Genomic DNA, 113,272 nt, shown 5'->3' with positions numbered 1-113,272 from the left:
TGTGTGTGTGTGTGTGTGTGTGTGTGTGTGTGTGTGTGTGTGTGTGTGAGAAAGAGAGAGAGAGAGAGAGAGAGAGAGAAATTCTGACAGATCGACAGACGGAGACAGATAGTCATACATACAGAGACAGACAGAGATATATATGTTGAATGTTAAATCTGTACATCCAATTCCAAGTATGACTTCCACGGAAAGCATTTTGTAGAATTTAAAAGGATAGTTATTAGCATCACTACCACGGAACAATGTTTGCAACCCTCATTTTTTTTCTTCCTACTTGTCTGAAAGAGTAAATTTTACTAATTATCTGAATTAGTCACGCATACTGCAGCAGCACCTTCAGGCAAGCCATCACAAGCATGCTGAGGTAAATGTTGCCTACTGTCTTGTGAAATTCCCTAACCGTGTCAAAACAATACTGTCTTTGATTTGTAGATCACAGGCTTTGATTACAGCAATTTAGAATAACCACTGATTCATAAAGTATTTGGATATTTTATGTTTCCAGCACACCACCACAAAAGAATGTGGTATCAAACATGTTGCGTGTTGTCAAAACAATAATGAATATAAACAATTTTTAATTTGATTTCAGTATATATATGTATATTTTATTATTTGTTTAGTTTGAACTATGCTACTATGCAGAACATAAAGACATGGACCATAATCATTTTTTTTTTCATTGTTATTCTTCTTCAGGTGTGGTTGAAAAATGAAAACTTGTTTGCAGTGAGATCAGACCCTCTGTGTACTTGAATGCACTTAAGACAAAAAAAAATCATTGTTCATTGCTGGGCAAACAAGCATTAAGTATAAAGACTAATGACAAGCTAACACATATCACTGTTAGTCTTCTTTCAAATCAGACTCACTTTCTTTAGTCAGTTCCCACTAATGCTGATGTGAGGTGGTGTGATGTTAGTCAGATTGTCAACTTTGCCTGGATTCATGTGTCTGTGTACCGCCAAAGTCATTAGATACTGAACTCATTGCTTGACTCACAGAATCCCTGGTTGATTAATTTACATTTTCCAATGAAGATGCCAGCTGAAACATTTTATAGTTAAATATTACTGGTTTGCATAAATATTCATGTTGGAAAGCAATCACTTCCTTTCCTGGTCACAAGGACTTTCATTAAGTTCCGGTTATTACACTTACTGTAGCTTCTTTGTAATGGTACAGTTTGGTTTCCCATGAACAAAATATAGCATTTTGATCCTTCTCTTCTGGTCTCTTGTTGATTTGATTGTCATTTGAATTGCTATCACGTAAAGCTAGACTAGAACGGGTAGTGTTCCGGAAGTGCCAAGTGTACGCATACACTCTGTGTGGGGTAGCTAGGTCACAACCAAATTGGAGAGGAACTAGTACTCTATTTTCTGGACGTCTAAATGTCTGAACCAGAATGCTAAGAGATAAGATGTATGCCCTCGTAAACTCAAGCAAAATAACCAAAACAACTGGCAAACTAGTTAGCCCTGGTAGGTCTAACTGTGGAGTTTGTTTGTTGGCTTTTTGGTTGGTTGGTTTATTGGAGAAATATGTTGCTGATTATTTATTGCTTTATTTTTCATTTTTATTGCCAATTTTGTGTGTGTGTGTGTTTTTAAACAGTTTTAATTCTTGAGTTTTGATCTCTTTGTTTGGGAAATAGAGCGTACTGTTTTTGGACACTAAATTTGACTTCTTAGTTTCGGAATTGGAGCATACTGTTTTTTGGACATTGAATTTGACTTCCTTCTTTAAGACCTCTGCGCTGTTTTCGACATTAGATTTGACTTCTCAGTATGGAAATCACAGTGCACTTTATGCTTTACTTGTATGTTTATCTTGCACCGGTCTACACACATTGAAAATCATCATAGTGATAGCATTTTTTTTTGTATCCTGAGACTTTTACACTAACATTTTAACCAAATTTAAAGTTGAAGTGTCATAGCCACGCTAAAACGGGCTTCTCCAGCTTCTCTTTGTCCACTGGCACTCATTTGCACCTTGTCACACTGTTTAACCAAACACAGATGAGGAACAGTTCCTGGTGACAGATGTTTTGCAAAGCTCATTTGACAGGTCCTCAGAAACGCACCCTCTCTTGCAATAAGCACACACGTGTGTAAGTGCATGTATTTAAACAAATTTATATGAATGCAAGCTTACAAAAGCACTCCATAGACGAGGAACTGGTCGCCTAAATATTTAGTCTATGTATTGTCAATGCATGAAGTGCGTTGCTGTCATAGTCATGTTGCTTTTTTAGCCACTGATGATGAAAAGATCTGGACACACCTGTTTGCTTAGGCAACACATATGATGAAGTTTATTTTCTTCTCCTTGTGTGCAAGTTATGGGAGAATGGCTAATCATGACTTAAATGCAGACTAGATCACTTTTCCAGAACCAGAATAGTCAACAGATTCATTACAGCTCAAATGGGCCTCTCAGTTCAGATCAGCTTTTTCTTTTCAGCTGCTTTTTTCGGTTTGCATTTATGGGTCCAAGTTCCAAAATCTAAATTTGCATGAAATGTGCAGATTACTGGAGAGATCGCATTAAGAAATATAAAGGGATTAAATTTCTGTGATGTAAATGTCAGTCAAGGCTCTTTAAGCAGCACAATAATAAGGAAAGAAATGTTCAAAGAGTGATGCAGGGCTAGATCTTTTTTTTCTCTAAATATGGCCATGTCAGTAACCAGAGGGAGTCTTGTAACAAAAACTGTTTTGGGTTTTTTTTGTTTTGTTTGGGGGGTTTTTTGCCTATGAGAGAAACACCTGTGTTTCGTTTTGGAAACCAGCTTTATCCAGCATTAACCATCCATGTGCCATATCTTCATTTAACTGTCTTAAATGCAGTCAAGTACCATACAGTCCTGGCCTCCACTTTGTGCGGTTTACCTACCTCAAGATGGTTTTAAACCCTAGTGTGTTTTTGTTTGTTTTTTTATATTCTTCATTTTTCTGCTGAATCCAAACAATAATACTATTGATGTTACTTTGAATTATACTTCACTACAAAGGCCAAGAGTTGATGCTATTTTCAAATACTTTGCTAACAGAGCTAAAGATTGGCTGTCAATTTCATCACTTGTGAGAATGTATCATTTAAATTCCAGTAGGTCTAATTGGTACCTGGTAGGACGGCATAGATAGCTGCCACACGGGGGGTTAATTATAGCGAGTTTTGTATTCTTATTCAGTGAATTTAATTAAAGTTTCTACATAGTTAGCAACACAAAGGCACACAAATGAATGTAAATTTAAGTTGATAGTTTTCACACTTCTTATCTTAAGATCATTACAAATAAGTTAACATTTACCGCCTAACAGATCAAATTAAGCGTCTACTTCACCTTGCATGTGGTTGCTAGAGCGCATCCCAGAGTTTATAACTTTCAGTTTTCTGTGTCGTTAAGGCCTTAGTCCCAAAGCAGTTTCCTTAGACCTGTCAGTAAACAAAGCCATCCTAATTAGACACGAAAATCGCAAGAAAATCGATATAATCATTAGTAAAAAATATAGACTGATTTTCATTCAAACATTACTTTAAAAAGATCAGGAGTTTGTTGAACCAGCCATCTCGTAGTCAGTATGCACTATATTGTGGACATATCAGATAGGCTATGCTCACGGATCTGGAAAGAAAGGCGATTATTTCGTCGGTTGTCTTACTTTAAAATTCAGTCAAGTAAACCATTTCTATTTCATCATGGGTTGCATGTCCACAATGCGGTTTTAATACAAAAAATGTACTGAACGCATTGTTTTAACGTGGTTAGAAATGCAATATATACTGAAGAAAGAAGGAACCTGCTCATTAAAATTCCTGATTTAAATTCTGTATTCGTAAATTAAGTATCGCCGAGTCATACAAATAGGTTTTTCAGCCGTCACCTCTGCACAATAGCTCTGGTTGAGGGCGGGGATATTTTTGTCTGTTTCTTAGTCATTGGGTCATTGGGCACTTGATTGACACATGAGCACCAAAAGGTGCAGAAACTTTCCTATTGGTCGCTGCGCCCCTTACAATCTCCTTTTCTCCCTCCGCGCTGCGAATTTTAAGCAATCCTGTGTTGGCAAGCAGCTGTGTGAGTCAGCAATACGAAAACACCAAACAGTCTCTGGATCTCGTCAGAGGAGTTCCAGCAACTTTAAACTCCTTCCTGGCCATTCTGTAAATTTCAGCATTATTCATTTCACTCATTTTTTTCCTGCTCAAAAGAGGACTGCTCACTTTCCAGTAATCTCTTCTCTCTGGGAGACGGCATTTACTCTGGATCCTGAATAATTATCTCCCATTAAGACAATGAAGTCACTTATATCTCAGAGCGTTTGGAGAACCGTTGCCTTGGCACTGACTACGGCACTGGTTTCTCTGGGTCAGGGCTCTGAATATGAGTACCTCAGCTGGAAATCGGATCTGTATAATACCGGTCGCATTTACGACAAGCCGCCGCAATGCGTGGACATTCCAGACGACCTGCGACTCTGCCATGATGTCGGATACACTCAGATGTTGTTGCCTAACCTACTGGAGCACGAGAGCATGGCAGAGGTAAAGCAACAGGCGGGAAGCTGGGTACCGCTCGTTCATAAGAACTGTCATCCTGGCACCCAGGTGTTCTTGTGTTCGCTCTTCGCGCCGGTTTGCCTGGAGCGGCCCATCTATCCCTGCCGTTGGCTCTGCGAGAACGTCCGTGATGGATGCACACCGATCATGGAAGCGTTTGGCTTCCCCTGGCCAGAGATGCTTACCTGTGATAAATTTCCACAGGATGATGTGTGTATCAGCGCTCCTAATGTAACAGAAGCATCCAAACCGGCCGGTAAATATTTTTATTTTGCATGTTAATGCCACCAAATATTTAACAAACCAATATTACTACAAAGTGTGTATTCTCTAATTGAAAGTTCGAAAGTTTTGCTGTGCGCAATCCGCAAATTAGACTTCACAAGGCTGAAATTTGCACATGTGTAATGCCGTCCTCACCTGATGTAATTTTTTTGTGTATGAACTGAATGAGTTCCATTGAAAAATCAGAGCGTAAATGTTACGTTACTTAGAGAAGAAAAGATTTGGACAAACCAAGCCATTTTCCTGTAGACGTTGCATGTATATCTATTCTAAATCAATTGTTAGGATATAACACAACGCTACAGTTAAAACCCAACGTGCTAAATGCATTGAAACTCCAGTCTGAAAAATAAGAAGCGTGAAGTGCAATATTACCCACAAGTGTAGGTTAAACGTAATTCTGCATACATTAAGGGTCATTTAGTACAAACACACGCCCACACCTTTTGCTTACTTGGGAATGATGGCACGTCTGATTTTAAAAGGCATTGCGATGTTATTTCAGTGGCCAGCGACTGTTTGGGGGTTTTCATGCATGCATGGTTATCCCACCTTTTGTTCCCCAAAAGATACGCTATCAGTCTGAATGCTCATTTAACCTCATCTTTAGCGAGCCAGTGATTTTAATGGAGCTGAACTGTAAAAGAGCAATTTTACCTTATCTCTTAGGAGAGGAACAATACCTTAGCTTTAATCACACGGAGATAGGCTTAAAGAGCCTGCAGTGGTTGTTTACTGTTTAACCAAAATGCTGGCTTAAATGTTGTCCACACAAACGAGTAGTGGAAAAAAAACGTTATAAGAAGTGGTTTATTGTTTGAACAGGTAAGATTTTGAGCTGGGAATCAGATTCTGGTTTGAATTTTGGGACAAAAAAGCAGAGTGCTGGATATGTCACTGTCACAATAGCAGTTCAATAGCAGCTTGATTGAATTACTCTTTAACGCTTGTTTAGCAGCTGGTAGCAATTGATTCTAGGGTGTTAGTTGATTTCAAGGCCAGAACAACACTGGGAAGTTATCCAACCACATGCTATTAAATATCTCTTCGTTTTATTTGATTTCGCAAGTGCTGTACTTCGTTATTTTGACAAATAGTTTTCATATCACTCATTTCTGCTTGTGAAAATGATATTTTAAGAGGAAAAAATTAGAAGAAAGAGAATCTGTGAGACTCAGATGAAAGGCTTATCAACCTTGTATGTGCATTTTGGATTCAAAGGCTAGCAGGGCACATTACCAACAGTCTTCGAATCCTGCCCAACCATTAGACTTTTGATATTAACATCGTCTTTCTTTAGATAATGTGTCTGGAACTACCCCCCCCCCCTTTTTTTAGTTAAAAACAAGAAAGAAACAGAAGGGGAAAAAAGCTCTAAACAGCTGTTTCAATTCAAGGGTTCCGCCGATGCAGAAATTTAAAATTCTAATTATAAAAATCCCTATGTCCTTTGTTTGCGTACAGAGACAAAAAAAGTCTACTCTTGCGCCCCCCCCCCCCCCCCCCCCGTTTTGAATTCCATGCTAAGATAAAACACTTGAAATCATAAAAACGACTCATGTTTAATGGCTTTGGAGAGGATTCATATAGGAAACCTCTTTTTTTCCTCATTGATAATCCCTTGTTCCCATCATAGGGTGCATTTTATCACAGTGGTGGCATTTCTGGCAAAGGCAGCACTTGGAAAGATTGGAAGCACCATCTAGTTGTCAGGATATCCCAAAGTAGGGAAAGTACAACAGGATGATTTAGAGAGCTCATAAATTACTGTATGTGAGTGTGTGTGTGTGTGTGTGTGTGTGTGTGTGTGTGTGTGTGTGTGAGTGTGTGTGTGGGAGTGAGTGAGTGATGAGTGGATGGAGGGGAAACATTCTATCTCTGTACCTTAAATTTGATATTGGGGAAGGCATTTATAAAGAAAGAAGCTTTTAGAGATTTTTATGACATACACAATGACAGGCTGACTGCTGAATAAGTACTGCCTCAGTTTAAGTAAGGGCATAAAAAAAAACAGAAGTGAGACACACACACACACACACTGCCTGCCTGTATACTGAGCTGGTCATGTTAGCTTTAAAACTAGAAAACTCCATTTTCTCCAGGACCACACAAGGAACCTGTAAGTCCCACGTAACCTCACCTGTTATCACATGGTGTCAGCACGAGGGCTAAATAAACCCACTGTCATGCCCTCCTCCCAACCCTGGGCACAGGCCATGCTCTGTTCCTTCTCCCCCCGCATCTCTCTCTCTCTCTCTCTCACACACACACACACACACACTTTCTGTCTGTCTCTCTTTCAGAGGCAGGGGCTACTCACCCCGTCTCTGTAAGTGAGAGATTGACCATTTGTTCACTCACTTTTCTCTCCTGAGCTCAGGGAAATGATGCCAGAAGTGTTTCTCAGCATGCTCTATCAGGGCCAAATAAGCAAATAGCTTTAAATGAAGTTGTTTAGCTTTTTTTTTTCCCCAAACAAAAGTTTCTGCTTTTTAACCTTTTTACAGATTAATGTAAATGGTAATATTGATATCCTGGAGGACTATCATATGAAGACTGTTGTGGACTGTTTTTCCCAGTATGTGAAATCTTAATTATCACAGTGTTAGTTTACAAGCAATTCTCTCACCTACAAAAAGCTAATAAGGGGGTGACAGTTTATGTAAACTAGAAAAGATGTGACATGAAAAATGTTGTTCTTTTGAATCCCTCTTTAGCACCTGTTTTCCCATAGTCTTTTCACCTGGGTGTAATTTCCACAAGATTCTGTCAAAAGCCTCTCACAGATAAACCAACTGGTAACAAAGACAACAAATTTAAAATAGCAAATTACTTTTATAATTTACACTTGTGACATTTTGTTTAAAAAAAAATTCTCCATATTATAAATATTTAATAATTTCCAGTGCTCAGTTTTACCCTATGGTAGTGTCAATCATAAGGAAAAGGTGTAATTCTTTATTTTAAATGGCTAGCGGTTAAAAGATTTTTTTTTTTACAGACTCAGTTTAATGCTCCTGTTTCCATGACTACAGGGGGCCTCCTTGGCAACAACAGTCAATCTAATTATGCCAGTCCTACTCCTGGGGTCTTGCCCTTAACTGTTTTTAAAGGCTTCTCCCTTCCACTGTGCTCTGAATAATCTGCAACAGTTGGCAATTTGCATGTGTAAATGGCATGTTTCTTTTTTGTTTGCTCCAAATTACCATTATTCAGAAAAAGACTGAGAAAGGGATTAACATCCCTGTGACAGGTTTAAAGGGGTGATTCGCAACCTAAATCACAGGATTAACTTGGTTTGGGGTCATTTGCTCCAGAGGGGAAGAGTTGACCAGGTTTGTCAGAAACTACAGTTTGTGACTAACATTTGCATCTGTTGAAACAAAGAAATATAAAGCGAACAAATTAAAATAAAGCTTAAGAAAACAACGTGACCTTCTCAGAGTTTTGTATTCCTCTTCCAAAATCTTTTTGTACCTGTGTGCTTCTGTGGGCAGCCAAAGAGGAGCTCTGAGAAAACAAAAGGAAAATGTATGAGCTGGAAAAGACTGGTCACCATTACTTTGTAGTCTGATATCTGCAGTGGATATCTTCTAATGGTTTGATAGTAATCTCTTGCTCCAGCTTACTTACTCTCTCTCTCTCTCTCTCTCTCTCTCTCCCTCCCTCTCTCTCTCTCTCCCCCCCCCCCCCCCTCTCTCCCTCTCTTTAAGGTTACTCTCCAGTCTGCCCTCCCTGTGATAATGAAATGAAAATGGATGCCATTCTGGAGCACATGTGTGCCAGTGAGTTCGGTAAGTAAACATACACACACACACACATACAAACTACAAACACACATACATACACGCACACACATACACAGACACATGCACACACACACACACATCTGTGCCAAGATAGTGTTCTGTTTCTTGTGCTGGAAAGTGATCCACTTCATGCTTCCAAGAAAGAAAAAGCTCCACATTTCCAAACTGACATACTCTGGCCTTAGTACTTGGCTAAAGCTACATGGTCCACGACCAAAACCACAGGTACCTATTTTATTCTGCACATATTAAACTCAGCACCTTATGCTGAAGAGTGCTGCTAATCCCAAAGTCTCTGCTTCTTCGGTACAACTGTATGAGTACACTTTTAACTTTTAATGTCTGCATGTTTTTTATGTCTACATGAAACCAGCAGATATATTGTTCAAGTCAAGGGATACTTCTCATAAAATGTGCATGTTTTTACTGCTCAGAGTTATTGTGTTTTTTAAATATCTTTTTGGTGATTAGTGGTAGAGCTATGTATACCATCCCCTTGCTCTTGCTTTGAATGTTCACTCCTTCTGTGGAGAAGTAAATAAAAGCAGCGCCTTTCAGTTATTAACATCAGAGATTAATGAAACACTAATGAAACGTTACATTAATGAAAACATAATGTGGCTGACACGCGAAGGCCTGAACATAGATTTTGGATGACTAATTCTCATCTGTGTAAAAATTAATACGTTCGGTGCAACAGTCAGTTTCTCACTTCTCACCCTTTCTTTATATCTTATTAACTTCTCACCATTTCTTTGTGTCTTAAAGTAGGTTACAGTTAATAAGTTGGCTAGAAAATAAAGAGCGTTGGAATGAAATATTAGCCTGAATAGGAAGCAAACAGGATTGATTCATGTCCATGGCTGTGGTAACAGCACTCAGATACTGTTTCCTGTAAAATGGAGACCTGCCAGAAATTATTCTGAAGCCCCGTAGAAGCTGTTTGGCAGCGTTTTGAACCTTACTGTGGCATTTTTTTAAGCGACTTTCCATCATTAAAATGTCACTTTCTGTCTCTTTTTTGGTGAAATGCAGATTAAATTTTCAGTTTGCGGGCATCATTTCAAAGTAGATTAATAAACACATGCACTTTCCTTGCCACGTGTGTTAATGCACATGCGTGTCGTAACTAATCAGTAATAACAGACATTATGTACAAAGTTATAAATGTGTGGAGTGAAATGAGCCTGCAGGGGTAGAAACCATTTAGTTACATGTTACATTTGTCATTCTGAAGATATCAGTGGTGCACAATACATAGCCAAACCAAGATTTATGGCAAAATGATTGAATCATTCCATTTCTGGCAGTTTTTTGAGTGCTTATTGCTATTTTACACATTTGCGTATTTTTCTTGGCTACTGTATGTCGGTCCTGTTAAAATCTTATGTTTAAATTGAGAAAGACAACTATTTTCCATCTAAGAAATAACAGCTGTTGAATATTTTACCCCTTGTAAATCTGTGTCATGGTTTGGATTACACCTTTTTGGGGGCCAGCACTGTGTAACTAATGAATTGAGGTAATTCAGAGTGGCACTAAAACCTTTATTTGGCAGTTAGCTGGGAGCTGTAAATTGGGATGTTTGTTCTCCTGTCTGGTCCCTGTGGCCGTGACAACGACCCCACTTCTGACCCCTACATTAGGTAAACTGACCTCCTGGTGGTCCTCTTCATAGGCTTAACTGAACCTGCAGCTAACTAACCTACTGTGACTACAGCAAAGTGATGACTGAGTGAATTCTAGAATATTCAACATTGTGAAACTGCATAGATTCAGACCATGAACTCAGATTTAAGTCTCCAGTATGTCTCACTGAGTAGGTGCCAGTAAACAAAATAACAGTGCCAAATGTTTAATTTCGTTTGTATAAATTGCACATGCTTACTATTCCTTTATTGTTCTTCGGTTCTCTTTGTCTTAGTCTTCAATTAAGTAACAGACTACCATGCATTCTTGGACTTCATGATTAAAGGCCACTCTTAATTAAATCTGCACTCAGCTGTTTAAAATGACTGTACATCCAGAAGAAACACAAGAAAGGAAGGGAGTTTCTTTCTTTCTTTCCATTTCTCCCTCCCGCTGTTCTTGCTAACACAGTTTCCAATAGCATGAAATAGTTTTGACCCACAGACTCTTCTGGTCGAAACTGGTTTTGACCATGCTTGGTGAATGTATTAAGTTATATTTGTCCATCAGAAAAAAAAAAAAAAAAGATAAAAAAGATGGAAAGAAATTCAGTTGAAATTGTCTCATGCCATTGTGGCGCACCAAACAAAGCAATGGGGCCATTAATGTCTGTGTTGCATTGGTAATTAAGACGAATGGTGTTGTGATATCCTGTCATGAGATCTTTAATGCCAGATAATCTGAGTTTGTGCAGGCGAATGGGGCAGAGTTACCGACGATGACGGTTAAATGAGGCTATAAGTGCTGCCATTAGAGTGCAGACCACAGCAGGAGATCCACAACAAAAGGAGAATTTAGCCTCCTGCCTCCCTTCACAAAGAAGGAAAACAAATGCTTGGAGCTCTTTGGATTGAGACCCTTTAGTCCCTCCTGGGGTTGGGTGGGGTGGGGGGGGGGTGATGAGGGGGTGGGAGGGACTTCACATGCGCCAGTTTACATAAAGATGTCCAGGCAAGGCACTAGGCTGAATGAATTGTTATTCCTGAATTAGACTTAATGGTTTTTAGCAAGAGGCTTTAAGCTAATGCTAATCTTTGAGCCCTACATAAACATATGTTTTAATATCCTTTCAGATTACCAACATTGTTTCCTCTAACGATTTGTCCAACAGTCTATGGGATGTAAAATAAATAAATGAATAAATAAATAAATAAATAATAGCAAATACATAGTGGCCAACAACTCATTTTGTCAAACCCCAAACTCAAAGTCTTTCCTTAATTCTAATCACCGATTAATAGAGGAGACAAAGCAAACATGAGAATGTTCCAGAAAATGTACCATTTTTTACATTTTAAATGGTATGTTTGTCCGTGACACTTACAGAAGGTGACTATCACATTACATCAACTCAGTTGTCAGCTTTAGTTGTCATTTTCTGATTTAATATCTAAGCTGAATGAATCCATGGTTTATTGGTTTTGGTTCCTAAGTTGTTGCTTGATCGTCATTTAGTTCTGTGAGAGCTTTAGACATTTTATCAAAGAGATGGGATTCTTCTTCACCATTGGTTATTGTGTAGTTAAGCTTTATTGAAGTACTAATGAGTTCATCAGCTGATGACTGTTTACAAGTGTACTCACTGTTCTTTGTCTGAGAGGCCAAAGTCAGGAGAGCTATGAGACATTTCAAATTCCACCGGAGATAGTGAAAACATTTTGTGGTCTTTGAAGTCTTTGATGAGGATACGAGAACCGAATGTGCTCTGACATCTTATCCGGGGCAGACTTTTATGGTAAAGGCAATTTCACTCCCTGCTTGGTTTTTATTGAGTTCCTTTACAACTAAATTTTGCAGCCTTACACTGGAGTGTCTGTTTAGACTTTTGTTGGCTGATTCTCGGTGGTCGATGACGCATGCTCAGAGTCCGAGCCGTAAAGCACGCTGTCCTGCCCAGCACTGTCTCTCTAGAAATATCCACTTCTACTGGTTTTGAGAGATGCAGTGTTTCTGAATGCTCTCAGCTCACCCGACCTGCTGTGTTTATGACTCAGTCTGATGGCCTGTCTCCTTTTCTAGAGTCACTTAGGAAACAAGGGCAAAGGTCAGGAACAAAAGTTAAAGCCTGGCTGTCTACAACCTTAAGGACAAGAGAAGGAAGCCAGTTACTGTGAGATTCACCCTGTATACAGGTTTTTACTTCAGCTATATGTAAACACTACCACTTCAGCTACTCAAAGATTTCATGATGAGCAGCCCTAGAATTGTCAAATTTGGGCTTGAAAGAAATTTGTAGTAGTGAGGTGGAGGGGTGTTTATAGCTACCCCAGGTTATTAGTATAGAAGTTGAAATTTAATGATCAATTCTCACTCTGTTGTTTATTATGGTTGATGATGTCTTTTTTTTATTGTCTTTGAGAGCAAACGGAGGTCATGATGACGTGAGTTCATGTTGTTTACTTTAAGTAAAAGTAGACCCTGAAAACACGTGTTAGCAGACACTGGACAGAATTTTACGTGGCCAAATATTTACCATAGCTGTCGAAGATAAAGTAGTTATTTGGGTTGAGAGGCCCAAATGAGATATGCCCAGGTTTTTTTTTTTTTTTTTTTTTCATACCAAGATTTCATTGAAGCTGTATAAGTCTCAAAACTCTCCTGACTGTTTAACAAGCTATGCTACACTCAAACTCAAAGTGTAAATGTTTGTAGAACATTTTTCCCAGATATATACAAGTGATATGGTTAGCATTGTGTAAATATTTGTGGGTATGTAGGAAAATGTAGTGCAATTGGAATGAAATATGTACTCACATAGGTGGTCATGTTGCTTATTCTAGGGACCGTGACTGATCTAGAAGCAAACACCTCTTTCATACAGACATTAAATGAGGAAGAATGCTCCATGGTGAATTTTGGGAAACTACATTGCATGAATCCTTTTATCATTATTTCATAAGTTCACAATGGGTTACGCCTTTGTATTAACATCTCAAAGCCCACACAGTATTTGGATGCCCTGTGTAAGGTACTTGGTTGCAGGAAAGAAGAGAGAGATAAACAAATTATGGTAGTATTGTGCTGTAGTCTTTTGCCTTCAGTCACAGGGCAACATAATGGGTATTAATGCTGATCTGTATGGAGGCAAAGTTATTATTGGCTACACTCTGACTGAATGGCAGCAGTTGGTGCAGGAGAAGTTCAGTGCCGTGTCAAGACTGGATTTGAGGCTGATAAAGTGTTTTTTTTTTCCAGGGGCAGGCTAGAATCTTTATTTTCTGACTGAAATATTGAAGTGCCTGACCTTTTTTATTATTATTATTCCTCTTAACACTAAGCCTTCTCATGGAATCTGCTCATGGAACTGTAATGCTGGATTAAGTCCTAATCCCAACCATGTGGATCGCTAATGCCCGCAAAAAAACTGCTCCGATTTTTTTTTTTTTCCTTTTTCTTTTTGGCTAATGTTAATTAGATGTGGGAAGGTGAGAAAGTGATTTGGTTGGAAGGGTTTCTAGAAGTTTCACTCTTGACTGGATGTTATTGTCATACTCTTAATCCAAAATTATGTTTCAGAGCATTATGTTCTTTGCAAACGAAGCTAGATTCTGATGGTAATTAAGTATCTGGTTTTCACTGCTTTGCTTTTCTTTTGTTCATGTTACCAAGAATATAAGTCGAGGCTTGGCAGGATGTGGGAAGGAATGTGTTTCATTGAGGTTCTCTGACTGACAGGTAACAACTGCCGGGTGGGATTATTAGTAGATCATTTTCGTTCAGAATCCCTTTGTTTCCAGTGATCTTTTGTAGCCAAGACACTAATTGGGGGAAAAAATCTTTAAAAGGTGGCAAAATGCCTGAGGTTCATGGTTCTGGACCATAGACCACTGGAGTTGATCAAAAATAACAATGTTTTTACCGAAGAATTTCTGAAAGGACGTAAAGAGTTGGATCATCTTTGGAAGTTCAGTGTAGGACCACCGTGGTGCTGACTCATACAGACTGTAAGTCAGGTAAGGAAATGAGAAGATTAAGAGGTTAAAGAGAGTTTAGTCAAAGATCAGACAGATTTGTGATAAATCTGAAGGAGGAGGATAAGATCAGAAAGAAAGAAAGAAGTGAAGGTGGCCAGTATAGTGGTCTGATAGGAGGTTTAATCGTGTAACGACATGTAGTGAAACTTCAGTAACCCCGCTGAACTTGCTTGTGGTACATTTGTACTTCTCAGTGACAAGCGAAATCAGGAAAGATAAAAAGTTCTATGTATAGGGTTTATATTCATTTCTGTTCATTAAATGTCCAGGTGGAGAGAGCCTGTCTCCGAGCAACTAAAGAGCAATGACATTACTCTGACATGTACTCATGCTCAAGATATTTCCAGAAACAAAACCTCAGATCGAGTTCGGTCTCAATGGACACAGACAGACAAAGTACAATTTTGAAACTTTTTTGCCCCTGGGAAAGATGATAACAGACGGCTTTTCATGGATGAAGCTTCATCTCCTTGTTGGCTCCTTAACTTGACTGAACCCCATACGGAGAGGCTTGACATATTATGGGCATTATTTGCTTTGAGACCTTCTGAGCACTAGCTTGATATTTACTTACACTTCTTGTGTTATCCTCTCACCCTCTTCATCTCTCCATCTCCTAGCTTTGCTTTTGTGCGCCTCTATTTTTTTTTTTTTTTTAGTTCTGCTTGTAAGACCATGCCCCCTCCCTTCTCTCTTGGTCTCTCGCTCCCTCCCTCTCCTTCTCTCAGGCTAATCTCTTCTTTGTCTGCTGCTCTCTTTTGGGACTTTGCTTCTGATACCCCCATGCAATCCAACTCCCTCCATTCTGTATGGACTTTGAGAGTGCAGGATTCCGTGACCATGTGTGTGTGCGTCTGTGTCTGTGTTTTTGTGGATTGTTGTGATGGTCCATGCAGTGAGTGCCTTCAGCACTGTGGTAACCACAGCTGGCCCACTGCGGCCAAAAGACTGTCGATTTTCTTTGACAGTTGCTTCACTAGAACACTTTTGTTTTAGGTTGTCTGTCCATTTAAATATAGTCTTCCAACTGCTGGGGAGATACAATGCCTTTGAGAAACCAGAGATGTGCACTCAACCAACTACTCCTCATTAAGATGATTTTTGATCAGTCCCTTCTATAATCACCATAGTGTGTAGTGTTATTTACACTAGGTGACTGTGGGAACGAGGTGAAGTCAGTGAGATTTCTCCAAAAAGTGTGATTTCTTCCTCTTAAACCAAATGGCGGACAACCTTTCTTTCTTTTTTTCTTTTTTTCTTTCTTTCGTTCTCTCTCTCTCTCTCTCTCTCTCTCTCTCTCTCTCTCTCTCTCTCTTTCTCTCCCTCACACACTCACACACACACACAAATTTTTGTGCTTCCTCAGCAAACTCTTCTTTGTTCTGCTTTGTTACCAGCCATCAAGACTAAGATTAAGGAGGTGAAACGGGAGAACATGGACCGCAAGGTGATCCTGCAAAAGAGGAAGAAGGCCTTGAAGCTGGGAACGCTGAAGAAGAAAGACTTAAAGAAGCTGGTTCTCTATCTGAAGAATGGAGCAGACTGTCCTTGCTCACAACTTGACAATCTGAGTAACACGTACCTTATCATGGGCCGCAAAGTGGACAAGCAATATCTTCTCACCGGCATTCACAAATGGGATAAATCAAGCAAAGAATTCAAAAAGGCTATGAAGAAGCTTAAGAGTCACAAGTGTCCCGTCTTTGAGAATGTTTTTAAATAATTCTCCTTTACTATTTGCCTTTTTTTTTTGTCACATCCTACGAACTTGCACAACTAAGCAACCCAAGATATTGCTTTTATTTTTTGTCTTTGTTTATATATGGTATATATATATATATTTCTATGTGTATTTACAGACTGACACTTGTAGTATTTGTTTTGGGTCTCTGCAGTTTTAAAAAAAAAAAAAAAAAAGCGAGGACTTATACTGAAAAGTGATCAAATGTTGCAGTTGATCCTCTATCCACCAAAAAAATAAGACGTTATTGAGTAACTATGTGTATATATCCACACATCTGTTCTTAATATTCTGTAAAATGATCTTAGTTCTTTGTTTTTCTTGAGCTGTTTTTTTTTTGTGTGTGTGTATAATTCTTCTGATGTTATTCCGAGACCTTTGAATATCTTACTCGATAGCTTAGATTGATGCATTTGATTTTGGCTTCTAAAGCCACACATCAGTTGTGAAATTGAAGAATTGGCAGTTTGGTAATTTATTGTCAGATATGTAGTTATATGTCCTTACTTCATTTGCTTTGTACATGTGAAGTTTTACGAGCATTCTGACATTCATTAAGTAAGCCTCTGTCTGGTCATCATATATTTTCAGAGAAATTATTCATGCAAATCGTTCATGCATAGTTCAAATACATGATATGGTGGGGACATACCATGTGTTGTAATTTCACTGCCAAATACATGATATGTTCACACCAGGAATATTTTGTACTGTATATTTTGAATAATTGGTGTCAGCCTTGCTTTGATGGTCAAGTATATATTTTTTTCTCGTTTAAATGCTCTGGTCATATAGTCCACCCTTAAAAATCCATAACACCGTCTATGATTTTTAATCTAAAAAAAAAAAAAACGTGATCAGTATAACCTCGGTATGCCATTGATTAATTATTCAGCTTCAGTTGAAGATAAAATTCCGCTGATGGCCCTTTTTGGATTAATAAAACAGTGCCACTAACACTGCAATATGTTGATCTTTTGGTAACAATATTAAGACCCTTTGCAGAATTTAGGACTACACTGTAACTATGAATTGTGTATAACTGCTGTAACGTTTTTCTGATGGCAGATGTAAGATAGCGATACTTTGTGACATGTCTGTGAAGCAGAGGGCCAACACTGATTTGTTGTAAAAAATAATGATAATAATAATATTAAGATCAGATGATTCTCTGCATGAGTTATCAAACACATTTTTAAATACTAAATACTGACAAAAGAACGTTGTGCCGAACTTCTCTTTCGCTTGAAAACTGATTTCGAAAACTTGTATCCACATCATTCATACTAAATAAAACATTTTTTTGCACATGGAATATCAAGTTCAATTCTACCAAGTTCATATTAAGCTTAATAACAAAAATGATGTAAATCAATTGTGATGAAAGTATATTACCATTCTGTTAGCTTTCACTGGAAGAGGTTCATTCCAAATTTATGTTGCCATTCAGCAAATGTTTATGCATCTTTTAAACACTGTCCTAAATCTGTCAGCATGTATATTAATAATGTCACTAGAGTGGTTTGTCATTTTCAAAATTAGTGCTTTTTCTCTAAATGTTGAGGTTTGGGGAGTTGGTTTTTTCTGATTACTCACAAGTAAATAAACATGCCATCACAAGATTTCACCAGAATTGTGTTGCAATGTCTTTAAAAAAACGGGCTGAAAAATAACCAAACAAAAACAAAAACAATCTGTCTTGGGTTACGTCTTGACGCGTTGTACGTAATCTCGCTAATCTCTCTTCCAAAATGTTGCAACCATCTTGTATCAACATCAAAATCATATTCATTAAGTAAACTGTCACTTCTGTACAAATTTTTCGAATGATTTATGAGTGTTGTCTGACAATATAAAAACAAAATCTAGTCAGGAAGGTATAGCGTGAATGGGCATCATATGCTGTCAGTTTTAATAATACCAGTAATGAGTGGAGCTGCTCTACCCTGTACTGCAGACTTGGCCAACAGTTGTTTCAGTGTCCAATTATAATTCTGCGGTGTTTAGGAAAGAACTGGCTCCATTTGTACTTTTTTTTTTCTAAGTTGTTTTCTTATGGCTTTTCATATCAAGTACAAGCCTGGACTTATGATAAATCATTTCCGTAGTGTGTTTTGTTTTACTGGATGGTGACGCTGTAGTTGGCTTTGACATGCTTTTTAAAAGCACCAGCCCTCACAGAAATCTTTATGTTGTTGTACAAAGAATCTCGTCAGTCATGTTTACTTTTGAGGATAATGTTATGCAGGACATTCAAATACACGCCAAATTTTTCCTCTTTCTTGTGGATACTGAGAGTGGACGTTGTATAAAATACAATACAATAATTCTTGCATGAGAGATTACTATGCTGTCAATAATGAGTCATGGTTTCCAGCCACACTAAAATGCAGAAGAAACCAACAAACAAGTTCGAATCAAAACCAGCCCTTCAACTGGTCAACTACATAACCTCACAATGATTTTGTAATCCAACTCAACATTGTTGTTAAACTCTATCCAAACACAGAACTTGCTAACATGGAAAAGCATTACATAAGCAGTAACAATATTGTATATTACAATACAGCAGGCAGCAAACGTGTGTGTGTGTATATATATATATATACACACTCACACACACAGACACAGACACAGAGACACACACATATACATATATATATATATATATATACACACACACACACACACACACACGTGTGTGTGTATATGTATATATATAAACACAGTTTTAAAAAGCACTGAATCTGGAACATACATGATGATTTGGCCATGCGGCTCTGGCAACAAGCCGTGTCCACTGAAATAAATTTCAGATGTGGTGTGGATGTTCCAGCGGCTGACTTTGAAAGCCTCGGAAAAAAAAAATCCTAGCTGTATAAGGGATTTGCCTTATTAGGATAAGGTTCATGATGTAAATATTCTCCAAATGTTTACTAATAAATTCTGTTCTCAAGCCTGTTTTCATTAAATTGACTTATCTGAGCATTTAAAAAGACATTGGTGCCTGATGAGTTTACAGACATTGTTGGCGATGATGACGCTGAAGGTGACTTCACACTATACTAATTGCATTATAATTATTACATTTTTTTAAAATTCCTCATTAAGTATAACCTTGGCCTTAATTAATTCCAGCTTCAGTCATTGTTGTATGTTGACTGAATTGAAAATGATCATGAAATTAATGAGGAATTAAATGATCATTTAAATTTTAGTTGCACAACACAGAAATGGTGCTTAGCTCAAATCGTAGTCATCTGAAATCATTTATATTGTTTTGCTTTAGTTTAAGCATGAAAACATGCAGTTTGTACAAAGATATATTGGGCGGGATGCAAAATATTGTATTTTATTCCTACAAAGCACATCATCCTGAGGGATATGTAGAAATTTCCCTTTATCTCTCATTGTAATAATATGTATAAAATTTGACAATGAGTCCACAAGACAAACTAAAAGCTTGAAGCATTTTTTCCGCTTGGCTTCCCTCTGTAGAGCACAGATGTACTCTACAATTATTCCATCACTTCATGCAACAGCACAAAGTTTGTGCTCAATTAATCTTGAATACTATATATATATGTGTGTGTGTGTGTGTGTGTATATAACTTCAAAGTCCTGCTCCTCTGATATTGTGTACCTTGTAAACTGTGAGAGATTAACTTTAAACTACCAACATCAAAGCTAAGACGAGTATCTCCCAATCAGATCTCACCTTGTGTTCCACCCCAGCACTGGTCTTACTTAAAGACCTGCTTTCCCTCTCATTCTTTTTTGACTGGTTCAAGAAGTGCTGGTGGGGTATCATACATGGTCTTTTTTGTTTTGTACTGTTGTCTGGAAACGTCTTCTTATAGGTGTTAAATGACATGTTCTATGTCTCTGACACTTTGGCACCACAAGACTGGGGAGACCAAAATCCATATTTTTTAATAATATGGTTTTGAAATTCACAATTCAGGTCCTGTTCTTATGTATAACTTCCAGTGAACTGAACAAATGGACAAAGCCCCTCAGTGACCAGTGGCTGGGGAAAAAAGAACATGGGTGATTTTGGTATTTGAGACTTACTGTGTATGAATAGGGGTTAATGTCATTGTTGTTGTTTTTCAGCTGAGTTGGGTAATAACCTTAAAGGCAGTGGTAGATTTCCTTTTGAGAACTGCAAGATTTTAAGTGAAACACGTATGTAAAATATTATTTACAACCTGAAAGTCTCCCCCTAGAGCCTTAGAAAACCAGACTGGAGTCAAGAGTGAAGGAGCGTTACATTCTGGAAAGTGGACCTGTACAGTAAAGGGGTGTTTAGTGACATGGGAAACTCAGAATGGTTGTCTAATAACACAGACATAAATTGGTACAAATGGCTGAAGCTGACTAAAATGCTTTTATGTTGTTTTAGGTGGTTAAACCTTGGGATGTAATGGGAAACCCAAGTCAACAGAATTAAGTGTCACTATTTGGCCATGTGAAGTTAATAGGTTGTCAAGTCCTATTCCATAAACAGACATACACACACACACTCTCACACACACACATAAAATTTATTTTGGTGTTGTAAGCATAGCAATGTTCTCCTACTGCCCCTGCCAGTATCTACAGCTATGTGATTGGTTACTGCATGATTATGGTCACAGTTTAGTTTTATGGAGTGTGTGCAAAATACCTAGTGCTGCTACGGCCAATTGCTGTTCAGTCCGCCAGTGCTGGCACACCTGGTCCTGAGACCCAATATTGATTTATAACACACATAAGAAAGGCTGCCAGGGAGGGGGGTGGAGGGAGGGGGGGGCAATGCGTGAGATTATACAGAAGCCCTTTTGTTTATTGTCCTCCACTAAATCCACCTTTAGAGTACAACTTACTGTACATTTACAGAATAAAAAGATGCATAAACTTAGTGTTTTAATTGTTTAAAACAGGGGATTGGGCGCTCGTTAATGTAAACTGATTTTTTTTTTCTGATACATGCAACGTGAACTTGTGTTTGGATTGGACTATCTCCACTAAAAGCATCAGGTTTTATAAACCACAGCCTCTAAAAATATGCTCTTATCGTTGAAAGAAAACAATACATGGCCATCACTGTTGCAAATACAAAAATGAAATGGATCAGTGGCTATTTTATATTCGGTTTCACAGAGACAGAGAAAGAAAGAAAGAAAGAAAGAAAGAAAGAAAGAAAGGACAAAGAGTAGGGAAAATATTGAATGGAAGAGTGCAGGTTGCGTGTGTGTGTGTGTGTGTGTGTGTGTGTTTGTGGAGGGGGGGATGCTCACATTAAGAGTGGAGATATATTTCACTTGGCTGAATCAACCACACTTATTTTTCCAAACCTGTCTAGCACACACAGATCAGCATAATGTACAGTTACTCAGATGGTAATAAACTGGCTGCGTTCGCGATTTATTGTCAACATTCAGAAGAGTGATGCATCACTATGACCACAAGCTTCTTGGATTTAGTCACCAAGTGTTCTGACCATGCAGAAATGAAACATGTTTAAAATGGACTGCTTTTAATATCAACAGAGAAATAAGAAATAAGGAAATAAAGAATAAGGATGATTAAATGAGACTCATGAAAGATTAAAAAAAAAAAGATCACACACACAGGCGCGCGCGCACACACACACACACACACACACTACCTGCATGTGTGTTCTTTACCTGTGTGCCTTTTCTCTTAGACAAAGTCTCTTTGTGTAGCTTGAAGAGAAAGAGTAATATTATCTTTCCAAGCGCCTGAGGCCTCTATTTTCAGACCTGAAACGAACAGACAGAGTAACAGAGACAGATGGAGAAGGTTGGCCTTGGAAAAGGAGAAGCACACTTCAAAAAAAAAAGTTAAGAAAAGAAGAACCTTTAGACCATTTTGAGAAAACAGACTCTCAAGACGGCTAACTTTTCAATCAGATGAGATAGCATCACAAAACAGGGCAATATTATTGGAGTCATATACTTAGCATTTAAGAGATTTTGCATAATATCGCCCTCTGCAGGCTATTGGATGCTACATAGTCTGATCATGAGACAAATGCACTTGATGTAAGGTATTCAATGCGCGTGAACATTAAGTTTTACAAGGTGACAGAAATTCAACACCAGAAAATAATGAACTCGTCATTCCATATTTCGTTAGCCTTAGAGCCGTTTTCATGTAGAACCTCGATGCTTTCCTGTATCAGACATACTGCCAAAAAACATAACTAAGTCTCCATTTTTACGTGAGAGATCGAGATCATGAAAAATAAGTCATAAACCAGACAGAAATTTGGTTGGAAATTAACACCAACACATGATACTCTCAAAGGGCAAAAAGTGGCTTCTCCTTTCTAAAGAGCGAGACCCTGAGAACAACTGTTCGCTCGCTGGCTTCTCTCCGCTCCTCGGGGCAAGCTTGGCTCTCTACCCCATCTCTGCTGCCAGCATACGCTGCTCCAGCTCCTTCTTGTAGGTGAGAGAGCATGAAACATTCCCTGGATGCCTCACTTTGTTTTCCGTTTCATATTTTTTTAATCTCATGCTTAAACGGAATCAGTCCAGAGCTGTGGTTTTGGATAGATGGATGTGGTTTGGAAGGACACAGTATGAAAAGAAGTGAGGAATGGTTATGTTGGTACTCCAGTTCACTAATCCTTGCTAGGTTCTTTCTTCCCCCATAGGTTTGCTCTGCTGTGAGAAAACCATTACATTCCTTCAGGTTAAATAGCTTTAACCTCAAATCGGTCTATCATGCTGTGTTATTTCCACCACCTCTTCCTGTATGCTTTCAAGTTGTCACGGTTAAGTCAATGATACATGCAATGATCCACGTTTGTCTTTGACGACAACTCTGAGCGTTACACTTAATTCTTAATTTGTACGGGCTTGGATGGGATAAGAGGTCTTGTACGTTCTGGACATGCGAAATTACTCGGATGATAGACAGTGTAGCCTACCTTATCCAAACGCCTGCTTCTGCGGTACATTAAAGTACCACGCGAGGGCGCCAACTCACTTTATATCGAGAAAAAGGGCACATTTTTCATCCAATTAAAATGCAAAGAAAGTTGTTTCCGAAAATTGGGGCGCTCCTCATTTGTTGAGGATTAAAGAATTCCCTGTTACCCCCATAAAATCTAGAGAAAACGTTTAACGTTAGTCATGTGAATGATCAGCATATTCGTTTTAATGTTACTGCCATAGCCTCTAGTTATTTAACAGTTGTGCTCGCACCTTGAGACAAATAATTTATTCTGTCTGACATAAATAATATCGAAAATTTCTGTAGGACGTCTAGTTTAAGTTGTTTTCATGTTGTTAGAACCTTAAAACCACACAGGCCCATTTGTCATTTATCTTAAAGCATTAAAACATAATTTTCAATTATACTGGTTAAAGATGCGCATTAAGAATGTCCCTGGATTCGGAAAAATAAGCCGTGGTTCTTTAGAGCTCGATTTCTTGTTCAGTATAATGAGCAGACTCGCCCCTTCATTATTTAATTTGCACCCGCACTCATCCTCTAACCATGCCACAAGTCTCAAGTGTCCATCTGATGGATGGTTTATTTTCGCTGGATAGTATCGATCTGTTGACGCTTGAGGACAGGAAGAGCCTCTCTCAAACGTGTTTGCCTACATTTTCTATATCATGGGAAACCGTGTTGTTTTTATGTTTTGAAATATTAATAAACCATGTCTGCTCATCGGCCAGTAAGATGCTCGCATTTTACAATAGGTTACAGAAAAAGGTCTGTCTTGAGGCTTTTGGCTACTGGAGATTTTTCACTCACAGTTAGACCAGCTTACAGTAGAGCTGAATGCCAGAAGATTAAGTATGGAAATGCTTCTCTCTCTCTCTCTCTCTCTCTCTCTCTCTCATTTAATCTTAAAAATCACTTCTCAAATAAACAGGAACTCATACTTCCCTACTGAGCATTAGACAGACACCCATAGTTAATCACAGTCCTCATTCAGAAGGAAGTAAATTGGCACATTTTGTCAAAAATGAGCAGCTAAATTTGTAGTAAACTGCAGGATTTAAAATCCATCTTGATGCAAGGACCTCAACCTAAATAATCCCTCCCCTCAGTGCTTTCTGCACCATCATCACCATTCTTATCATCAGAGTAGTCATGCGGGCCCTCCTGGAAATCTGACCTCAATTTCACAGGGGCCTACCCCAGCAGGGGCGCCAGATTGGCATGATGCCACGCAGACTGGCGCTAAAAATTCCCTTTTATCGCATCATTGGCACAGGTAAGAACATTCCACAACACCAACAAATCATTCTTCAAATAAGCTCTGAGAAACATTGCACACCACTACTGTTTATCACAGTTATCTTTTTTTTTTTTTTTTTTTTTCAAATTAAAGTTGCACACCAGTGCACCAAGGCTCTCACATGCTGGGGCTACTGACTGGGAACCAAAGGGTTGCTGGTTGTTGGTGGTGAAGTGGGTGCTAGGGAATATATCAGTCATAGGACTGCAGGTTTGTGGTCCTACTGCAGTCTTCTGTTGTAGTGGCTTTGAGCAAGGCCCTTTATAACACTAAATTTATTACTGAGTGTCTAAATTAATATTTAAATCTGTGATAAAGACCCTAAGAAACATTCAACCAAAGTTTCATTTTAGCGCATTGCTAATAAATCATTCCCACGATTTTTTTTTTTTCATTCAACCATAAAAACCCTTGTGCGAACACTCAAAAAATGAAATAGATTATTGATCAGAACAGGATAACTTCCAAAATTTAAGATACTTCATAATAAACCAAACTGTGAAGTTGCACACAGCCCAGCTGCACGTAGAATTGCTGCACCGTGCAGGATCATCATTCAGTGAAGATGCTAGCCTTCGAACACATGTTGGTGGTCAGATTAAACCTGATGAATGAGCTGGGTAGCATGATACAGCACTCTGTGGGCACAGGTCTATGCTATGCTAAAGGGAACTGCCTCAGCACATGTTACCTCATTAATCAAACAGCTCCAAACAAGCAGTGCATTTGAGTAACTCTAGCATTCCACTTCTAGAATTCCCCTTCTGTCCCTCACACCCCCCCCCCCCCCCACACACACACACACACACTTCTATCCCCCCCCCCCCATGGCTCCCTGATCCACACACACACACACACACACACACACACACACACGCACAAATACCAAGCAGGCATCGTGATATGCATACAAACTGTGGTCATGGTCTATGTAAGCTGTCCATATTAACAGTGCTTCAGTAGGAAGGTATACCCATAATGTTCACTACTGAAATGTTCACATTGGCCTTAATGTGCTTCTGGCTCATCTTGTTGCCCATTTATTAGCATGCATAATATGGGAGCACAACTACATGCACAGGTGCAGAATTGAACACTTCACTGAGATGTGTGGTTAGTATGTCTATACAGCGCCATTAGAAACACTTTATATGAAGTGGATCCTTGGCCATTTTGGGACTAATGCTTTGGAAGAAGTTGCGATGATTGCACGGAAAGGATCCACGCAAAAAAAGTTTCAGAAAAGAATGTCCATTGAGACATTCAGAGCCTGTATGAAAATGATAACAGACGGAGGCATGTGTTCAGTTAGCTGGTTTATTTTTATTGTGACAAACTGTACAATGTGTTTGAATGCGCATTTATTTTAGAGCGTATTAAATGAAATCAAATCGTTGTTTTCCCAAATGGACTGTGAACTGTTTATGCCTTGTCTCCTGCCTCTCGGTGTCTCTCTCTCTCTCTTTTTTTTTTTTTTTTTTTTGTGGTGCTCTGTCTTCCCCTCCTTTGTGTCTGCTGTGGAGGGTTTGTGCCAGCACATGCCTGAGGAATCTCATGCTGCCGAGAGTGACCTTGAGTTGCCCGTGAGCCGCGGCTTTATGAGAGATGGGGGGCTGGTATGTGCATGTCTATATTTGTGTGTGTGTGTGTGTGTGTGTGTGTGTGCCCGCCCAAGCAGGAAGACGATGAGCAGCTGTGAAGCAGGACAGCGGGATTCGGTCGAAAAGGCACACTTATTTATTTATTTATTTATTTATTTATTTGTCTATCTTGTGTTATCTTTAAAACCTCATCTCTTTTAAAGCATGAACTGTCGTGCCGTGGTCAACATCTGTCATGACGCTCTTCTTAGTACATGCATATATGTAAAGACACTTGTTTTGAGTGTCATAAATTAAAAAAAAAAAAAAGTCTAAAAGCCAAACCCAGTCTGTGATGATGAGCAATGTGTAATGTTATGACCTGATGATCATTGTTTTGAAAGCACTTTAGCTATAACAATGACATGTGAATAATGTATTTTAAAAGCTCAAAATAAAGCAAAGACATTGCCTAAATATTGTGAGCACTAACTGATGAGGGTTTTTTTTTTTGCCCATTGGGTTAAGCCAGTATCTTTTCGTCCACTGATTCTCCTCGTGTCAGGAGGGTGTGGGTCGGTACCACTCACTTGCTAGCTGTAAAGCTTTACCCGCTCTGTCAAAAACACTGCTCTGGTTGACTGCCTCTTGCAACCCCTCTGTCTGAACGCTATGATGCCGACACAGATTTGGAAGCTGAAATTTTAACACCCCGTCGTACTCCTTGCCATGGGCTACCTCACTAGAATTGATGGCCAGTGACATTTCAGTCCCTGAGCACGGCAGCTTGTGCAGAAATAACGCGATCCCTGAGACCAGCCTGTCACTAGTGAGGTGCCCGAGCGCAAAATTTCACGATCAGAGGCTGTTCACTCTGACAACAAAGTGACAGATTTTCAGTGATATTTGACACTATATGATCATTATATATATATCGCTCCATATGCCGGAGAGCGTTGTTTTTTCAAATATCAAAACATGTCGTATTTAAAGTTGCCGTTCATCATGTTTTTACTATTTTACTATTTACAGCTGCAGGGACAGCATAACAGCAAAGTTCTCCTGCTTATACCAGCTCAGATTCTTTAGGCAAAATGCTTTTGTTAAGAGAACTAAAACTGGGTAGCCAACATACACTCAAACACTCTTTAGCTGAGTTCAAATCTATCCATATGTGAAGAGAGGAATGCTAGATTACTTGTAGTGTGCTTGCATTTGAATGTCCTTGTATTGATTTAAATGATAAAAATATTCATGCAACCCTGCAAAAAACCATCTGATGACAGCTGCCAGATGTTTTCACCTCTGCACCTGCTTCTACCTGCACGATTACGACGCTGCTCCGTCGAACTACTATTCTTTGCTGGCCAATGAGATGAAAGCGGGGCGTGGAACGTTCAGAGATTCAAGTATTGTACCGCAGGCTGCTGTGGTAACGTCTTCAGTTCCACACAAGTGTCTTTCTGAATTGGTCAATGGATTACACGGTTTCCCTTCAAGTCCAACATCAGCTCACGGTGTATCCCACACACGTTTACCAAGGTTACAGTTTGGAGTTACAGGTACGTTTACGTACTTGATTTTTACAGTACACATTAGTTTGTTTACAGTGTTCTTATTTGAGATGTCAAGTACCGTTTTCACGTTAACTTCTGACCCAAAGCCTACTTGTGACACATAAAATGAGGCATCGTGTTATACCGTTGAAAATAAGAATTCGCGTGGGTTTGTTTACACACCGCTTGTGTCGACATCCCTGCAGCTGATATTCTGGCGTGAGAGCAGTGACATTACGCCACCAGTGTGGCTCGCGTGGTGTGATGTATGATACAAACACTGTATTCATTGCAAGTAGTGATATCAGAAACTGTAAAAATACAGTACAGCATAAAATCGCTATGGTTGTTTATGAAAAAAGGTGGGAAAGCGTCTGACTGATCAGAATTTAATATCTGTGCATGTCGTGATGCCCATTAAATTGATGTCTTTGTTTTCTGTACTGAGCGGCTCGTGGGGAAACAGCGTGCTTAATTTCGCCGTGATTTCACAACTGTTTTCAACCGGGCAGTTTGACAGGTAGAACCTAATTGTTGCTCTTCGAGTTTGATTGCAACTCGTCCCTGGTCTCATATTTACAGTAAGAACTGTGTTGAGTTGTGAATGCGTTATGTTCGTTAGCTCGTGGATTTGACTTTCCCATTAAGTTATTAGATACTACATTTAAATAATAATGTTAAATGGTATTTGAAAGCATACCGATTCTATTGTATGATATCTGAAAGCATGCGTATTCTTCAGTTCATGAATTAAATGAGTCTTTGACACTATTCTGGAGGGAATTGTTACGATGCAGTGACATGATAAGTCACTGAATAGACAGAATACAGATAGAATACATTGTGCATGCAACAGGGAAAACTAATACTACTGTAACCGTCCCCACTTTATGTTACTGGTACTTAATATAATAGCGGAGTTAGACATGAACTGTAACTGATTTTAAATATTCTGTAGGCTGTGGGTTCTAGTTGATATATTTCACGTATGTATTCATTACATGTGATATGAAAGTATGGTGTAATAATTCTATTCTGTTCCACCTTCATGTTAATTAAGAGCACGAGAATTTTAACTGATCCTTATCCAGTCTTGATAATTTAGGGAACCAACTTTCCGAACGAACTGGTTAGACTTTGGAACAAGCTCTTTGAGTCTATTCGCTGTAAATGGTCCAAAACCAACTATCACAAATATTTCATTATGAAAAATGCAAAATTTTTAAGTTCCATGTTGCACAACTGTTTGTGTGTGTGGGCGCGCGCACGAGCACGTGTTTACTTATTTAGTAATGTAGATGAAAATATGATATAGTTTGAAAATCACAAGGTATTTATGCACATGAATTTGTGTAGTCTTTGAAGTTTCTTTTTTCAGGTGGTGCTTAGATTATCTCAGTGCTTGGCAGCGATAGCATTAATATTCTCTTTACTGAGCTGCCTTCCCCTGGAGTGCAACACGAAACTGAAGCAAATGTCTGACAGAGATAGGAGAAAGCTTTTCTCTCATATTACCCTATGAGCTGGCGTTGTGTCACTCTATACCAGAATGATGCGTGAGTTGTAACTTGGCATTAGACAGAGCACAAACAGTTCTTGTCCAACGTGCGCCACATAATCAGGCTGTGCAGATGAGAATTCAGTTGAATTTCATTTGTCCAGTGTGTGAATTCACACTCTCGTGAGGCAGCTTTTGGGAACACCAGGTTTGAGAAACCTAGCGAGCAAACCTAAGCCAACAGTGATGCGGAAAAACACTTTTTGTTAGAGCTTTGTAGAAAATATCCATTTTTTAACTGTGGATTTTGAGTATATTTCTCGCCTGATATTAGTACTGAGTGATGGTGAAATAGTAAAATGAAAAGGCCGCACGTCTTAGATCCTCCCAAAGTTTTATTTGGTAGGTTTTTTTTTTTTTAATACTACAGTGGCTTCTGAGGAGCATAACTACCAGACAGCTTTGGGAAGCCAAAGAGTAAAACATGAATTATTGATGTTTTGTTGACAGTGTTTTGCCAGCTCTGCATGGAAGGAGCTGGTCTTTAAGTCGTCTTTGTAAAATCTTCAGGAATTAACACACTACTTCCTCTTCACTCATCCAAACCGATTTCTCTGCAAATCAGCCCAAAGCAAAAAAAAAAAAAAAAAAAAAAGAACAAGATTTCCAGATTAGAGACAAGCGTCTCTTTTCTCTTTCATCTTTTATAGATGCAGCACATTCAAAATACTTCTCTCTGCTGCAGACCCAGAAAAAGAAAACAAACAACTTTGGAGTTTGTTAGTCCCTTGCACCCCCCCCCCCCCCCCCCCCCCCCCCTCTTTTCCCTCCCTTTTCCCCTCCCTCGCCATACAGTATTCATGCTTTACAACATCTGTGTCTGATTTCTAAAAGTCAGTTTGTTCTATTAGCTTTACACTGGAAGTTTTCATTCGTTGTTGCTGTCGGGATGTTGAATTTGCTCATGAAGATGAGCTCCAAGGAGAATAAGTTGATGGAGGATACAGTGATGTCATAGAGGAGTCCAGAGGAATCCAAAGAAGTTCACATAACCAGTAGTATGTCTGGTTTCACTGAAATGACCTAAAATACAACCCATGCTGCAGTGGTTGTTACACTGAATTGAAGAAGCCAAGTTATTGTTTTTGTTAGGTCTACATTCTATTATTTCTCCTTCTTCTTCTTCTTCTTCTTCCTCTTCTTCTTCATTTGAAAATTTTGGTGTCATTTGGGTACAGTTTTCAACAAAGAAACTCCGACTTTTGCTCATACCTTCAGGCTGTGCTGAAGAGTGATGAATATTTGTAAGACGATTACTCAGCATATTATGTGTGATTTGCAAGAATGTGGCAACACTATCTCTTTTCACGTTAAGGGCTATTTATTGCCTCCATTTTTCATTTCTGTTTCATTTTTGAATATGTGAGATGGAAAAGAGATTGCTCAGAGGGTGAATCATGTTGTCAAAGCCACATTGTCTTTTATTACACATGAAGAGCTGTACAAGGTGCCAAAACAGTTCTGACAGACAAATGTCATTCTGGGCAAGGAGCACTGTTCATGGTTCGTAATGTGCCTAATAACTTAGGACTACGTTACATCTGATAAAGATTTATAACAATAATACACTCTGAATCAACAGCATGTTTTCAGATTTTTACACCACCCCACTGACTAATTGCTCAGTTTCCAAATGTTACTAAATGGATCATTTATCAAACCTGTTTGACAGCAGTTGAACTGAAAAGGATGTTAACTTTGCTATGCAGTGAAGATGTAACAGAGGGGCAGTATTGTTCTCCACAAAGGACTGGCTCCATCCACTGTAATGCGCTCTCTGGAAGTCACATACGAACATACAACAAATACTGTACACCCAATGTGTGTGTGCTTAATCTAGTCCACAGTCACACCATACATATAACATACTGCACACTGCACACACACACGCGCACACACACACATATGTATGTATGTACGTTGCATGTAGGGTGTCATTGTGGACCAGATAAAGCACATCTATCTATCTATCTATCTATCTATCTATCTATCTATCTATCTATCTATCTATCTATCTATCTATCTATCTATTCTAGTACTCCTAGCTCTGTACTGACAGACTAATATTGCTTTACAAACCTGTCCTTTTCAAGACAACTTACAGTTTGTTCACAAACCTTCTGATCTAGTTGAATTCATTTATTTGGTATATTTAGAATCTTTAAACACATCAGTGTTTCTTATCATCACTTAATATTGCCTTAAATTATTAGTGGAGACTTGCTTGCTTAAGAGAAACATGGTTCTTGGTCTGTTTGCTTGTTTGTTTGTTTGTTTGTTTGTTTGTTTACACTGTCTTTTGTCAACTCCATTTGAACAGAAATGTCATTTTAGCCAGGGGCAACCTTTGGCACAAGAGAATGTCTAAAGCTTACACATGCACATTTTGACAAGATTCAAACTCTTCTGAGAAATCACATTTTTGTCTGCCCCCAGCTGTAATGGGTACATGTTTTTTTTTTTTTGGTTTTTTCTCCAGACGTCTCTGAAAAGTTTGTGTGCTGTGAGGGCTTGTTTTGATTATTTCTGATCAAACTGAGCAATGGTGCAAGGAAACCATAAAACACAAAAAAGGGTCTCATTAAATTCTGACTTGAGTATGCAGAGAAGCTCGCCCAGACTTCAGAGCCAAAGTCAGTGTCTGTTTAAATTTAAAAAAAAGAAAAGAAAAAAGAAAGCGAAAGGTTCAAACAAACAATATTGTATTAAAACTTTTGACCCTTTGCTTTGCTCTTATACAGTAACTCCATTTGTAGTTACAGTGAAAACATCTGCCTGCATATTAGAATTCATGTGGAAATTCTTTGGGATTTCAGTATGTTTGAATGGCAGTTTCGAGAAGATTAAGGGAGGGTCTCAGATGGTTTAATTCCAAGCCTGCACCGACTGGCTCCCTGCTGTTGATCCTGTGGGAGCCAAATCAGAGATTTTAGTGAAATTTACAGAGAAGCAGCTCACTGTCTAAGCACAACAGATGTGGTCTTTTCTTCAAAAAAGATCAATATATTTGCTATTTACACTACACACAGTGGGAATATTAACGTGTGTGTGTGTGTGTGTGTGTGTGTGAGTGAGTGTCAGTGTGTGTCAATGCGTGTGCTTAATCTGGTCCACAATGACTCAAGTATCTGTTTGCGGGTATCTAATCTGGTCTCTTTTGGGGATTCTCTCAAATATTTTGACAAATTGACTTCTCATCAATTCTTCAGCACTAGCTGGCCCGCTCTATGCGTCAGAACAAACATAGGGATTAGGGTTGTTTTTGAGCAATCTCATCTAAACCAAACATCTGCTTCCATTGTATGTTGGACCTTTTTGGGGTTGCCTGCCCATGAAAGCTACAAAACATAAGACATACAACAATAAATATAGTCTGAGACTCTTATCCGAAATTGCTTATTAGCTACAGAAATTAATACGTCTTCAAGGTTTACTGTTGCGCCCCCAAGTGATATGTAGGCAGAACAAAGTAAATTATCTTTGTTTACATTCACAGTTGTGTAAGTGGTTTGTTCTGCTTGGGGATACTTCTACCTCGTACTGTTGTTGTTGTTGTTGTTTTTGTTGATTATGATGTTGATTGCATGCGAATGAAAAAGAGATCCAATTAGAGAGATGAAAATTGAACTGGTGAGTCTGACCTTCGGCAGTCTTGGGGGGGGGGGGGGGGGGGGGCAGCAGGGAGTGTTGTGTAGCTTTTTTGGACATATAGAAGATTCATGTCCTTGGTACAGATAATCCAGGTTGAGTCTGTGCAAAGAATTCAGATAAGATCTGTTCCTACAGCATGCACATTTTAGCTCATATATTATATTATTTCTCAGTTTTGTTTTCTGTACCACAGAGATCCTTGCTGTTTAAGCAACTGGATTAAGAGGTGTTTTAGTGAGCGGTGAAGGTTGTAGTTTGCATTCATTTTAAGTCATCGTGTGTGTGTGTGTGTGTGTATTAGATGTGAATATGGAGCATATGTAAATAAGATAGGTATGAAATAAAATAAGTATATAATAAAAGAAGTATGCACTTTTCCTTGAAGAGAAGTAGAGCCTCATCTGTCTTACTTACATCTGTCTCACTATTTTGTCTTAACTTTTGCGCTCTGGCGCATGCCCGGGATTGTTTTTGTTAAAAACCCTCTGTCAGCCGCCAAGCACTTTTAAATAAAACAGTCACTCCTTACACACAACGACATATGTTGCCAACGTTCCTCCAACACATGATACTACCTTTCCTTCTATGACAGCGGGGAAAAAAACAAACAAACCCATAACCGCTTCTTATGTGATATCTGCCAAACCTCAATGTCTAAAGGAGAGGCATGTAAAATTTATGACCCTAGATGGAGAAAGGCATTGTTGGTGTGTAAAGGGTAAAAGAATACACCCATTTTAATTAGAAAAGAAGGGACAGGGCTGTTGACAAGGGTGACCGATCTGTACTGAACTGGAGAAGACACAGCAGATAAGAAATTGCCTGAAGCTACATAGGGTTTTTTTTTTTTTTTTTTAATGGAAGTTGTTCTTACTCATGGAGTTTGGAGAAATGACTCTATTTTTCTAGAAGGAGTGTGCATATGCACTATATTAGCCCTGTGAGAACTGAAAGAGTTCTCCCAAACATTAGTTCTTGTCAGAGAATGAAGCAAGAGGTGGGAAGAATAGAAATACAGTGTTGGAGAGAGATTGTCTTAGGGCCTAAGGAACAGAACATAAGCCTTTTTTTTTGGCGGCACAAATGTTGCCTGCTTCCTGTTAGAACTTTTTTTTTTTTCCTGTGGTATTTGTGATGCTGGAGAAATAATTTGTCCTGAAGCATTTGAAGAAATTCCTGAATTGCATTTGCATAAATGTCTTCGACTCACTTGAGGTTCTCAACGCATTGTCTTTGATTGACTTGTTTTAGAGGTGTAATTCAGACTCCATCGAGGAGAAAACTAAGCCCATTGTCATAAGCGTTTAGTCTTGACATTTCTTTTTCTTTTCTTTTTTTTTCACTTTCCTTAATTTCCATTTCTTAGAGCGACCTTGGAAATATAATGAGACCCCTCTGTGAAGTTCTCAGAACGAATATTCAGTTTTCCTCTATTTTGCTAGCATGTTAATGCTTCTGTGAGAGTTTTATTTCTTATCAAAGTGCCATGGCTTCTTCTTGATTTGACAGTTCTTTGAACGTGACATTCTGTTTCTGCGTCTTCACATCTTTCAGTTTTATGACAGCTTCAAGAACAGCAGGTCATAAGTCTGAAAACTTTTGAGCTGTTTTTTATGTCTTTTTTTTTATTATAGCTTTTCTGTACTTCCAGCAAACTCCGCTTGCCTGAAGACTTCAGGGCCTGATTGTTTCCATTTGCTCTGACAATAACAATGAAATGAATAATTAAACAGTAGTCCTTGGATTGCTTAATACTTCAAAGAGAATTATATTTTGCGCAATTTTACATAAACAAAGCAAGCGACAAACATGTCTCTTAGGCTGGGTGCCTCAAAATGTACAAAGCCGTCCTGATAGAACAATAATAAAGGAGTCAATCAAGAGCCAATCAAAACATTCAAAGGGACTGGAGCTGTCTATTCCTTTAAAGTCTTGTCACATGGTATTTGGGATCAGCACATAAATGCCACTGGTTTGTGTCTCTACAGCGAAAAAACGTAAACACTGATTAACTCTATAATTGCACCAAATGGACTACAGTTCAATATACAAATGAAACAAATGAGAAAAAAAAATCCAGTTTCGGGAGTACATATTTTATACCAAAAAAATGCCAAAATGTTCTTAACCGTTCTCATGTATTTACTTTATGTAATGTCTCAGCATTAAAGCATTTCGAAGGTTGCATCTAAATGACAATCAGATGGTTATTGTTCTTAAGTTCCTCTCCTTATGCTGCATGGACAAGACTCACAAATAAACACTTATTTGGTTTCATTTATCTGCTCTGTATTACTGAAGTGCTCTGTTTGTTCTTTGTGATGTCTTTTGTAGCATGAGGTCATTTGTAAAGGAACGTGTCAATCAGAAATGAGATTGTGGGGCTGCAGGTACAAGCAAAATGACTCATTGTCTCATTTGTGTTCCAATTGCAGGTCACTGATCCCTGCTTAAGCATCGCCATATGACTGATTAAATTAACCTGCTTCATAATTCTATTACCTGTTCTTGATACTCGATTTCTGTGGCTGATTAAGACTCTCTCCCTCTCTCTGTTTTTCTTCCTTGCCTTCTCTCTCGTTCTGTTTGACATTCTGTCCACGACACATCACCACCAAAGAGAAACTGAAAACAGCGTGTGTGTGTGTGTGTGTGTGTGTGTGTGTGTGTGTTTGGCATTTTTTTTTTTGGTGAGAGCAGCATGAAGCAGCTCTTCTCCAGACAGCTCAGCACATCAATCCCATGCTCCTCCTCTTCTCTGTCGTCTTCGTTAATCGACAGAGCTCTGTCTGTTCTTCACATAAAAACAGAGACCCATGAATATTCAAAAAGTCAACCTTCATCCTCTCCCCGTTTTCTTTCTCTGTTCATTTTCCTGTCTCTCTCTCTATCTTGCTTCCTCTGTCCTACAGACAGACACGTACACGTACTGAAATACATCCTAAAAGGTGAGGTGGCATTCACTAACTTACAGTGTCCTCTTCACCGTATTGAATTATTTATCCAAATAGCCAGAATTCAGTTTCATCAGAGTTTCGTTCGAGATTGATTTTGTTTTGGTTTTGGCTGTGAAACTGTATCTCCTCTCTTGTGCTTTTCAAGTTGGATGGCAATGTGTGCATGCATTAGCCACACACGCACTCTAAACACTTCAGCTTAACTGAAGGAGAGCCCAACTGTTTACTAGTCATTATTATGTTTTTGTCTTTGCCAATGCGGTGAACGTGCTCAGATTTTGAGCAGACACTGGTTTTGATGCTGTACAGCCTTAGGGTTGCACTTTTACTGGTTTTGATGCTGTACAGTCTTAGGGTTGCACTTTTACTGGTTTTGATGCTGTACAGTCTTAGGGTTGCACTTTTACATATCCTCACTCATGAACTATGTTCCCACAAACAGTTTGTGACCACTTGCATGATTACTCATTAAAAGGCTGTTACATTCATCCCACCTCTAATTGAGGTCAGAAGATGTTTAATAAGGGCTTTTAATAGTGCGGCGTTCCTACTGTAACTGATAATTACCCACTGCACTATAACACTGTAATGGGATAAAGATGCATGGGCTCTTTTGAGCTCTGTAATTTTGTGTGGGCTGGTTATTGGGTGGGTTGCATAGGGATTCATAACTGCTTTACATTTGATTAATTATTTGATTAATTGTAATATAATTTATTATTTGTGATAATTAATTGATTATTTGTACATAAATTATTTGATTATACTGGTCTCATCTTGTAACCGAGGACTTGTTAATGCAAAATGTTATTGGGTCTGGTTTGCTTTATATTTTCCTGTTCATGTTATGGATATTAGAGTAGTAGTGTAAAATGCTTCCAAATGAACAGTTGGTTTTGAGTATTTACTATGTATTAGTTCATACATTGAACATGAATATGCCCAGCAGCACAAGGCGCTAGCAATTAATTAAGTAATTAATATATTTAGTTACTTATTTATTTGTCGATGCTAGCGGAGCTGATGGTAGAGTCACACTGCAATGGCAGGTCTCTCTGGTGCTAAAAAGAGGTAACCTTGACGACGGCCCCACCGTGACTCCGACACATGTCCATGTGGGCTTGGGTCCAGTTTCACACTTCAACACCTTCCTCGAACCAATTACAACAGACCCTTTATGGCTGGAACATCTGTCAAGACGCCGCCCACCATTCTGCCCTATGCACAGATATTTTTTTTTTCTGGCTCTATACCCAGTACACAAGGTCAGGAAGACACTGACTGGTCAGGTTTTGAAAGGATTTTCGGAGGTCCCGCCAGCCCAGACAGACGTTTGAGGTCATTGTGCAACACCTGTTTACGCCTACAATACCCGGGTGAATGATCGTTATGGGAGACAAGAGTCAGATCGGGTTGCCTCCTTGTTCAAATAAATTTGCATGATAGGAAACGACTGTTTGTTCTACCTGTTTTTGTTTAATAGCGCTTTGCCAAATGTTTTACCGCCACAATAAAGATTTAACAACGGTTTATGTAAATGTGACCAAGCGTTGATTGCCCTCCTCCCTGTTCACATGATTAAGCTAATCAGTCACTGCACTGATGAACATCTCAGTGCATTTGATTGTCAGGTAAGGGCCCTGGGTTACAACTAGACACGTGCGAAAATCCTCTAAACACCACAGAGACACCACAGAGTTTCCAATTCCTGCATAAGACTTTTGGTAGAAAACTTTGCACAAAAGGGAGGAAACTTTATAACATCACAATTCAATCCAATTAGGGGTTTTTTTCCTCTCAATTTTTTCTTTACATGCAAGATTAGGTAAGTGACAAAGCATTGTAGCCATCACAGTGCTGCCTCCAAACAGGATTCAAAATATTCTGATGATTTGTTTTTGAGAAATGCCTCCCCAAAGTCACCTTGTTTTGGGGCGTATCAAACAGATTTTTTTTTTAAAAATGGTGACAACGCTGCTGGATCGCTCAAAGGGACTCTAGGTGACTTCACATTGAATTAGTTGAATCCAGTTGGAGTGTGAATCCAGTTGTAGAGCTGTTGAGGGGATCGTTAAGATCATTATTTAAGTTTGGAAGGCTGATGAATGAAAGGTTTTTGCTAAGTGTTCAGATGTTTGATGTGTCATAGTTTAGAGTTGGGATTTAAATCAGATGTAGCAGATGTGTCTGTCACTTTATTTGAGCTATTTGTAATTATAAGAGAGATGAAAACAAGTTTGTACTGATGGCCGAAATTAAACTGCATCAAGGATGTTTGATGAGTATGAAAAGAAGTTGCTTTAAAAATTGCATTTTTTGGGTGGAACGTTTTATAATGTATCACCAAGAACTTTAAAAAGAACAGATTTAAAAAAAAAACATTCCTGCTCACCTTTTTAAGGGTTTTTTTGGTAAGCAATGGTTACTTAAATTATTAACTTGAATAAAAAAAGAAATTCGGCCTCTCTCAGCCAGATTAACCTGGTTGCTGTCAAAATTACATGAACATTAATAGGAGCAGTATGGCAGACCATCTGACATGTATATTGCAGACACCAGTCAGAGCTGTCAGTGACGGCACACAGGAATTACAGCTTGACTTCAATATAATGTCTACCCCTTGCTGAGGCTTTGGGTTATATAAAGACTTTGATGTGTCTCTGCTACTAACAAAGGCAAGAGGGAATGATGACATGAGACATTGTGAAGAATGAAGATTAGCTTTTTAAAACAGCAAAGGCTGATGAAAGAGGGTGCGATGGAATATTCCAGTGGCTAAAGTAGGTATGTTAACTACCAGTAATTGCCATCTGAATTCAGTGCGTCTGATTGGGTGTATGCAAATAAGGCTTTTCATGACATCACAAATAGCAGCTGAGAAATCTCTACAAGAAGAGGTTGAAAATCAGGGGTTGGTTACCTGGCAGGTTACAATCTCAGGATCTAAAAAGCAAACTTAAAATGAGATATGATGTAATTGGGCTATCTATATTTCATGTTAATGATGATTAAAAAAGCTAAATCGCTCAGATTTTCACTCCAGGGTGACTTTAGAGAGTTATAATGTGTACCAGCCCGTCTTCACGTAGAGCTTGGCACCATTACCCAGATCACAGCTTGATTCTCATCGCAATTTTTTTTTTTTTGAATATTTTACGCAGCAGTATTTTCACAAATCTAGGACACTGCATGATATATTACACCTCTACAACACCTCTATTTGTTTCTTGGAAAAACATGAAGCATAAAGAACTGAAATGATTCAACAACGTTCTCAGTTTTAATGTTACATTTAATTTATTCATCTCTGCCTCTTGGCAAGAAAGTCAAATGACAGAAGAATCTTAATTTGCTCTCATTCTTTTATCAATATTGGAGCACAATGGGATTGATTAATTGAGTGATTGGTTGAATAGATTGACTGATCGATAATCTTTTTTTTTTTTTGTGGATCGTTATTGTCAAAAATTCTCACAGAAAAGAGACCTGAAATGTCATTGATTGTCATGGATTCTCTGTTATGAAATATTTATCAGCTTGTCTTTGTTAAGTTATCACTCCATCCTGCAACCACATATTCATTTTGATGCTGACTTTTTATGGATGTTTTCAATTTGCAGAGGTCAATAGAAGTAAAGAGGAAAAAGGCACAGTCCTCCATACTATATTAAAAATTACTGACACTGTGCTTTGGAGTGCAATGAATCCTGGGAGAATTAACGAGACCAAAACAACATGCTTTTATCAACGTGTAATGAATGAAATGACTACATAAAATGGTAGGGTGGGTTGTTACATTGTTTTTATAAAGGCAGTGTACCTTTATGATTTTGCATTATGTCGTGTTTGCATGGGAAAATACAGAAGAGATTGTATTGTTCCTATACCTCTGTGACCACTGGTGTAACAGCAATGTAATATGTCTTGTAACAATTCATTGCCACAATATCACGGACCATGATAAACAATTACCCTAATCTCATGCAAAAACATAAACGATGTCTTAAATAATTTAATAATGAGTAATTACAGTTAAATTGTATTTACACCGTTATTTGGGAATAGAGAGAGACTGAAGAAACCCCTTCTTCTGTATTTATTGTATTTACAGATGAAGTCAACAGAGGTGGACCAGGGCCTTTTCACAGATAGCTACTGCAAAGTTTGCAGTGCTCAACTCATTTCTGAGTCACAGAGGGTTGCCCATTATGAGGTAAGTTCCATTTACTGTCTGAGTGTCTCTTACATCCTCACAAAGCACACTGTCTATTTACATTTTTTACCCGATCCTAAATGAACTGAACCTATACCTCAACATTAGGAAGACCAGTTCATGGCCTCCTTAAGGATCATGAGGTTCATATTCGAAGCAGTGAGAATATGACTCTTGTGATCATGACCAATTTCCAGAATTGCATGAAAGATTCTATGTCAGTTCAAAATCTTGTGATGTAACAATTGGCCATATGTGATGTCAGAGAACCTTTGGATGTAAGAGTTCCAAGTGTTCTTACTGGGCTTTATATGGATACTATACACATCCCCTATTCTCTATTGTCTGTGTTGGCGCAAAAGTTCATATAAGACACAGTTTTGTCTCTTTATTCTCACATAATGTCTCACTTGGGAAAATAGTGTGATGATGATTGGTGACTCTCTAGCCTTGCTCTTGATTCATCAATATTTTGTGTAAGCTCAAAGATATGTGTGTGTGTGTGAGAGAGAGAGAGAGAGAGAGAGAGAGAGACTGTGTGTTCCGTGTGGTCAGTTTATGGGGTTAGAAAGAGTAATGACTCTATAAAGACTTTATCCAAGTTCAGAAACAGGAGAAGAGTAATGTGAACTGACCAGGCCTAGGGACAGAATGCATTTGCTCAGACAGGGATTGAAGATAACATGAAGGTTATGCAGCCTTGGGTGTGTTAAATATTCATTTTGTTTTCATTTTAGCGCGTGTGGCTAGTTAGCAGCAAGTCTGTTGTCATCTGCCAAAAGGGGGTTTAGCTTAGCACCGGTTGCCCCGCTAATGCTAACACGGAGTGACACTTTACATGGAGACCTAGCCGGAGGTGGAGTTTAAACTCTGCTCCCATCTCAGATTCACACAGGTGATTTCAGATACTGGGTGAAATGCTAGCGTTAGCTAAGAAGAGACCTTGATTGTACTTTCCTCTAATGCTCTATTTATGTCCTATGGTCCCCTTGTCAGCTTAATCAAGAATCTCCTGTTCCTTAGTTTATGATGTAATCACTCTGACAACTTAATTTAGAACCTCATTATCTTTGAAGATCTCTCAGTCTCCCATGAAGTCATAATTTTTTTACTACACCAGTAAATTTTGTTCCATGGCATATTATTAAATTATGAAAATTAAGAAATTATGAAATTATAAAATATTTCATTTGAAATACAAAATTAAACATTGTTGTTCAGTTGATTTTAGTAAACTACTTGAGGAGCCACGTTATCTGTTGATCTAAATTTCGACACCCCTCAGCCTCCTCAGGATTCAGCGGAACGTTCTGGAATCTGTACTGTTGTGGCTGATCTAAGTTAAAAATGAGCGGGAAGGATTTAGCTTTCAGGTCACGGTTTCCTGGATTATGCTGAGGGTGCAATTTTTCCCCCTGAAATGAGCTTTTAATCCCCATGTCTGAAGCATCAAAGACACAGTCTTCAAGAAGGGGATTGGAAAGGCATGTTTTTCATTTCAAAAGCATGTAAGTAAATTGGCATTATTTATGTATTAGACATCTTGTGGACATGAACATTGGTTTTGGCAGTGCACTATTTTAAATTGGGCTGAGTCATCCAGTTGCAAATTTTATCTGTCTCTACTAACAACATCAGTTACCCTGTGCACTCATCACCCAGTCATCACACTATACACAGAGGTGCCAACTTCAATCTTATCTCCCTCTAACTGCTGCTTTCTGTACTATCAATAAGCTGTATAAATTACCAAGCACCTCAAAATCAATGTGCTACATGAGTCATATGATGCATGAATTCAATACTGACTGTAGAAACCAACTCTCTCTTGTCCCACGGCCTGAGAATTACAGCCAGACCGTTTCCCTTTCAACCTCACATGTTTGTTACTTCCCTTTCTTGGACTGGTCTCCATACAGTTATTTGAAATTCTGTGTAAATGTGAATGGTTTTGAATATCAATGCTTAGAGGCTTACAGTTTCATCCATGCTGTAGTCTCCTGTGTATACACACACACACACACACACATATATATATGTATGTGTGTGTGTATATATATATATATATATATATATATATATGCAGACACGAATTTGTGAAGTGGTGTGTTCATAACAATGAACAATGATTAATACATTCTAACAAGGGTTACTGTAAATTATAAGACATGCCACACTGCTGAGAGACGTTTGCACGGTGGAGTCCTCATGAGTTGACTGCATGCAGAGTTAATTAGGTTAAAGGTCATTCACATGTCAAGCTTTGTATGAGCTCTCTACATGTGATGTGCATTCATGTTGCTTATGTAGGCTGTGGTGCCCGGATCATTTTTGCCAGCGTTCGTCTGCATAGTCACTTTTCCTCCTGCGATTTCGAAATGGCAAGCCTCTCCGTTTTTTGCTATTCGTATAATTTTTTTTTTTTTCTTCTTTGACCCCCATGGCCGGTGTATTTTGTTCACGCAACCCCACAGAATCAGCACTCTTGGCTCCTACATAATGCATGTTGCAGGATGAAGAACGGGAGAACCGGAGAGATTAATATTCATGCTTGGTCTTTGGTGATACTATCAGCCCCCAAAGACAAACATCTCACAAATGCCGTTTTATAATGTTCATATAGATTATGTAACAATATAGAATATTTTGGATGGAACATACAATGCTCTGCCAACAACTGCCTCTATGAACACTGGCCTTGGAAGACCTACCATAAAGGACAAATGTGTACAGTTGTAGATTAGATGTAATTAGGCCTTTAGTTTGTCTCTATGCATTATGCAGAGATCTATGTAGATGTGACCAGATCTGTGGAAAGTGGATTGCGGTGCCTGATGTGGGAATTCAAGAGGGAGTTTGACTCTTTGGCAGTCAGACGAGGAATAATAATTCACGTGGAAAATTGGTGAAATTATGTCAGTCAAGTTTTATTTATACCTCTTCTCGTGATATACTTTGCATTTACAGGTTCGTTAATGTTGTATAATATTCGATAGGACGTTATTATTGGTTACCATCTATTCATCTGTACCGATGAAAAATAGCTTGGTTCTGACAGGACAAATGACATACTTAGGACAATGGAGCATCATACAGGATTATCTAATGTTGTTAGGCTGTTCCGTATGCACTTGTTTATTGGACTGCAATGTTAAATGACTGTTAGATTTCTCTCAAATCCTGTTGTCATCCCCATGTTTAGTACTTGTATAATGTAGTATAATCAACATATGGTCAGCTGGCGAGGGTGAAATTGGAGCATTTCTATTTTATATTAGTTTATATTAACATCAAAGCAAAACATTTGAAGGATAATTAATTCAGGGTGCTGCAACATACTCCATTCAAATGAACATGTAAAGCAGTGAAAAAGATGTTGTTAAAAAAAAAAATTATAAATATGCTAAGCTACATGGGATTTTTTTTTTTTTTTCATTTAAAAATGGATCTATGATGAGCATGCCTATCTCAGCTGGAGCGAAGACCATCCTTAAATTATAAACAACCGAGGTTTTTGTGTTTAAGTTCTACACAGTGAACATCTAGAATGCTATTTCAGCAATGTTATAATCTGCTGGGTCAGTTATGACATAGCGCTTTGAAACACAATGTGTTTTTTTTGGGGGGGGGGTGGTATTTTTGACATGTACATACAAATTTGAGCCTTGGATACAGCCTCTCCATTGTTATTTGCTCAAAGAAAAGCCGACCAGCCAAGTACATTTGGACAGATTACAGTTTTCTTTTCTAGGAAGAGGAAACACCATTAAGATTCAAACATGAGTCATCCCAGTATGTTTCGCTGGTGTGTCTTTCATCACACATTCTTTCTCATACACACACACACACACACACACAAACAGTGGATGCATAAAGCCTTGACAAAACAAAGAAAAATAAAGAAGCTGTTGCTTTGTATTTTTAGCGTAGCCTTAAAATGATAAATATGTTACCCTAAAGTAACATATTTATCATCAGAGCCCATGCATTTTCAATCCGAAAGAGAACGAATGCCAAACCAGTCATGTACAGATTGTGCTAATGAGCAGAACAAAGGCTTTCTGAAGCTATAAGGAATGAAAATGAGGTTTGCTCTGACAGTCTGTCAAACGTAAGGAGAAATATAACGTTTTAATAGTCCGTGGATGTAGTGAGAAGTCGTCTACTCCCGAGCCACTATTTGAATGTTAATGAATTCCCTCTGTTGTCCCTGTTTCCCTTAGATCACTCTTGGCTCCTTTTTCTCCTAGAGATCCAGAGCCTCTCTTCCAACTCTAATCTAACAGACCTACTTCAGCTAATCAAAGTCTTTAGCATCATCTGAATATTAAAACCCAGGTGTGATAGATTAGTGCTGGAACGAAATTCTCCAGGAGAATCCTTAGCCATTGCTGTCTTTGAGATTATACAGCGCTCCACAGATTGCCAAATGTTCAAATAATTCCCCTTCATTTCCCTTCAAAGATCCCTTAATTTCATTGCGTTAGGTTTCTAACTGAAATCGGATTGATCCCCCCCATTTTGTCATGTGTGTTTTTGAGAGAACTAATCATTTTCAGGGTTGTGGTTTTTTTTTTCATCCCCACATGGGAGAAAACACTTCTTTCCAAACAAAGCTGAAACAGCACAGGAGGTGAAGCGTTAAAAAGTGTGTGACAGCACTTAACTTCTCAGCGAGAAAAAACATTGAAGTTCTCAACGTTTAGTGTGAATGTTAGATTGCCCTTTTTGAATCTCCATGTCTTGAAGCAGGCAGTCTGGCTGGAATTTAAATGTTCATATAAACAGTTTAAAACTGTGCGTTAAAGAAATCAGAGTGATGATGCTCTAGCATAAATGGCTTTTAGATAAAAAAAAAAAAAGATCACAGATTTCATAATTTTAGCTTTGCACTGCTAAATGGACATTAAAGATATTTCTTAGTGAATCGACAAGATGTCCTTTTTTTTCACTCCATATGCAGCAATATCGTATGTGCTGCCCCATGTCTAAATAAAATTGCTGGCTAACGGAAGCATTTTGGCAGATAACCTTTGATTTTTGTAGTCCTGTAGTCAATCTCATGACATGCTAAGTTTGGAATTCTACCTACTCGACATCTCCTTTTCGATTAAACATATTTAGCATCTTAGCTATTGTGAGAATTTCCTTTGCTTTCTGGGCTGTTAATTTTGGAGGACGGGTGCCATTTTTTGTGCAGTGGCAAAATGCCAAATATTTCAATGTGACACCAGGAATTCAAAAGCAGTTTGATTGAATTAGGCTCTGAGTTTGGTTTTATAATCGAAGAGGATTTGTCTGAGCATTTTTGAAATGAGTACATCTCATTGAAGTAGGAGGGGCAAGGGTTTTTTTTTTTTGAAGTGGGAACTGAAGACTGATTTGTGAAAATGGAACACATAGTTCTTGTCGCTGTTTTTTTTTTTTGCTTTTGGGGGTTTGTTCAATGCTGCTGATGATAGCTTTTAAGTTAGTCTAGAGAGACAGTGTCAGAATGGCCTAGTTTTTTTTTCCCCTTTTGTGTTTTTCTTTTTTTTTTTCCACCGACCACTCCGTCAAGTGTTGGCACAAGTGCTCCTCTATTGTCTTGTGATCTATACTCAGCATAATACAAGGGTTCCTGCCAAGAGCTGTGTCTGAATTGTGTAATCCCACTTCTGTCATGACATTCTGTCACTCTGCTTAGCTGTCTGGGTGAGGGGTGACTGTGAGGGAGAAGAGAGACAGAGAGAGAGAGAGAGAGAGAGAAATCATAAAAAGAAAGAACGAGAGAGAAAGCTCTCTCATTGAATACAAGCACCATAGAATGGCAACGGATATTTTTAAATGTTGTTTATCGGAATATTTAACATAGATCACTCCTCTCAGAATTCCTGGTTGCTGTTTTTCAGGGAGTGAAGAGCATGTACAATGTGGATTACAGTAATGAAATTTGGCCATGCACTAAATTAGTATTGACAATGCCCCAGAACCAACCAGAAACAACTGGCGGCAGCAGCACCCAGGCAACCTCCTGCCAGTGCCGATGTAAGAGTCAAGTCACCATGTAACATGAATTGACAGGGCATTTACCTCACTCTCCCATGGGCAGATTTTGAAGGCACAAGAGCCACCCGATAGAAACCAACATAAGTGGCCCTGATTATCTGAGATGACAGTGTTGTTCCATTATCAATTAGAAAAGCAAATTATTTTGTTTTGCCCAATAGGTATGAATAATTTATAAAGGCTAGAGTTAAGTGTCATGAATGCAGCGTTTTTTTTGTCTCTCCAATATTCTCAGATTTAATATCCTACGCTGTACAGAGAGCATTTATTTTCACTCACTATTTATATATCGTTTGTTGTCACAGCATTCATAAAGTGTACAACATTTAATGTAGACTTTATGAAAAGTTGCAGAGTCTTTTATACAAAGGACATGTGTTTGTGAGTCTAGCCCCTGAACTATGGTGAGACCACCCAAACACAGGTTACCATAGCAGCTGGTATGTTTTTCATTCATCCCATGACAGCACAAATTGGGATTTTGCCGGTCTGTCGTACACACACACACACACACACACACACGCACACACACACACGCACACACACCAATACAAACTGTACTATAGGAATCAAACAATGCCAGTCAAGCAGAGTCCCAAGCCATCTGGTTCTGCCATACAGAGACCAGCATCTCTCCCCAGGCTCCTTTCCAAAAAAAAAAAAAAAAAAAGAAAAACCTCCTCTAGAATGGCAGCTTTTCCTCTCCTCTTCCCCTTCATTAGAAAAGTTCTAAATATAGACTCTTTGAAACAGAGCAAAATGGCAGCAGCTCTCATCAGACTCCTCACATCCATCTGGTCTTTATGAAATCAGACAAAAGACAAAGGAAAGGAAGTAAGGACAAAAAGGCCTCTTCAGGGTCTTGGAACTGAGTCACTGTTGCGTTGGGAGTCGCTCATACTTTCCATTTTCATTCCCAAACTTTGTACCTCCTATCTGCTAACGTAGCGTAGCGACAAGCTACGTTCCTCGTGTCCATTACAGTAATCCCTTTGCGTTGCAGTTCTGGTGAGGGCAACCGTCGGCTATTCGGCATAGATAGTGTGCAACCATTAGATCAATAACACCATTCCAGTGTTCTGAGCATAATTTGACACTCCCTCCTTCCCTTGCTACAGTTGAATGCACCATTAGGTATTGCTTATTATCACATTATTCCAGCTGCCTGAGGGAGAGGAAATGACCTTTGAGGACCATACTGGGCTAATGCCAAAAATATCCACCAAGCCAGGTCAGGTCCTCTTTGTCCTTTTGCCCTGTTTCAGTAAGGATAATAGAATTGAATATATTCTAGAAAAGATTTCTTCTTGTACGTGAAATGCACGAAAGTGTCACATATGATGGATTTGGGGGATATGGGATGGTTTTGAAAGTAGTTTTAAGTGTGTTATTTTCTGCAGCTGTATTGTCTCTGCAGTATGATTGCTAGAGAGAAATACAGGAGTAAATTGACGCTGATTTAAAAGAAAGTAAGAAAAGTATTTTTCCCAAGACCCAAGAGATTGGAGAGAAGCCCAGAATGATTGTCTCATTTCTTCTCATTGTCTGTCTGCTGCAATAACCTTCTGGATCCTCTCTCTCTCTCTCTCATTCTCTCTCTCTCTCCCCCTTTCTCATCAAAAAAGATCAAAATGTCTCCCTCTGCAATATTTCCTCTAGACTTTGGCAGGGTAGACAAATAGGTTTTGCTAAGCCAACTTCTCAATACAAGTTAACAGGATCAGTTTGTTTGTCAAGGTTTTTCTGTAGACATCCAACTGTCATCTTTTTGGGCTATCAGACACACATGACATTCAGAGAACATTCCAGAAGTGTAGAAAGATAATGACTTGCCCTTTCAATAGGAAAACAAAATGGCTTGGTTGAAATTGGTTGATATGGCTGCTGCGCTCTTTCTCCTATTCCTTTTCCTCAATAACTAACTAGCAAGAGCTCTATAAAAACCTCATCATGAATTGGCATCATTTTCAGATAAACTCAAAGCTGAATTGATTTACCCCGTGAAAAAGCAGCTATCCTGTCACAGGAGAGGAATCAATGGGTTTGTGATGTGTGGCCTGCCGCTCTCTTAATGGCAGCTGTCGTCGTAATTATTTATTGGCCTTGTGGTTGGGCTGGATTGCCTATGGTTGACTGCAGCCGTTTGAATTTTTCACTTCACCTCATGCTTAACAGAAAAGTCTTTGAAAACCTAACATCAATTCACACCTGCAGTTGGAAAGAAACAACATGCCTTTCACTCTCTTACGATCTGGATTATGCCGTGGCATTTGTGAGCTACCAATGTCAAACCACATATCAGATATAAGATGCTGAATGTAGAATTGCAGCCCCCAACTACTTTTGGCAGAGTACCGTGGTTTTATGTTCATTTCATAATAACAGTTATTGTCCTTTCTTCTCTCCCTGTCTCCAGAGTCGAAAACATGCAAACAAAGTCCGTCTATACTACATGTTGCATCCCGTAGATGGAGGATGTCCAGCTAAGAAGCTTCGAACAGACAATGTAAGTACATACAGTGTCTGCTCCAACCACTGAATTACCTCTCAGTGTCTCAAATCATTGCTCAAAATCATTTTTCTTCTAGGTCAGATTATGTTGTATAACAAGAAAATATGGGCCCCGTCATTTGGCAGTGACGGTCTTTTTGTATGTCCTTTATCATTTCAGTGGCCATTTGATTTAGGTTGTCCTCTCATCATAATCACACAAGTCGTTTGCTCCATTTGTGGTCCACTTCCCAGTAAAAAGTGTGAAACTGCCTGTAGTCTCTAATTGAACTCTCTCTGTTATTGATTTCTGCCATTTGTGTTTTGACCCTCTTGGCCGCGGTCAGAGTAACACGGAGTTAAATAGCTCAACCCCTTTTATGCGTGGCTGAACTTGAAAATGGATGCAAAAAAACTGTAGAACGTCAGGTCGGCACTCTATCAACAGAGAGGAAACCCGTCTTGATTTTGTGTAAAGCACTGCTCAAGTCATTTTGACAGTTGCTTGTGTGTTTAGCCCGCAGCCCCCCGGGTCGATAAGTGCTGAAAATCTGATGAGTGCTCTCAAGTCTTGTACTGACAGACTGTCCGCACGGTCTGATTTGCGGCACTGCAAAGCCTCTGTGTACTGAACCACTCAAAAATTCATCTTGAGGCGCCATCAAACGAACGATTTGTAAAGGTTGTGGAAGCCGAAGTGGATATAGTCGCTAAAACCACTAAAACAGCACCTAGCATCCTCTATCATTTATGAGCGCCGCTTTATATGTGAAGCAGTGAGGTGCTTATTTTTTTTGGGGGGGGGGGGGTTAAGATGGCCCTGATCCAGTCTTAATGAACTTTCGTGAAAACAAAAAGAAAGGTTCCAAAGAGAAGAAGCCTTTTCAGAGCACTAGCAATGGACCGACAGTTCCCTCCCTGAACTTCAACAGATGTTTCAACCCCCCTCCATAAAAGATCCTTGAAAAGACCCACAGTCATTTCTTTGTGGGGGGAGGGGGGGGGGGTTAAGAGTTATCTAAACCTGTTTAAAATGGATGTTAGACTAATGCAATAGCTTCAGGCTACAGTATGCATTTGAACAGTCTAGAGTGCTCTAACTTATTGGGTGTTAATGCTTTTAAAAAGAAAAGCTGATTTAAAAAGGAAAAGCAATTTAAAGGGAGGGAATCTGTGAAGATACATGGAGACAGTGCTGCGCTATGGCTTGGGGCTATACAGAGCACTTTAAAAGCACAATCCACAGCACCCAAACTTTTTGACTGTTAATGTTTTTTAAAGGGTTCTGCATTAGTTTTGGTACACTGAGACCTCGAGGCCAAGTGAACTTCTATGGTCTAGTAACTACGTTGAGTGGATTACCATAACTTTTTGACAGTCTGTACTTGAGGATTCTATACTGTCGATACTTTTAAAAAGTCACGCCGATAGTCGTACTCAGGATGAACTGAGTGAGAAAGATTGAGTGCAGTCATGTCACTGAGCAAGCGTCCGGAGATTGCTGCCCTAATTCAAACAACATGACGTTCGTGTTGGAAATGCCTGATGCGGTGAAAAATGATTGATGTCGTTATCTAATGAAATGCGTGTGATGGTATCTCAGTGTCATAAGAGTAGTACATTGGTGGCTGAATGAGTGCTCTTAGCAGTAATTTGATTGTCATGTAGTAACTGCCAATGAAACGTCTCTTACCACTGACATCATCCAATTATATTATGCAAGGGGTCGTCCCGGTTCCTGCCTACCTTTTCACCCTGAAGTGTCTATGATTGATAATGGTTCGTTGGAGACAGACTTGACGTGACATGTCGATATGGCAGGTTACGTGCTGAGTGCTTGGTGCGACTTGCAAGTCTTTACTCAAATTACATCATTTGGAAATCACAAGCATGATCCGGTCAAGTTCAGTCAATATATTTGTATCCTTTTCTGCACTTTCTGAACCAGTGATACTGTTTTGTTTTTGGTTTTTTGTTTGTTTGTTTTTTTGGTGTCTTTTCTGCTTGACCATACAGTATGTTCATCAGAGTGGTACAGTGTGTTCTTAGGCCTTTTCTTTTGACTTAAATATCACGGTTCTTTTTGTTAATGTTCTCTGAAAGTGGAAATTTTGGCAAACACAAAGGGCTTTTTTTAAGTCGAACAGGTCACTAAATCACTTCTTTTTCGAAAAGGATTTTAGGGTATCTTATAGTGGTGAAGGCAATTCTTTTTCTCTGTATCTTAGTCATTAAAGATTAATCGGTGGTGAATTTGTTGTGACTGCCACTGTGTATGTTACCCTCTCAGTGAAACTATTGTCCCTCTATGGAATTAATGGATATTATAGTTCCTGTATGAACCATTGTTTATAATCTCACTAATCATATTCATGTGATGTTGTGTCGAGTCTGGAATTGTTACAAAATAGCAAAATTGATGATCTGCTGTTGCATAATTATCATTTTGGACAATTAAGAAAAGGGTAGAAAACTAACGACTGGGTAATTGACTAATTACAGGACATTACCTGATACTGTAACTTTAGTCTGACATACAACCTCCACAATGCAGGTCATTTTGAAAAATCAAGAACTACACGTTTCCTCTTTCTTTTTTGTGATAACTGTCAACACATCTCAGTCAGTGATCGGATCCAATCAAGCCTTGATGATGCGCAGTTGCCAACTCTTAAGGCTGATGTATACTTCTGCGTAGGCTGTACCCGGAGCCTACGCCGTAGCCTACGCGAGTGGCCTGTGAGCATTTCTACTTCTGCGTTGGTGTGTCTGTGTCGCTCTGTAATGAAACCTTCAAAACACTAGTTTCCAGTGGGATTTCTATGCCACTCTGTTGATTTCCTCGTGCATTACAAACGATGGAGTGATGTTAAATAAAAAGTCGGAATTCAGCTCTTGCACAGCAATATCTGTAAAACAAGTTTTACGTTCAAAAGAAGGAGTTTCTAAACTTTGGGGAACAAACAAACGGAGCTCTCAAAATAATGAGCGTTCAGTTCATTATTTTGCCAAAAAATTTCAATCGCGACTGAAACTGAGTGGATCACGTTGGAGTAGGAGCTAATAAATGTTGAACAACAGTTACTTTTACTGAAATTACTGCAACACAGAAAAGAGAGAAGACATCGGAGGAGATGGTGTGTACGACCATTGAACCGACTGAGCAGATGGAGGGTGATCCAATCAAGCGGACCAATCACAGTTGTTGTGGTCTGCTTCGACACGCGTCACAGCGACGCATAATTACAGTTCTAGGGAGGTGCGCGTCAGGCTATGGCATAGGGTTACGTGGCTATGCAGAGCCTACGCCGTACCTACAGCGTATATTCGATGCAGAAGTATAAATTGGGCTTTAGCCACTGTCTGTGTGTTTGTTCAAAGAACATCAGTCTATCATCCTCTCCAACATCAAACTGTCATCCTCTCTATCATTGTCTAATCAAACAGTAGTCATTTCAGAACTGGCATTCACTACCTTATCCAGCTGCTTCACACCAATCAGGGGACAGCACAATGTACTAATAGCTACATGGTCCCCTAAGGACCTTTTAAAAACCCTTCCTTGTGGCCTCTAGCACTGTAACTCAATGCAGAAGCCATTAAAGAGGACACAATTAGTGCCAGGGGAGAACTTTTGGCCAGATTGAATATCCCATCCGAGCACGGCTGCTATTTAATTAGCGGTGTTTAAATCAAGGCTGAGTCTCGTCTTTCCAAGGCGACACAGAGAGACACAGAGAGAGAGAGAACACTGTGAGACAGTGAGGGTGTCAGGGAGCCTCACCTATTTTTGGCTGCTGTTTCACTCTTTCGTTGTTTTTCTACGTCTCCTTCTTTCTGTATTTTGCTCTTTCTTTCTCCCTCTTTCATCACTTAGAGCAGTTTTAAGATACTGTATGCATAATACATGCAGGACTAGAGAGTGTTTTTTTTTTTTTTTTTTATGGCCTAGTGGAGCCCTCCATCACACATGTTTATTATCCCTCCATACGGCACAGTTTTATATAACTCCATATCCGTAACAATCCACAGTGTCAGTGATTAATAACTGTGTCATCAACCGACCTCCCCAGGACTATATTCTTTACCTCTGTGTAATGTAAGTACTTTAAGTGCTGTGAAAAAGAGAGAGAGAGCGAGAGAGGGGAGAGAAGAGTGAAAGAAAAGGGGAGAGAGAGAGAGAGAGAGAGAGTTGGCTATCTTTTTGTAAATCTTTTATCTAAATCTAAATTGCCTGTGTGTCTTGTGCAGAGTCTAGAACAGGTTCAGAGAGTGTGTGTTTGACTTTGATCAATAACCGTGTAGTGACCGCGCTGGCCACTGTTGGCGTGGCAACATGTTCTCATGGCAACAAGCTCCATGATACATTGCCGGAGTTCTGTGACCTTTGTGTGTGTGTGTGTGTGTGTGCGCACGTGTGTGTGTGTATCTAGGTCTCTGGGAACTGCTGTGATGCCTATCAGTCTCTTCCTCACATCAGTAAGAGGAGTAATTAGTTTAAATGAGCAGGTTCACCTCTACCATGGTCCTCAATAGGGGATTACTGCACAGCAAAGAGACCAGAGATAAATAAGACTGAGGCTATGTCTGTTTTCCTGTACAGCTCCCTGAGTTTAGTTCACCCTAATGACACCAATTTGCTATTAGCAGCAACAAACAGATGATCATGAGAATTATTCCCCAGTAATCTGTATCAAAAGATTATCCAGTGACACAGCTATATTTCATATGCTCCTGTAAACCACAGCTCTCAAGTTTGGCATTTTATTACCGATCATGGCCTTGTTCCCAGTTGCAGGTACAGAGTGTATATTGTAAATTGTATACCATGTATGTTTTCACGTCTTTGTTACCCAACCTCCATATATATATATATATATATATATATATATATATATATATATATATGTATCATTGTATAAAAATGTAAATAATTAATCACAAAAAAATAAGCATTTAAATTAAAAGCTAGTTATTAATCAGCATTTTGAGTTCACAGTGATGTAGAGCGGTGCGTGTTGTGTTTTGGTAAATCACAAAGTGGTCTATGAGAATTCCGTGTGTGTACCAGTGTTGTTGGTGAACATCCATCTGTCGTGGGACGGCCTGTCCTCCGTTCTGGTGATTGTGTGACTGTAACACATGTGTGCGGAACAGATGAAGAGCGCGGCCGGTTGATCTGGAGCAGCGGACAGGTGTGACGAGCAAAACTGATTGAAGTCGATGTGACAGTTGTACACTTGGTTGCTCCCTCTTCTCCTTCAGCAATATCAAACAGATTGTGTGTGCGTATATGTGCGTGTGTGTGTGTGTGTGTGTGTGTGTATGTGGGTAAGGGGCCAGAGCCAGTGATTTTTTGTAGGAAAAAGAGCAAACATGGGTTGTATCAAAAAGACATCATATTCAAAATATATTTTTTATATTACATAAATGTTACATATTAAATGTCGTCATTTAACATTCAAACATATAAAATAGGCTAATTGCTAGAACACAATCCTTTTAAAAGTTATTTAATTCACTTATATATTTCCAGTATCTGTAGTTCTGGAAAAAAAAAAAGTTACAGAAACATACTGATTATGTAAAAAAAAAGGATGTGAGCACTGAGACATGCACCTGTTTAAACAGAGAGTTGGAGAACAGAGAAAAAATATGAGCTGTAGTGTCATTTGAGTCCAACATCCTCTCTCTCTTTCTCTTTCTCTCTCTCTCTCTCTCTCTCTCTCTCTCTCTCGCTGTTTGTGTATTTGTGTGTGTGTGTGTGTTTCAGCCTGTTTCATATTTCATTCTGTCCTCACAATAGCACATATCTTGAAGCATTACTGTGAAGTAACAGTACTGTTAGAGTCAGATGCCTGGCGATAATAGGATCACACAGGACATTGTTGATGATCACACTTGAGTCGCTAGCTTGTTTTTTTTTTTTTTTTAGCGAAGCTCACGTTACAGCAATAGACTTGACTGTCCACCTTAATATAAGGAATCATTCTTTTTTTTATCCAGCTTTAGCTGTCAGCTGTCCCATTTCTTCTGAGTTTCTGCACACAGCAGTTGCACTAATATTAGCCCAACTGTTGTGTCCAGTTCTAGTACTATAACAGACTGACTGTCAGGGAATCTCAAGGAACCCAGAGAAGATCAAGCAGTAGGCAATTTGTAGGGGGATGCGGGGGGGGGGGTGCCATCCCCCTTGTTAGCAAAATGACCAAAATGCATCTTCCTTCTTGACCTGCCATCCCCCTATATACTCTATAGAGTAGTGTCAGTGACTACTGGGCCATCCCCTCTGTTCAGAAATAACAGATCACCCACTGGGATCAAGTGTGTGGAAGCTAAGAACAGAAGAACGCTTATGAACGTGGTGCTAATGTTTCTGAAGTGTTCCAATGGAATTGTTCAAAATTCCTTTACAGTGAGGCATGGCGTGATTCCTATATTTCAACAGAGGCACGTTGAAACATTCGTCTTGGCGTAGAGGCGAAGATGAAATATGCAACTCATTGCTGACAGAAAATGGAATTTACTGCTTACGAATCAAAATTATTATTTTTTTTTATATTGTACGTGAAAGAAGTGGGGAGCGATTCTACTGCGAAGCCATAAATCTTTTTTTTTTTTTTCCTCACTACGTGTTTGTAAAAGTGCATTGCAGCAGTATGTTCTGGAAACAGGATTGTAATTATGCTCAGCAACCTGCTCAAAATGAGAATGGTTTAACTACATACAGCACACACACACACACACACACACACACACACATACAGATGCAGAGGTCTTCTGAGACACGTTTGAAATGACTTTTGTTGTGGTACACATGAGTCACATGTTTTCTATTTTGTGTGAAAGAATAGCTGCGAATGTCATTTTTCCTGTCATTTTTAAAAGCCAAGACTGAGAAAAAAATTCAAAAGTAAGAAATCTGCTGAGATGTGGTGTAAAGGGCACTACTAGCAGTGACAGAAAATATTGGTGTGATTCAAAGTTTCAATGTTTTGTGTATGTGCACTGAAGGACAACACAATGTGTATGTATTTGTTTCTCTGTATGTGTGTGTGTGTGTGTTCGTGTGTGAAGCAGTCCCATCCACAGGCGTTTGTGCAGTCTTGCTATGTACCATTAAAGTGTATTATGGCAACTGTACTACACAAACGCAGACACACATACACACACACACACACAGAAGATAAGGGAATCCTGCTTACCTTACTTATGCGTTGTGTAGGTTGTGATGTGTTGCATACAGAGAACTGAGTATACCATTACAAATGCAATCAGTTCAGCTCTGCAGAACAAGGGAATCCATTTTGCTCTCAGGGATGGAGAAACAGAGTTTCTCTCTGTCTCTGTGTGTGTGTGTGTGTGTGTGTGTGTGTGTGTGTGCGTGTGTGTGTGTGTGTGTTTGAATGAGTGCGTGTGCATGTGTGTGTTTGAATGAGTGCCTGTGTGTGTGTGTGTGTGTGTGTGTGTGTGTGTGTGTTTGAATGAGTGCGTGTGCGTGTGTGTGTGTTTGAATGAATGCGTTCACGTGTGTGTGTGTGTGTGTGTGTGTGTTTGAATGAGTGCGTGTGCGTGTGTGTGTGTTTGAATGAATGCGTTCACGTGTGTGTGTGTGTGTGTGTGTGTGTGTGACGTGAGACAGTGGCTCCTCAAGGACAACTACATGTCACAGTACATGTGTCTCCTCTGCTGTCCCTCTTCATCCTCCTTTGGCGTTCCTGCATGTTAATGACAAGAAGCCACTGTGAAAACGTACACAAACAGGCTCTCTGTTTTATTCATATCACTGGAAACCGAGCTGTAGGGTCGCCGTTGTTTCTGATTACTATCCATAAAACTTCTGCACTGTAATTTACTTTAACAGCTTCAGTGCCTAGAAGACATAAACTTAAGTGGAAGAGATAAGCAAGTGCAGATGCAGATAAACAAGTACCATTGGTTGAAGGAAAAAATACTTGTAAGAGAGTAGGATGATTGTTTCATAACTGGAACATTAGTGTGTTTATTACTAGTTTCATGCACTGTACATCAATCCAGTGTATAAGCCTCTGTGGACCTTAAGTGCAATGTGTAGGGCTTAGAGGTATTCAGCAAATGGTGCAAATAATGTCATTTATGCCAAATAAAGGCAGTACAAGCTCTGTACAAGCAGTACAAACTATTTTATTCAACAAATTAAGACATATTTTCCCATTGGCAAGGTTTTTGTCAACTTTTCAGTTGAAACCACTGACAATAAACAGACCTTCCATCCCTAACTCTGACTCAAAGTATGAAAATAATTAGCCTTCATTCCTCCCTAAATGCATTGCTATACAGAGGTATCTCCTTCGTGTTGAAATTACCTACAGCAAATTCACCAGCATTAAATGAATTCCGAGAGTGTTCATATCACCATTAAACAATATAAACATTCTCAGGGTTCATTTAAAACTGGCGAATTTGCTATGCATATTTCCCCCTTTAAAATCAACGAGCAGGATATTTTTTTCTGTCTCTCTCTTTCTCTCTCTCTCTCTCTCTCTCTCTCTCTCTTTCTGTATTCCCTTTAGAAATGAACTCATCAGTCTAAAAGGGCAGGTTTTTTTCTCCTCCAGAGTAGCATCCTGAGGGGTAATGTGTTCAACTGCAGTCTGCACAGATGGAGACTCAGGGAGCGGCCGTTGCAGTCAGATAGCAATCGCTCACTCCCCGCCGTCCCTTAACTGCTGAGTGGCATTTGCATCCCACCAGGAAACAAAATGAGAAAAACGACAAGCCACCAAGTCTATTGCTCCCAGCGACAGAGGGACGGAGGGAAATTAACTTGCTGATGCACTCACTGTTCATCTGCCTTAAAGCCTTGAGAGTTTTTGACCTCAGTGGTTTAAGAGGGAAAACATTTTTTTATTTTTATTTTATTTATTTATTTATTTTTAAATTCTGACTTAACAGCAGTATGTTTTTTTTTCTTTCTTTTTTCTCCTTTTTCAACTTTCAGACCTACTCTGGACACATCAGTCTGTGTTTCTTTTCAGCATATGAAAACGCTCTGTGAATTCAGAGAGAGCACCCTAAGTCACTCTTGATCAGTTTATTATTTGAATGCCAAACAGTGTGATAGAACTGTGGCATTGCCGTTGCTCTCCAAATCTCCATTGCAGATGTGTTCAGGCCTGGTCCCCAAGGCTTAGGGTTCTTCTGTTTTTTCTCTTCACATGTCTGCTCTGTGCACAGCTAGATAATAGAACTTGCTATGGTATCCTAATGTAGTATTCTTAGTTTTCTGAAATCAGTTACGTTAATGTACAGATATGTTGATTAAAGAAGTTACAATTTAACTACAACATCAAACAGTTTAATTAAACTACAAGTATAACATGAACTCAGCATGGTTTTGGGAAGAGTGCAGATTTTTACGAGTTAGATTACTGTGCTTATGCTGCTACCAGGATATTAGGTTTAGCCCAATGTTAATGTTTTAGGTTGGTTCAGAATGAGTCTGCATAAACACTGTATTTTAACTTCTCCAGGGCAGCGAAGAGGGAGATGTGGACAAGAATAAGTGCTGCACGTTGTGTAACATGTCCTTCACCTCAGCCGTGGTGGCACAATCACATTACCAGGGCAAGATTCACGCTAAAAGGCTGAAGTTACTGCTAGGGGAACCACCCGCTATCACGGCCAAAGGTAAGCGCGCCTTTTTATCCTCTCGCAGCATGAAGCTTCATCCAATCATTTACAAACAAAACGGAGTGACTGAATGTGTGACTCGTAGGAGAGCTATCAGTGGCAGCCTGGTTCCTTGGGAGACCCAAAGCTTGATACACTTTTGGCTTTAAGCAATAAATGTAGCATAGTCGCTAAGCTGATTTTTAAAAAAAGAAGCTACCCTTGACTTTTGAGAGAGTGAAATATCTACATAGTTCTTGTGTGAAGTTATTTGGGGTTGTAGCTGGTCAGTTCAACATACATTTAAACTGTTGTAGAGAAATGCCACTTCCCTGGACTTCAGAAGTGCTTATGGTAGTGAAGCTAATGTAAGTCTATCTTTAGTAAGCCCGCTAAAATGCTTGTCAGCATTTAGTCAGAGACAGCGTAGTTAGTGTTTGAATCCAACCTTTGTCAGCTCTGATTTGATCTATACATATCTGTATGTCTCACCAAACAGATGACTAGCTGTAAGTGACACCATCTACATGAAAGCAAGCAGTATCACAGCGCTACCTTGTCATGCTATATGCACAAGGTCTTTGTCGTACCGGGAAACAGACGTGTCTATCTCACACTGACAGACAGGAACATTCTTCCTGACTGCACATCTACACATACGTGCGTTCCCACACACACACACACACACACACACACACACACACACACACACACACGCAGAGAGAGAGAGCTCAACACTATAAATATTTCACAATTCTGACTATGTCTCAGTAATGTCTGCAGGTTGTCTTTAACTTTCATTAGAGTTTGACATTTCTTGTGATACTTGGGGGGAAAAAGAATTAGCAATATTTTACAATGTAAAGCAGCTGTGAGCACTGAATCGTTTTGCAAAGTGGCATTTGAGAGCACAGTGCAAGCTGGCTGATCAGGATGAGTGGAATTGAGATGTTCCAAAATCAAGCCTCGGCCTGCTAAATCAAATTATATTCCAATTCACCATCTGACACTGCACACACGCACAAACAAGCACACTCACAACATTCTCTCTCTCCCTCTCTCTGTCTCTTTCTGTGAGTAGCTGTTGTACCTGCTGTGATGAAAGCATTTTCTAATTGTTAAGGAGTCACTTTTCTTTCCATAGGTTTTGAAACACTTTATTGTGCTGTCACATACAAGTCGTAGCTGTTCAGAGCTTGTGTATTTTGGGCAACATAATTACACAGCCTCAGTCTTGGTGTAGACAATACAACATTTAGTAAAACAACCCCAGTGTGGTGTCCGTTCCTCCGACAAGTGGTGTCACAGCGTGATGTAAAGCAGCCAGGGACCCGGAATGTGGTTCCTCTGTCCTCAAAACAGTGAAATTCAGAAAGAAATCCTAACCCCCAAGGCCTCATGATTTCTTGTCTAGAACAGTCTTTGTTTTTTACGAAGACTCTTTTCCTCTCCTCCTCAAGTTTCTTTTTCATTACTGTGATTTCAGACTACTCTTGGGAAAGGAGTCACGTAGGGTCACGGTTTCAGGATTTAGCTTTAGGGAAACCGCTCCGCTTCCATTTGAATTCGGGGGATCGTTCTTTCGGAACACCACCACGACGTGGTTTCGGAACGCACAGGAACGAGGCGTGCGGCGTCATCCTTTTCAGAACACATCAGTGTCCACTTTCAGTTAGCCTCCAGTGGTGGCTGACCCAGGGTGTAGAGTGTAGAAGCGTTGTGGGTTGTTGTGTGTACGTGTGTGTGTGTGTGTGTGTGTGTGTGTGTGTGTGTGTGTGTGTACGGCCACGGTCTTGGCAGCGGGAAGTAAAGAGGGAATAAAGGGAGCGGCCATCCAGAAACTTCCAGAGTGCCTCAGTGAGCTTTTGAACTGTGAGTATATATAGGATTTGTCTGTCTGCCTTTACCCACCATCCCCAGACACAAGAGAGGAATCCAGGCCTTAGGTTACGAACCTTGTTTAACCTCATGTCTGAGGCTGACTGTGCTGTTTGCTAATGTGCTGTATTATTTGTGTATTCACATATTATGTCACAGACATAGTAAGTGTTGGATGGTACAAGCCACAGTAAATATGTGTTCATTTATACCTTTTTGCATGCATTTTTAGAATAATACCTACAGTTTTCTATGTAAACACACAGGTCTTAGGACCACCTAATGCAACAGGCTTGTATTGGCTTTATTAAAATGGAGGGTTTGGGGAAGTTCCTCTGAAAGAGGTGATTAAATACCGCACTGGGGTCTGTCTCTCTGCGGTTTTCTGTCCTGGTTGCTGTCACTGACTAATTCCATCATTAACAATACCATCTGTGTGCACTGGCTTGAGACAGCCAGTGCTCGGATTCCGATCCAAGGAAGGACTGGCACTTCTACCATCAGTCTCACAAACATGTGATGACCTGGGAAAAAGCACCCTGTTCCAAAGTCCTCAAGAGCACAGACAGTACCCCCCACCTCTTCAGGCATTTACACCATCACCGAGTTGCTCTTATGACCGGGAGACGTTCAGCAATTTACCATACTCCCCTCCATTTTCCTCTCAGAAAGCACTATCTAGCTTTTTTTTTTTTTTTTTATCTATCAAGATGTACAACCTATTTTGAGCCTTTTTCTCTGGTTGTGGGCCTTGTCTGTCATGGTTTTGAAAATGGTGTGATAGATTTAGGTTGTCAGGGTACCGAACACTGGCGCTAGTTAGCATTTGGTTAGATATAAGCATGTTTTGCTTTGTAATTTTTCTGGGGGTTTTTTCCTGCTTTAGCAGAATCTGCTGGAATATATCTCTAAGAAATCGGTGAAAAATTGTTCTTAAAAGATGCGAAAATGATGAAAACCTTCTTCTTGACAGGTAACAGTGGTGTAACTAAGAGCAGTTAATGGGTTTTGGTGTCTTGCCCAGTGTGCAGGGTTAGAGACAGAACTTTGCTTGTAAAGGCTGGAAACGATCTATGAGCCACAAACACAGGCTGTCAGTATGATGAATTCTGGGATATCCCAGAGCTGGTCTTATTGATTTCTGCATAAGAGGCATTAGCAGAGTGCTGGATCACAAGCGCTGACCCGTCTGTCTCCAGAGAAACGCTGTTGTTCCAGTCAGAATTCAGGCAATAAAACCAGGCAGAAGGGTTTTCTCACTTTTTCTCTCGCTCTTTCTCTCCGTGTATGCTGTCACATATGCCACCACACCAATTTCCCTCTCTCTGTCTATCTCTCTGTAAGCTGTGACTAGGCACACTTTCACCTAGAGATCTCTCTGCACGAACCATGCTACAACGCAATGCTATTGTTCTCTCTCTGCCTCTCTTTATCTCTCTCCCTACTCTCTCTATCTCGCTCTCATACACACACACACAAACACACATACACACACGTTGTTATTTATGCAGTATATTACTACTGAAATGGGTAAATAACCATTTGAGTAAATCAGCTGATTAGTTTGAAAACACAGAATAAATGGTGAATTAGCTGTAAATGTCAACGTTTTACCCGTGACTACATTTCATAGTCTTTTTTTTTTATAAGAAGTGGGAGACACATTTTGTTGTTTGCTTGCTTTGCTGTTTACCCAGATCAACACTGTTTGCTTTTCTACACATATGAGAATTGTGCTACACAGAAGCCTTGAGAAAACATTTCATTTTTAGCTCTGAGAGAGGTATAAGACCTGAATGGAAATACAAAAGACCCCAGAAGGCAGCGCATTGTAGTAGTAGATAACAATGTGGATTCGAAAAGCTTTGATCTTTTTTTTTTCTTTTCTTTTTGATCTAACAGCTGAATCTCCACCACGGTCTACCTTCATTCGAGATTGTCTAGGCACCCTCACCCCACCTACCATACACACACACAATGTGTTTCCAATTATTTCCTCCATGCTAAAGCGCTACAGCAATCACTTTCTTCTCTACACAGCTCACTATTTTTCTCTCTCTATTTTTGCCTGGTTTGGCTGTGTTATATTTTCGTGAGAATGTTGGATTTTTTTTTTTTTTTTCAAAATAATCTGAATTATCCATTAATTCGGCATTTTAATTTGATTCTTGGAGATGTATCCAGCATATGGCCGTACTACAACACTCACTAATCTGCTGTAGTGACTGGAGATTATAACGTTATGCAAGTTTGACATCATTTGTACTGAATTTTGTTGCCACCTCTAAAATTGACTTCAGAAGCTTCCCTCTAGAGGGTCCTGATCATAAAAACTCTCTTTTAGAATCACTCATTAATTCTCATTAGTACTTTACATTCTCTAGTCCCATTATTACCATCACCAAGCGTTACCTTTGTTCAAAAGTAGAGAGCAGAAATCGCTAAACTAGAAAATCTCCATTCAAGTTCTGCTGAGGCTGAATACTCAAAGCCAGGGAAGAATTTAAGACGTGGAGATGTCTTGGAAAAACAAAAAAACAAACAAACAAAAAAAAGACCCCAAACAAGCACGGTGACTATAAGTGATGTTATTTTATTCTTTATAACAGAAAAGTTTCTTTTCGGGTCATTAAAAGTTCATTATCTAGCAGGATAAGTGTTAATAGGCTACCAGATAAGGTCTCAGGGCATTTGGTGTGTGAGGACTGGCTCATTATGCAGGCATGGTGTAGCACCGTGCAGACAATCCACTGTCTTAGGAATGCATAACAAATTGCACACCGTATTTACTGGAAGGGTTATCAATAATTGTGACTGTGATAAGAGGTACTGTGTTTGGTCTGATTTAGTATGTAAATTACTCGAGATTGGTTTGCACTCTCTGTGTCGTTAATAATTTCCAGCCCTCTTATAGTTAGTCTGATAGTCTGAGCTCTCGGGCTATGCAGCAATTAGCATTCAGCCAATAGCAGGCATTGAACCTTCTTCCTAATCTTAAAAAGGTTTGCTACCTTACATGAAGTCCTAATTGTTCTGAGCACACTTTCCCTTTCTGCAAAGATACAAGTCTGATTTCTGTGTGATTTACAGCTATGCTGACATTCAAACAGTACTGCACATTACTCTGTTCATTCAGTGCTTCATCACTCAACCTTAATCTCTTGACCTTGACCTCATGTTAAGGTCACATGCAGTTATTGTCCTACTCTATGAATCTGAACTCATTTTAACCTCATCACTGCTTCCCCTATTTTAAATTCAAAATGAGAGGGAGCCCATTTCATGACTGCAGCAGTACTATGACCTGCTAAGAGACATTAAAGTGCCTTTTCACATGGAAAGACTGAGGACATTGAGAAAGTCCTTGTGGTTCTTTTTCGTTTTTTTTGGGGTTTTTTTTTAAAGGACACTGTGTTCGCCATTCACCCCACCCCCACCCACCCCCCCCAGATATGATGGAATATCAATTCCCCAAAATCAGGCCTTCTTCCCACCATGCTAGCGATCCACCCTGTCGTGCCGTCATTTGAGATAAAGCTGTTTAAAACCAAAAAAAAAGACCAGAGGGCGGCAGTGATGTAGGAGAACGGGCCCACCCTCGGTGCTCGTAAAGACGTTAGGTGGAAGCGTGGGAGGGTTTAATGAATGACCGGAACAGTGCAAAAATTCTTCCACCAAAAGCAAGAGAACTCAATTCAGCCAATGCATCGGGGCTATTAAGACCCACACCTCAGGACGATAATTACATTGGGCCAGACTGTGCATCCCACGGTGCGATTAGACTGATGATGAGAAATGGATCTTTCTGTGGCTCAGCTGGGTTTCGGAATACATGTAGATAGTTAACCTTCAGATAAAAATAGGAAAGTAACTTTTCAAATATGCAAACTCTCATAAAGTCTTACACAAAACCAAGGGATATTCTCTTCGAGAGCTGATTAAGTTTTTGAACATCTTGAACATTTTTCTTTTTTTTTTTTTTTTTAATAATTTAACGAGATACATTGTGTTATTGTGTTAGCAGTGTCTTCAAAAGCTTCTCTCACGATGTATCATTGAACTGAAAATCATTTCACCCTCCATAACACCCTGTGCTGTTGGCCAAGAACATTCCAGAAACCAAAGAGCATATCGAATATTTCTTTATCTGCCATGCTACTCCACTTCAGGCAATGTTTATGTCCTTAAAAAAACCTAAACAGGAGTTAAATAAAGCCTGAACTGTTGTAGATTTCACAAAAAATCCCGAGGCAGACCTTGCTTTTGTCTTAACTAGAAAAGACAACTTTTTCTTGTCTTCAGTATTGATGGATTTTTTTTTTTTTTTCCTCCAGTAACCTCAGTGCAACCCTGAATCGATAAAGCCATATGTCATCACCGGCTGGTGCTAATATCTGCAGAAGCTTAGTCGTGTCTAACTGTGAGAACCACTGAAACGCCTTTCCAACACTGCTAAAAGCACTTTTGTTTTAATGGTTCCCAGGACTCTTGTGTAGGAACCATGTGCTGCACACACTTCTCAGGGTTCCACGTGTGGGCATGTTTTTACTCTAAGACCCTGCATTTATACGCGCTTGTGGAAAAAAAAAATCAATTAAAAAAAAAAATTTGGCTTAGCTGCAGATCCCCACAGGACTACAGTGTGATGCCTTCTAAAAAGAGAAGAATACTTATTTAAGAGAAAAGAATGCCATGAATTAATAAAAAAAGAAAGGCACACACACAAAAAAACTATTTTTGTGCCCACACCCTTTGTTGATAGGTCTCAACTCATATTCCAGTCTTCCAGATGGTAAAACCCAGCAGATGTGTTTGCCTACAGAAATTAACCTCCCCATTAAGCAAAGGCTTCTGGCAACAGCACTTATTAGGAGTATGGTTTCTGGGGACACATTTTTCTGCTGAGGGAACAGACTACAATTAGCCACACTCTTTGAATCACTGTCTTGGTTAACACTGTAAAGAAGAGAATAGAGAATATAAAAGCATCCCAGTCACAATAAAACGATCTATTTCATTCACATGAATCGCTGCCTCTTTGCCTTTTTTTTTTTTTTTGTCAGCTCTACGGGCACTCTAAAGCAGAAACGTTTTTTTTTTTTTTTTTTTTATCCCTCGTCTAATTTCGAGTCATTTGGCTGTTTAACGTGCGTCCTTTCAAATTTCATCATTGTGAGAACTGTAGCAGTTAATCGCCTGAATTAGATTCTGTCTAAACTAAGAGTATGTTATTGTGTCATTTGCTCTTAGAAAGAAAAAAAAAGAAAGAAAGACAGGAAGAATCATGTTGGCATGTTGGCAATTATCTCAACGTGACAAAAAAAAAAAAAAAAAAACCTTTGCAGCGTCTTTTCTTGGGGTCTGCTTATCCCATCCCTCTATCAACATGTGGACCAATCAAAAGCTTTGGACACAAGAGAGCCGACGTTAGAGGCTTTGTGTTGTGGCGGTGGATGCCTTAGTTGTCTTTTTTTTTATCTTATCTTTTTCTTCCATCATTCATGGGCCTGCGATGACAGCCCTGCCCTGAGATATCAGCGTGAAGTCAGATTGGAACCATGGGAAAATATAAAGCATGAAATCTCTCGCAGCGAGAAACCATTTGCACTTAGGAACCATAGCCTTCCAAATTTACAACTAGCGCAGCAACTCTCCTGCCATTACATCCATAAAAGCTGATGTTGACTTGCATCTTCCTGCATTTGTCCCCCTTTTCAACATAACGCAGGATGACGGTCTCTCGCTGATATCTCCGCAAACATAGTGTTTGACAGGGTCGTCTAGTGAGGCTGAAGTGTTACTGTGGATTAATCAAATGGTGCTAACGCCATGTTTTGGGAGCTCTGGGGACCAGTGTGTTCTGAGCTAATTCACATGTGAGAGCTTCAGTGAGCACAAAAAGAAAATCGGAAAAACAGCGTTTACGTTTCCTCGCTGTCAGAAACGATAAAGAACTTAATGTTTGTGCGGAAGAGCATAAAAATAAGCAAACAGCTTCAAAAGCGTCATCTTGAATTGACAGGGGTTTTTTTGTAGTAATTTTAACATTATCTACAGCCCTGCTATGGATTTTCAAAGCAAAACAAACACAACAAAACTCAAGAACCACTGTCGTACTTAGAGTCCTCTTCACAGTCCAGTAAACAGCAGGAAAAAATCATTCTTTAATCCTTGAAGAAAGACAGTTCTCTGAATGTGAAAGTTTTCAAGGGCTGCTTTGTGACAGATTTCAGGTGTGTCTTATAAAGGCACAATGAAGATGTGTCCAGTAAACTCCAGCTAGCTAGCCATTTCAACTTATTCCAACACTACAGCTCTAAACAAACTCTTGGAAAATCGCTCTTTTTTTGTAAGAATAGTATCTCCTCTGCTGTTTCGTTGAATAAAAACACAAAATGATCACATGACTCTGTTTGACTTCTGTCTTTTTTTTTACTTTTCTTCTGCAGAGGCTCCGGCCAGTCCGGTGAAGACGGCTACCGTGGAGACGTCCCCGGTCACCTCACCCCGACAGCGCGGCGATTCGGATCGGTACTGCCAGCTTTGCAACGCCTGGTTCAACAACCCCGGCATGGCCCAGCAACACTACGACGGCAAAAAGCACAAGAAGAACGCGGCACGTGCTGAGCTGCTGGAGCAGCTGGGGAAAACCCTGGACGTGGGAGAGATGAAAGGTCAGAGCTATGGACGGAAGGAAGTTAAACTAAAACTGGACAGTGACACGAAGAGAACAAAAAGTATTTTCGCTTTTGTCATGTCAACTGAGAATGAAGAAAAGAAACAAAGATGTCACAAGTTTACGGTACCCGCAAAAGAGACTTTATATAGATAGCAATGTCTTTTAATATACATACAGATACCTCAAGGATAGATGGGTACATAAATACATACATAAATACATACATACATATACATCTACCTACATATGCCATGCATGTGCCTTAAAACATACACACACAAACACACACACAGAGGAGAAGAGTAGTGCTGATAGTGAGGTCATCATCTCATTGGAAAGCCACTCAGCAACCGTTTTCTGCCCTTACTACCTTATTCTTCATTTCTGGCCAAGAGAGAGAAAGAGAGAGAGAGAGAAGAGGCATTTGAAGAGTGAGCCCACACAGCGTTCCGGGCAGTTAATCTGTGTGTGTGGAGGAATGGGCTCTCCCCCAGTCCCTTAACACCCATCACGTCAATAACAATTACTAAACATTTTCTTGCTTCGCTGAGAGACGGACGTGGCCAGGGCGTCTGGAGCTCCAAAGAGGTTGTGAGGTTTGCCAATTAGAATATGGCGCTTCACAGCATGACACGTTCTCTCTCATTTGATTGGAGGAACAATCTCAGTACAGTGTCCATTAAAAAAAAAAAAAAAAGGGAGGGAGATTCTGAGATGTGATTTAGTTATGGTAGGACAGGATAATATAATGGTGTGCAACAAATATTGTATTTTGTGATTGCAATATGAATTTATGATTCTTATGATATGAATCGTGAGTATCTGAACATAGCAGCAAAATATTGCACCGACGCGTTCGGCAATAGAAAGCAAGGTCTTTTAATCCGCGTAGACATCAAACATTATATGAGTGCTATTCCTGGAAGCTCTGTCACCCATTTTGTCTTTGTGCCTAATAGCGTGGATTGAATAAAGTTATGAGGTCGTTAGTTAGGCAGGAAGTACACAGACTTTCAGTATTCTAAGCAGCGTGTCTCCATGGCGATTACCAATTAGTAATGATATGGGAAAATCACATTAAATGGCAATGTATGGCATTGTGGCCCTGTTATTAAGATGGGTTGGTGAGTAAGTTTAGTGGGAAGGGTGGTTTAATACGCTGTGCTTCAGACATTGCTGTCGGCAGTCTCGTCTTTTAAGACGAGACAGAAAAAGAGAGAGAGAAGGAGAGACAGACAGCAAACGAGAAGATACTAAAACCCTAGAAGAACTCTTGGAGCGTTCTTTTGCTCTCTATATCTTTTCTTTTTCAGAGCAGCTCACAAGAAAAAAAAGCTTTTTCTTTTTCTTTTCACTTGTCTCTGGGTTTTTTTTTTGGGGGGGTGGGGTTGTTGAGTGCGGCGAGAGGACAGAAGAGGAACACCGACGGTAGGGCTTTGAAGATTGTCAGACAATTAAATATTTATCATTTTCCTATTGCACCATGTATTTTGTGTGTCAGAGCACGGTAGGTCGTCGTTGTTGTTGTTGTTGTTGTTGTTAATAAAGTTGGGTTTGAATGTGTGACCTCACCTCGGGACACTAACACAGTAGCAGTGGAGATTGCGGGAAGTCATTCCTTCCTTTTTAATTATCCATGGGGCTCAGCTGGTGTTCATGGTCCCTCCAGAGCTTGATTCCTATGCTAAATATCATTCTGCACAGCTAAGTCCTCTGAAACTTGCTCTGTGTATTGGCTGTCTTTTAAAAATGAGAGACAAAGAGTGAGAGAGAGAGAGAGAGAACATTCTCTTGTTCTGCTCATATGTTTTCACGCCGTATGCAGATGGCCAACTGTTTTGTTCATCTGGACCAATTCATCTCAACCTCTCACCTCTCGCTAATTATCACGCAGTGTTCCCTCTCAGGCACAGGCTGAACTTTTCCCACAACTCCCAAGTTGTTCACTCCTTTATTCTCAAGACTGCAAGCCTCACAAAAACATGCTGTTATGCACGACTATATAAGAACAGAGAGAATTCGGTCATCTTTTTTTAAGTTTGGAGAGGTAGGCACAGTTACTGTCATTAGCAGCCCATAATGCAAACCATGGCTATTATGTGCTAATGTTTTGGAATATTCTGTGCTTGCAGTTTGCACCAAGTGTTCACAAACGTTACGTAACAATGCTGATGCCAGTCTCCTAACAAGAACAAACCGTGTTCTCTTTGAATTATTCAAACTTTGTGCACTTTTTGTAAATTGATCTGGATTACAATGCCTTTCTGGTCACTTTGTAAAGAGGAAATATTTATGACATTGTAGGTGTCGTAAGCGTGCAGTTAGCCTTTAGCTTCAGCTAAACATTGCTGTCTCAAGTTATGATCTCCACAGAGACAAAAGAACAACAATTCTCACATCTATCCCTGCATTTATGATGTTAATGAATCAGTTTGTTAAATCACACACTTCAGTGTTGCAGTATCAGCTGATAGGATTTCCGCAAGGGTGAGTTACTCTTGAGTGATCAATTTAGACCATAGTTTTACCCATCAATCAACATCAGCGACAAATTGCATTTTCTCTTCGGAACCCCCAGTCTCTTCTGTTAATTGGACAGACAACGGGGTAGATGAAATTTGGCATGCCATCTTCCTCTCCTGATGTGGCGACATTACGATTCTGAGAGCATTCCTTCCCTTGCCCAAGACACACACACACACACACACGCAAAGCCATGCCCTGAGTAAAACATTTTATCTCACTCTGAGACAGATCTATTACTGTGCTGATGACAGTCTGTGTGACTGAAGGATGGGACTGCAGAAAAGGGAAAAGGGAAATGCTGGAGTTTCCATCTGCGCGGGAAGCTCTCCGTCGAGCCGCCTTCACAAACAAACGCACCGACACATTTATACTGCTGCTCACGTTATCAATATCAAATTATACGCCACTAGTGCTGTTATGGTATGACAGACTACATTATTCAGAACACAGTATGTGCCGTAGAGTACAGTAAGGACATTTCTGGTAATCATTCTAGTCTAGCAAAATTCATTTTAAGATCACAGATCATGATTTCCCTTTTGCAAAGACAATACATGCTAATGTCCTATTCAATTTTCACAGATTTGCTGAAAACGATCTATTATGAGATAGCCGTGTTTTTTATTGGACTTGCTAGTGATGACAAATAGACTAGCTCTGTGCTCTTTGACAAGTGCAGGTTTACACCCAGTGATGGCTATGGTTCTGTTAATGCGTCTCACCATTTTTTGAGAGTGTGCGAGTTAAAATGTTACGTGGTCGCGAGTGCACGATAATCATCAGGTAAATGAGAACCATGCAAGAACCAGTCAGTTCAACATGTAATGTGTTTGGTCTCTATAACATCTGTCCGCAGAGCTGCACTTTTACACCAAACAGCAGTTTCACAACAATCTTTTAGGGTTAGGGTTAGGGTTAGATGGTTGGCCACTAGCCTGAAACTGCTGTTGTGAAACTGCTGCTCTGAAACTCTGCAGTCAGACAAAAAGTCAGACCAAGATGGCAGAGGCCAAAGGCTACATGTAGCATGAAAACATGTTTGTGATTAAACGATGTGCAGACAACCGTTTGTGTCTACGTCAATATGGGATGTTGTTCACATGTTACGTGAACTTAGTTGGGGCCAGAGCGGTAGAAAAACTCTCTCAACGGCTCTGGTCAGGGCAAGCAGACCACTGTACACCTTCATTTAAGCATTCTTGAGCTAGGTGACAGGCTTGCTGTTTTCAAGTACAATGAGATTAAGATTATATATCGGTCCGTCATTGTTTTAAATATATATAACAGTTATCCAAGGATTCTTTCTGTAACTAGTCTCTTTACAGCTGAATCAAGTGTATGATTATTTATTATATATCATGGATTATATGTTATAGTAGGGGAACATATAGATACGGTTTAATAAAGCTGTCATAGCAAGAGGACAGACAGGTATGGTTTGATAAATCTGTTATAGTAGGAGGACAGACAGGTAAGGTGCTAAGTGGTAGCAATGAAGCAGTGAACAGCAATGAAACACACCCTTGTCATGTTGTCTGTAGTGTTCATTAATGTATTTCAGCCATACAGGCTCTTAAACAGGTCTACAGGCAGTGATTAGAGGTGTCTTTGATGCCATATGCTCCTTCACAGATGTTTGTCTGGAATGCAGATTCCAAGCAATTATTGCACCCCTTTTTGACTAATCCATCTCTGCCAGGCGGAAATGAAATCGTAATTGGATTAACAGCATGCAATTTGCGCTTTGGTATAGAAATATATATTTCGAAGGTACTTTTCATTGCTCACTTCAACTATGAAAATCGAATCACACACTCCTGGGTAATTTAATCATTGCAGCAAGACTTTACCCTGTTGGCCACAGTAGAGACAGTTAGGTCAGGAAGGTTACTGTCAGACATCATCACTGAACTGTAAATGACAACCGGAGATTCACAGCCATTTTTTTAGGGTTCATCTGTTGTTACATTGGGGGAAAAACACCCTGCCTACTTCCAATATCATTCATGTAAGAATGTTTAAAGTTGCGTTGAGAAAAAAAAAAAAAAAAGAGGAAGAAGATAAAAACCTGCCATTGAAAAGAACACAAAACTCTGACTTCTTTTCTCTGAGTTGGTGTTTCCGGAAACGCTCTGGATCTCTCACCGAGACCCCTTCCTGTAACGTGATGAAAAAGCAGGGGGCGACCTCACCATAGCAGAAAGAGAAAGTAAGATGTATCCTTGAGTTCAGTTGGTAAAATGGAAGTAGATGTCAAAAGGACCATTCTCTATCTTTATTCATTAATGCTCTCACCCATGCCTCCATTCCCAGTCAGAGGCGTTTGAGGACTAACAGAAACAAATGGGTTCTCTCCTAACGGTGGGCAGTGGGGCTAAACGGACATGGGAGAGGCACGCAGACTGCAGAACCGTGTGGGAGAGCGAGTTCTGACACACTCCAGCGAGGTTCACTGTAACGTGGAAAGATTCTTCTGGTGTTTGGGGGGGGTTTAGCGTACAAAGCACTTTTTCCACCTTTTGAAAGGTGTGTTTGCGAGATGAGCTGTTGAAATTTCTGTGAAAAGCTGCTTCAGAGACTCCCAGCCCATTCCCCTAATGTCAGTGCGCGAAGGTGTGAGGAACAGTGGTACACATGTAAAATAACAAAAAAAAAAAGAAAGAAAGAAAAAGGACAAAAAAAACCCCTCACAGCTCTAGACCTCCCTGGTCGATGTGTTAGGTTAAAAGAAAAGCCCAAATATTTTCTCTAGTCTTTAACTGAATTTTGTCGTGATTAGAAGACACCTGTAGGTTACAACACCTTGCGGCAAGAATCACAGTGCCTTTGATACAGTGTTTGATGTCGTCTGTGACTTTTCAGTTATCATCATAGTGATTTTCAGTATAAAATCGCATTTTAACAGCTCGGCTCATTAGTCTGAAACAAAGCTCAGCACCTATTGCCTGAGAATCCGAATAACAATATTTGATATCTCCTAAAAATAATTTCACCCTTAGACTATCCACAGCAAGGTTGCCCTGTCCCATCAATCTTCTCTAGGAGAATAATATGCTGCATTACAGGATAAGCACACATCAACAAAACCATTAGATGGATGGATGATGTTTCCCTGATGGTGCAAAATTAATATCACCTTGCCCTTTCCTTTCCTAACGTTGTTTATAGTCCCAAACTCAATTTGGAGGAAAGCGATTGCAAGCGACCATTTTTCAGGCCACCACAACTAGTGGCAAGTGCTACAACGATTTTTCAGGAATTTCATCCCCAACTGAAGGCACCTGGCTGATGGTAGTGATGTATACAAAGCCTTCAGTTGTCACAAATGTATTATTCTCAATGGCTCTATGTGCATCAGTATTCCAACCTCATGCGGGATACTCAAGTATTCCCGGTGCAGCTCTGGCTATGTAAACACTTCAATCCAAGAGGCAAAATCCATCTAAGGCCTTATTTTGAATAAAGGGCGTGTGAGCTTCTTATTGCACATGTAATGCTGAATATGGTGTTCATAGGTGCAAATTTACAACTCGGATAGCTGAAGTTACTACCCTATAAACTCAGATGCTGTCTAAGCAGAAAAAAAGCAAGACTTCGATACAAAGCTGAAACTTTGTTTTGCATGCAAGCTAAGAGAAACAAACTCTAGTTGATTCAAAATCCATTCTATCTCTATTCGCACTTCTGTTAAAACAGTGGGATAATTGTCACTTATCTGCAGCTAGGTAAAAAATGCTAAACAAAAAACAGCCATAATAATGGTTTATACATTTTATACAGCAAGTGAAACTTGCATTCAGGGAAGAATCTTAACTCGTATATTAAGAAGAAAAAAAAAAGGTCTGTATTAAAAAATAATGTGCAAGAAAACACAGTCTATGAGTCAACAAGGACAAATGAAAGACATGGCAGAGTAACTTTTCACTCGAGCTTTTCTCTATTCTTGTCTGCACCTTGACATATCCCTAGCCTCCAGGCCTCCCTCTCCATTCTACAGCAGCAGCGAGGACAAATGCCGAATAGCTAAAACCTCTCTCGAATACTTGAAAATGTCACAGAAGGTAGCCAAAACAACAGCCACAAGAGCTATAGACAACTCCTCCACAGTCACAAAGCTTATGTCATCACGGAAACTTTCAGGGTGCTGAAAATCAGTGTGGGGGGGGGGGGGGGGGGGGGGGGGGCGTAAAATAAAACAGAGTAATGTTTCTATATCGGTGGCTCGTTAATTGATTCCGTGCTCTCTACTCATCCACTGACCCACCCCCTGACTGGGAGCTGTAATCGGGGGGGGGGGGGGGGGGGGGTGAGATGAGAGGACATGCTGGTGCAGTGACCCATGGTCGAGCACAGCTGGGTGGAGGAGAAGCTACATGCTGGTGTTTATCTCACACACACACCTCCCATCCCTTCCCCTTTTCCATCCACTGACAGGATAAAGGCTTATTGTTCTGTCAAGGCTGCTTAACTCTCTGGTTAGCATGGGAGCTAAAGGCATTTAGACCCAGATTCCCTCTCAGATTTCAACAGAAACCCTTTGGCTGCAAAGCGTACAGCTCAAACAAATGTCCACTGACGGATGGTAAAATTACATTACTGTTTAGTCAGATTTTTTTAGGGATTTTTAAGGGTGTTATTTTTTGGGGGGGGGGGGGTTCTTTTTTTTTCTCTTTCACTGAGTGGTAAATAGTAAAAAAAAAATAATACACTCTAACACAGTACGTCTCATGCTCTCACTTCTTTGGAGTGCCTTGTTTATGATATGTTTATGTTACATTTGTTTATGAAACAATATGTGATGGTGCCATATTTGAGATACTCATCAAGTTTTCTTAGCAAAGTCGCATCCAATTACATATCATTTCTTGAGGAACAGTTCATATAGTCTGGACATAATCTGTATGCATACATTGTTTATATGGTATATACTCTGAATGATAGTGTCTGTGTTTTGTGCTCTGTTGGACAGGTCTAAAGCGAAGCTACACATGTGAAGTATGCAGTGTCACTCTGAACTCTGTGGCTCAATACCACGCACACCTGCAGGGGTCCAAGCATCAGAACAAGTGAGTACACCTAACACATGTTAATAGAAACAAAAGGTTGATCAACTGACAGTTTCAGTATGTTTGATGCTATTACTGCTTGGTGTTGTGTGGGTGTTGAGTATATTGTTTGTAGTTGGCGCTTTGAAAGACACGCTCGTTGTTTTTATACTTTTTGTACCAGCTTAGCACACAATCACCCTTTTATTCTGAAAACTTTTGTTTCTTTCGTTTAAACAGTAACACGTAAGTTCTGTGAGATGAGTGCCGTTAGCATCCGCGTCTGTGAATATTTGTTTTGGTGAAAACCACACCGCGGGCTCTGTTTTTGTATGAACTCACACGTCGCATTTGATCGGGTTGGTAAGTTATATATCTAGAGAGAATAAGAGCAGAACATGAAAAGATACGGAAAATCGGCGCCCGCGGCAGCCTTCTCTGGAGCCCACTTAGCTGAAGATTTATTTGGACCAATTACTCTCTGAATTTGTCTAATTGCCCTTTTCACTGTTTGCACTCTGTTAATTGTTGGAGTTCAGATTAGGACTCAATGCAGTGCTTGGCACCGAGATTCCAAAAACGATTTACAACAACAACAAAAAAAAAGAAAAGAAAAAGAAAGAAAGAAAAAAAAGAAAAGGAAAAAAAGGCATAGCCAGCTGTCTCGACAGAAGTTGCACCCGTTCAACAGTACATTCTGTTTCAGACTGTTATGCAGAGTGGCCTGAGTAACTTAGCAACAGTTTGTGAGCTATGGTTTTTGACAATGCCTTTCAGAAATTGCATGTTTGAGGTCAGTGCCAGCTAACTGCTTCCGTTAGTTAGTCATGGTTAGTAGTTTTTTGTTTTTGGGTTTTTTTGCGTACTACAGGAACCATACAGATATTCAGCACTTGAGAAACACAACCAAACAGAGACATGCTAATCAGTGTTGCTCAGTTTTAGCCTTGGTCTTGGGGAAACACATTGTACAGGCTTTGCTATGCTGGTTGAAGATAAAGCTTTCTTCTCGAGAGCCTACTGGAGATTATTATTGGATTTGCTTGCTGCTGGAATATAAATTGAAGAGAGATTTTTTCTTTCTAGTCCCTATGTGTGTGTGTGCGTGTGTATGTGTGTGTGTGTGTGTGTGTGTGTTTGCCCTCTATGAATCCACACAGTGTTTGACTGGTGTATTTAGGTCATTTCCAGGCAGTTTATCCAAGTGTAAAAAAAGACATCTACCCGCAGGCGATTACTTTGTGTGTGTGTGTTTGTGTGTGTGTGTACATGTGTGTGCGTGTGTGTATATGTGTGCATGTCCATGCATTTGTGTGTGTGTTTGTGCATGTGTGCATGTGTGTGCATGCATATATATGTGCGTGATAAGGCTTTTTCTGTGTGTGTTTGTGAGTATGAGCGTATGTGTGCGTGTGCGTGTCCATGTATTTGTGTTTGTGTGTGTTTGTGTGCATGCAGTATATGTATATGTAACCTAATAAGAGGACCATGCTCTGTGCCTTACAAAAGGCTCCTAGCAAAGAGTAAGGTCTGAAGTCTTTCAAATAACTTTTAACTGGATTTGCCAAAACAGGTGTTCCACATTCAATTATCGCACTCTTCACTAACCTCAAAATACAAAATTAATTTCAAAAGGCATTTACATAAATAAATCAGAGAGAGTTGTCTCTCTGTGGGTTGTGTCTCTTCGTGCGGTAAAGTAGTTACAGCCAAAAATAGGAGACATTATCATTGTTGAAGTTCAACTTTGTTTTGTTTTTCAGTGACCACAGAATTCCAAATCAGAACTGTTCCGACACCTGAAAATGCCCCGTGAATTGCTGTGAGTCAGGAAACTCAATGAGGGGATCCAGTTCTAGCTCAGAGGGACATGAATGGGGGAAAAAAAACAAATGACCTAATCACAGCTAGGGTACAGATGAAAGACTCGGTCAATAGCATCTCATCAACTACAGCTCCAGCAATATCACAGCCAGAGCCGTAACACAGAGCTCCTCCAAATGCTTCAAGACTGTGGAGACTATGGGCAATAGCCAATCTTCACCCCCTTTAATAATAAGATACCCCTTGTCTTTCCCCAGTGTTTACATTTGTGTCTATTGGATTTGCGGTTTTTGACTTAAGATTGCTGTTACAGGGACTGCTGAGAGCTGGCTTTATTAAAAATATATATATATGTTTACCGTAGAATTTTGTTAAGTTTCTCAGCCACAGTGAGATGGGTTTTGCTGGCAGCGTTGTACATGAGGTTGGTCAGAGATGATGAATTCACGATTCGTACGGTTGATAAGGGTGTTTGCCTAGCCAAAAAGAATGGCAAATGTTTTCTTCTTTTAGGTTCTGTACATTTTGACAAAATGTTTGATCTTTCAACTTCTCAGCCTCTAGTAGTAAGACATTCATGCAGCCCTAGATATTACAATTTACTCTCTATTGTGCAGAGACACTGATGAGACTTGGATAAACAGAGCTTCCAGAATAATTACAAAGACAAATAACGGCACATGAGGGCAGAGAATATTTGGTATCATCCTGGATAAACATTCAGTGTGAAAATCATTACATTGCTGAATTATCACGCGATAATTAAAAACATATTTTGTATTGGCAAACTAATAGGAAGTGTTTATTGAACTGCATGTTACAAATGTGGCTGTCAGCATTGTTTAATCATATTAAGTACACCTAAAATGCATTATGATATGGAGTCTCTAAACATAATTTTGCTTTTGCCAAGAGGGATTCTCCATTGGCTGAAATGTAATTGGAGACATTAATGCTTTGTGTTCAAGGGCTACCACCGCAGTGCTAATTATTTTCATGTCATGCCCACTTGAAAGTCACCGCACCCAGGCTGGCGTTAAGCAAATTACCTTTCAGGTTATCAGATTACTAGCTTGGATGATTGTTATTTTCTGACTGTGAATGAGACATAACTATCAGTTCCAACACTGCTCCCGTGTGTTTACTCTGCCGCCAATTATCAAGACGCTCAAAATAAAGCCCTCCCATTGTCTGAAGCTACAAAAAGGGTTGCTGAAGAAATTGGTCCTCGCGGGAGACCCATGGTTGTCTAAAATACCAAACTTTGTCACCAAAAGAGCCAACCACCAGGGTAGCAAACATCTCTCATGGGAGAGGGTTAAAATGCTTAGAACAGTAATGTCTTGTACCTGACAGTGCTACATTAGTAAACAGGCAGAATCCTAATGTTAAAACAGTCATGAGTGATTCAGCACGGAAAGGGGACAGTTATATAAATAGCCGGTCCACTTTTCTCATTTATTTCATGGAGACAAAAATCAATCGTGCAGAGCAAGTGCTACTTAGCGTTCCTGGAGGAGTCCTTCATGCAGGGACATCTCAGCAGGCTAGAACCAGAATCACGTACAGCAAAGCTGTTGTTGTTGAACCTTCAGCTCAGGTGAATGAATATAAGTCAGTCACCAAGTGTGTCATTCAATGAACTACGCAGTTAGTGACATATACGTTCAGCGACATACTCATTTAGTGACATACACATTTAACGTACATACATGTCCTCTAGTGAGCATGGGCGATGAAGGCTGCGTCCTGGCGTGTCCCCTGAGACGCCGCTGCCCTTCTCCCTCTACTTCATCAATAGGTCAAAGCCAGTCGACAAACCCATAAGCATACCAGCACTGGATTACCCTTTCTACCATCCATCAAGGCCATGAGCGCTCGCCCGCCCGCGCGCGCAAACACAGGAAAACGCGCGCACGCATGCACACGCTGTCGTTTGCGTGCTGACGCAGTGCGGTAACACACTGAACAATACTCTTTGTCGTCACGGCGATGAATGCATCCGGCGCGCTTCGGCAGGAAGCGCGTGACAAGACGATTTGTAATCCCTGCTCTTGAGGCCGCTCGTGGAGCGTCTGCCAGACAGCTGATGATTCTGTAATGAAGGATATTTTTCACTTTTCATCCTTTTCCCCCAGGATAATTTTTCACAAGTGTACTCATCTGTTCATACGTTGCAGCACACCCTTACATTTTTTTTTTACAAAGCCGTAATTATCACAACTGTGGTATTGATTGTTGATACCATTTTGATTGTAGGTCTGTAGTCTCTAGGGTTTATTCTCAGATTGGATTAACACAGTAAGGAGTTGGATAATTGGAGTACAAATTCTGTTAACAATATTGGTGCAGAATACTGTGTTCATAATTAGGATTTGGACTGCACCCATGTGACTTTTGGGAATTGTAATTGACCGGGACACAAGACAAGATCATATTTGATATTAATAGTTCAGAGGTCATTGTTTCTTATGGCTGAATAGTTAGACCTCTGCTTTTTTGATGTTCATAAACATTTTATGTGTTTTTTTTTCGTCACATTTTGCAATAACTGACTGTGTGATAAATGAAACATTATGTGTGACTTTGACTGAACCATGAAGAAACACACAGTCCTATTTATTCATGGGAGCTGTGTGTGTGTGTGTGTGTGTGTGTGTGTGTGTGTGTGTCTAGTTTGGCTAGAATATAAAAAAAAAATGCTTGTAGAGTGAGCCTTTGCATGGTCACATACAAACATATTCCATTAGCATTGTCTCCTTGGTCACACAATGGACCAGAGAGTGAATCCTCCCATCTTGGTACTTTCTTTGCTACCTGCTGCTATATCTCTCAGCTCTTCCCCTTGGGACACAGCACAATAACACCACAAGCATGCTGCTGCATCCTCACACTCAGCTATCCGTCAGGTTTTTCATTCCTCTTCTTTTTTTTTCTTTTTTTTTTTTTTACACCCAGCAACAACCAATTTACCTTCAACCCTTCCCTCCGCCCCCATTTCTAAAGACCATTATTGCAGGTTTGGCTTTCTCTCAGAATATGAACTGACTTCCCCTGGGTAAATTTTCAGCGTTCTCTGAAAAACAAACAAATTTATGCAATGTGTTGGCATGAAAACGTGACAGATTGATTTTCATAGTTTACATAAATAGCAGAAGCAGGCTTTCCCAGCACACAGTGTTCGTATCGTTTTTTAGTGTTCTCTGTTAAAAAAAAAAAAAAAAAAAAAAAGGCTACTCAATTAAAAGGCAGTGCCTGAAAACCCTGGCATTCAGAAATAAATAATGATTTGCTTCTCTCTCTCTTTTTTTTTTTTTTAGGATATTTTATGTTTTTTTATTATTATTATTATTATTTTGTGTCATACCAGGGTATATTATAAAATTACATTGCCACATGAACCACTATATTTTGTGTACATTGCATGCTCACATGTGTAGATGTCTGTATGGCTCAGATACCGTTCACTTAGAGGTCTTCAAACATTTGGCCTCCAAAATAACGACTGATGTTTTATACATTCATATTCTGGAACCCTAGTAAATGATACTGAAAAATGCAAGCAATTCTTTGATGTCAGAAATCTCATCCTGTCTCCATGACATGGCTGTGTAATGATTAAATCGTATGGAAGTAAAAAATAGAGTGCTTCCTTCCCGACGTTTGACTTTGATGGATCTATTTACCAGCAGTTCTTGTCCTCTGTCGAGCAAGCATGACTGAGTACCATTGGGTCACCCAGGGGGTTGGGAAGGGGGTTCTACTGCATGAGAGAAAATCTCTCTCATCTACTGAGTCAAGATGACTGAATCCCACTCAAACTGAGTGGTAATTGAAGTTGTAACAGCACAAACGTACGCGCGATGCTATATGTGTCTCTCAAAACCTAGGTAAATCAAGCTTGAGTTGTGTCAGTAAATCAAGCTTGACACAACTCATTTTGATGCGAAAGCCATGACTCCTTTATTTTTCCTTCTATTTTCAATTTCGTTGGATGTGCTTTTTTTCCTCTCGTAAATAGAATATGTAATATGATGAGCATATCAAGCCAAATAAAGTCAATTAAGCATTTGAGGTCTTAGAATGACTGGGCCTTGATCCAGTTCTCTTCAGTACTCAGTACTTACTTTGGGATCTCTCCCAACAGACAGGATAAATGGCGGTTTTGGTCAAGACTTTGCAACGTGTCAATCTGATTTCTGTCAGTATAGCCTCAGCACACTTAATCCTGATAGAATTTTGGTAACCTTCATAGTACGCAAGTTAAAAGTGCCATTTGATTATGTAGGGACAGGGCCAAATGATGAAAATACTTAAAATACATATGGTTAAATAAATTCACTCAAAACATGATGAAGAAAAGATATTTTGGAAAGATATTTCATCTGTGGAGCACATACAGGGATTTTCACCCGTACATGTCATTCATAGCAAAGGGACTACACTGAGAATTTTGGTGGAGGTCACATTTTGGTAGGGTTGTTCTGGTAACCCTACCATGTTGAGGTTTAGCAGTTTAAACTTGAATTCATTGGAGGGGAATTTGTCAGGGGCATTTGGCAAGCACAGTTGTTTGCGAGAGTGCAATTTTAATCTGTTAGCCTTATCATGCAAAATATATCTTCAACCTTTTACCGGCCCAGCGCAACAAAAAAAAAAGTGGTAAGAATTTTGAATTATTGACCAGCTATTCAGCAATTCAAGCTGAGAGCAAAAGCTGGCATGAGAGCACAAAAGGGGGAATGAAGAAGGAGAAGGTTCAGCTGACGTGCAGTGATTTCGTGATTTAGATTTATACTCAGTGGGGGTTTCCTTAGATGGCTAGTTTAGACCCCACTTATATATTCAACAAACTATACCCGAGGAAACATTTTGAAGGCTTTAAGTTCCCGTGGACAGTTTCAGGCTTTGCTTCTATTTGTTCTCTTCCTTTTGGAGATACTGGGCATGGCAAAATATCTTCATTCGTTGAATGAGAAGGTTCACTGTGGATTGCTTTTAACGGCTGATAACAACTTCTATTCAATCCAAATGGAAAGAATGTCTAGCTATGTGACCTTGTGCGCCGTTGAAGCATTTAAGGTTGAAACCTTTCATAGGTGAGTTTGTCTCTGGGTTTTCATTGTTTGTTTTAACTTAAAACTGCAGAAATCTTCTAATACACAAAGTTTGTGGAGGCCCCATAGAAAAAGCAGCATTGCAGGTTGAAATGTGCTAAGAAACAGAATTGGTCATGGTATACTTAAGCTTTTCTTCCTGAACACAGTTCAAATGCTGTTAATGAAAAAGACAGAGGTACCAAGATTGTGTAAAGTCTTATCTCTCCATGTTGTGATGTCACTTAGACTCGAAATTACACTAAGATGCCTGAAGTAACTTTATAGTGTGTCGATGAGCTCGGCATTAACTCCATGGGAAGGTGGGGGAGGGGAGGGGGGGGGGGGGTCTGCGTATGCACCTCCACCTGTTCTTCTCTGTTTTAATTTCAAAACAAAAGCGCTGACATTTGTTTTCCCTCGGCTGTTTAGTAATGCACTTTGTTGTTGTTGTTGTTGTTGTGTAAGATGTGGAGGGAGTTCTATGAGAACTCTCCAGCTGAAGTCCACCATATGTCGAGTGGTCCCTTACGACTTATGCGGTTTTCTCAAGCAGGGCCTTCTTTGCCATTGATCTTCTTCTTTTCTTTTCTTTTTTTTTTTTTGGCAGAGGAGTTTGAGGCTGTGTTTATTGCGGCATTTCATCTCAGAGATTCGAACAGTACGGCCCAATCCATGCAAATGTAAGAGACCTATTATAAACAGCCACGTCTGCAAGATAGGGAAAAAAAGTAAAGAATATGTTTTTAATGCTTTAAATTCATTCTGCTGCATTCAGTCATATTATAAATGTTTCACTTCACAGTAACATGGATTACTGTTATATACTTTATGTGTGTGTGTGTGTGTGTGTGTGTTTATATTATAATAGATTACCATTACAGTAATTACTAGTAAAAAGACTCATTTTTTCTGACTATGGGGCAGCACTTATGTTTGGTCATATATGGAAGGTGGAAAAAAAATTCCCAAGATGAAATCATTCATATGAATAAGGTCTTAATAAAGGCTATATGCTGTCTTTACTATGGGGATGAATTGGCATGATTTGTCATATCTGATAGACCATTATCTGTAAATGCGAGAGTACACCCGACGCATTCTGTTGACAAGGTATCCATTGAAGCAACACTTAACAAGGTCTTGAAACTTACCGCGACTCTGAAGTAAATTAGTTATGAGACTGGAGAAAAATGAAAGCTTTATGGAGCTAAGAGAAATTAAAGCCTTTCGTCCACTTTAAAAGTTGGGGATACCGGGGGGAAATCCAAGCTTGCTTTTTTTCCTGAACTGTTCGAAAAGGGCTTTGGGATGACTGGCCCTTTGAGGTCTGACATTTCGAAGTGAACGGCGGCAGCTACGGGGAATTCTCTCAGGGGAAAAATTGATAAAAAAAAAAAACGGAGCCTAGGACCATAATTGAAGGGGAGGACCCAAGGGGGTCTTGGAAGAAGAAGATATCACATTGGGAACAAAGCTTCAGTTGATTTTTATTCGCAATCAACATTCTTCTCACCTTCCATTTCAGGTTCTGCTGCCTCCTTTAAGACACTCCTCTGTCCTCTCCTTTATTTCACTCCTTTATTTGGCCCAGTCACCGCACACTCCTGTCCCTTTTTGCAGATGACAACAAAGTGGCTGGAACAGCAGTGGAAGAACCGTTGCATATGTCTGTGATAAATATTTACGCCTACATGTTGCCTCTTAAATTTCTTAGAAGTTACAGCGGATCGTTCAAATTAAAATGTAAAGACACTTGACGTAGAGCAGGACAAGAAAACCAGAGGGTGTAACTGAGACCCATGAAGACGCACTCAGCTGTAATCACCTCACAGACTATCAGTTCCAGCACTGCCATCATTAGCCTCTTGGTTAGCTAATCAAGCCGCGTTCCGGAGCAGACCTTTATGTCTACCGTTTGTCCCTTTTTAATTGGTGTTTGGTTTCTCACTGTGTACATTACGCTTACGACTAAATTAAGACTTTTGTGAGGGGGTTGTGCTGAATGGATTTCTTTTGGTGGCTGCAATTATTTGGTTTATACCTAGCTGTTTTGGTGGAATGTGAGTGGTATATTAATGAAATCTACTTTGCATATTTGTACATTTATCAGACATATCCAAAAACGTCAGAATCAGAATCCACTTTACTGGCAAATCTTTGTGCACTACTAATTTGTTGTGGTGTGGTCATCTACATTTAAAGAAAAGAGGGCCAGGTATGAAAGGCTGCAGAGTCTATGGTAATGCTAAGAAACAACAGAAACAGAAAACACATTATGGCAGAAACAGGACAGAGCAGACTAATTAAACAAAACAGAAAAGACACAACAGAAAAACACAGTAGAGCGGAAACATGACACAACAGACCAGTTAAATAACGATAGATAAGATACAGACTGCTTGAGTAACTAAATCACAAACTGACTCATCGTATTTGCAGATTTCCATGTACAGTGGTTGTGCAAATGTATCGCAATATCAGGATGTGCAGAAATAATGGTGAAATGAACAGTGAACAGTCCAGTGGGCAGTATATCGGAGTGATTAAAGTGTAGTGCCAGTATTTATTTTGGGGGGGGGGGGGTGTTTTTGTAAGGGGAGGGTAGGCTGACACTGAGCATGTATCAGCTCAGCTGGAGTCTTGGGCGAGAGGATGGGAGGTGGCATTAGAGGTGTTATTTCATGACACAACATGGGAAAAGCTGAACTGTCCTCACCTAATGCTATGCTCTGTTCTTTTTTCTTCCTTTCAGCTTGAAGAATCAGCTGTGCGTCCAGTGAACAAGAGGAAATTGAAATTACTGAATTTGATGTCAGATCACCCAACTCCTTTGTCTCTCTCTCTCTCTCTCTTTCTCTCTCTATCTCTCTCTCTCACTCTCTTACTTGCTTTCTCTCTGTCAAATCATTGAGGACATGCAGTAACAGAGGATGAAAGACTTTTTTTTAAAAAAAAGAAAACAATATATATCTCACTGCTATGTAAGTCTTACTGCAGTCCAGCATAACACTGCTGTTTTCCATTACACTGCTGTGTTCCTTTACACTGCTGTTTTCCATTACACTGCTGTGTTCCGTTACGCTGCTGTGTTCCATTACACTGCTGTGTTCCATTACACTGCTGTGTTCCGTTACACTGCTACGTTCCATTACACTGCTGTGTTCCGTTACGCTGCTGTGTTCCATTACACTGCTGTGTTCCATTACACTGCTGTGTTCCGTTACACCGCTACGTTCCATTACACTGCTACGTTCCATTACACTGCTACGTTCCGTTACACTGCTACGTTCCGTTACACTGCTAGACTGTTGCTGCTCTTCTCTTATCCCTCCAGTGCAATATTTCCCATTTTTCCAGAATCTTTCTACCAACTCTCCCACTGACTACTAATGTAAAATCCCTGTTGTATCGACATTCTAGACATTGTCCCAATACGGTTTGTACATCTGTTCTTCGCCGTTCTCTGACCAATACCAACTCTAAAAGCTGGTATCTGTCTTTCAGGTGTTTTTGTGCATGGAAGTAACCAGTCACTATCTCCACTGAGCAATAACTGTTAAAGCCAAATGAATCATTAGTATAGTTATGATTATACTTTTAATAATGATAAAAATATATATATAGATGTTCTGTATAAACATTGCAGAAATATATTCTCCAAAATATAGATGTCAACTATATCCCTTTAGACTATAGGATCTTTCTTTCTTTCTTTTTTTCTCTCTTTCTTTTCAGAATCCAGGTAAACTGTTAAAGCAGTAGTTCAGCACTTGAAAATATAACATGCAGATGAAAGTATTCTCATACATTCCAAACGGTTCCAAAATATGATCTGTACTTTGTTGTGAAAGGTTTTGAAAGAAAATTCAATCTTTTATTTCTATTGCAACTTTTTTTTTATTGGTTTTTGAACAGGGTCTTTGCTCATATACAGATAAATAGCATGTTTGTGAACTCCTTTGAATGGTTTTCATCTATTTATGTTGTTTTTGTGATTTATGTATCAGGGACGCCAGTGCTGATCTTAAGGCCGCTTAGGCAAATAGTAATATGTTGCTTTTTTATTTATTTATTTATAAACTACCAATGATATTGTAAGTCTGTGTCACTCTACTGGTTTTTGCCAGTTTTCTGAACAACACTGAAAGAAAAGGTGTCCTCAAACCACTCAAAGCTGGTATTGTAGCGAATGTTTCTGAACAGTGGAGAATAAATCCAGTCCAGTAGGTTGACTGAACCTGTTCCCTCTACGGAGGCCTGTCACATTCTGTTCTCATCAAGAGACTAGGACATTTGTTCTTAAACAGGGTTGTCATGTGTAGCTGGAAAGATTGTGAGCATAACTTGTTATCGTTATTGTAGAGCTTCTTTATTTATATTATATTTATGACAGCGAAAGCAAATTTTACAACAAGATACATCTATTCTGTTGTCATTTTCCTGACAGCAAAACTTATTTATGATGAAATGGCTGGATAGTGTGTACTGTATTTGAATTCTTTTTTGTCTCTTTTTTTCTGACTTTCTTTTTATTTTAATACAAGATTAGAGTACTGAGACTTTAACAAGGACTGTTTATAGCTTATTATAGTTTATTTTCTTCTAATAAAATGCAGAAGCAAAATGTTTGCAAGCAAGAGAGGTAGAGAGAGAGAGGTAGCGAGAGAGAAACAACAAGAGGAAGAGAAACAGAAAGGAAGAATGAAATTCCTCAGATAGATCCTTGCTCATTAAAGACAAAATAAACAAAAAAAAAATCACTGTTAATTAAAATCTGAGCTCAGCTCAAGTTAAGTATGTCTGGGAATTGTGCAAATAAGTGTCCAGAACTGACTGTACATAATGTTTTTAATATTTCAAAAGGAAGATGAAAAAAAAAAAAAGAAAAACATGAATTTTGTGCACGAATAGATCTATCAGCAGTATTCTCAATTCATCAAGACTGCTATTTGCTACTCCTATGAGTCATTCATTCTACCCATCCTTTCATTTTAAGCTGATGTTTGTTTCTCCCCATGATAGCTACCTTCTCCTTTGTATTCTGAGTTATGTGCACTACGTTGCTCTGTCTGGAAACAAATAAAAGACACTTGCCACTACCGGTCTTCCCTCCTGTTGTACTGCTGCTTCCACTGCTTATGTAGAGTCAATTACCCTTTGAGGTTAGTTCATACTAGAGGACAATCAGGGTAGAATGAGTGATGTCATAGATGCCAGGCAGGCATAGATTGGCCATCAGGAGCACCAGGAGAAAAAATGCCACAGACCAGGCCGTGGTGACATTTCATATGACATTTTTATAAACCGCACCGCCAGTTTACCCAGCCCCCTTATTAACTGGACAGGCCCGTTTCTCTCTCTCTCTCACTGGTCGGTGTGGCCGCACAACACGTGTCTCCCAGTCACTCCGTTTACATTTACATGTCGCTAAAATTCACAGGTCATGTCAAACTCTGTCCACCTACCACCAGCCGAAAGCGTACATTGTTTACTGAGATTTTACTGAGATTCTGCTAAATTATTATGTAAGCGGTTGGGTCATTAGTAAACCAAAGCAACTGGGCCACTGTTGGGCCAGGGAGATTTGGCGCTGATGGTAGTGATGTCACAAAGGAAGCTAAGCAACATCAAGTGGAATCCAAACCACTGTCCAATCAGAGTAGAAAATAGGCTTTGCCTCAAAGTGGAGTGTTTACTGTATTAAGAATTTGATACTGTGCTTTTCTTCAGTTGTCAGGCTCACACTGTTATTGGTGGTCCTGTATCCTGAAAACAATGCCTCGTTCTCTGCTTTCATTAATGAATGAGCTCATCACTCAAACACACAAACCCGTAACCACCCCCCCCCCAGACACACACACACACACACACACACACACCAGAGGATACAGGACTCCATCAGAGTTAATTAAATGCTCAACCGCACCAGATTTCTGCCATTAAACAGAGCAATAACCTGTCAAGTCTTTTCTGGCAGAATCACCCAATGCTCTAGACAGTCGACTCTGCTTTACAAATCAGGTGTCAGGGAGTCTAGCTTTGCCCTGGAGGTTTAACAGTGGAGGTGTGACCATCGGACACTCGAACCGCCCCGCCCCTCCTCTCTTTTCATCTCCCTCCAAGTCAAAGAGCAATTTATTTCATAATGAACTTTTCTAATGAAATTTCACACAACTGCCGCGCTTGCTGAATCCTGACTCATACAGATAGATTAGTATAATTAACTGATCGCGATGACAACATCATCAAGCTAACTGGGAGAGAGCTGTGTCTTTAATTTGCCCTCTTGGAAATATGAATAATGGAACGGAAACAGAGGGGAAAGGGTGCCAACTGAGAATTTGTCTGTGTGTGTGTGTGTGTGCGTGTGTGTGTGAGAGAGAGAGAGAGAGAATGAATGAGAGTGAGTGAAAGATGATGAGAATACAGGTCATTATATTGACCTCAAGAGCTTCATTTTAGTGTTTGTTGCTATATTTCTTTCAGCACAATTATAGACAAAAATGTAGACTGCTTTAAATAAATAGATTTTTAAAAATGATGAGCTATAGATAGTAATGATTTTATGCTTTCCACTGCAGGCTAGCAACAACTGATATATATTCACGAAGCACACAAATGACCTCTGCAGCAGAAGTTGTAATCATTGTATTACTATGATCAATCAAAAATAATGATTGTACAGATAGATGGTTTTTACAGCATCCTCTGCAGAGTCAGTCTTGCTCAGAGCTCTCTTTCTGGACAGAGACTGTGCAGCTTTTTGAAAGTGAGCAAAGATATTTTGAGGACAAAAGAAATATTCTTGTCTGAGAAGCAAGGAAGAGGATCAGCATGAAAAGAAAAAGTCACAATTTCTGGATCTTAGATGAAGTTCAAAGTAAATCCAGCAAAAGCCAGCTGAGTATTTTGTGTGCAGAAAATACTTGGCTGTGTATAGGCATTGAGAAAAAGAGGTAATTCTCTGCTGTTTTCCCAGAGTGTGGGGGAATCAGAGAATGATTTAAAGTGTAAGAATGAGAAGATCCTCCTAACTGACTACGACAAGCCTTCTTAATATGCATGAAGCATGCACTATAATGCTCTGCAAAGCAAACTTTCAAGTTAATTAAAGTACATGGGACTCAGTCTTAGTTAGATTAGTTGCATGAGGTCAGTTACTGATACAGGAGGCCTGAACCCTTGATACATTATTGATATATTAGTTAACATGGTGTTCGCAAATAATAGAGATCCACTGACGTACGACCGAGCAAGCAGATGCAGAAAAAGTAGTCTCTCAATCTCAAATCATCTGTTCTTTCAACTACTTTCCAGGATAGTTATAGGTTATATGCTCTTAGTCTTGGATACAGTGAGGGCTGGAAATGGCCCAGAATGCAACACAACGTTTTCTGAGGTGTAAATTATGATGAATACAGCTCCGCTTCAGAATAATCCAAACTTTGTCCATTGTAAGATTACTATATATCATCGTCATAAAATTTCATAAAGCAATTCCAAAGAAACTGGATAAATAGCCGGAACAGTTCATAGCGTTTCCTCAGCTGACTACCTGAATCTGAAAATCAATCAGGGAGTGTGAAATGTTTGAGTCGTTTCCAAAGCGTCGCAGCAAACTTTTCGGCCGATGTTGAGTCAGAGACTGTATTAAATATGCTGAGTTGATAAACAAGCCTTTGCGCTCTGACGTGAATGCTATCAAACGCAATCTATGTGCAGAAATTGGACGCGCCTGATTGGCCCAACAAGGTGTTCCCATGCTCTTTGCAGACTGAGTGTTATAATGTCTCTCATTTGTAATTGCATTGCTGTAGGACGCAGTTATGTGAGGCTCTGGTTGTTGAGGGGGAGGCGTGTAGTTCCGACCAAAAGGCCTGCATGAAAAGACAGAAGGAGCAAGTGGAGGAAAAAGCCATGTGGTCTTTGCTCTAGTGACACTTCTATTCTCATGTGTTAAGTTTCTGTTCTATTCTGTTTCTATTACGTTTAATCAAAGCGAAAGCATACCATTTGTCAAGGTGGTGACAGAGTTACAGAAATGGCATGTAAAAGTAAACATCGAATTTATTTAAATATATACAACATTAAATGTGTTACTCACATCTCCCGAGTGTCGCTTCCAAATTCTCATTTCTCTAATCTTTTTTTGTGTTGTGATTACATTTTTCTCTCCATACACATTAGTACATTGCGTCACAGCAGATGCTGTTACCCACTCAGATGTTCTGTGTTGGGTCCAGCCTTTTCCAGCACTGCCTGAGAGAGAGGACAATGCCCATGGAAGTACATCTTCGCTGCCACGCATTCAATCCACTTCAGTAAAATAAACGCTTGTCTGATTTTCTGTAAGCTTTCTCAGTTTTTTTTTATCATTCCTTTACTGTTCTCTCCTTGACTATTCCCCTCCACATAAAAAGAACCTTTTAAAGAGGCAGCATGCTGAGAGCTGGTGGAACACAGTTATTAATTCTGAACACATACCAACAGCCTCTGATAAGGATATTTATCACCGTTGAATTTCCTTTATTTTGTGTTACAGAAATTCTTGCTTCACTTGCAAAGTGATTGAAATATCATCAAAGAAAGTAATGAGCATGAATCAATTTTTAATGACACGTTAATAAAATTTTTATTTTTTTATTTTTTTGCCTCCTAATTTCCCGGGGAGAAATGCGGGGCTGAAGAAACATTCTTTCACTGCCTAAGCGTATTTCACAGATTATGCACAAGGAAAAAAAAAATCACAGTCATGAGAAATTACAGACACGCACACACACACACACACACGCACGCGCGCGTGTGCACACACATGCATACACACACACGCACGACGCACACACACACACACAATCACAATCATACACCATTGTCTACTCAGGCTGTGCCAAACCATTGGCAAGATTACAAAGTAGAAACAAGCCATGTTCTCAGTTTTTTTTTTTTTTATTCTCCTTTTTTTTTTTTTTGACATCATACGCATTACGTGCGCCGAGTTGGATTGTCATTGTTCAATCACTTTGGCTAATGCCGAATAAAACTGTTTTCTGTGACTCATAATGAGGTGGGTTAAATTTAATTCACTATGCACACAGTCAACCCACGACTATGCTATAGAGTTACAGACACATGAATGCTGTGTTTATAATGATAGATTCATCTTTTCTTACGCAAAATATATATATATATAAAAAAAGCCATCAGTCATCAGCTCAAGTCTTTTAGTCCATTGTCTAAATCGCTTTAGCATTCAGGTAAAACGCTTTGCAACCCGAATGTGCGGTAAAGAAGCCAAAGACCTATAAAGCATATTCCGGGATTATATAAAATCAGACATGCATGGATCTGGATGACGAAGGAGAGGAGATTAGTGGCTGTCTGCTTTGCTTTGCCCCTGCCTGATTGGAGTCCCACATTTTGCCGTGGGACACGACAGACTTGTCAAGGTATATTTGTCCCGTTTTCAGATTACACCCCGTGCTTTATGTATCTTTATGTAATTACTGGTGTATATATAGAGTTTTTTTTCGACCGCCTCTAACCCTTGGGAAGCTTGAGGGAGAGTTGACTGTCAGTCCTTATTAGTAAAGAGCAAGACCAAAGTCAACTTCACACGCCACTATACGCGTTGACCACAGTCCTGCGGGCTAAGCATTCCTCGAAAGGTTTAACCCAGCTGACCTCAGGGCTAGGGTGACCCTCTGTTAGTCTTTGCATTGGGTGACATTGCTCTTGTATTGCTTAACATGCAAGAGCTCAACACTAAGTATGAATAAGTGGCTGTAAGTGGCTTGAGTTGATAATAGCTTTGAATGCTTTTCGAACATGAAATAATAATCTATTTAGTTTGCCCACCAGACCCCACTTCATTCAGGATGACTAAGTACATGACTCATATTTTCGTGGAGTACGAGGCAGAAATAAAACACTGTCACATTTAATATGATCATATTATTTGGTGTAATGACTCATTGTTAAATTGCTAAAATCAGTTTCAAACACAACCTGACATGAGAAAACCACCACTTATCTAAAAGCACATTTATTCAACCATTTCACGTAATTTGAAATTATCCCCTCAAAATATAAAATGTCAGCATTGCACGTTATGTGGTAAAATACAAAAAGACCATTGACATTACTTTATGAAACTGTGATAAGACCATTTCAATTGTAAATTCTCATGCAGATAGGTTTGACTAAATGGGCATCTTGGATTTAACTTGCAAAATACTCCTTACTGCCCTCAAAAATCACCGCTGAATTTTATAGAAGCTGAATATGTTATTAGTTCAAACAATACTACACAGCTGCCTCATGCACTTTAAACATATGGTATATTAGTATATTAGCATATTAATGTAAAAGCCTTTCTTTCCAGGGCTCTTTATCCAAGGTTAATTCAATTCAGATTGCTCCTCCAAACCTACATTCAACAAGTGCTCTGTTAACCAGGCAAAAAAAAAAAAAAAAAAAGAAAGAAAATGCCGAATGTCATACGCCTCTATTCATTATTCATAAACTATAAAGGCCATCAGCTAAAAAGATTCCACCATCTCAGAATCAATCTCCAAGGGGAGATATTCATTTCCTGTCATTCGTAAATAGGGGGGGGGGGGGCATTGTCGTTTTAATGGAGGGAAAGGGACAAAACACACTCTTAACCATCTTGAGTGTGGATTGCCATGACGACTCTGTGCTAAGCGTACAAACGGCAGTGATCAGATGGAGGTGATAGGTTTGAGTGGCCTCTTAATCGGGTTCATGGACAGCACTGTTGCCGGGGACCCAGCAGGAAGGTTGCTAAGGGGAGCAGACGCTGTCATCAGTTGCTAATTTTAGGGGTTAAGAAGGAGAATGTTATCTCCGGAAATAATGGATGTGAAATGTGGACCTGTCTCACAGTGGTTTTGGATTATTCCTCATTTAACTTGTCATAATGCGTGACATTATACTTTAATGTAGGTTTAGGACATAGGTGATGTTTAATATTGTAATGCTGAATATTAATATGAGTAGCGTTTAATACTGGTACACAGAACAGTGTAATTACGTGACTGTAACACATGATAAAATATTTATATGGCATATATACATTCATTGAAACACTTAAATGCAAACTGTTAATGTCTAAACAAACAAACCAAATATAGATTCAAAGAGAGACTGACTTTCTCATGAGACCGAAATGCTCCATTGTATTGTAATAATAATGATAATTTAATAAAGTAATGGTGCTTACACTTAAACATTCATCTCTTGAATCAGGTAATTAACACATTTGGGTTGGACAATGTATAGATTTACTGCCACATTTTGCTTTCAGACAGAAATCTCTTTCTCAAACAAGTTTGATGAATCATTTACAACTGAAGATGTTGTGGTTTAACCACAGACTGGCAGTCTCAGCGAAACACTTTAATTTTCACAAACTGCATGCTTGACATCCACAGTAATTAATATGTGTGTGTGTGTGTGTTTGTGACAGAGAGAGAGAGAGAGAGAGAGAGAGAGACAGTGTAATGCGAGTGTGACTCTGTGTGTGTGTGTGCGCGTGTGTGTGTGCGTGCATGCATTTGGGGGAGTGTTGGGGGAGGGGGTGTTTGTGTGTACATAACCGCACTGCTCACCACGTGCGGCTTTTAAGTGTCAGCAATGGCTTCAGGGCGACAGTCCGTGCAAATTATGCAGTGATTTCCGTGTGGAAAACCATATAATTGTAATTTGCATTATTTTTCCTTTTAATGCATTTCTCTTGAATATTTCATCCCGCCTTATTTATGTTATGTTTATCATAAACCACGAACACTTGCAGCAATGAGATTCAAAGTCGCGTGTACACGCACATTCAACATTTCTGTACAGCATTAGCATATGTGTTAATTTGGGACATCGATGATTTCATCACCACTGACTTTGTCTTTATTAATTTATGGGCTAACTGTCTCCACCTATGCCAGTTGTGTAGTAATGCTAACACTAGCAAGTCCCTCGCATGCTTTCCTGAGGGAAAAAGCTACGACACGGACCTCATCACGACTCTGGAGTCACCATTGCATATATTTTGCATCATCAAACAATGACACCCTGATTGATCTCCTCTGTCTAACCTTGAACGCTCAAAAGAACACTCCCCCTGTTGCATCCACATTTGGATCTGCAGCAATTTTCACTGAAGTCGAATAGTGACAAAGCCTCGTAGCTTCTCGGCCAAAAATTAACGTGTAACATCTCAAACTCGTGGCCACAAGATCCAGACATCTCCTCGCAAAACAAGCCACATTAGGCATGGACGGCGTGGGCTCAGCATTGTCAAATACCTGTCTTTTTTTTTTTACCTTCACCCATTTCCGTATGGTAGACAAATTCTGCCCATTGTCCGCCTGGATACTTTCTTGGCTAATTGTGCTAGATAGCGAGGTTGTCACATACCGATGTGAAATAAGATATGTGATGTGTCGGCTGTGCTCCTGTGCGGAGGTGGGCATTTGTTACTAACAGCATGCCCCTGAACAAGCAGCCTCACCAACACCCCACCCCTGGATACCGTGGGAATCACTCTGGCGTGATTACTGCCCTGGGACTTATGGGCTACGGATTTATGCAGCGTGTTCTCTTCATCTGCTTTGGTTCTCGGTCAGAGACGAACGCATGCCGCAGGAATTTCAATTTGCATTTAAAGCCAGTCTGGGCAAAGTGAGCCTATAAACGGTACAAGGAGGGGAGAAAATATTCTTTGCATTAGCTTTTACTTATTTATTTATTTTTAATTTTCACTTTGTTCCTATAAATTTGGAATAAATTTGCCTATCAGAGGATATTGCGACGAACTGCTGCTCTATGCAGTGCTGCGTAATGCAGACGACATCTCAGACTGGTTCTAAATTTGTTCTGATTTACTGCTAATTTGAAATGCCTAATTGCTCATGACCTATTTAAAACTCATCATTCCTAATGGTCTCATTTACTGTATCTGCCATTAGCAAGACATTTCAACCATGTCACCACTCAGAACTGGGACTGTGCAAACTTGTGTGAGAGGTGCCATGGTGCTGGTAATGATGGTGGTGATGTGTGTGTGTGTGTGTGTGTGTGTGTGTCTGGAGGGAGGATGGGGGTTTGCCTGTAATCTATATGCAAATCAAATATACCCCTAATTTCTAACTGATAAGATTATTAGTTATTTTGACACTCAAAATTTCTCAGGGGACAAACAAAGATAAATGACATAACACATTCAATAATGTTTTGTAACATCATCAGCATTACTGCAGTAAAGCATTCCACAAAAATGTCAACTGTAAAATGTCAGTCAGAGAACACATTAAGTGTTTTCGCAACAGTAAAACCTGGAGCTGTGTCTCTTAAAAGATGACAGCTTGAAGTTTAGCCACTGCATGTCTGAGGCGTCGAGTTCTACCCTTTTCCAAACTGTCTCTTGGTGACAGTGTGTAAAAAAATATATTTTTGTGTTTATGCATCATTAAGATTCATGCGGTTAGAGGGGGGTAAATCCATCAGTCTTTGTTATTATCAACCCGCAGCCAAAAGGTGGACAGAAAAAATACTTGACAGCTCCTCTCTCTCTCCCTCTCTCTCTCTCTCTCTCTCTCTCTCTCTCTCACACACACACACACACACACACACACACAAACTCTGTATGTGAAGGCCAGCACCTCTCAGTGGATGGTTAGCGGGTTAGCAAGAGGTCATTATGTTTTTATTCCCCACACAGAAACCTTTAGGGACTGTGAAATAATGGGAGGCATCTACGGAGGCAGTCCAGCAGATAACCCTCATTAGGACTGGCTTCATTTTACCACTAAGCCTGACCCGATAATGATCTAAACACACAAACACTGAAGAACAGAACATTTAAAGATATTCAAGGAAACAACCATCGTACTGAGGCTCTTGTTAGTTTAAAACTAAGAAGCCAAAGTAACAAACGAAGCGTTTGAGAACCTGAGGGATAGTTCTTGAATGGGTTTTTTTAATCTATCGTTGGCTGGCCCTCTTATTACTGGCTTAGAGGGTCGGAGCTGATCAGAACAGTGTGTTTTCTATGTAGGAAACACTGAGGTTTGAATCCTCAGTCAGCATCAAAGCAGGAATAAGTTTAGAAAACTTTATGTGTTTTGCTAGCTGACCGCTTACAATGGTATTTCTGGTACACGGGATTAAAACGAACATTTAAAACTTTTAGAAAGCATCATATATATTTGAATCAGAACACAGCACAAAATGTCATGCCGTGTTAACGCATACAAACAAGTACAAACATTCTGTCCTACCATCCACTTCAGGAAAATGCTATCCGTCTATCTGAAATCCCACTTACAGCCTGACTGTGGCAGCTGCTCGGTCTGGCAGCAGGGAATAGCTATTCATTACATCCTTTCATCCTAATCCATTATTCATGTCTGGACTCTCCTGAGCACTTTGATCATCAAAATATTTCACAAATACTGTAAGATGACGGCAAGCACAGTAATAATTTATCAATCTGTGGAGGAGGAGGTTGCCGGGGTGATTATGAATTTTGAATTGACAGGAACAATGTCATTTTATGCATAATGCAAAGCTTGCAAATCTCACGGCTAAAGGGGGCATGTTGAAATTAATAGAGGGCATTCATTCGGCGTAATGTAATTCCACAGTACGTTTCTAGCAGGCATTTTCGACCTATCTCTCAACCCAGTTTAGATTATCATATAACTGTGTGTTGAACGCAATCCCGACGGCAAAGATAGTGTAGACTGTGGTTTAGGTAGCAAAGGTCAGTGGTTCCCGTCTCCAAGCCTGGGACAGGACATTTTCAGCTCTGACCCAACAATATCACGTCTGATTCCACTTATCTACTTATCACTGAGTCCTTGACTGCTTTAACTAGTTAGGCTTGCCTCATGCATTAACCAAACAGGGCTGTCCAATGCATCTCCAGGACTGGAGTTGGCAAACATTGGTATAACTGGCAAGACAGGAACTAATTGTTAGCGTATGAAGAACAACTTTGGAAGGCACTTCGATAGAGCCAGGTTTGAACATTATTTAATCTTCTGTAATTACAATATGATACATATGAGCGTACATAAAATCGTTTATCATCTTATTGGCGTTTAATGGCGATTACTCTAGATGTTTTATGTGTGCCAGCAGAGGGACAGTCCGCCGCCAATCTTTCAGCATCCATTGACCACCAAAATGATTCTTTAAGCGACATTATCCTGATGAAATGAGCCATTAGAGGTCCTCTATTAAAGCAGAGTTATGAAATATAAAGGTGTGAAATATTATCTGAGTGCTGTCATCGTCTAAAAGGTCGATGAAACCTGTGCCAATTTCCCAAGCCTCTTAACTGACTGCAATTTCAGGCTTCAGTGTGAGAGAGTATCTGAGTAACTGCTGTGGATGAATGGGAAGGGAGAGGAAAGGGGCATCAATCTTAATTCACTTCTTCTCTTATTGCATTTGGAAGACTTGGACCAATGTACCGAAAGTTTTTTTTTTTTTTTTCTTTGATGTAATATTTTTACTGAACTCTTATGGTGGGAAAGAGAACTGTTATCTAAGCTCACAATCCTCTGGGTTTTTCTGAGAATGTTTAAAGTTACAGAGTAGGTTTCTCTCTCTCTCTCTCTCTCTCTCTCCCTCTCTCTCTCTCTCCCTCTCCCTCGCTCTCCCTCTCTTTCTCTCTCTCTCTCTCTCTCTCTCCCTTACTATCTCTGTCTGTCTGACCCTCTGTTTTTATCTCCTTCAGTATTCATTAATGAAGTGGCGAAATGGCAAAAACTGAAATTTGGAAACTGTCTGATGATGTCATTATTTTTTTTTTATCTTCATCCGTCTTGTTAATTTTGGATGAATCTGAAGTTGCACGGAAGCAGATGGTCACCACACACACTCCTGAGAGAGAAAGCCAAGACGTAAATGGTTGATCCAAATACAAAACGGGAACTAATTTGAACAGATTTGATACAAATTGAGCATTTGCTCACGCAGCGGGGTTTTCGATTACTCTAAATCCTTTAATAGTTGGTGCATCTGTAATGAGTGACTGAAATGAACTCAATTCACCCCAAGCTGTTTGAAAATCTTTCCAGGGATCGCTCTCCCAGATGCTCCGCGGACCTTGCGTAACAAAGCCTGGCTGACTACGCCAGCGCAAAAAAAAAAAATCTCCATTGCATACTCATCTGCTTTTTTTAATTAATTAATTTGTTTTTCCTATGGAAATGTAACGATGCGGAAAAGGTGCTTGAGACTTTTCGAAGAAGTAAGAAGGGGGGGGGGGGTCATGATCTCCAGGACGCTGTGAAACAAAGGCAGAATAAGGCCAGAGTGGATCTCACTGGCAGGCTAGTGTTACCTACTTTGGCAGTGGTGTGAAAGGGTTGTGTCAACAAGTTCCCAGACTACCTGCTGGCGTGACTGAGGTGCCGGCTAGACGATACAAACCAGCTCCATCTCCAGCGGGTCCCCGCAGAGTATCAGGTCGTCCAGGGAAGCAACGGGGGACGCGATAGGGGCAACATCCTTCTTTAACCCAGTCTGCCGAGCGGGAGTCATAAGGAGCAAGATCTTGGAGTGGATTTCATTACAGTTTAAAGAGGCCTCATTAACACTGCCTGTTGTATCCACTTATGGCAAATGCAATATGAGCTCGTGTTTGCTCTCCCCAAAACAGACAACATCTAGTTGTGTCTATTTACAATGTTCTTCTAACATCAGTTAAACTTGGCTTTTACCCAGCTTACGTAACCACAGCAACGGGGACCGAAAAATTAAAAGGGTGCATCTCAAATCACAACTGAGAACACAGAATTTCACACTCAGCTTGTTGCGTTTGACAAAGCAGAGGGGATTTACAAAATAACACAAACAACATCACACAGAAGCAAAAACAAAACAAAACAAAACAGAAATATATAAACAAATAAATAGAACAGTGATGCACTTTCAAGGTTTGTCTCTACAGTATTCAAAAAAGAGAAAATACTCCTTCACAAAATAAATCATAGAGGACAGGCAATGCTGTGTCCACATTAAGAAATGAAATATGGAGAATGTATTCATACAAACATAAAAAGCCAAACAACTGAAAGGCACATTTTCAGCATTGCTGTGTTCCTGAAATCCAGCCAAACATTTTTTGATGTAATATTCATCAGTCATGCTAAGCTGGCAATACAAGAACATAACAAATAGTTTACAAAATAGTTGACTTCTCTACAGGGAAAATTAATTGGATGCGTATTTTTTTTGTTGTTGTTGATGTTGTTTTTTACCATGGTTACTTATTTTCTGTCTTGTTTGGTCTTTTTTCTCTCTCACCTTTCTTACTACTTGTGCCTCAAACAATATTTCTCTGAAGCACGCATTAATTCATCTCACTTGAGTGCTATTGATTTCCTTAAATGTACTTTGGCAATTTAAAACATGGTGTGTCCTGTGAAGACCAGTGGGGAGCAGATTTGTTTTGATGGATTGCATTCCTCCAGCAAAGCGAAGCCATGATTTAGACACATGTTTTGCTGAAGGCTTTTCTTTCTTTCTTTTTTTTTTTTCGGTACGACCTGCAGAATCGAGATCTAAAACACAGAGACTCAGACGAAGCGGTTCTGACCCAGTTCCGGTCGAGGAGCTCGGTGATACTAAACCAGGATCAGTGTGTCGGCTGCTCACGGTGACAGATACCAGAGCTGTCCTGAGGAGAGCAATCTCTGACAAAAGATAATTGAAATATATTTTCTCGAAAAGGCTTCCTCTCTCTCTCTCTCTCTCTCTCTCGCTCTCTCTCTCTCTCTCTCTGTTGTTTTCTGTTGTTGTTTTTGTTTTGTGTTTGTTTTTCTGCCCCCCCCCCCCCCCCCCCCCCCCCGCCCCAATGTTGACAATGTTGATAATATCAACAAGAGCACTGGGTGTGATGTTTTTGCTATCCGCAGTTTGACAGCAGACCTCAAAGTCAAAATGGGACCCAGAATAATTTGGATTTGCACCGAGGTGGTCTGGGTACCACAGGAATTTGACAGTGAAGAATTTTCCCCGCAGCACCGAGCGGGACTGAAAATTTGGTTCTGTGCATGACATGACAGTACAGGCGAAAAGGACAAAGGACTTGGTGATGGGGTTACGAGAAATCCATCATCAGAGGAATGATTTTTGTGTGTGTGCGTGTGTGTGAGAGAGAGAGAGAGAGAGAGAGAAAGAGAGAGAGAGAGAGAGAGAGAGAGAGAATATCTCTTGATACTTTTGGGTTGTGATCTCCGATCCATGAAAATGTCACTGTGGGGAAAGATTTATCGGATTTATCAGAATTAATTCCTCAAGATTAAATGTGATACATCTCTCATCTCATACATAATAAAAACCTTAACTATACCTAGGTCAGGATCACAAAGTGTACATTACAGACATTTACATGTTAGCTCAACTCAGTGCCAACACCATGCACAAACACCTCCATAATCACAGAAACACAGAAACTAATTTGGCATTCCACATATTCTGTGAGTACAGGAAAGTTCTGTATTCACTCACTATATTAATACAATATCATAAGGGACACTTAAAATAATTATGAATTTTATCTCTTTGGAGAACAAGTGATTTATTTCCTCCAGTTGTTGCTGTGAGTGTTGCTTTGGCAAGACAGTGTGCAATTAAATTGGAGTTTCACTTCATCACAACAAAACTCTCGGGGTGCTTTAGAGAGAGAGGAAGAATTAGTTATATTTTTTTTGTCATCTTGTGTTTGCCAATTTCAAACTGACAAAGAAGTCATTTTTATTCTCTTCTCTACGCTGCAAAGTTTCAATCTCATGCTCCCAGGAGCCAAATCTGACAGCAACAAACAGGGAGTGAACCCTCGGCAGATGACTGTCAGTTTCTATCCGTGCACACATACATGTGCTTGCGCGCTAATTCTGAGAGTACTCGCTGTTTCAGTTGGAGGTTATTGTATTCTCTGTATAATAATAGCTGTAAGAATTGTAAGAGCTGTAAGAGTGGTTGAGTGATGAGTCAGTCAGTGAGTTAGTGAGCGAGTGACTGACTGAGTGAGTGAGTGACTGAGTGAGTGAGTGGTCAATGAGTGGTTGAGTGGTTGAGTGATGAGTGAGTTAGTGAGTGGTTGAGTGGTTGAGTGATGAGTCAGTTAGTGAGTGAGTGATGAGTGAGTGAGTGAGTGGTCAATGAGTGGTTGAGTGATGAGTGAGTGAGTGAGTGATGAGTGAGTGAGTGAGTGATGAGTGAGTGAGTGAGTGAGTGAGTGGTTGAGTGGCTGAGTGATGAGTGAGTTAGTGAGTGGGTGAGTGAGTGAGTAATGAGTGAGTTAGTGAGTGGGTGAGTGAGTGAGTGGCCAATGAGTGGTTGAGTGGCTGAGTGATGAGTGAGTTAGTGAGTGGGTGAGTGAGTGAGTAATGAGTGAGTTAGTGAGTGGGTGAGTGAGTGAGTGATGAGTGATGAGTGAGTGGTCAATGAGTGGTTGAGTGAGTGAGTGAGTGAGTGGTCAATGAGTGGTTGAGTGATGAGTGAGTTAGTGAGTGAATGAGTGAGTGAGTGATGAGTGAGTGAGTGAGTGAGTGGTCAATGAGTGGTTGAGTGATGAGTGAGTTAGTGAGTGAGTGAGTGAGTGAGTGATGAGTGAGTGGCTGAGTGGTTGAGTGGTTGAGTGAGTGAGTGAGTGAGTGAATGAGTGGATGAGCAGGTGAACAAGCAAGTAAGAGAAAGAGTTAGAGAAAGAGAGTGAGAGAGAGGGGGGGGGGCGATGAATGATTCAGTGACATGTGAGGACAGATTACAGAATGCTAAAAGAAAACGACAGAAGAAACTTTCACCCACTTTCACTGCGCATGACAGGGATCTTTGGGATGATTAAACTGCTGTCAGGGGTAGGTCCTCTTCATCGTCCAATGCTTGTTCATCCTCATTCCTGGGAGGAAACAGTAAGAAACATCAGTCAGAAAGCCCACAGGTGTTTTGGGTGAAATACTGTATCAAAACAACGCTTGTTTACAACTCAACAAGATAAGCTGTCCCCAAGTCCCACATCACTCCTCAGAAATATATCATTCCCAGAAGACCAGCTCACCAACCTGTTGTGGTAAATGCTTCATGGAGAATGAGTCCTAACGATGCATTAATGAATAAATTAATTAATCACTTTGGTCTCTCTGTCTGTCTGCCTGTATATTACCATGAGATTTTTTCACGAGCGAATCATATTGCGTGATTAAGCTTGTCCATCAAAATGTCAAAATAGTGAATTTGTAGAACATCCGCTCACCCCCCGGTATATGAGAATCTTTCATATTTGTCTGAGCACTGTTGTTCAGGTCTTAATGTATTTTTAAAGATCAGGAAAGATGAAGGCTTTTTGGTAACGTGTCTGGGTTTTATCGAACAAGTGCTAAGGCGCTGAGGGCTTATCAGACCCCTATCAGTGCAGGGACCTTCCATCAAATTCCAGTGATATGTCTTCAGGGGAGAAATGAGAGTATGAATCATTGATGGCTGCCATTTCAACAGCGCAAACAATATGGCCTCTATTCATTTCTCAAAGCAACCAGCCAAAAGGAATTTAGATGCTATTCATCAGGCAAGACTAGCCAAACAAAAATGGTTTTAATAAGTCTTCGTTCTTTTAAAATAGTTTTTTACGAGCAAAAAAAAAAAAAAAGTGGTACTTACAACAAAGGCGGTTTACGCCGACTGTGTTGAACAAGAGAATGTTCAGAGAATAATAAAATGCCTGGAGAAAGGGAAGATCGCTTTCTCTCTCGTTCTCTTCATCACTCAATTGAGTTTTGGCTGGTAGACCGAGGCGTCGGACTGTGCTGATGCACTCTGTTAAAAAAGGGCAGCGGAGAAGCGATTATCGATACTTAATGACTTCGTTCGGCTGATTCGCTCTCTCTTCGCAGTGACAAAGAGCCTTCCGCTGGACTGAGCGCAGACTTCTCAAAGAAAATATCGGCAGCGTGTCTGGAAGACCCAACTTCACTTTGAGAAAGTAGTGACGGATGCAGAGAGATTTAAAGTTTGCAGTTTTAACTCTCTTCGTTGTGCTTAACCCTCTTAATGACCTGTTCGCAATAAATTGTGCTGAACTGACGGAAACACTGTTGAGTTTGAATGGACTGAATGTGCTTATTTGGAGATAAAGGAAGTTAATGGACAGTGAATCATGAGCTAGGAATTCTTCACTTTTACTGTGATGTTTTAACATGATCAATGATAGCCCTGTTTTGCAAAATTATGAAATAAAGACTTTTATTGCTTTTTTCCCCAAAAAATGTATGTTGAGGGGTTAGTGACTTGGATGTGCAGAAATATCAGCAGTGTAAGCCAGTGCGACATATTGAGGTGGGAGATGGAAATTTCAGAAGTGGTTCTGGGTTGTTCCCCAAATATATTTTAAATGAGTTTCACAAAGTCTTGCACATATTACACAACCCTGCGATGTGTTGGATTCTGCTGAAAAGACTGAAAGCTATTTCGCCATTATTTTAGACTGGTCACATTTTTACGCCTCTTGTTTACTGTTCAGTCATTTACCTGTTAAAATTTTAGACTATTTTTGTGTACTGCGTGACCGTAGAATATTGTAAGACACCCCGGGGGGGGGCGGGGGGGGGGGGGGGGGGGGGGGGGGGGGGTAGCAACTCAGATAGCAACAACTAAATCCATTTTCTGATGTTTTCTCTGGAAAACCATCTTTCTGAGGATCACTGCGCACAGTTAAAAGCTTGCTGTGTAATCACATATTTGTCTACACATCAGAATTATAGCTGGCTTGCTTGTGGTTTATTTCATATTCCAGATCTTGTATTCTCTATTCAAAGTACATATTGACAGGGCCGCAGTGGGACAGCAGTAAACTGGAACAGAATGAAATGATGTACCTTTGCAGGGTTTTTTTTTTTTTTTCTGTTTGACGCTCAGTTTCGTGACTGAGAGACAGATATACTGCTGTAGAAGATGTGTGTACAGAAACGGGAGAGAAATCAGACCTATTTGTTTGAGCAAAGACAAGTAGATGCATCACCTTACATTACCCAGTCCTGTTTCTTCTGTAATGCGTGTTTAACTCCAAGTAAAAAGTCAATTCTAAAATTTACTAACCCTCAGGATGATATACAGGTAATTACAAACTTGTGTTCGGCTCTTCATAGCTACCGCGCCCTGACGCCATCAGTGAGCCTTAAAATGAAAAAGGTACCTGTAAAAAGGAATGAGTCAAAAGAGCAGTTAAAATGAGAAGTTACACGAATGTTTAAACAAATATGAAATATTGTAATTTAAGATACTGGAGTTCTGCTTTGTGAACTTTGTGAGTTTTACTGTTATGTGCGGTGGTAAAGTTTTTATTTGTTGTTGTTGTTTTTCTTGTTTTAGTGTGTCAAAAAGGGAAAACCTCATTATGTTCCTACAAGACAGTGTGGGTTTCCATAGACCCAGTTTACTCTGTGCAAAGTCTGCAATCTAAATCACCCTGCCATCAATTCCAGCCTTCTGTTACTGAAATCCGGTGATGGACATGTGAAGGGGAAATAAATGAACATGTCTCTAGAGTCACTTAAGAGAGAGAAAGAAATTTATAAAGAATAGCTCTTCAGAGTGAGAGTGATGAAAACAACTCGAGTGAGAGGAAGGCAAGGCCTTGTATATCACCACTTACATTCATCTGCCGCACTACCGTACAGGCAGAGAACACACACACACACACACACACATGCACACACACACACGCACACACACGCACACACATGCACACACACACACACACACACACACACACACACACGCATGCACACACACACACATGCGCGTGCGCACACACATGCGCGCGCGCACACACACACACACACACACACACGTACAATAGTGGCCACGGTTACATCACGTGGATCGGAGTCCAAGTCCACAACATATGGATCATGTCATCATTAGCAAAATGCCAGGGCCGCTGGCATTGTATCCTACAGAGAGAGGAAACCGATAGATTGTATGTGGGAGCAACCTAATTACCCGTTCTCTCTCTCTCCCCCACCCCCTGTCTCTCTCTCTCACTCTCTCTCTCTGAAAGGTAGTCAAAGCTTGGGTTAATAAACTGAGATGAGGACATCAAGTTGTCTTCACGGTGTGACAGAAACCCACATTGAAAAAAATACCCCTGCGTGTAATAAACTATTGATTTATCAGCGTCGTTTTCAGCATACAGTATTCCCAAGGCAGTCGTCGTGAACATAATAACCATGATAAACAGCACCAATTACAGAGGCTGATATAAATTTGTAAGAGTGAGATATTAAATAAGACTGGAAAGAATCTTAGAGAATAAGACATGAAAAGATAATGCTGCCACCCTCCATCCTCAAAAAAACAAAAAAAAAACTTTACCCTGCTCACTTTTTTACCTTGTTACGTGAGAAATTCTATAAGACTTCTGAGATGGATCAGAACAATTGAGTGCAGGGGAGGAATCTGCTGAAGTTACAGGGAGATTGCAAATCTGAATTTCATTAGCAGAGAAGGCAACAGAGAGAGAGAGAGAGAGAGAGAGAGAGAGAGAGAGAATGAGAGAGAGAGAGAGAGAGAGAGAGAGAGCGAGAGAGAGAGAGGGAGAGAGAGAGAGAGAGAGAGAGAGAGAGAGAGAGAGCGATTGCAGTGAAGGTCAAATATGAGAGCGATTGAGTCACATTTGGGTGAAACAAGCTTTGAGGAGTCAGCATAGTCTCATTGTGTTGGTGAAATAAAATGGGAAGTGGGTGGGGAACAGCGATGTTTTTTCTTCTTTCTAATTTTTTCATTCGATTTTGTTTTGTTTATACCAATTTTTAACCTCTTTTCTCCATTTTGCCATGATTAAAGTCATTAAGCTGCTATGTAGTTGCTAAAGCAAATATCTCATTTTCTGTCTCTCTATCTGTATTAAACTGAAGTGGCAAACAGATGTTTAAAGGTTTCATTTTGTTTGAGAAATGAGGGTAATTCACATACAGTAACAATGTGTTGCATATGAAATAAGAAGTGTATTGTGCACAGATATAGATATGGATATGGATATAGATATAGATATAGATATAGATATAGATATGGATATAGATATAGATATAGATATAGATATGGATATGGATATAGATATAGATATAGATATAGATATAGATATAGATATGGATATAGATATAGATACGGATACGGATATAGATATAGATATGGATATGGATATGGATATAGATATAGATATAGATATAGATATAGATATGGATATGGATATAGATATGGATATAGATGTAGATATAGATATAGATATGGATATAGATGTAGATATAGATTTAGATGTAGATATAGATATAGATGTAGATATGGATATGGATATGGATATGGATATAGATGTAGATGTAGATGTAGATATAGATATAGATATAGATATAGATATAGATATGGATATAGATATAGATATAGATGTAGATATAGATATAGATATAGATATGGATGTAGATGTAGATGTAGATGTAGATATAGATATAGATGTATTGCTAGGCATCACATGGTTCCTGATATGAGCTACAAACAATGTTTTATGTTCACTAAATATCAATCCTTTATTGACAAATGTGGAGATCTCCACAATATCAACATACAGTCTTACCTCTGTTCTGTGATGTTCATATAATTAAGATGCCAGACACCTCAGAAAAACATAGACTTTCTTTGACTTGTGGCATTGGCTCTAACCCCCACCCCTCTCTCTCCCTCTCACACACACACACACCCACACACACGCACACACACTTTACAGGGGGAGACAACTGATTTGTGGCCATTCCACATTTGAATAATGGATAGATGTGGCCGTCGAAACAGCAGAGGCATTCATCTTGATTTATGCATTTGGAGGGAACATCTGGCCAGGGAATATAGAATTACTTTTTTTGTGAAACCCAATGAACAGGATGTTATGTGTCGACTCAGGAAACATCAGGCAGAACTTTCGCAGTAGGCAACTGTAACACTCCATCATCTAGATTTATGAGAAGCGACTGATTATATTAGAAGCCTCTGAATTTATGGACCTCTCTCCCGCGGCAGAGGCTTTCATGCAGAGTCGACTGACTGATCACCTTGATTTGTGATTTCTCTGTAAATTTTCTCCTAATTGAATCTTGCTTTGAATATCAATCACTTTCAATGGGTTCTAACCTGGGTTGATTAGGTGAAACATGCTGGTAACTTATACCCCCAAATGCCTTTTTTTTTTTTTAATGGTATGTTTTTGACATATGGACGAAAATGACTCACCGCATTTGATCCACCATTTGCTGTTCAGAAGGGTATGAGAACTTTTCACTGGTGCCTGTAAAAACCAGTATACTAATTCATTTTCTTTGACATTGGGGTTACTCCTTCGCATCTAGAAATTTCCTAAAGAGCATTAGCAATCAGTTTCAATTTCCCTTCCTACAGAAGCAACTCAGTCTTTGGCTAAAAGCACTCTGGGAAACTGTTACTGTTGCTACTAACTGTCAAATCATTTTGTTTATGCGTAATACGTACAAAAAAATGTCAAAAACACAAAAATCAATTCCTCGTCAAGCTTCATGTTTAAAGTATGGGACAAATCGTCTGTTGCGGATGACGGGGGGGGGGGTTTCCGGTTGGTTTGAACCGTAGCGTGTTTCATCAGAACATAGAGTTTTAAATGGCACCTTTAAAAGTTTATGGCCCGGTCAGTTCCAGAGGCAGTGAGGAGGCGATGACAAAAGCAAGGACCTTCTCCAGCGTTTCACACTCGTCTTGACAAAGCTTATCTGTCTCCCTCCCTCACTCTCTATCTCCTGTTTAGTAAGACGTTCAACATTTAACAAGTGAACATCATGATAAGACCAACAGACAGATTGAATTTCAAAAACCGGCAGCACAGGCACACAAAGCAGTATGAAATCTCATCCCAAGGATGTAATGAGATCCCCCCAGCGGAAAAAAAAAACAAAGAAAAAAAAAAAAAACAATGTGGCAATTAATATCTCCTGTGATATGTAATACCGGAGAGATTATGAGTGTTAACACAAATTGTTTAGACGCTTGAAACAAGAGCCTGTAGGTGTCAAGCTGTTCTCATGTTCAAAATCCCCACGGAAATGTGTCCACGAGTACATAATCCTTGAGTCAGAACACAGAATTGAAGGCATATAAAATGTGTCCATCACTGGAATTGGGAGACCCGCTAGACGAATTAGCACCCAAGAGCAGGAAATTCTACAATTCTCAGAGGAGCGACCACTGTACCCTGAGTTGAGGTCACCACTGCTTTCAGTGAGAATCAGTGAGAATCATTCAGTGAGAATCATTCTTTAATCATTCTTTTTTTACTCTGATGGAAAGTTCTGAAGCTCCATAATGTATTCCCCTCTCATTGGTTCTGTCATGACACTTACTGGTCATTTCAGGCCCACTGAGAAGTGTACGTACAAAAGAGGTTTAAACCTCCTCCAAGCTTCAAAAGAGTCCAAAGACCAACTGGAACTATTCATTTACTTATATTTAAAGAGCAAAACTGATTTAAACTTCTGGTTGTTGTTGGTGTTGGATTTTTGGTCACCTCACAACAGAATAGAGAAGTTTCACATAAAGAGTTTGCGCCACCTCAGAAAGCGAATTGTAGAGATGTGTGGTGCAATTCTTTTCCTTTGTTCATCCTCCACAGAGACAGAAATACAATATGACATGCAGATTGCTTCATCTCTGTTTCACTTCAGATGGAAGAAAAGTTCAGCGCCACTGATATCTTTAAAAAAATAATGAAACGATGATGAAATCGGATCTGAAGACATCGAGAATTCATACGATACCTTATGATTTATTAAAGGCATATCTTCTGTGACCGCTGTGCTCAGCAAAACAAATTTTGCTCAGCACAGACACTTCTGTTTTGATCGTCTTAGCCTGCTGCGGATTTTTTTCTTTTCTTTTCCCCCGAGACAAGGATAACACTTTTGTCATTAAAATATTCATTTAATAAGTATGTGTGTGTGTGTGTGTGTGTGTCTTGTACTCTTGGAAAGTTTAACGGATGCAGTTAAGTCGTTTGTTTGTCTCACCGCTGTGTCACCAATCAGGGACTCTGTCAGACTTTTGCGTCTTAGAGGAATTCAGAAAAAAAAAGACTAATCACAAATGAGACGGAATGTAGAAAGCGGCTGTTGTTTGTCACTTTGACGCATAATCGACACGGGTAGGTGTACATCCTGCAGGTGAGGATTAGGGCATTTCAAATGAACTGTATCTCTCCTTCTCTTGAGAAACGCTGTCATCGCTGTCTTGTTGATGGTTTTTTTGGGTTGGTTTTTTTTTTTTTTTTGTGGCCTCGGGGTTTGTTTTAACAAACTGATTCCCCTGTTTCGTGTAGTTCAGGAAAACAGGACACGGTAATGATTTTCTGTCACTTGAATTCCCTGCCACCAGACATACTGCAGGTCTCACAACCTGTTGTAAAGTGTGGTAAGAAATAAAACAAATAATGTACTGTGGAAAAGGTTTTTCTTTTTTCACAAGCACTGGAGAAAAAGACTGGATAGGAATAAAGAGGGAGAGGTGAGGGAGAGATAGCTTAACTGGTAATATCCCGCGTCAGTGATATTCTGCTGTAAAGCTCAAAATATTCGACAGTTAAAGTCATAGAAATATACAGCAAAAACAATCCACTCAATCCAAAGTCAATCCAAAATCAGTCCAGTCAATCCAAAATCAATCCAATCCAATCCACCCAACGAAATCGGCCAAATCAGTCTTCTTTCAGGTTAGTCTGAAAGGTGAAGCTCAGCAAATCCACCTAATGCTGAGGTTACACATAGAGATAACATCTAGTAGATCCAGCGCCGATATGCAAAAAAATTCTTCCGAACAGGCATTTTAAGATTTTCATTTGATCCTTTTCCTCACAAAAAAAAAAATCCCTTAACTTTATAATTAAGCAGCAAGGGACATAGATGATTATCTACACTACAAAAGGAAGGATAAAGAAAAAGTAACATAAAAAATAACTAAATGAAACAGTGGCTCATTGACTGTGTTCGACCTTGGCTAAGGCTGTTCCACAAGAGCCTGCACTGAGGGGCAGGAAGGGGTAGATACACGTAAGAATGAAAAAAAAAACACGTTTAACACATCAAACAGCTATCTCTCCCTCCTCTTTTCCAAATTTATTTTCCTGCTTGCGTCCTTACGTTAAGTTTTGGCACCAAATTTTAATAGGTGCAATTTTCGGCTGCACTGTTCAGCGTTTTCATCAGATTATGACGGGAGCAGAATTTTTACCAGCGAAAATGTTTAATTAGACCTTCAGCTGCCCTTTCAAATTTCTAAATTTTCAGCCCCATGAATTAACATATTTAAAATGAACAGTGCTTTTATTTGTTGTATTTCTTGCTAGCACAAAAAACCTTTTTAAAAAAAGAAATCAGAAAAGCAAACTCGAATTCAAAGGTGGACCAGATCTCGGTTTATCAGAGTTTTCTCGTGTCTTTGACCAAACACCATCTTACAGCACAACTAGCACCAAGAATTGCGATGCTTTGGGGTTAAAAGACAAAGAACTGTGTCGCTTGGGCTTTACAGAACAGAGCAAAAACATTTTTTCCCCCCATCTAGCGTTTGATTGAGTCACGTGTTTATTATTATTCACTTGCGCTCTGCGAATATATCGACTTCATTAAGTATGCATGAGGTTCAGTTTAAGTGCTGTTTTCGGGCTGTTTGACTGCTAGATGCCCGTAGTTTTTACATTTATTCTCTATGGGCTTCTGCTGACTCAAAGTACAGAGTGAGTCGACCACAATGACAGTTTGAACCCGGAGGGTCGAAGCCACTCGAGAATTCCAGTATCTTGTCATGACTGTGAAGGGTACGTAACACTGTTAGATGACGTATGTGATGTATGTTGAGAGATGTATGTTGGCACTAACACTAACTTGCAGCTGGAAACCTGTGACCTTACCGTTATGTCTGCTGTAATGTCCGGCCCGACGTGGTCTGTGACACAGGTTGTGGAACAGAACATGGTTCAGAGTAGAATTCAGTGAAATGCAATTTACATAAGGAAACCTCTAATTATAATGTGTTATTAAGTGACCTACTGTCTATATTAAGTTATGTTTTGTCATAACGAAGTGGGCCCTAGAACATATTACATCAATAGCCATTCCTTTAGCCTAAACATTTCAGTGACTATGGACTCAATTTCAATCCCTGTTGTCCTATAAGCCACTTAAACAGGCATTATCAGGCCGTCAGGACCTTGACTTACCTCTGAGTAATTACAGTTTGAATTTACACTACACTATAGCCTGTTTATGCGAAGGAAAGTATATCGCGCACACCACACACACACACACACACACACACACACACACACACACAAACACACACACACACACACTCAAATAACACCAAGTCTAATGTGTCTTGGAGCCATTGCTGTATGATTGTCTAAGCTTTATGGGGATGATACATGTTTATGTGTTCTTGTACTGGGGGCAACACGCACAGGTGAAGTTAATAGGGTGAGACAGCAGTTGAAGGCCGACAAGGGAAACACAATTGGCCGTAGAACATGAAGTAAATTGAGGTCAATCGGAAAGACAGAAGAGGTTTGTTTGGACGTAGGGGGCATGATAGATGGAGTGGTCTGAAAATCTTCAAACCAATTTTCTTTGGAGAAATTCACAGATTCTCTCTCTCTCTCTCTCTCTCTCGCTCTCTCTCTCTCTCTCTCTCTATCTCTCTCTTTCTCTCTCTCTCTCTCTCTGTCCTTCCTTCACGTTCTTCATTGTAAAAATGATTACATTTTTTCAGTGACCCAGGATGTCCAGAGAGGGGTTTTGAAAAACAATCGCTCCCGTACTTATTCATCCAACCTGTATCCAGAGATGCGTGATCACTGATAAATAACAACAATAAACAAAAACATACACACACACACACACACACACAAATACATTTGCATGCACAAGCAACACATGCTCACGCATGTACACCGATCTGGATGTTGAACAACTGGATATGAGTATTTATATATATAATAAATATCTGCATTTCCGTTTCCAATGTCTATTACATGGAATGTCTTAGAGTTGCAACAGCCAATCAAATTAACAGTAATTCATCATTTAAGATGGTCCATACTGATGTACTGAGGGAACTCTGCACTGTTCTTCATTTGCATCACTCGTTTTCTCTCTCTCTCTCTCTCTCTCTCTCTCTCCCCTCTGTATGTGTGTGTGTGTGTGTGTGTGTTGCATGACCTTTGAACGGCTGACTTTTACACCACAAACCTTCAGCTGGGAGTATGAAAAACACAGAGCCCATGGGCAAAGTGTCAGGAAGGTGACCTCATTAATACGTGTACACACATTTTAAGCTTTTGGAGAAGAGTGTGTCAAAGTCCCTCTTTGGCACTAAAGGCCTGTCCCAGATTTGGACAAGGGGGTGAGTACTGATGACTGGTGTTCTTTAAGAGCTGTAATATCGTGTATGTATTCTTTACGATGTCATTTCTATAGATTCCATTTTATTGGCTCCTTCTGTCTTTTTGTCATTTAATGATTCTTTCTTTCTTTCTTTCTTTCAAATTTTTTTTTTTTAATTTCTTAACATCTCTTCTCCACTCACAGCAGAGCCACAGTTGTTTTGTGTTAGGTGGAGGATAATTTACACTTTTGACCACAAGAGGTTGCTATGACAACACTGCAGAAATCTGACATGAGAAATAGCTGCTTTGTCGTGTAACCCATTCTAAGCACAAATCTTTCCACACCTGTTCGTCTTTTATCATTACATCATACTGGTTACTGAGTACAGTTTTATTGGGGCGATATATCTTTTTATCACCATAGGTTCTGTTTGATGATAACTCACGAGAACTCCAATTCTACCATTTAGAATGTTTGAAGGAGCATTTCACAACGCAAGCACGGTACAATATTTCACCGCTAGATGGCGCTCTTTACCACTTATCATTGAAGAAACGCTCTTTAGTGGCCTAAGCCCAATGTTGACTCTGGAAATTGTTCTGTAAATTGGCATTCAATGTATACATTTATCCTTTCATGATCAAATCCAAAATTATTTAAACTGGAGATAAGTGGAATGGTTATATCAATGACAATGTTATTATGAAGTTAAAATGAAACTTGAAAGGAGAAAGGACTGGAAAGTACCGTACTTATTGAAGGACTTCAGGAAGACAGATGTCAATAATAAATGTTTTTTAAAAAAGTAGGTCAAAGCAATGCTGCAAAAACCCCAATGCACCTGTGTCTAAGGTCAGATGAGAAAAACAAGTCCAGTAAAAGTAGTGGGTGACTCGAAGCAATGTTTACCAAAGCTTATCTGCACCTCCAGGCATTTCTGTGAAACGTCAGCAAGGAAAGGATGTTTATGGAGAATGTTTCAGGGGGCTAGTAAACAGCTCTCTTCTGAGTCAGCGCTGAAATTAAGCAGCGCTGCATTCAGTTGCATAGGATACTGTAAAACCCCGCGTAAACACACGCTTTCTCGGACGCTCACACAGGCCCAACGAGGACATAAGCCCACGTGCAAATTGGTGTCGAATAAATTATGTAATTTACATCTTTCTCAAGTGTACAAAAGAATACACATATGCAAACACTCGCTTATTTTTGTCAGAAGATGACAAATGCTTCAAACGAAAAGGCCATGTGTGGTAGAAACTAAGCAGCATCAAAGAGATGAATATAAATAGCACTAAAATAACTTGCATTGAAGTGTCTGCTGTTCTTTTTTTTTTTAAAGTACTTGAGTTTGTCACACAAAAACAGCCATAAAAGATTAGCGCCAGTCAAACAGAGCTAAATTTGGGACGCGGTCGCCTGAAAACCTTACTTAAACTTCCACAACAAGTGCTTTGACTTTCCAAACCCCCCGCGAGCTGCGGAGAGACCGGGAGACGACGAGCGTCTAACCTTGACCCGTGAACCTAACGTAACGCTGAACCTTAACCTACTGACATGCGATAAACTTCCAAGTGTACACATTTTTCAGTCACATAACCGAGTTTCTGTGAACTCCCAGCTGTCTATGATAATCGCTACAATTTCACTGAGTCGGCATATACGTTTGTTTCTGCCACCTGGATCTCACCCAGGCATGCAGACG

At 39.7% G+C, this 113,272-nt stretch overlaps 2 protein-coding genes across 2 annotated transcripts; both read left to right on the top strand.

The window, feature by feature from the left end:
- Positions 1–4,308: 4,308 nt before the first annotated feature.
- Positions 4,309–16,052, top strand: sfrp1a (secreted frizzled-related protein 1a). The gene is made up of 3 exons (XM_030791909.1): positions 4,309–4,828; positions 8,571–8,651; positions 15,727–16,052. Exons 1-3 carry the CDS (start codon positions 4,309–4,311, stop codon positions 16,050–16,052), a joined length of 927 nt encoding a protein of 308 aa, XP_030647769.1.
- Positions 16,053–27,373: 11,321 nt separating this feature from the next.
- Positions 27,374–83,874, top strand: zmat4a (zinc finger, matrin-type 4a). The gene is made up of 7 exons (XM_030791946.1): positions 27,374–27,481; positions 39,753–39,854; positions 48,319–48,408; positions 57,905–58,061; positions 66,371–66,595; positions 74,096–74,192; positions 83,847–83,874. The coding sequence occupies exons 1-7, from the start codon at positions 27,395–27,397 to the stop codon at positions 83,872–83,874; spliced, it is 786 nt and encodes a 261-aa protein (XP_030647806.1). The 5' UTR covers positions 27,374–27,394.
- Positions 83,875–113,272: the final 29,398 nt, after the last annotated feature.

This window comes from Chanos chanos, chromosome 14, assembly GCF_902362185.1.
Source record: "Chanos chanos chromosome 14, fChaCha1.1, whole genome shotgun sequence".
Taxonomy (NCBI): Eukaryota; Metazoa; Chordata; class Actinopteri; order Gonorynchiformes; family Chanidae; genus Chanos; species Chanos chanos.
The sequence above is the reverse complement of the archived record's forward strand: the minus strand, read 5'-3'. Positions and strand labels throughout refer to the sequence as shown.

Coding starts and splice junctions, on each gene's coding strand:
- sfrp1a (XM_030791909.1), top strand. CDS start 4,309: ATGAAGTCACTTATATCTCAGAGCGTTTGGAGAACCGTTGCCTTGGCA. Junction 4,829..8,570: donor AGAAGCATCCAAACCGGCCG/GTAAATATTTTT, acceptor CCTCTCTTTAAG/GTTACTCTCCAGTCTGCCCT. Junction 8,652..15,726: donor CATGTGTGCCAGTGAGTTCG/GTAAGTAAACAT, acceptor CTTTGTTACCAG/CCATCAAGACTAAGATTAAG.
- zmat4a (XM_030791946.1), top strand. CDS start 27,395: ATGGATTACACGGTTTCCCTTCAAGTCCAACATCAGCTCACGGTGTAT. Junction 39,855..48,318: donor AGAGGGTTGCCCATTATGAG/GTAAGTTCCATT, acceptor CCCTGTCTCCAG/AGTCGAAAACATGCAAACAA. Junction 74,193..83,846: donor GGGTCCAAGCATCAGAACAA/GTGAGTACACCT, acceptor TCTTCCTTTCAG/CTTGAAGAATCAGCTGTGCG.